The sequence below is a fragment of the Barbatula barbatula genome (assembly GCF_947034865.1).
Source record: "Barbatula barbatula genome assembly, chromosome: 10".
Taxonomy (NCBI): domain Eukaryota; kingdom Metazoa; phylum Chordata; class Actinopteri; order Cypriniformes; family Nemacheilidae; genus Barbatula; species Barbatula barbatula.
Window position 1 is genome coordinate 14,520,104 of NC_136773.1, and position 136,702 is coordinate 14,656,805.

General features: G+C 38.3%; 7 protein-coding genes across 10 annotated transcripts; 3 read left to right on the plus strand and 4 right to left on the minus strand.

The window, feature by feature from the left end:
- Nucleotides 1-24,101: 24,101 nt before the first annotated feature.
- nucb2b (nucleobindin 2b) lies at nucleotides 24,102-29,492 on the plus strand. The gene is made up of 13 exons (XM_079466596.1): nucleotides 24,102-24,783; nucleotides 25,255-25,380; nucleotides 25,597-25,704; nucleotides 25,810-25,942; nucleotides 26,221-26,324; nucleotides 26,441-26,626; nucleotides 27,381-27,471; nucleotides 27,569-27,627; nucleotides 27,752-27,844; nucleotides 27,939-28,028; nucleotides 28,118-28,288; nucleotides 28,865-28,925; nucleotides 29,018-29,492. The coding sequence occupies exons 2-13, from the start codon at nucleotides 25,255-25,257 to the stop codon at nucleotides 29,107-29,109; spliced, it is 1,314 nt and encodes a 437-aa protein (XP_079322722.1). The 5' UTR covers nucleotides 24,102-24,783; the 3' UTR covers nucleotides 29,110-29,492.
- LOC306899974 (uncharacterized protein) lies at nucleotides 28,337-32,277 on the minus strand. Its single transcript, XM_079466598.1, has 8 exons — nucleotides 31,708-32,277; nucleotides 31,473-31,632; nucleotides 31,264-31,388; nucleotides 31,109-31,175; nucleotides 30,896-31,034; nucleotides 30,097-30,242; nucleotides 29,844-29,954; nucleotides 28,337-29,680 (listed from the first exon to the last, which is right to left on the minus strand). The coding sequence occupies exons 1-8, from the start codon at nucleotides 31,713-31,715 to the stop codon at nucleotides 29,486-29,488; spliced, it is 951 nt and encodes a 316-aa protein (XP_079322724.1). The 5' UTR covers nucleotides 31,716-32,277; the 3' UTR covers nucleotides 28,337-29,485.
- Nucleotides 32,278-32,591: 314 nt separating this feature from the next.
- Nucleotides 32,592-44,404, minus strand: nat10 (N-acetyltransferase 10). Its single transcript, XM_079466130.1, has 29 exons — nucleotides 44,213-44,404; nucleotides 43,914-44,044; nucleotides 43,738-43,829; nucleotides 43,342-43,513; nucleotides 42,136-42,258; nucleotides 41,988-42,049; nucleotides 41,767-41,881; nucleotides 41,584-41,691; nucleotides 41,298-41,431; nucleotides 41,114-41,207; nucleotides 40,753-40,851; nucleotides 40,334-40,470; nucleotides 40,130-40,254; nucleotides 39,861-40,011; nucleotides 39,580-39,676; nucleotides 39,381-39,497; nucleotides 39,178-39,279; nucleotides 39,011-39,085; nucleotides 38,786-38,902; nucleotides 38,237-38,370; nucleotides 38,098-38,146; nucleotides 37,855-37,951; nucleotides 37,551-37,661; nucleotides 37,295-37,467; nucleotides 35,388-35,507; nucleotides 34,517-34,615; nucleotides 34,324-34,397; nucleotides 34,119-34,199; nucleotides 32,592-33,992 (listed from the first exon to the last, which is right to left on the minus strand). The coding sequence occupies exons 2-29, from the start codon at nucleotides 44,025-44,027 to the stop codon at nucleotides 33,875-33,877; spliced, it is 3,090 nt and encodes a 1,029-aa protein (XP_079322256.1). The 5' UTR covers nucleotides 44,028-44,044; nucleotides 44,213-44,404; the 3' UTR covers nucleotides 32,592-33,874.
- A 606-nt stretch (nucleotides 44,405-45,010) lies between these two features.
- Nucleotides 45,011-53,074, minus strand: caprin1b (cell cycle associated protein 1b). Of its 4 annotated transcripts, none has more exons than XM_079465863.1 (18): nucleotides 52,866-53,074; nucleotides 52,053-52,217; nucleotides 50,812-50,874; nucleotides 50,644-50,730; nucleotides 50,116-50,354; nucleotides 49,789-49,871; nucleotides 48,105-48,254; nucleotides 47,936-47,988; nucleotides 47,768-47,851; nucleotides 47,491-47,658; nucleotides 47,313-47,409; nucleotides 47,159-47,220; nucleotides 46,945-47,055; nucleotides 46,529-46,672; nucleotides 46,298-46,451; nucleotides 45,983-46,186; nucleotides 45,769-45,875; nucleotides 45,011-45,512 (listed from the first exon to the last, which is right to left on the minus strand). In XM_079465863.1, the coding sequence occupies exons 2-18, from the start codon at nucleotides 52,215-52,217 to the stop codon at nucleotides 45,426-45,428; spliced, it is 2,058 nt and encodes a 685-aa protein (XP_079321989.1). In that variant the 5' UTR covers nucleotides 52,866-53,074; the 3' UTR covers nucleotides 45,011-45,425. The 4 variants fall into 4 exon arrangements, with proteins under 4 accessions (XP_079321989.1, XP_079321992.1, XP_079321991.1 ...); XM_079465866.1 differs by lacking the exons at nucleotides 52,053-52,217; nucleotides 52,866-53,074 and adding exons at nucleotides 50,989-51,143; nucleotides 51,273-51,456; XM_079465865.1 differs by lacking the exons at nucleotides 52,053-52,217; nucleotides 52,866-53,074 and adding exons at nucleotides 50,989-51,143; nucleotides 51,256-51,425.
- A 2,924-nt stretch (nucleotides 53,075-55,998) lies between these two features.
- On the plus strand, nucleotides 55,999-58,940 carry lmo2 (LIM domain only 2 (rhombotin-like 1)). Its single transcript, XM_079465867.1, has 3 exons — nucleotides 55,999-56,653; nucleotides 57,343-57,558; nucleotides 57,764-58,940. The coding sequence occupies exons 1-3, from the start codon at nucleotides 56,613-56,615 to the stop codon at nucleotides 57,984-57,986; spliced, it is 480 nt and encodes a 159-aa protein (XP_079321993.1). The 5' UTR covers nucleotides 55,999-56,612; the 3' UTR covers nucleotides 57,987-58,940.
- A 6,138-nt stretch (nucleotides 58,941-65,078) lies between these two features.
- Nucleotides 65,079-76,713, plus strand: alx4b (ALX homeobox 4b). The gene is made up of 4 exons (XM_079466621.1): nucleotides 65,079-65,650; nucleotides 70,150-70,460; nucleotides 73,575-73,703; nucleotides 75,754-76,713. Exons 1-4 carry the CDS (start codon nucleotides 65,347-65,349, stop codon nucleotides 76,069-76,071), a joined length of 1,062 nt encoding a protein of 353 aa, XP_079322747.1. The 5' UTR covers nucleotides 65,079-65,346; the 3' UTR covers nucleotides 76,072-76,713.
- Nucleotides 76,714-81,142: 4,429 nt separating this feature from the next.
- tspan18b (tetraspanin 18b) lies at nucleotides 81,143-117,354 on the minus strand. The gene is made up of 9 exons (XM_079465314.1): nucleotides 116,933-117,354; nucleotides 96,870-96,949; nucleotides 87,094-87,189; nucleotides 84,178-84,372; nucleotides 84,022-84,096; nucleotides 83,833-83,931; nucleotides 83,568-83,744; nucleotides 83,137-83,220; nucleotides 81,143-82,120 (listed from the first exon to the last, which is right to left on the minus strand). Exons 2-9 carry the CDS (start codon nucleotides 96,870-96,872, stop codon nucleotides 82,073-82,075), a joined length of 777 nt encoding a protein of 258 aa, XP_079321440.1. The 5' UTR covers nucleotides 96,873-96,949; nucleotides 116,933-117,354; the 3' UTR covers nucleotides 81,143-82,072.
- Between the last annotated feature and the right edge of the window lie 19,348 nt (nucleotides 117,355-136,702).

Consider the following 136,702-nt stretch of genomic DNA (forward strand, 5'->3'; position numbering starts at 1 on the left):
CAGGTCTGCATTTTGAGATTTGAAGACAATGCACATGGTTTCTCCATGATAATGTAGCATGATGTAGCATGAGTCAGACGTTACAGTCAGTGCTCAGGGGAAGAAGAGCTCCCCCATTAGGTTAACAGAAAGAGAAACATCAAGATGAGAGATGATAAAATGCTGCACGATTTGTCAAACAATGAAGATCCATAATGATGCAACACAGATTTATCATCTCAAAGCACAAGCAGTGCTGTATTTGCATGCTGGGTGTTAAATGGTGCTGAAATACCCAAACACAGCGGCACAAACAGAAGGGCGAAATTATGCTTGTCTCTTTTGTGAAAGAGCCAACTAAATTTTTTCTTCCCAATTTTCAAGTGAAAACACTTTTCAGGAGTGTCAGGGCATGTTAAAATGCACTGCTGTCCTTCCCTGGAAAGCCACCTTCCATGTCACTTGAATTTTAGTTTGAAGCCAAGTGCCATATTTGAACTGTGACACTTCAAAAGCTCCCCTTTTTTACTGGAGTAAAACAGCAGATCTTTTGGGAGCGTCTTTGATGTTTCCATTGAAGCAAGGAGTTCAGACGATGAATTCTAAAGAAAGGGTCTTCACCTTAACCTGGAGACACTGACATGGGGTGAAACGTGTTCATAACAAAAGGGGACATCCATTACAAAATATTATGAATAATTAAAATAAAGGTTTTTTTTGAAAAGTTTCACGTACATACAACAGCGTTATCAAACCGATCTGCATTCACATGGATCCCGGAAAACACATTTTTAGTTGAAAACCGTCTTGTGTAAATGGCCTCTAAATAGTTGCCTCACTTGAAACAAGTGGAGGCTTGGAACTGTAATCTAAATACCTCATGCCTTGTTTCCACTGAGTGGTAAGGTTCACTACGGAACGCAATTTTTCCTGTTTCCACTGTGAATTGTACCAAAATAGCGAACTGTACTGTACCACTTTTTGGGACCCTTTTGTAAGGGTACCTAGCACAGTAGAACCAATGGTACCGGAACCTAATGGGTGGAGCTAGTCTCACTGCAGACCGCTTATGGTTTACAGAGAATCGTCACTTGCGTGTGCTACAAGGGGAACGGCAACACAGGAAGCGGCATTTTTTGAAACACAGCCGAGACAATGTCTGTATACAATGTCTACAAAACAATGTAGACAATACAATGTCTGTGCGCAGAAATGAACCATGGTCAATCCGGGAGGTACAGACCTTCCTGGGTATCACCGGTGAAGAAGGAGTGTAAAGTGAACTGGATGGCATGGTGAGAAATGAAAACGTTTTTTCAGCTTGTTTCTGAGAGAATGGCTGCCAAGGTTTGCATTTAACAGTGCCGTGTTAAATGCAAGAAGCTGCAGAGCGACTACCGTAAGGTGAAAGACCACAACAGCCAGAGTGGTGTAAGCCGAAAAAATTGGAAGTGGTTCGATACTTAAGTTAACTGCAACATCATTCCCACTTTAAAAGATCAAATGACACCTTCCATTTTTTTTAATAAACCTTAAAAACTTCATCAAGTAAAATTCAATAATATTTTTTTTAAATACACTATGGCTGATCATGGTTATGTACTGGTGTAATCTCTTATTTTTTTATTGAGTTCAGCAAGCTCTCCCAGAACAAGAAGGCCTTGTACAGTGTGTTACACGTTGCATATTTAGAGTTTAATGCCAGAAGTTTTTCATCACCTGCTGATTAAGCAGTCCAGATAAGAGGACACACAGCAGCCTACAATCAATTACCTCACACAGTCAATCAGGGGTTGGTGCATAATGAGGAAACAGCATCTACTGTGGCTCTTTGAATATTGAGCTTGACTCAACTTGTTTGAGGTATTGCTTGGGAAAGCAGATAGAGTGTACTTTAACGGAACACCAAACAGAAAAGCAAATGCATCGTGTGAAAACAGACCTGTTGGCGCACAGTCCATTAAAGACTGAGATACAATTTAGCAGGCAGATTGAAAGTGCTGTGCCTTTGGGAGAAAAGCATGCTTCGAATGGACATCTTTGGTCTTCAGTAAACAAGCATGCACTAAACATAAAACATCAATACATGTCTGACGCAAACCAACTGGTACATAACCAACAATAACACATCATTACGCAAACCCACATCTATGCATCACCAATTCACAATACTGCATATGAACAAAATATGTAAACAAAAATATAGAAATAATAAAGACCTTCAGACACTCCCCCACTGTCCGTAAGGAGAACTTGGGGGAAACAACATTCTTCGTATCAACACCACATGGAAATCAAGTCAGAATCCATAACGCTCTCCCAACACAGCAACACAAGTATAAAGACTAACGCACACATGCAGATGTAAAGATGCACAGCTTCCTCTCAGGGCCTATAAATCATACGAGAGCTGAAGCAGAATTCCTCCTCTATCCATCTACACTACATGGAGTTCGAGCTGTCTGCTTGTCCTCATGGCTCTCTCAACACCGCGGTACCCCTGTGACTCTCCAACCCGCATATTTATATTCATTCAAATCACAGTCTTATGCCTTATTTATAGGGCCACACAGACTGTGTGTAGGGTGTTTAGAGGTCAATTGTTACAGCTATGCAACATCACCAAGGCAACCTGGTTATGGAAATACAGGTTTATGCCTTTACCTTTAAGTATTGTGACCTTACAAAAATATGCCACAATTTTTGTACCCGTCAGTAGGTTATTAGGAAAGCAGGTAGCCATAGTTGCCATATGTTTTTCTATTCAGTTTAATGAAACACATTTAACATTACACTATCCATATTGTCCTCATTTAAAACATATTTCTGAATTATAGCAGCTGAAACTAAATATAGAATGAGAAAAATAGAGGGAGTGGCTTGTTTTTTCCACTGCAAATTGAGTGGAACTAGAAAAGTAGACATTCCATTCAGAAATCAAGTTCACAGTGGTATTTGGGAAGTTGACAAACTAATATTCAAATTTGTCCCACGGTGTGAGTGCAAACATTAAGAAAAAACAACAATGCCACACCATAGGACACCTGTATGATGTATTCGTCAAGTACCCATTTTCCAATCTGATTCAAGCCTATAAAGACAAAAAAAAGCTTGGATCGACTCTCATAGATGAATCACTCGCCACAAAACTAGTTACATAAACTAACAAAGTAAGTTAATGTGGACAATTTTAATTTCATCTGGACTTTTTTTTCATTTGATTTAAGCATGTAGCCATGCACTCAAGCTGGCATGGACAAGTCAAGTTGGACCTGACAATTCATGTTATCCCAGCATAATTTGAGAACGTCCCAAAAAGCATCTTGTGTACACTAACAAAGTTAGTTAACACGGACATGAAGCAAATAGAAGCGAATGTGACCTTCTGTTCAAAGAAACGTATTTGTTCGATGTCAAAAACATATTTGATTTAAAATCGGGAAGTTGTGGAGAACTGCTGCCTGAACTGGCTCCTGTGAGAACCTGCGGAGGACTACTCATTCCACCTCCAGCTCAGGCAATTTCTGAGGAGAACTGGCCCTCCTGGAACCATTGATTCATCATTGGAGTTTTGGTTCCTCGCTCTGTATTTGAATACGTGCATGTATCTGAATCCCATATTTTCAATCTGGCTTCAACAGTTTAGACCACACTGTAAATTCATGTAGTTAATTCATAAATTTCCAGGCAGAGAAAGAACCAGTTTGATTATGTTGTTCAAAAGTTGCCTTCATCGTTACATAGAATAAATCTAACATAATTCTCCAGATGGCTCTAATGACTTTATCCTTGCATTAGGTTCTTTAAACATCAGCTGTTTTGAACAGGTTACAAGAACAACATATGCTCAGAATTTGTAGAAAACAAGATAGAAACAAATGAGGACAGTGACTCAGACCCCGGAGATGTCCTTTGAAAACAGCACCCGATCCAAATTTGTACCCAATGCAGGTGGTAACCGAACTCCTTATATTACTGTCCAGAAGACAACACAACAACAGAGATTAAGTGCTGATATGCTGTATTGAAAATCAGTGAGAGGCCAAATCATTAAAAAACGTTCCCATCTACCTACCAGGGCATGTTCTTTAAAGCTGAACTCATCCAGTTTGCAGCCAAGATCCCAGATTCAGCAATATAAAGTACATTAAGTACAAAAATATTTCATTTAAGCAAAGTACTAGCTGCACAAACATTAAACGTACCCAGCACAAACCAAACATCTGAACAAAATTGCAAAAGCATGCCATATACTTGTTTATTCAAAACACACGCCATCTAGTCAAATAAGAGATTAGACAAAACAAATACGAACAAAAGCCAAACAATCAACAAGCATAAAACGAGTTTATATAAAATAATCCAGAATCAGTTAAAATCCTGTCATTTTTCCTCAACGTCGCATTTATTTAAACATTCATAACAAATAATTTCACAACTTTACCAAGACTTTATTTACAGCTAGAGCTATACACAATTACTGTAGTGTACACAAAAAAAATGAAATTCCTGAAAATAAGAAAACCATCTTGTATATGCCTTCATTATGTGCATCTCTCATTGTAAAATTAATATTTGACTTTAGCGTCTCGTTAGTACAGCGTAATTGTATTCGTAAGCTTAAAGTGCCATCTAGTGACACTATTCATACATTGCAAGCAAACATACATCCCGAAGCAAAGTTTATTGCTGACATTTATCAAAGCTTTAAGATGGGTAGTCGATAATGTAAGAGTATGATTTACTCTTCCCTTAATTATATTTACCAGCCAAATTCAACAGCAAACTACAATGCAGTAAGCATAAAAGTCACATGAAATCATACTTTTGATTTAGTCTGAAATTTAGAATTATAAGGTTTGCTTACCACAGAGCTGTAATGTAATATAAAGACTGTAAGCTTATGCACTATGCACACTAACTTGACATCTTTCCTAAAATGACCCAAAATAAACTATTGAAACGTCAAAAAAGTTTAGCTACCGAAACCCAGAAAGTCTGCATCTTCCGGAGGTCGCCTTTGTCGAAAGCTGTTAAACGTATTGCACCCTTATACATTGTATTACGGTATTGACTGTCTAAATTGTTTTATTTAGAGTTATACGGTTTTGTACGTGATGACGTCACGTTGTTTTTTACGTCACATGCTGCTAAGTTGAGAGAGCAGTGAACTGATGTTATGTTCATGCGAAGTGTGTTAAATAAAAATGCAGCTGAAAGGATAAACAGCACTGAACAACGTCTCGCTTGTTTTCCTACACGCGAATGAAGGTGAATTGCGCACTCAGATGCTCAACAAAAGCATACGTCATTTAGGTTCTCGTTTTATTATAAAATCGTCATAGTTTCATTCTTATCAAGAAGTGTAACGGTTGCTTTTCTGAAACAAAACCTCAATGCCGTATGCGGGCGATAAATGTAGCCTTTTCTATATGTTCAGATAGGTGATAAAAGAAAACTACCTGTTTTGGGAAAATGATTTTACCTCATAATCATAGTACAACATCTCAGATTGTCCATCATGCAATATCAGGACATTCTGATGTGGAGTTTTTAAATAAAAGTCCCCTGAATATCCTATATACACAGTTTTTTCTATATGTTCAGATAGGTGATTAAAGAAAACTACCTGTTTTGGGAAAATGATTTTACCTCATAATCATAGTACAACATCTCAGATTGTCCATCATGCAATATCAGGACATTCTGATGTGGAGTTTTTAAATAAAAGTCCCCTGAATATCCTATATACACAGTTTTTTCTATATGTTCAGATAGGTGATTAAAGAATACTACCTGTTTTGGGAAAATGATTTTACCTCATAATCATAGTACAACATCTCAGATTGTCCATCATGCAATATCAGGACATTCTGATGTGGAGTTTTTAAATAAAAGTCCCCTGAATATCCTATATACACAGTTTTTTCTATATGTTCAGATAGGTGTTTAAAGAAAACTACCTGTTTTGTGAAAATGATTTCACTTCAGAATCATAGTACAATATCTCAGATTGTCCATCATGCAATATCAGGACATTCTGATGTGGAGTTTTTAAATAAAAGTCCCCTGAATATCCTATATACACAGTTTTTTCTATATGTTCAGATAGGTGATTAAAGAAAACTTCCTGTTTTGGGGAAATGATTTCACCTCAGAATCATAGTACAATATCTCAGATTGTCCATCATGCAATATCAGGACATTCTGATGTGGAGTTTTTAAATAAAAGTCCCCTGAATATCCTATATACACAGTTTTTTCTATATGTTCAGATAGGTGTTAAAAGAAAACTACCTGTTTTGGGGAAATGATTTCACCTCAGAATCATAGTACAATATCTCAGATTGTCCATCATGCAATATCAGGACATTCTGATGTGGAGTTTTTAAATAAAAGTCCCCTGAATATCCTATATACACAGTTTTTTCTATATGTTCAGATAGGTGTTAAAAGAAAACTACCTGTTTTGGGGAAATTATTTCACCTCAGAATCATAGTACAATATCTCAGATTGTCCATCATGCAATATCAGGACATTCTGATGTGGAGTTTTTAAATAAAAGTCCCCTGAATATCCTATATACACAGTTTTTTCTATATGTTCAGATAGGTGATCAAAGAAAACTACCTGTTTTGGGGAAATGATTTCACTTCAGAATCATAGTACAATATCTCAGATTGTCCATCATGCAATATCAGGACATTCTGATGTGGAGTTTTAAAATAAAAGTCCCCTGAATATCCTATATACACAGTTTTTTCTATATGTTCAGATAGGTGTTAAAAGAAAACTACCTGTTTTGGGGAAATTATTTCACCTCAGAATCATAGTACATCTCAGATTGTCCATCATGCAATATCAGGACATTCTGATGTGGAGTTTTTAAATAAAAGTCCCCTGAATATCCTATATACACAGTTTTTTCTATATGTTCAGATAGGTGATTAAAGAAAACTACCTCCATCCATCCATTTTCTTCCGCTTATCCGGGACCGGGTCGCGGGGGCAGCAGTCTAAGCAGAGATGCCCAGACATCCCTCACCCTAGACACTTCCTCCAGCTCTTCCGGGGGGACACCGAGGCGTTCCCAGGCCAGCCGGGAGACATAGTCCCACCAGCATGTCCTAGGTCTTCCCCGGGGTCTCCTCCCGGTCGGACGGGCCCGGAACACCTTCCGAGGAAGGCGTCCAGTAGGCATCCGTAACAGATGCCCAAGCCACCTCAGCTGACCCCTCTCGATGTGGAGGAGCAGCGGCTCTACTCCGAGCTCCTCGCGGGTGACCGAGCTTCTCACCCTATCTCTAAGGGATCGCCCAGCCACCCTGCGGAGGAAGCTCATTTCAGCCGCCTGTATCCGGGATCTTGTCCTTTCGGTCATGACCCAAAGCTCATGACCATAGGTGAGAGTAGGAACGTAGATTGACCGGTAAATTGAGAGCTTCGCCTTGCGGCTCAGCTCTTTCTTCACCACGACGGACCGGTACATCGACCGCATTACTGCAGAAGCTGCACCGATCCGTCTGTCAATCTCCCGTTCCCTCCTCCCCTCACTCGTGAACAAGACCCCGAGATACTTAAACTACCTGTTTTGGGAAAATGATTTTACCTCATAATCATAGTACAATATCTCAGATTGTCCATCATGCAATATCAGGACATTCTGATGTGGAGTTTTTAAATAAAAGTCCCCTGAATATCCTATATACACAGTTTTTTCTATATGTTCAGATAGGTGTTTGAAGAAAACTACCTGTTTTGGGAAAATGATTTTACCTCATAATCATAGTACAACATCTCAGATTGTCCATCATGCAATATCAGGACATTCTGATGTGGAGTTTTTAAATAAAAGTCCCCTGAATATCCTATATACACAGTTTTTTCTATATGTTCAGATAGGTGTTAAAAGAAAACTACCTGTTTTGGGGAAATGATTTCACCCCAGAATCATAGTACAATATCTCAGATTGTCCATCACGCAATATCATGACATTCTGATGAGGAGTTTTTAAATAAAAGTCCCCTGAATATCCTATATACACAGTTTTTTCTATATGTTCAGATAGGTGTTTAAAGAAAACTACCTGTTTTGTGAAAATGATTTCACTTCAGAATCATAGTACAACATTTCAGATTGTCCATCATGCAATATCAGGACATTCTGATGTGGAGTTTTTAAATAAAAGTCCCCTGAATATCCTATATACACAGTTTTTTCTATATGTTCAGATAGGTGTTAAAAGAAAACTACCTGTTTTGGGAAAATGATTTCACCTCAGAATCATAGTACAATATCTCAGATTGTCCTTCATGCAATATCAGGACATTCTGATGTGGAGTTTTTAAATTAAAGTCCCCTGAATATCCTATTTGCAATGTTTTTTTCTATATGATTGTCACAGAGACATCCAGAGTTCTTCAAATAACACATGGAGGACGTAAAATGCCATATAAATATTTGTTCAAGTTCTCATAAGCCAGTAAAGTGCAAGGTGCTCACAGGTGCCAAAGCATCACAAAAATAAAAATGAAAGGAAACAAGTTCAATAAACAAACATCACTCAATCAATCGATACCAATCAAATTTGGTGTTTCATTTTCCTTGTAGAGTCACTGTGGTGAGGAAGGCGGGACGAGAGCCGTGACGCGGGGCCGGTGGCGTGAGTGATAAGTGCAATCAGCTGTGCGCGCACCGGTCCCGCATCTTATCACGGAGGAGATTGGGAGCTTAAATGGATGTTCGGCAGGACTGTTGACGAGAGAGGACCGGGCCCGGACATATGTTTAGTGTGTGTATGTTTTATGGCCGGCAGTCTACCGTGAGGTGGCTGTCGGTCAGTTACGTTATTGTTTATTTAATTAAAGTTTTATTATTGAATGTTCGCCGGTTCCCGCCTCCTTCCTTCCCTTCTTACGAACATTGCTACAGTCACATTTTAATTATGCATTTAAATATAAATAAATAACAAATACTTGCAGACCAAAAATAATTTAATGTCGTATTAGCTGCACCAAATTAAAATATTTTAAGCTTATGTCAGTTTACTTGTTTACATAATTTTTAGTGTTTGATGAGGCCAATAACTCCGCCATGTGTTCAATGGCAAAGCCAATTGGATCTGGGCCTCCCACTACACATTGGGTGAGTTTATTTACATTTTGGTCTCGTTTTTTAGTCGGTCCTGGTATATTAAAGGCTGGATATAAAGGACAAATTAATAAAATTAAATAGGTTAACTTGCAATCTGAAGATATTTATGATTTCATTGAAATTTTACCTTTTGAAGAACATTAAAACAATGTTCTGCGCGTTCAAAAATTGGAGAGAGGCCAGTTCATAAAACGTTGAAATTTATTGATCAGAACTCTCGAACAAACAGCTGTTTCGGTGGATCCTCAGACACACAAACGTCTTAACAAAGGATCGACCACGAAAAACAGTTTCACTGGTATTTATATGTATTTCTCGCCGAAACTCTTCTTCAGCCGGGGTCCAATCAGTTCTTCTCCCCTTTGTCTGGTCTCCAGCCAATCAGCTCACTGCCTTGTTTTTCAAACCACCATCCATCTGTAACAAATTATAGAGGCCCAACACGCTCTGTGCGTAACCTGATCTCAACACACACACATAGTAACATCCTATGGAAAAACCCCACAATATCAGCGATTATGGCTTGGTTACACACAACTCACACACTGGTTATATTTTCAACATATTATGCATAGTTAGTAATCAATGGTAAAATCATATTAAATGTAAAGGCACGTTTAAACCACAATAAGATCCTTGACTGTACACATTGCTTCCCCAAAAATAAGATGTGGTTATTGTTACACATTCACACAAGCAGATCCTGCAACCCCCCACTTACTGACCACATTCCATCTCTGGCAACATCTGGCAACTGAAGAACTCTCAACTTCAAGCTTTTGTTCACAATCATGTCATGTAGGAAAATACATCTGATTTAAACAACATCAATCATCCATTTTTATATCGATCCATATACGGATCTAAATTCCCACAATCCCTCTCTTGACCATTAAAAAAAATGGTCACAAATCATCACAAACATCATTATCATCTTCATCTAGGAAATGATCGCCAGACAATAGAGGCATGGTATATTTCGGAGGGGTTAGGTCTGTCTTTTCTATTGCCGATAATATCACTCTGTTACATAGTGATCTGATACAGGGAATACAACAGCATCCGCATGAGACCAAAATACCCGCAAATACAGCTATTGATAACACAATCGACATTAAAACTGATTTCCATTTGCCTAGTGCCTTATCTAGCCAATCTCCAATAGGATTATTCACTCCTGAATGTTCCTTCATTTCGATAGACAAAGTTCTCAAACCTTCCAATGCCCTAGTGACTGATCCGTCTGGTGCTGTATTATTAGGAATGTAAGTACAGCAAAGATCACCAAACATAACACATACTCCTCCCTTTTCTGCCAACAACATGTCCAGAGCCATACGGTTCTGTATAGCCATAAGTGAAGTTGGTGCTAACTGTTCTGCTAAACCATCTACTGCATCCCTTGTCATATTTGCTAACCTCATCACATTATAATGTACATAATTAATCCTATCTACATTCTTGTTTGGGGTGACTGGAAAAATAGCAGCTATTATGGGTATATTCTCAAAACCTGCTGCCACTTGGTTCGCTAGCTTATATTCATCTGGAACACCTCTGGGAATCCCTATCGCGTCAATGTATGTCGGACTATTTAATGATAAATCTACACTTGATCCTATTGCTCTCTTTGTCATGATGTGTCTCCTACGTCTTCTAGTCAATGTTGCTGAATTCACGGTTTCCGTTCTGACTGCTCTGTCTCCTATCAGGGTTATTGGGGCTCCCAGTCTCACCATGGCACACACTCCCTTTGCCTTCTCAGGTATCCTAGTAAACAATCTTCGATCTCCACAATAATAATACAAACCTGCTCTCGCCCACGTACCTATCTCAGTCCCATTATCTACTATGATCTGATCACACCACTCCTTATTTATCTCCCCCAGGTTGCTGGTTGGTGATAGACGTTTAATATCAAAACAGGTATAATTTGCTTTCTTCGGTGTAAATGGACCTGCCCGTGAAAGGTTGGTTATTGGTGGGAATATTGCTGCCAATGTGGTACAATTTTTTGGACTGGCCATCCGTGTCAATGCCAGCATACACTCATAGCCCCACGTATCGTTTTGGTACAACGGGGCTGGTTCAATATATAAATGAGGTCTTGCATTAGCACATCCAACACAATCGTCTAAGCTCTGTTCTCTGGCTGTGGTAATTATCCATTCCAGCCACAAATTATTTTCCCCATATCCTGTGGCTCTTTCTATCATATCTTCTGGTTTTAACATGGTGTAATCTATTTCTACCACTCCATACTTTTGTCCTACCGATAATGGCTCAGCTACTGTCCCATTTCTTTCCTCCTCAGGTGAACTGTCCACAACAAATTTTATTACTGCTTTTTTATCTGTTCCTGGGCTGTGCACCCCCATTATAAGGAAAAACTCCCCTGTATAATTGGCTGATCCCGTTCTAGTAGATATTGAAAGGGTGAGTGGATTTTGACTTGCACTATAATCTCTTTGCATTTTAAAATCAAATTTTGCCGAGGTACGGGTCCAAAGGCTAGGTTCTTTCGGAGTCCAAGCACCGGTGTATGCTATCACGTTGTTCCATGACGGACACCATTCACCCCTATGGGTTCGCCTAGACTGGTATGCCTTACAAACACTGTCCGTATTCCAGTCCATACATACATATACCTCGTACCCCCTCCATGAGCTATTTTTTCCCCCACAATTTATGACAGCGCATAGGTCGAAAGTAAATGAGGTGGTCTTACCCCAAACATAGTTAATTACGAGTTGTTCACATGGTAACCTCGTATCGGCTATGGCTCTTTTGTAACTCGGTTTCGATATGTTGTTGTTACTTTCCTGACCCTCAGTTATGCTAAAAATTATTCCTACTATAACCCCTGAAATTATTAATAGGATCCCTGACAGCTTACAGTTTTCCCACAGCTTCATCTCGTTACCCTCTCTTGGACTTTAAAGGAACAATAAACACACTCTTGGAAATTTAAATGGTTAAACACACAGTACACTTAATGGGAATATGAAATTCAGAAAAAATATATGGTTAAAATCCCACAAAATAGAAATGTAAGGAATAAATGGTTATACGTTAATGAATATGACAATATAAAATCACAATATAAAAATATGAAAAATATGGGAAATACTGAATATGAAATATGAAAACTGTGAATATAAAAATATGAAAAATAGCAAATATGGAAAATGTGAATATTAAAATTGAAGGATCACAATAACAACAATATATATTGCTTATAAAGAATTAGAAAGAAAGTTAATATATAAAGATTTGGTAAAGGTAAATACGAAAATGTTGATAACCCTTGATTATAATGAGTATATAGTCAACACACCAGTTTCTTATTTGTTTTAAGCTCTGGGTGTGATCATCATAAATTGGATAGTCCGTGCACCTTGCTTTTGTGACTAAATGGAAGATAGTTCTACTGTCTTCCTCATGAGTCACTGCACAATCACCTGTTCTTTTATTTTGTCGTCTCACGTTCTCCACTCCGTACCTGTTTTTAAATGTCACTGCTTGAAAAAATGTCACCTTTTTTGCACTGGATTTTTAATTTTTAATGCCCCTGTTGTTGATGCTTGTATGTCACTTTCTGCTCCACTTTCTGCTCCAGAGATACCCTCCCCCTCTTGGACCTGAGCCCTTAGGTCCACAGCAGTCTCTGACAGCGACCTGTTTGGTGGATCACAGTTAACACAAGAAGACAAGTGATACCAGGTGTCGCCCTTGCCAGATAGACGGACACAATGTGATGTCCTGGCCGTCACTTTCAGAGGCTCCGTCCAGCGTGGCTCATTCCACTTCCTTCGAAACTTCTTCAGGCGAACCCACTGCGAACCGGGCTCGACAGGATCTCCAGCAATGTCAGAGGGAGTCTGCTGAGAGAAATGTTGAATCATAGCAGTCAGTTTGTCAAAGTATACACAATGTGAAAGTGGTACACAGGTGTCCGGCTTCAGCGGCGTCGACGGTCCTGGAAAAGATCTACCTGTAAGCAATTCAAAAGGTGTAAAGCCAGTGATTCTGTTAACAGAGGAACGTACAGACATTAGAGCCAACGGAAGAGCTGATAGCCATGATAATTTGGTCTGTGCACAGATTTTAGCCAATTTAAGTTTCAGTGTTAGGTTCATCCGTTCGACCTTACCTTGCGATTCGGGATGATAGACGGCCCCAAACGCATGCGTTAGACCCAGCGATTTCTCTACGATTTTTAAATGCTCATTTTTGAAGTGTGAGCCATTATCTGACCGGATATGCCGGGGGAAACCGTAATGAGGAATGTACAAATTAATGAGACACTTAATGACTGCAGTGCTGTCTTCTTTCCCACAAGGAAAAGCCTCAGGCCAACCTGTGAATTGGTCAACTATCACCAACAAATACCGTTTCCCTTGCACCCTCTCTACCATGTCTGTAAAGTCAATCACGATTTCCTCTCCTGGGCCTCGTAATGGCAAAAATGTGCCCTTTAACTGTTTTAAAGTTGGTTTGATGTTATGTTTTTGACAAATGTCGCATGAAAGTACAAAGTTAGACACCATAGCCGTCAAAAAAGGATGCCACCAATATTGCAATGTTTTCATCATCTGTTTTGAACTCACGTGTGACATAGTGTGTGCTTGGGTCATGATAGAGCGTGACAGGCTCATGGGCAATGCTGGTCTGCCATCTGGGGCCTGCCACAGACCATCTGGTGCACACAGGGCCCCATACTCTGTCCACGTTGACAGTTCTTCTGGTGTGCATTTGCCATGTTCGGCCACAAGTGTTTCTCTGCTGAAAGATGGTAACAGTGTCACATATGAACAGTCAGTCTGTACCATCATGGTCACCTGATAGCCTGCAGCTGTTTTGGCAGCCAAGTCAGCAGCCTCATTTCCCCGTGCTACAGCACTGTCTGTTTTACAGTGGCCCTGACATTTTATGACAGCAACAGCTGCTGGAATTTTCAATGCGTCCAACAGTGCACGTACTTCTGCATCATGTGCTATAGGCTTACCAGACGTAGTGACGAACCCACTCCTTTGCCAAACTGCGAGTTCGACATGTACAGCACCCACGACATAAGCTGAGTCACTATAAATGTTGACTTTGCCAGACCCTGCAAGTTTAAGTGCTTGTGTGACCGCAATTAGTTCTGCTCTCTGTGCCGACTGTTTGCCTTCTATTTTCTCTGCTTCCCTAGTTGTGTAACCTAAGTCTGTTTGCTGCACAACAGAATAAGCTGAGACCAAAGAGCCATCATGAGCTCTAAAACAGCACCCGTCCGTGAAAAATGTAATCACGTCCGAGGCTTCAGGGATAGGGGTTGCAGTTAAGTCCTGGCGAACACGAGATGCCAGGTCAGTGATTGGTGCACAGTCATGTGGTTCCCCTTTGGTGAACAAATCTGCCATGTTAATGCCGTCGTGTTTATATGTTATGTTTGGCGCCGTTAGACATTTGGACAGTTTTCTCTGCCTCAACGGTGAAAACGTAAATGATGCAGAATTGACAAACGACATGACAGAGTGCGTGGTCAGGACCGTTAACTGATGACCCATCACAATGTGTGATGTCTTTTCAATGATCTTTGCTAATCCTGCAGTAAACCTGGCACAAACCGGCTGGCGTTGTTCAATGGCGTCCATTAGGACACTGACATACATGAGCACACGTCTAGCACTAGACTGCTTCTGAAAAAGTACTCCATGTGCGCTATTCCCTGTTTCAGAAACGTCTAGGAAAAATGCCTTGCTGTAATCAGGGCTATGCAGATATGCCGCATGTGACAACTCCCCTTTCAATTTAATGAACGCGGTTTCTGCTTCAGGGGTCCATGTTAACTTCGCCTGCACATTTCTCATGCCTTGTTCCTTGACCATGTCTCGTAATGGCTTGGTGACCGCTACATACATAGGGATATAATTTCTGCTGAAACCTGTCAATCCCAGAAAGGAAAGCATGTCCTTCACATTGTGTGGCTTCGGGTGTGACAAAATGCCATCACGTTGGCGATCAGACAATGTTGTGCCTTGGCCTGTGATTAAACGGCCCATGAAAGTAACAGATGGCCTGCTGACCTGCAGTTTTTCTTTACTAACCTTGAACCCAGACGCATACAGCTGTCTCAGAATGACGCCCGTTGCTTTTAAGCAATCTTCATTGGTTACGGCTGCTAGCAAAAGATCATCAACATACATTATTAGAACGCAATCCACAGGTAACACACAATTTATCAGCTGATTTTTTAGGACCTGATTGAATATCCCTGGCGATAAAATAAAGCCCTGTGGAAGTCTGTTATAAGAATATTGACATTTTCGGTAAGTGAAAGTCAGGCACGATTTACATTCTTCCGAGATTGGTATACAGAAAAAAGCGTTGGCCAAATCAATGCATGTGAACCATTGGTGAGCTGGGGTCAAATTTGAGATGGCAGTATATGGGTTTGGTACGGCCATTGTTGGTGTTGTCACCAGGCTGTTTACTCGACGTAGATCATGGACTAATCTATATTTGTTAGTGCCTGGTTTTTTTACAGGAAAAATCGGGGTGTTCCATGGCGATCGCCATGGAATAATGACACCTTTCTCCACTAAACCTTGAACAGTGGGCGCAATGCCTTCCTCTGCCTCCCTTTTGTTAGGATATTGTGGGACCCAAACTGGTTCTGTCGATTTTAACTGAAATTTGACTGGCTCAATGTTACAGAGGCCAACGTCCGTTGGACCTTGTGACCAGAGGTCGTCCGGCTGGCTGTTAATTAACTGCTCAGCTCCGGGACCGTCTGTCAGTTCGCGACCATGGCTTCTTGTAATTTCGAGGTGAGTCAATTGGCCCCTATCGGCCGTTTTTTGTGGTACCCAATATGAATCTGTCATACGCGAATGCAAAACCCCAACAATGCCAGAGGGCTCCCAATCGGTCACCAAGCGCAACCTTTTTGTCATAGCTCCTAACTCTCGAGCTTCATGGCCTGGATGCAGTGCCATAGAAATGTGAGGTGCAGCTGTGTCTGCCATTTCATACCATATCTGTTGTTCTGGTGTCAGTGTAACTGGAACTACTACACCCTCTTGTCCTACATATAGACCCTCCCCTGTGAGTGTCCACATTTGGCCCTCAATGTCATGGAACATTTCCTGGTATGTGACAGTGTCATTCCGGTCATAAAATAGTGTACAATGCAGGGGGTCGATGGGAGGTAAATAGACAGCTAAGTCTTTGATCCAGGGCCACTGACTCTTATACAGTGCTCTGGCTCCCGATTGTGAATCATCTAGTTCCACCCAATATATGTCTGCCATCTCTTGCAAGGGTCCTCCCAGCAAAACCTGCTGGTGGCCCTCTCTACTGTGTGCCTGTGAACAGTCGACTTTAGTGCCGTCCGGGAACGTGACTGTGACACCCTCTGGTGAGCATAAAATATTTGCACCCAATTTAATCAACAGATCTCTGCCCAATAGGGGAACAGGTGCTTTTGTGGAATATAGAAATGAGTGTGACAGGGACTGATTTGCCACTTTCGTGGTAAGAGGAACAGTAAGATGCCAGTGTTCGAACCTTCCAGAGAATCCCATAACTCCAACAGTCTTATCACTTAGATCTTTGTCAGTGATTGTGCCCCTCGTTACTGTGGAGTATGTTGCTCCGGTATCTACCAAAGCTGTTAGTGGTCTGTTGTTAACCACTAAAATCATGTAAGGCTCAGCCAGACCTCGCATGATTGTTCTCTGTTGGCCTCGTCAACAATCCGCGCCTTCCCCCTGGCCCCAAGATGGGTTCAAGGGCGCCTGAATCGAGTGGGGAGGTGGGCCTTGTTGCTCCGGGTATTTTGGAGTTTGTGGTCCTCTGCCACGACCACTGGGCCCACCTCTATGAGGATCCCATCCCCCCGCAGGTGGTCCCATATACTGGCTGTCCCCTGTCATGGGACAATGTCTCCTCCAATGATCAGTCCCCCCACACTGATGACATGCATCCCTGTAGCGCACCCCTCCCCCACTCGGCTTCCCCCTAGCCCATCCGCTATTGCCCCGTGGCCTATACCCTCCCCATGGTTTTATTAATTGGAAATTAGGGACATGTCCTCCCTGAGCATAGCCAAAAGTTTCAGGTGTGACTATGGGAAAAGGTGGGGTCTTCCCCCCGGGCTGCCCGTCAAAGCCGCTGCTCACAGGACGTTGTGACATTTGTTTGGATTTTTTGGTATCTGACTTAGCCATTTCTAATTGTAGTTTTAACAATTGTTGCTTTGTCTTTTCTAATTCCTCCTGTTCTTTATCCTGCTTATCGACTGATCTGTCAATATGGAACACTAGATGTCTTTCCCACATTTCGTTGCTGGCAACTGGAGTGTCAGGATTACATTCCATTGCCTGCTTGACACCATTGGGGGCCCCTGTCATTACGGCAGTTCTAAATATATTACGCGTAATTGGATTATTTAGACTATTTTCTTCTACCATCTGCTCCCATTCAGCTGCACATCTAAAATAGTAACTCGCTCCAGTCTCACCAGGCTTAATGCGGAACTTAATGTTTTGGTATACGGTTGGGGGTGTTGGAAATTTTGCTCTGAGGGCCCTGGCGATCGCTGTACTGACAGTGGTATACTGTGCATCATTGGGTTCGTCTTCAATGTTTGCATCCTTCTCAAACTCCGCCATCTGCGAAACAGTAAAAACTTGGCCTAAAAGGCATCTTATGTCTCCTACCGCCAAGGTGGTGCCGTGGCACAATGCCATCAACTTTATAAGCCATCTGCCTCCACCAGATGTAATGGGGGGCAATTTTGCCAGCACAGCTGTCATGTCACTATGGCTCCAGGGCTGGTACTTTGGTACCCCTCGGTTGCCCTGTAACAGAGGCATGTTAGTTGCCCCTCCTGACATCAGCTGGGCGTTTGGCACATCAACATTCCTTTCATCATACTCACTACCTGGGCGACACATACTGTCCCATTGTCTCTCTTGAGGGGGAGTGAATTGACAGGCTGGAGTGGATTGACAGGCTCTGGTACGACTCCTAGTACCCTGTGACACTGGGGTAGACATCATAGTTCCTTTAATAACTACGTCCCTACATACCTGCAGTGGCCCTCCATCCTCACTGTTATTACATGCTTCCTGTCCCTTCATGTCTCTGCCTTCCTCCTCATTGTGCACTACTTGTGCTCTTTGGTTTGTTAAGCTATCCTTTCTTTGTAAGGTTTCCTGTCTATTTACCATTAGTTCTAATTGTGCTGTCAACACGTTTATTTGATCCTTTAAAACATCTAGATCTGGCATGTCTACCTCCACCATCGAGTCTTTCACATTCACTTGCACTTGCTGTGAAGCTGGTATGTAGGGCGGGGGCAACAGCTTATTCAAATCAGGATATAAGGGGGCGGTCTCAGTATGACGCGAGATACTGGCTCCTGCACTTCCTGACTCTCTCACCATTTCTTTCTCTGGCTCCTCTGATTGCACATGTCCTGTGCCCCCCCTAGGGGAACTCAAAGCAATTGCAGTCAGAGCAATCCGTGTCCACAGGCGTAATTCTTCTCTCAATCTGTCTTCCTCCTTTTTATGCTTATTTTTATCTAACCACTTCACATCTTTTCCTCCTTCTACATGTTTGTTTAAACTTGCATGCGCTTTTTCCTCCATTTCCCTGATTTTTGGAGTGATCTTAATCAACACTTTCTCAGATTCCTTCCACACATTCTCCATGCAAATTTCACTCCATTTTTGTTTCCAGATTTTGCTGTCTTTCTTACGAGTTTTCGGCTCTGATTGGGCCATTAACATATCAACAATTTTTTCCCACTGCATAGCCACAGGGGAACAGCTATACTCCGCACATTTTCTCTCAAAATCAGACATTTTACACTGTATACAATACACAATATGCACAATTTAATCGGCTTTTAGTGTACCTTTATAAATACACTCGTGACGGGCCTTTCACCGCGTCTTTGTTAATGAAAATAAACCGTGACGGGCCTTTCACCGCGTCTTGTTAACGTAAATAAAACTCGTGACGGGCCTTTCACCGCGTCTTGTTAATGAAAATAAACCGTGACGGGCCTTTCACCGCGTCTTGTTAACGTAAATAAAACTCGTGACGGGCCTTTCACCGCGTCTTGTTAATGAAAATAAACCGTGACGGGCCTTTCACCGCGTCTTGTTAACGTAAATAAAACTCGTGACGGGCCTTTCACCGCGTCTTGTTAATGTAAATAAAACTCGTGACGGGCCTTTCACCGCGTCTTGTTAATGTAAATAAAACTCGTGACGGGCCTTTCACCGCGTCTTGTTAATGTAAATAAAACTCGTGACGGCCTTTCATTCTGATCAACAAATATCAATGATCTTTAATTTCTACTCAAATGGTACAGATATACTTCAAACTCAACACATAAATTTGGAATATCCAATATGCAGAAGTTTATTTAAAAAGGTTTCTGCTCACCTTATTTAATCCTGTCGACAGTGTGTTGAATTAAAAGTTGTCTCGTCCCGATTTTCGGTCACTCACCGAGTGTTACAATTCTCTTTTGGTGGCTCTTTCTCCAATCACGTCGGGGTCACCATCTGAAGAACATTAAAACAATGTTCTGCGCGTTCAAAAATTGGAGAGAGGCCAGTTCATAAAACGTTGAAATTTATTGATCAGAACTCTCGAACAAACAGCTGTTTCGGTGGATCCTCAGACACACAAACGTCTTAACAAAGGATCGACCACGAAAAACAGTTTCACTGGTATTTATATGTATTTCTCGCCGAAACTCTTCTTCAGCCGGGGTCCAATCAGTTCTTCTCCCCTTTGTCTGGTCTCCAGCCAATCAGCTCACTGCCTTGTTTTTCAAACCACCATCCATCTGTAACAAATTATAGAGGCCCAACACGCTCTGTGCGTAACCTGATCTCAACACACACACATAGTAACATCCTATGGAAAAACCCCACAATATCAGCGATTATGGCTTGGTTACACACAACTCACACACTGGTTATATTTTCAACATATTATGCATAGTTAGTAATCAATGGTAAAATCATATTAAATGTAAAGGCACGTTTAAACCACAATAAGATCCTTGACTGTACACATTGCTTCCCCAAAAATAAGATGTGGTTATTGTTACACATTCACACAAGCAGATCCTGCAACCCCCCACTTACTGACCACATTCCATCTCTGGCAACATCTGGCAACTGAAGAACTCTCAACTTCAAGCTTTTGTTCACAATCATGTCATGTAGGAAAATACATCTGATTTAAACAACATCAATCATCCATTTTTATATCGATCCATATACGGATCTAAATTCCCACACTTTCCACTCTAGATCCAATGTGACTGTTGTGACAGGTGGTTCCATGAACAGTGTCTGGGAGTGAAGAAAAAGGAATTGAAACGAGCAAGAGGACACAGCTGGAATTGCAAGCTATGCTCTTAAATGTATTTTACTAAGATGCATATATTTATCCGACTGAGGACCTCCAAATCCGAGGCCATGGTCCTCAGTCGGAAAAGGGTGGCTTGCCCACTTCAGGTTGGTGGAGAGTTCCTGCCTCAAGTGGAGGAGTTTAAGTATCTCAGGGTCTTGTTCACGAGTGAGGGAAGGATGGAACGGGAGATTGACAGACGGATCGGTGCAGCTTCTGCAGTAATGCGGTCGGTGTACCGGTCTGTCGTGGTGAAGAAAGAGCTAAGCCGCAAGGCGAAGCTCTCAATTTACCGGTCAATCTACGTTCCTACTCTCACCTAAGGCCATGAGCTTTGGGTCATGACCGAAAGGACAAGATCCCGGATACAGGCGGCTGAAATGAGCTTCCTCCGCAGGATGGCTGGGCGATCCCTTAGAGATATGGTGAGAAGCTCGGTCACCCGGGAGGAGCTCGGAGTAGAGCCGCTGCTCCTCCACATCGAGAGGGGTCAGTTGAGGTGGCTTGGGCATCTGTTCCGGATGCCTTCCCAGAAGGTATTCCAGGCCCGTCCGACCGGGAGGAGACCCCTGGGAAGACCTAGGACACGCTGGTGGGACTATGTCTCCCGGCTGGCCTGGGAACGCCTCGGTGTCCCACCGGAAGAGCTAGAGGAAGTGTCTAGGGTGAGGGAAGTCTGGGCATCTCTGCTTAGACTGCTGCCCCCGCGACCCGGCCCCGGATAAGCGGAAGAAAATGGATGGATGGCATATATTTATACTTTGTCTTAATTCATTTTAAATGACTGAAAAATCAAACCTTATCCGCCTTGTTTATTAAACATTATTTAAAATAACATGGTTTGTCAATGTCTATCTGTATTTGATTTTGCTAGTACACATTTAAGAGTATATTTTAAGAAATTGAACATTGGACTGTCCCGAGTCAGCCTTTTGTGCTGTGTACGTGAATTAGAATTACTCTGTGGAAACAGTTTGTTTTAAATATCATTGTCACAGAGCTATCCTCTGTTCTCTGTGACCCCTTGTTAGCCCTACCAACAACACACATGAACACATACTTGGTTTTTAAAGCTCTTTATTTACCTTGAGGTATCAGCGACAGGAGTGATGGATTAACCACACATATGTTTCCTACAGTTAAACTGTTGTGTCTCAGACTGGCCACCTGAGCACAAACTCAGAGGACATTAAGTTTTCCCAAACTGTTAACTATCACCTGACGTCAGCAGGCATGGCGGCGGCCATCTTGAGTGAAGTAAAAGATTGGAATGGACTTTTATTGGTATCGATTGATTGATTGATGTTTGTTTATTGAACTTGTTTCCTTTCATTTTTATTTTTGTGATGCTTTGGCACCTGTGAGCACCTTGCACTTTACTGGCTTATGAGAACTTGAACAAATATTTATATGGCATTTTACGTCCTCCATGTGTTATTTGAAGAACTCTGGATGTCTCTGTGACAATCATATAGAAAAAAACATTGCAAAAAGGATATTCAGGGGACTTTTATTTAAAAACTCCACATCAGAATGTCCTGATATTGCATGAAGGACAATCTGAGATATTGTACTATGATTCTGAAGTGAAATCATTTTCCCAAAACAGGTAGTTTTCTTTAAACACCTATCTGAACATATAGAAAAAACTGTATATAGGATATTCAGGGGACTTTTATATAAAAACTCCCATCAGAATGTCCTGATATTGCATGATGGACAATCTGAGATGTTGTACTATGATTCTGAGGTGAAATAATTTCCCCAAAACAGGAAGTTTTCTTTAATCACCTATCTGAACATATAGAAAAAACTGTGTATATAGGATATTCAGGGGACTTTTATTTAAAAACTCCACATCAGAATGTCCTGATATTGCATGAAGGACAATCTGAGATATTGTACTATGATTCTGAGGTGAAATCATTTCCCCAAAACAGGTAGTTTTCTTTAAACACCTATCTGAACATATAGAAAAAACTGTGTATATAGGATATTCAGGGGACTTTTATTTTAAAAACTCCACATCAGAATGTCCTGATATTGCATGATGGACAATCTGAGATATTGTACTATGATTCTGAGATAAAATCATTTCCCCAAAACAGGAAGTTTTCTTTAAACACCTATCTGAACATATAGAAAAAACTGTGTATATAGGATATTCAGGGGGCTTTTATTTAAAAACTCGCATCAGAATGTCCTGATATTGCATGATGGACAATCTGAGATATTGTACTATGATTCTGAGGTGAAATCATTTCCCCAAAACAGGTAGTTTTCTTTAATCACCTATCTGAACATATAGAAAAAACTGTGTATATAGGATATTCAGGGGACTTTTATTTTAAAAACTCCACATCAAAATGTCCTGATATTGCATGATGGACAATCTGAGATATTGTACTATGATTCTGAGATAAAATCATTTCCCCAAAACAGGAAGTTTTCTTTAAACACCTATCTGAACATATAGAAAAAACTGTGTATATAGGATATTCAGGGGACTTTTATTTTAAAAACTCCACATCAGAATGTCCTGATATTGCATGAAGGACAATCTGAGATATTGTACTATGATTCTGAGGTGAAATCATTTCCCCAAAACAGGTAGTTTTCTTTAAACACCTATCTGAACATATAGAAAAAACTGTGTATATAGGATATTCAGGGGACTTTTATTTTAAAAACTCCACATCAGAATGTCCTGATATTGCATGATGGACAATCTGAGATATTGTACTATGATTCTGAGGTGAAATCTTTTCCCCAAAACAGGTAGTTTTCTTTTAACACCTATCTGAACATATAGAAAAAACTGTGTATATAGGATATTCAGGGGACTTTTATTTTAAAAACTCCACATCAGAATGTCCTGATATTGCATGATGGACAATCTGAGATATTGTACTATGATTCTGAGGTAAAATAATTTTCCCAAAACAGGTAGTTTTCTTTTAACACCTATCTGAACATATAGAAAAACTGTGTATATAGGATATTCAGGGGACTTTTATTTAAAAACTCCACATCAGAATGTCCTGATATTGCATGATGGACAATCTGAGATATTGTACTATGATTCTGAGGTGAAATCTTTTTCCCAAAACAGGTAGTTTTCTTTAAACACCTATCTGAACATAAAGGATAAAATAAATAGAATAAAAAAACATAAGATAAAACAGTATATATAACAAAAAATAACAATACCAACCACCGGAATGCCTTAGGAACGGCCTAGCAACCACCCAGAACGCCACACAAACTGCATAGCAAAACTCTTGTAACCACCAAAATACCTTAACAACGGCCTAGAAATCACCCAGAACAATATTGAAACTGCATATCAACCCTTTAACATTTAACATTGCTCGTTGCCCTAGCAACACTATCAAATTATAGAGTGCAAAACAGCGTTTATTTTGAAATTTGTCCTACCGCGCTCTTACCGTAATGTCTTATGTATGCGCTCACAAAAACCACCGTGAGGGCTGGCTTGACCGTCATTATCAAAGTGGAGGCTGGCCTGACTGCAGTATGTATTCTGCGAAACTAAGACGCAGCTGGTATCCCCACGCTGACTTTCAAGTGCTTTATTTAAGCATTAGCATCCTTCATATAATAAATAACTGATAACTTACGCAACCAGTATTATAATAGATGGTGACAATAACCCAAACAAGCAGTGTTACGCTCTTGGTAAAGCAATGTAACTTCAACACAGATTCGTTCAGCATTCAGCCAGCACAAACGACACTTCAATAAAAACGTTATTTTGCGTTATAACAAAACCTCTTGCGTAACACAAATCTTCAGTAAGGCGAGCGTTTGGTTTGTAGTGAAATAAGCGTGATTGAGTCATTCTCTGTGTAGCTTGATGTCAGCTGTGACAAAAGACTCTAGAGCGCCACGTACCTCTTACAGCAAGAGTGCTTGACACGTTTCCATGGACACCCTTGACAAACACGTCCGTGTCCAATGACAGATCCACGTTCGAACATCAGAAGAGGAAGTGGGACGTTTATCCAATCAGCGGAGTGAGTGGGAGTGTCTCGTGCATCAGTGGGCGGGTCCGCAGGCTCGTTTACATTAGGGAACTGTGTAGCACACATATGGTAAAAACAAGTTGCGCATAAACTGTCAGCGCGTAAAACTCTGCGACGCTTGAGCAACGACAGCTACGAGTTTGTAAATACTACTCTCAGGGGATCTTTTCGGGGTAAGTGTTCACCTGTTGCTTTTACAGTATGCCTGAATTCCTTTCGCAAGGACTTGTCAACGATGCATATGGGAGTATATGTCGGTTTTGAAAGAAAAAATAGATTGAGAAATCCGCGTCATTCAGAATCCAGTTTATGTCTGATACTGTCAAACAAGTCTTGGTGCAGTTTGAATGATTATTTGAAATTATTTAAAAGTCTTAACTGTTAAAAGGATTCACCAGCCTGGAGGCTGGAGGAAGGTTTATCCTACACGTGCGTGTGACGTCACATTTGTAGGAACAAACCTACACCCATGATGATGAACGTGTCTAAGGGAATGACGTCACTGGAATGATTTGTTGTTTTTTCTTTCTTTTCGTTTAGAGATCAGCAGCTATTTACGTATCCTATATAAACATGGTTATTCCACCCAGTAATGGCATTTACATGAAATATTATATGATTTTGCTGACGTTCTTTATACACAGATGTGGGGACGTAATGTGTTGTGCTGCTTCCTGGTACTGTGTCTGTGGGCTTGCTTGAATGCAGTGCCAGTTGCTGTGGATAAGACCAAAGTGAGCCCAGAGGAACTGGAACCGCCTAAAAGCGCAGTACGTAATATTGTAACAAATGCAACTTCTTAAAGTAAATCAAGTTGGTTTTACCCGGTTAGACAGATTTGGTAAGCATAACCGTAATGGGGATGTTTTAGTCTAAATAGTACCAAATAAACAAAGGCTTGAATTGCTTAATCTGTTTAAAAAACACCCATTATGATGTTGGTGGTTTATTTACTGTATTCTCCACTTTATGTTGAATTAATGTAGGATACAGGACTGCACTATGACCGTTACCTCAGAGAAGTTGTCGATTTCCTGGAAAAGGACCCACATTTCCGAGACAAACTTCATAACACCGATATGGAAGACATCAAGGTTGTGTAGGACCTAATTTCCTTATTTTGCATTTCACAGGAGAAATCGCATTATATGTAAACACCCAGTTCTCTTTTCATTTCATTCCCTGTTTGGCAAAAACAGGTAGGGAAGCTGGCTAAAGAGTTGGACTTTGTCAGCCATCATGTGCGAACTCAACTCGATGAGCTAAAGAGGCAAGAAGTGAATAGACTGCGCACCCTAATAAAAGTCAAACAAGACCTAGATGGAGAAAATGGTATGACAAAATGACTTCTGGCTATCCTGCTTATAGACACACTTTGTCGGCAAATTAGTTGTTTTTTGGTCCATATTTGTACAGAGCATGTCATCCACCATCTTGTCTATTGTTTCATTTACGGGATGGCTCAGATCACAGATATTCAAAAATGCAGTTTGTTGTACCTGTATTGAGTCTCATTAATCAAACCCTTTGTATCACCGTTTGTTTTGTAACCTGGGACTACAGCACGATAAAGAAACATATTAGAAGGAGTTTTTTCAATATCCTTTAAGGTATGACAGTGGACCACCAAGGCCTTCTGAAGCAGTTTGAACATCTCAATCACATGAATCCACATACATTTGAAGTGGATGATTTGGATCGCCTCATTAAATCGGTAGGATTCAAATCTGTCTTCCTACAAAGCCGAATGTGTCATTAAAAAAATGTAACCGTGCTCCTCTTCTTACTATTTTCACTTCTTTCTTTACTTAATATGATGATTAATGGAAGGCCACTAATGACTTGGAGAACTTTGACAAGGACCAACATGAAGAATTCAAGAAATACGAAATGATGAAGGAACATGAGAGAAGAGAACGACTTAAGACGCTGGATGAAGAAGCACGTAAGAAAGAGGAGGAACACTATGAGGAGATGAAGAAGAAACACGCAGAGCATCCAAAAGTCAATCACCCTGTAAGCTAAAGACCAGCTTGATCAAACATTACAATATGCTTTAAATAGATAACTGCCAATCTTATAGTAACTTTAGAAACAAAAGATTTCCATTTGCTGTGTGACTTCTTTTGTACTTTAAATATTGTTTTAAACGCAGGTTCAGGAGCCTGATTATCCGGTCCTGCCAATCTCTTTCTAAGCATATATAAACAGCCACATACCTTTCCCTTATGACAATTCTTTCGTCCCCCACTCCACCATGACTCCATCCATGATCAAATTGACAAATTCTATATTCATTTTGTAGTCTAGGAGGCTAGTGCACAACTCGAGTAGAATCTCCGGACTAAACTTCTAAGACATCAAGCCAAATTACTTTACGTTTATTATTTATTTTCGATTGAATATCTTGTGTTTAGACTGTGAAACAAATTGGAAAACCTTAAATCTAAAATGTATAATCGGTTTTAAAGACCATGTAAAATCATTTTTCAAAATGTCCCTGTTCATTAAAATAAACAAATAACATTTCAGGGTTTTAAGAAAATCATAAGAAACCGAGAATACAATCTGAAATCATAGCTTATGTGATATGTATTAAGAAAATAATGAAACGATAAGTATTCTGAAATAGTGCTTTCTGACGCTGGACCCTAACTTATTGTTTGCTCTTTGAATGTTAAGTTTAAGTATAAACTATTTGAGATGTTTTATCTATCAAATCTAAAATAGCATATTTGGATATTCTAATTCTGTTTGTATTTGTAAACAGGGCAGTCAAGACCAGTTAAAAAAAGTCTGGGAGGAGACTGATGGTTTGGATCCCAGCGATTTTAATACGAAGACATTTTTCAATCTACACGGTGAGACCAGTGAACTTCTCTGATTTGAACATTGCTCCATTCTGCTTAACAGTTGATTACATCTATAAATGACTGTAACATCTGTTCGCTTTTTCAGACACAAATGGAGACGGCTACTTTGATGAGCAAGAGCTGGAGGCACTATTTACCAAAGAGGTTTTTATTTATCACCTTTTCACTTAGAGCCATCGCTATTGTGTACTTAATGGTTATGGTGGTAAATGTTTATCTCCATGTCTACTTAATGGTTATGGTGGTAAATGTTTGTCTCCATGTTTAGCTAGAGAAGATCTATGACCCCACACAGGAAGAAGACGACATGGTGGAAATGGAGGAGGAGCGACTTCGAATGAGAGAACATGTGATGAATGAGGTAGAAGCTTCAATTAACATGAATATTTTGATTTTATTGAAACTTCCAGATGCGATTTACTTGAAATCGTTTATTTTGTATTATCTGTATATAGGTTGACACCAACAAAGACAGGCTTGTTTCATTAGATGAATTTATAGCGGCCACAAATAAGAAAGATTTTGTACAGCAGGATGGATGGGAGGTATAGTTTTTATGTTTCACGTGGACTTCAAAGGAACATTTTATTTAAATGGCCTTGCCTAAAACTGTTTGATGTCTGCCTTTTTTAAGACTCTGGAGCAAAATCCAATCTACACCGAAGAAGAGTTGAGAGAGTTTGAAGAGCATCTGATTCGAGAAGAGCAAAACCTCAATCAGAAAACAAATGATCTGCTGAGACAGCGTGAGGAGCTGGAGACACAGCAGCAAGAGCTTAATGCTCAAAAAATACAGCTACAACAGGTAAGAGAGTGCAAAATAAAGAGAACAAAAAACACAAACAAGGAAGCTAAATGTGCTGTTGTTTATTGTTTCATGAGTTTATTGAGAGACAAACAACTAATCAGTTTGCAAAAAATGAAATATTCTGGTTCGTGACATTTGCGTAAAAGTTCCCTTCATTGTTCTTACATATAAAAAATGAATATAGTGTAAACAATTATGTATTTAATTATCATGCATTAGACAGTGGTTATTTAAAATTCTGCTTTCAATTATGACAAAAAGTTAATTGTTTTACAGGATCAGTAAAACATTGTGTTATAAAAATCTTCAAAATGAATGTTTGGATTCATTGTGTTAATACCATTTTGGGAAGAAAAAGTGCTTAGTTGTCATGTCACAGTGCAAGTAATTACTTTAGCTAAAAGAGGCTTCATAATCATTATGCAAAATAAACATCCTTAGGCTGAAGCTCTGCTCAGGATTTGATTCAGTTTCTACAATTGTTCCTAACAAATATGAACGCTTCAAACCAACACTAGCCCACCTCTATAGTTATGATAAAAGCTGGAGAGTTTAAAAAGTTTTTCCGTTTAGGCCGTAGAGCACATGGAGAGGTTAAAATCACAGAAAGCAGAGCCTCCGGTCCAGGCCAAAGGTCAGTTTTAGTTTTTTTTATGTAAAAAGCATATTACTTGTTGCTGTAAATGAATACTGAATTTCTGTCATTGTTTCTCTTATTGTTCTTAGTGAATGCAGTACCATCCGCTATGATGATATTACCTGGGGACAGTCAATCCTTAGCACAAGTTCATCAGCAAGACTTGCCTGCACATTCTTAGCCCTTTAAGCTATCTCAATGCTATGTGTGTGCGCATGCACGTGTGTGTATTTATTACAAAGCGTCAAATGTTTCCCACCTCATATTAAAAGCTTGATATTCTTTGAAATGTTGAAACAAAAATGTTTATGGGCCTTGAATTATGAATTCCTGTTGCTAAATGAATGCATTATGCAATTCAAAATGAATAGGATTCTCTGTGGGAAATCACACCAAAGGTTAGATACTTTGTGAGGACATGACTGGCCAACATTCACAATTTGGCAATTTACAAGTGTGAATATGAAATGGATAAATAATTTGATTAATAAAAAGAATTGGCAGTTTTGATTATACTTCTGTAATTTCTTGAAACAATCGCCATTAAAAACATGACTTTATGACAAATTGTCAGGTTTTTTTCCATACGAATCCTTAAACTTTGACAAAAGGAAATCAATTGCCTTAATAGGGCGATATCTGTCTGATCCATCACAGCATGAAATAATGGCCTCATTATCAGGGTGAACAAAGAATGCCAAAGACTGACGTGTCCTAGAGTCTCCTAACATGGGCAGCAAAACCCTATGTACCTAAGGGTCAAAGAAAAAAGGAATTTACATTTATTCATTTGGCAGACACTTTTAACCAAATCAACTTACAAGTAGGAGAGCATATAAACATTTTGTCAACACGATAAACATGTAAAGCATCACCAAACCATTACATTAAAGGCCACAAACCAGATACACTTACAGAAGACACATAGACATCGCTGGTCCACCTTTGCATCAGATCTGCTATGTTAATTACAACTGTACCAGAAATGGCTGGGATTGAAATGTACTCTCCAGTTCGGTTGAGAACCTAAATAACACATACACGTCTATGTAGTATAATAACTAAGACAACTCCGTTCAAGCACATGAAGAAAATATGTAAGCATACTAAATAATTAAATATAACATGGCATTGAATAGTTTTTCTCTTTTCCTACATGTCCACTCACCTGTAGTCCGCCCTCTGCACTTTGGAAAACAAGTGTGATACTGCCATAGTCCGAGTGTTCCCCACAGCGCACCTGACCGGGCTTCACAGGCTCACTTTTCAGCGGAGGATAGTACAAAGTCCGCAGAGTGGTGTCATTCAGATCACCTTAAAGCACACAGAAAAAAAACTGTTTAATATACAAACTGTATGAAAATTAATTATCTTTATTGTCAGAAAATAATTTTCATATAGTGTCATTTATTTAAAATGATATTATAAATTACATTATTTTTCCTGATGAACAAACACTTTTTAATGCCTTGTTGTCACACCAAATGACAACAAAACATAAAACTTTTATAATGGTACCCTTAGTAAAGTCCATTTACATAACTTAAATAATAACTGCAGTAGCATCAACACTACACGAACACACTATAGTGATACATTTGAAATCTGTGAACCTTATAAATTCCAATTGATTTTAGAATTTTCTATTGTTCGTCAGCTGGAAAAATCCCTCTGAAAGTGAACCCGAATATATTGTTTCTGTGTGTGTGTGTGTGTGTGTATATATATATATATATATATATATATATAGTTGGAGACTCTATTCTTTCATATTTAGAACGATTTTAAATACGTTGTGTAGTTTACTTTCAAGGCAGTTAATGCTCCTATGGTGTACTTCGCATGTGATATTGTTTAATTTATTTTCATTGTTTTTGCATGGAAAAGAACAACCACATTCTTTGGAATTTCGTACTTTATGTGCCCATGTGTAAGTCACTGTGGAGTGTGAACAACGTTTCACATACTTCCAATATGCTTGTGTGCTTCAAGGAAGACCTTTGGATCTAGACCTAAACCAATAGCCATCACTCGCAGCACCTTCAGAGAAAGATCTTTACAGCGATTAAAAAAAGACACCAGGCTATCTCCTCCAGAGGGCCAATTCTATGCAAAGTGAAAGAGTAAGATCACATTTTCGAAGTTCCTCAAAAATAATAATCACAAAAATATATATTTACAATATCCGTGCGCAAAGACGTTATATTAAAAGCCTCCTTCAAATCACCGGGTCGCTGAGGATTCAAACTAAGATATGTTAAGAAAAAAAAAGATTGAAAGATTTTATCATTTATGAGTCCAGCAGTAACGTGAAATATATTGCATATCGACTTGCCTTTCCGTTTCAAGTGAAACCCAGCCGTGGTTTACGTTACAAGAGAAATTGCCCCTGCGGAAAGGCTTCTTCATCTCGTCAGACAAACTGAAGAATTGCCTTGAAATGTCCATGACTTTGTCCACCTATTAAATAGAGATGACAGGTGCAAAATAATAGACAGCAAGAATATCTTGAGAAGAAACACAAGTCTATTAAACATGACAAACCTCCTCTTGATGTATGCCAGTGTTTTTCAGATAAACAAATCCCACCTCCATAAAAGCCGTCCTCAGTTCTTTACTCAACTGATCAAGCTTGTGATCTGATACATTTGTTTCTTCATGTTCGTAAACACTGAAATCGACGACTGGTATCGCCATATTGAGACTGAAAAACGATCGAATACTAAATACACGCCAAACAACAAATCGATTAAAGCACCGTCACAAATATACCACACACCTGGACATCTTAAGTTTTGCCCTTTCAATTCAGTCAACGGGTCAAATTCTGGACGGAAAGTGCGAAACAAAACAACAAATCGCAAAATAAAAACCCCAAAATGATAAATCTGAAAACACGCTATCAAATCACAATATTCAAACCGGAAAAGGTAGGTATTTTCTTGAAATGGAATAGCTACTGCTGATTGGACGAAACTCATGTCAAGCAAGATATCCAGGACGCTCAATGTTTCTATGAGAAAGGACATGCATATGTGATAAAGCGTATATTCATTGATTAAGGTTCAAAAGAAATACACATTTTGTTAATAAAGTTGAAACGGGCTCATTTTGCAGTAGGAGTAGATGCGTGTATGTTTCACACTGCACGCACGCGCGGCGTGAGCCCTGAGCAACACGTCAAGCATAGTGCAGGTGAAAGGCGACTGCCTAATGTACCGTCCGTGATCGTCTTTCTCTCAGAAAATACATACACTATAAGCATATAACATGATTTTTAATCTGTGCCCCTCTTGGTTATGCAGAGTGACTAACGCGCTCGTTTGTTTTCGCTTATAAATATAAACATTAGCCTGGATATCTTGATTGACAGGAGTTTAATCCAATCAGCAGTAGCTGTCCCATTCTAACAAAGTACCTACCTTTTCCGGTTTGACTGATTTGTCCTTTTGTTTTCCGAAATTGTTGTTGTGTTTTAAGCTTTGCGATTCTGTTTTTAGATTTTATTTCGCGTTTCAGATTTGTCATTTTGATTTTGCTTCTAGATTTGCAACTTGTTTTGCACTGAAAAATCAATAAAAATAAATGTTTAATTTAAGGTAAAACTATAAATCAATAAATACATTTTCCTTTACAAAAATTCTTCATACTGCCACTTTTTTACTAAAAAATGTTTATTATATATTTTATTGATTTTGTTACCCATCTTCAAAATATAATTTCAGGTTTATATGACAATATAGACCTTGAATCTGATAAGGGAGACCTATACATTAGCAACCTAATTAAAAATCTAATTTTGCTGATGATAATGATCAATATTAAATAACAGAAAACGTACAGTCAGCCTGTCATTGTGTAATGCTCCCATATCTACATTATTACAATCAGTTCTTGTATCACACTGAAATGGTTTATTCTGCGATAACAACCGACTGGATGCATTATTGTGCATCTAGTAATTAACACATGAGTAAATATTTGTACAATAAATATTGATTTCATATTTTTAAGCTCATCTGTAAAAAATCCAAACCATCTGTGAGAAATCTTCCTGTTTAACCCACAACCCCGATACTGCTTATGGTGGCATTGTAGTCAGCCTGGCATTATATTTTAAAACAAACCACAGAATATCCATAGTATATAGAGATGTTAATAAAATAAGTTAAGGAATGTTATCTATACAAGATAGTATAATTCACGGAATAGTTAGACCTGATAGTATGACAGATTTGAGAGGTTGTAGATGCCTATTTGTGGTTGCAATTCAAATCTGAATCTAGGAAAACGTGCAAATATGTGGACAAGTTTTGGGCACCCCTGATCTAAAATGATCACGCTGTGAGGAAGGGATACTTATTGGCCACACATCTTTGTGTGTGACAAATAAAATAAAATGTGCATTGCGGCATAAAACTTGCACAACCCCCTTTCTTGATACATAACCATTTGCATGACATATTCTAGTGTAAAACAATCCATTAAAATGTTTTGTATTGAAGACATAATGGTAGTTTCCTGTATAAATTATTGTACTCAATTTGTGATGATTACAATAAAACTGCTATTTCACAATATCAGTAAAAAGTTGTCTTTGGGTAATGAGTATAAACGAGGAGCATTTTAACACAATTTTTAAAAATGGGCGAACAAACCCTTTAGTGGCCCATTGTAAAAGATCCCAAACCATGTTACCATGCAACGTTGCAAACATTAAAAAGAGTATTTGAAGGTTAAATGAAGTGAAGTGAAAAGTGATTTTTTTTGCAAAGACCTGTTAAATAGTATCAGAATTATAGTTACAAAAACAAAACAATATACACCTTTATTTCTTTTTATAGGCTCTTGAGCTTAAAAAAATTAACAAAAACAAACGACCTGCACACCGGACCCATCAATATTACCGGCCAGTCTTACAGAATATCAAGCACATAAAAAGACATTTAGAGTCCACGTTTAGTTTTCTTTCCAAATTTGCTTCGTTTGTCCTTATGGTTTTTCATCTTCTTACCATGCGGTTGTTCCTTCTGTTGTGTAACTTCTAGTTTTCTTTTTTTGTCACTAAGGGCAGGATCAAAAGATGAGTTAATAGCAGATCATTATCCCAAACCAAAAGCAAACCTGACAAAAACATTGTGTAACAACATATGTCTTCCATATAACATCACCTATTTTTTCTTAGCCTACCTTTTAATACTAACAACAGCTGTATGTCCTGCTTTTTTCAACACTTGATCCCATTCCTCATCATCTCCTCGGATCATGTATCTTCATAAAAAATGTAAAATCACATGAAATCAACACTTTGAACTGTATATCAACATGTGGAATTTTTCTTTACTTTTGTTCATTACCAAAAAAAACAGAGGTTGAAATTAAAGTAAAGACTCACTGTGAAAGATCCATTTCTTTAATCTTCTCCATGTCTTTTTTGTGTTTCTCTTGGAATTCTTTGGCAGCCTCATTCTACAAGTAAAACAATTTTAGATTTAGATATAGATTCAAGCTGGTAGAACAAGAACTAATGGGGAATCATAAAGACAAATAAGGTCAATTAAAAAAATCAAATCCATAATGTCTCATACCAGATCTTCACCAAGTGTCTGCACAGTTGGTTCCATGCTTATATCCTTAGTGGCCACCATCTCTGCCTCAATTGCCTTCTCCTGAAGAGAGTTGTAGAACTGCAGAAAAGTAGAAATCAAACAATAAATACACGCTATAACAACAATACAGTGTTGAGGAATATATAGTGTTAGTGGCATTAGTATTACAGGAAGGCCAGGGCTCAACATTAACTCTTGTCCGGGACAAGGGAATGTTTTGTATGGGCAAGTGAGACAGAATATTACTTGCCTAACCGGACAAGTAACTTGGAAAAAAATATTTAAATAATGTTTTATATGCATGTCATATGACATATGTAGAAGAAAAAGAATATGTGCATAAGACAAAGCTGCCTGTTTGTGTGAAGTGCGTTTGTCGTGGTTGTGCTTGTTTGTGTATGACAATAATCAATGGCGCACCGCACTGAGTCCATGTCACTAGATGTGGATGCGAAATCCTGTTATTTATACGCTACAACTTAAGCATCTTCCCGAAGACCCATCAATATAACTGCTCGCCTTTGATTTAAAGCAGTCACGTAGAGTAGGCATATAACCAAATTCAGGCGCCCAAAGCAGACACTAGTTAAAATGCTTAGAAGCAAACTTGACCAATCTATATCCGAAACAATTATAATGATTTGATTTTATTATAATTCAAATTAATTTTTTTTATCTTTGGACAAGTAATTTTTGTACTCGGACAAGTGAATGACAAATTTACTTGTCCAAAGGAAAACCACATGACATTACTTAATGTCCAGCCCTGGAAGGCTGAAGATGAATCTTTCATCCCTACATTTTCAGTGGAGAGATGATGAGAATGAAGAAAGGGCTTGTTTTACTTCACCTGCACAACTTTACGAATGACACGGTTGAACAGGCCCATGAGCTGAGAACTGGGCAACTCAATCTCCTTTTCCAGGTCATCTACACGCTTGTGTTGCAGTCCAACTCCCAACAGCAAAGCCTGAACAAAAAATATTTTAAGGAGTCATGAATTAAGACATCAATTTTAGCCCGAGCTTTTGTTACATAAGAAGGAATCACAATCAAGTGTCAGAACCTTTGTTACTGAAATTACAACTGTTATTGACACCAGGACCAGCGAACACCCGGTCCTGGAATGCACCTATCTATAGGTTGAACACCGCGTCCACGGAAGAATATCAAGGACTACTTCTCTAGCCCCACCCCACCAGATAGAGCTAGCAAGCAATAAACATGCCGTTAAAAACAATCTGCTTAATATTGTGCAGTCAGTGCCTGGTTGTAGAAGAACACAGTTGCTGCATAACCTTCCTTTGCATTCCGACATTAGAAATGCATGGTTGAATTATATTTTTAAAGACGTTCCAGCTCACGTGTGTAAAACACTGAGCGTTTGATCACTTCATTTCACCATGGATTCCTTTGCAAATCCAGTGTTGACCTGTGACTTGTTCACAGAGACAAAAATTAAAAAGCAGTGCTGTGCCGTCAATATTGGATTCAATAGGAACATCGCAGCAATCTTATGATTAAAATTTTTTGTACCATGCATCACTATTGCTTTGTTAGAGATCAATTGATATGTCCTGATAGCCCTTTTCGCATGGGATTAGTATAACCTGGGGACCTAGTATAAAGTCATTTGTAATAATTGTAGAGGTTGTCTATGATCTTAATCCTGTGCGAATCGGCCATGTTGGTAATTTGTAAAGTTAAGATTTCCCCACAAATTACCTACCATATTTTGACGAACAAGAAATCCTGTGATAATATTAGTCTCGTGCGAATGGGCATATCATTTGTAATTTCATTATCACCATTTAAAAAGCAACTTTAATGACCAAGTTACATGTATTCCGTTACTCTCCAGCCCTGACGGTCATATATCATTAAACACCCCACAAATACAGGCTACACAAACTATACGCAAAGTCTTGCCATCACATAAAGGGAATAAGTCCGTAAATTTGAAAAGAAAAATCACAAGCTTCACTTATCCCCTGCGAATGCGCCACATGAAACACAGATGTGGGGAGTTAATTTATAAATTACACAAAGTCCCCAGATAATACTAATCCAGTGCGGATAGGGCTAATGTGTAACCTAGCGTTACCTGTCTAACCAAATTCACAGAAGGCTCTAACTAAGTTTACTACGTAAACTGCTATCCAATCATAGCACTGGGCGGTTAAGGCCGATTTCTACTGTGCGTCGGACCTATGCCGTAGGCTACATGCCGGTTTTTATTTATGCAACTGCGTCGTTGTCCGCGTCAAACTGGCAATGACCGCTAGGCGTTGAGTAAACATGACGCTGTCAGAGTTTTTGGACCCGAAGGAGGGATTCAAACAGACCCATCACAGGGCTCTGCGTCGTTACATTTTGGAGAGTTGCGCGGCTCTGGGAAAGCTACGGTGTAGGACCAATGCACGAGCATTAACTGCACTTTACTACCAAGTCTTCAATGCAGCACGCATATTAAAACCGAGCATTTGTCGAGCCGGCCTCAAAATCCGGGTAGAAAAATAGGCAATTACTTATTGATTTTTATGTTTTTGAATGTAAAAACCACATGAACGTCATAAGTAGACCTCTCACAACAGTAAAACGATAAACAGTTTTTCCAGTTCATGACATGACTCGTTCATCTATGGAAATTTCAAAACAAGGCATAGAATTCAAAAATAGGTATTTGGGTACAGATACATCCAATATACTCTCAGAGACATGGCCATATTTGGTGCATACATAAAGCAGTTAACTTACACACTGTGCAACTGAAAGCATGACGTCTCCCATTTGTTTGAGGAAAAACATGCGTGCAATAGCAGGCATCATATCCATCATGAGGTGATAGTCCACCATGTTTCTTGAATACATCTCCAAACGCTTCAAGTCATAAGGGGTAAACTGGGCAGTCAGCTCTGCACTGGTGAGCACTGGAAGAACACATACACAGGAGGTGTTTACTGACACACATTTTTTCATCTAATTTCATGAGTCGCAGGATGTGGATCTGTACCTGATGCGCTGTCGTCTTTGGCGTTCTTGTTCTGTAATATGTTGAGGGCCAATGTTGGGCTGAATTTGCTGAATTGGAAAGACAGCAGGGAGATAAACCTCCGTCGGAAATCTGTCCAACAATAATAGCGTTTTTTTAAGACATATTGTCTGTGTGTGCATTATACTTTGCAGGACTTTCATAATAATATTGTGTTGTGATTGGTCAGCTTTATACAAAAAATTTTGGTTTAATTCCTGCAAAAAATTATGTATTATTATATTTATTTCAGTAAAAACTTGTTTCTGAAAGTTTGAAAGCTCACCCTTCCAAAAAGCAGACAGCCACTGGCCACTACCTACTGAATCCTCAGCATTGAGCTCCTTCAGCATAATACACGAGTGCTCCCCCGTCAGGTCATTCTACAAATTATAATATAAGAAAACATTGTTCTTTAAGTCACAGGTTTACTTTACTTTCCACCTTCCGCTCATGCAAAGTAAGTATGCAAGCCTTCGGGCTTTATACCAAAATCTTCTGTGCTGAACATAGAAAGCCACATGCTTACCTCAGTCTGTCTTAAATAAACTGGAATGAATCCAGCCTTCTTCCAGAATCTGACAAACAGAAAAATTTAGGAATATTATTTAGCTTTTTCGGCTGTCCACAAGAGTGCCATCAGGGCCTGTGACTAGGTACCAACTCACTTGAGAAGCTGAGGTGTGAGTCCATACGACACCCCCAGGTAGTCTAGTCGCTCTGCTCTCCTCTCATTTAGCTTCAACAGCAGTGGTGGCAGGTCTTTCCTGGGTGTCACAACCTCCTCCAAAAGAGTTACAGCCTGTACAGAGAAAAGTGAAACATGTTTATACACAAGGTCCACTCACCTTTTCCAAAGTCAAATGTAAGCACTTATCAAGCATGTAAAAGAGGTATTTATTCATATTTCAATGCCCCCCATGTCATTACCGAGCTAGGAAGAACCAGAATAGTATATAAAGTCATACGCCTAGGTAAGACAATTGTGATTTTGGGGTGAACTACTCCCAAATATGATGATAACACGATGCGCATAATAACATACGCATAGAGTGCATGTGAATTTTGGATGCACTGTACATGAGCAGCCCAATTTCTTTAACCATGTATCCCTTGTACACACAGTCTGCACATGCACCTGGAATTGGTCTTTGAAAAAGAGCATCTAAAATAATCATCTTAATAAGAATATAACTTAAGCACATTAAGACTGTTACCTCACTGCTCACAGATGTTATCGTGCTGGCCGTCGTCTGTTCTGTCTCATCCAGAAGAGGAAACTGACCCTCATAGTATCGCTGCAACTGTTGCAACGCGCGGCTGCCGTAACCCATCTAAAGAGCAATACAAGAGTTAATAATGACACACCTGGTCAATGATGTAGTAATGTAACCACTTGGTAAGTATGTTTTTCACTGGAATCAACAAAAAATAATGTTTACCCCCTGATAGTCAGGGTTCACTGCGATACGGACAATCCTGGCCCCTGAAAGGCCTCCAAACTCAGAGTCTTGAAACTTAATACAAAACACAAGAACACCTCAAAATCCAATTCATACTTATACAAAATGTTACGCTGACGTGATTTAATTACAAATGAAAATGTCACCTGTTCTGACACCGTCCAGGGAATGAGGTCACCTGAAGCTTTCCGTCCTCTGGACAGGCTGTTGAGAATAGACTGCCGCGAGATCTCTCCTTCCAGACACACCTGTAAGCAAAAACGCCGACGTACGCCCCTTTCAACTTCACAATCCACAGGGATGTATTAACAACAACCTCTTTTGTAAACTGTGTAAACTGTAACTCTACCTGCACAACTGCTAGGACTTCTGGGAGAGCATTCTGTGTGGGTGGGACAGGAGGGAGCAGACAGAAGAGATGGTGAGCAGGAGCATCCGAGAGCATCTGTAGGTCATTGGGTGAGTTCTGAGGAGCAAGAGGAGATTTTAGAGTCAATACAGTTTGAGGACTATATACAATAGCTTCAATGCACCTGATACACATTTACCTTATAGTGTGAGGCTACGTAGAGTGCCATAAGACGCTGAAGGAAAGTCTCAGAGGCTTTATGATAACAGAACAAGGTGTCTCGATTCACATAGTAACTGGATTTAAAGATTAAAGAATCCTAACACAAACAGACATTTAATATGTTGATAGGGTTTCTAGTTAGAAAGGTTTTGGTGAATTTTGGTTTTAGTTGGTTTAGTAAAAAAAGGAAGACATGATAGCCCAATTTTATAATACACATAAAACTCCAGGTGGGTTGAATGAGCTGTCGGAGGATACAGTTCACATGTCTGGGGCAAAGGGCAGCCAGAAATGATGCGTGGGACACTCAGGCAATCCAAACACAGCAGTTCATTCAGCCATTTTTCCACATGGTCTCCAGGGCCATAGCGGATAGACTCATGGAGCGACACCTCATGAAGGGTTCGTGCTGAAGAGCAAAGATGATGATGAAATTTATATACATATCTACTATCATGTTCATTCTTGTTTCCCAGATTTCAGCATCATGGTGTTAATGTTGCAACAAAAGGGACGTTTTACTGTACCTGCTGCGAGTCTGGCTGTGCTTGTGTTTCGGTTCTCTGCTGAGAGGTTCTGCTGGCTGTCTGCACTCTGTTGTCTCAACTGCTGAATGAGTTTCAGAGATAGAGAGCGACCTGTGCCCTCATAACTGCATATGGAGACATGTACAAGAGAATTAGACCAAATGATCATTCAAAGTACATGAATATGCAGCTACAGATACAGACCCATTGATTGTAGATGCCATGAACACAAGGTAAGGCCCTAGTAAGTTCTTTACTAAAGGCAGAGGGATAGCAGCAGCCTCATCAATGACCAGTAGCTCGGCCTGACCCAACTTCATCGCATCAGCAGGGTGAATGTACTGTGGATACAAACATTACATTTACGCATTTGGCAGACGCTTTTATCCAAAGAGTTTTACAATGCATTGTACTATACATTTGTCTCTGATTATGTGCAATCCCCTGGGATCTAACCCATGACCTTGGCGTTGCTAACGCCATGCTCTAACCACTGACACACAGGAAATCAAGCAAGGATGCTGTTTGCACGCTCCATCATTTTAAATATAGGGTACAATTATAGGCCAGATAACCTGAGATTTAACAAATATTAGCAAATGGGGCGCAGGAATTCAGGGTACCTGAATGGTCTGTCGATGTTCCTTGAAGATGTTTACACGGACCACAGCTTTGTTAAACTCTGGATTCAAAGACTGAATTATTTCATAGTCCAGATGTTCCTAGAATGCAAATGAAGCTAGTTTAGACATATGCTTATGTTTTTATTATATATTATTCTCACAGATAATATTCATCTATTATATAATATCAGGTAACAAAATATTATTTTAACCAAATACTTAAAAAAAATCTTCTTGGCTTTATATCAACGTAAACTCTATCGACAGGTCTATCTACAAGTTTATTAAAATTACAGCCCTACGGCAACTGTTAATGCCATTAGGACAGAACATTAGCTCATGATATTAAAAGTACATCTACCTGATATTGGAGGGCGTCAAACCCTTTAAATATGAACTCAAACAGTGTGTGTAGATTGTCTGGACTGGGTGATGTTACAAAAATATTTGAATAGCTGCAAGAACAAAAAAACAGGACACAAAGACAATTAAGTTTACTATTTATTAGTAAAATGAGTATGCATGACTGGAACAGAAAATCATACCCAAATGCAGCAGCTCCAGCTATAGCCAATCCCAGCGCAGCAGATTTTCCTCGACCACGGGCAGCAGTGAGTGCTACAGTACTCCGCAAGGTTTTCTCGGAAATAGCCTCGATGAACTTTAGCACTGCTTTGGCCTTAAGACATGTACAAGGACAATATTTTAACCATTTAACTTCCTTTATAAAATTAACTAACATGTTTCTTAAAAAGAGTATAAATAGACTAGCTTGTGATTCTTTGGTTATAATGATGATGGTCCATTGACAAAAAACACAATATAGGTTACCTGGTCCATAGTTTTGCAGCTGTCCACTAGAACGCCAACGGGCTGTGTGTCTTGTAAAGATTCCTTTAGGTCCTTAAGTTCTTGATCCCGGGGAGAGAGTACATCGTCCTGTCGGCAATAATTTGAATTATGGAACATATCCCAGCCAGTGATCAAACTTGTCATTTTCTGGACAGAGCCTACCTGTGTTTTAGGAGGGACAGGTTTGATGTTGGTGATGTGACTGGAGATAGGCAGAATGTTTAGTTGGTCATCAATGACGACACATGTCTTACAAGAGGCGAGAGAAAGGATGAATCTGGAAAACAAGATGACATGATAAAGTTTAATACAGACCTGTGCAAATCTGGGTGTTTTGTCAAATAAACGCAGAACAGGTATTTTGTAATGTGATTTGACAAAACCTTTCATTGAATCTTCCAATAACATCCTGGTGAGCCTCTGTTCTGTATCGAGAATGAACATCCTAAAAGTAAACAATCAAACAAAATTATGCTTACATACAGATTGGCCGATTCGTGTTGATTTACAAACAATTCATAAGCCATTTACCATTGTCATTGTATACAACTGTTTCAATGAGTTTACACTCCTCAGAAGAATGACTACAATGCCTCCACCTTCCACAGTCTCAATGGTTCGAGCCAGAAGGTTGGGATTGAGAGCTTCAAAATCCTAAAGTTAGAAGAAAGTGATGTGAGCTTTAGTAACAAAGTAAATTAACATCTTGTCAGTAGGGTTGGGCGATATATATCGTCTGCGATAATATCGGGATTGTTGTGTTAACGATGTGCAAATTCTCATTATCGAGTATTTTAATTACTCCGAAAAAACATTCCAAAACACGCATTAAAACTCCACACATTCAGAGGCTGCAGCAGGGCGTCACGTGATTGCTGTTCTATGCATACACGTCGTCATCTCTCGCACAGGTTACACGCATGTACAACACCGGTTAACGAATGTGGTTATGCTAAACATTTGACAGAAAGAGACAACATGCAGACACCCAAAGCCTCGCAATCTACTTCAGATGACTTTGTTGCTAAACGTGGCTCAACCTCACTTGCATCGAAGTGGTTCGGTTTTGAGAAAACTGATGTTGCGCAAAAGACGGCTCTCTGCAAAGTGTGTAGGAAACATGTTGCTGTTGAAAGCAGCTCGACGACCAACCATAGTAAGGAATACCAAGAGTATGAAAAGTTCAGAGACTCCGCTGCTAATGTACCTGCTGCACAACATACGCAGCAAAAGTCATTTATGAGCCTTGCGATAAGAAAAGCATCAGTGGCAAGACATTACAAATGCTATCACCAAGTTTATAGCAAAATAAATGCTGCCGATTCAGTAGGGAAAGTGCCAAGTCGAAATTATTTCAGCTCAACTGCCCTCCCCAACTTCTACCATATATTATAATTTCATCTTGCTTTTATGCTGTACAATTTACATTACAGCAGACGTGTACAACTGAATGTTTTCTCAGAGTTCGATGTTCTTAAACTAATTCAATTACTATTTTGTATGTCTTTGAATTGTTTTTACTTGAATACTTACATGTTAAAGAAAATAAATAAGCACTGTTTTCATTCAACATGGTGCCCATTATTATCATCAGTGATTAAGTAACTCAGACTTTTAAAAACACATTTTTAATGGATATCGTCTAATTATCGTTATAATCGCCAAAAATATCTAGATATAATTTTTTGTCCATATCGCCCACCCCTACTTGTCAGAGATGTTTGTCTTTGCTGTTACCTGTAAAACACACATGCCATATGTGTTTCCCAGGATCTTGTGAGTTTCATTGTAGTAACAGTAACGGATGTTGGTAGCGGCAACAAAAAGCTCGAAGGGATCATCCTGTTTCAGGTTCAGCGTGCCAGTTTTGATCTTCTTCTGCAGCTGCCGCATCCTTTTCTTACGGTTACTAAGAAAAGTTTAATTCACAAATGCTTCAAGTAATAGTTTAATAATAAAACTAAGTTTTTATTAGTATGCCTATACATTGCGATAATCAATTTACGAAACAAAACTGTTTGCTTTATGGCTTTCAAGTGATTTTATGCTACACAGAGCAGTGAGAATGCCAAGATCTCTATTAAAAAGGACACTCTATTGGGATCTTAAGAATTCTCACGCATTGACTTATACCTGCTAAAGCTGAGCTCCTTCTTGTAACACCACAAGACTGACGGCCGAGCTCGAACAGTAGCTTTAGACAGCATGTGGTGCAGAATGACAACCTATATGCAAATGGAAATGGTGAGTTATAGATTCAACAGACGTCATACAGTATTACAGCAATATAAAACAAATGTATACATTACCTGATCTCTACCACGATCACCCACTATAACAAACATAGATCGATGCTGTTGTGCCACACCGTTTTCTATCTGGACACGAATGCGATTGTCCACCTTCTTCCGAACAGTCGCCATTATTTCAAAATTGCACCCTGTCAGCACAAAACAAGTTAGCAGTCAGTTTACATAAGAACATTTGTGACGTGAATAATGGCATCGTATCCAATCGAAAGAAACAAGTTATCTTTAAGTACGTATTTTACAAATAACAGACCATTCTACACATATTAAAGTATGCATTCTTATTAGATAAGTCATACCTTAACTTCTGTACCAGAAAAACAATGGTTTACTTCTTAAAACCCCTTTTCGCCTTATCTTTTGGTAGCTCATTTAGAGTACATCGCCACACTCAGACGTTCACGTGGGAAAACCTCGGCGCATGGTCCTCGGCTTAATGGACCCCAAACAGAGGTTTAGGTGTCCACGGCGTTGCCTGTTCAGAATAACGTGCAATGGAATGCTTTGGAAAACCTTAAAAAATAACCATACCTGTTCAAACTTCGCCAGATTACATTAAACGCCTTTTGAAATTTAAGTGTATTTTAATTTGATATTAAGTGTAGGGGTTGTCAAATAGTCTGTTGACCAAAAATTAATGTAAATCAAATAAAGCTTTGAGTTCCTTAAGTGACATTTAGATGTTTTTTATTATTTTGATCAGGTCGTAGTACCGATTGTTCAGCACTTGTTGGCAAGTTAGGTGGGTACAACAGTGCAGCTGTAGGTGGAAAAGCCATTTAAAAAAACTGTTATCTACCAAGCAGCAAAATTCCATCTTCCCTAGCGCTTACAGTGGTTAACAGAACAAAGTTCTGGGGTTCCTAGTGTTATAAAGTCTAATGGCAGATGGGAGGGAAGACAGGAATAAACTTGTGTAGATTGAGTGGATGCAGGGTGCTTTGATTGTTTTCAAGCAGCAGTTATATTTGTGTCATTTTTCTGCTAGATGATATTATCAGTACTAATTTTAAGGTATCAGCATACAATTTTCAATTATACTTTTAAGTTCCAATGTATTGCAATTTATTTAACCACAGACACTGCAGCAGCAAAAATGAATGCAACATCTTTATTGAAACTCGAGGCAACAATAACTTTACAAACTAAGGGGCAGAGAACGTCTTTAAAATATACCAAATTAAAACATGTTGGATCCCAAATGTGTTAGTGTGAACAAAACAGCGGAGCAGAAAGAGAACTCTCAGTATTGGACCAGCTGTGGTAGGTATGAGAGTTTTATTTGATACAAAAAATAAGTTAACCAAGTCTTTCAAGTTCACAGGAGTCTGTTAGAAACACAGGGTAGCATTAAAAATCTTCAGTATTCAGCTTGTGTTCTGAATGTTTGAAAGGTTGCAAATTCAACATTTCAGAATAGGCATTGTTTGATCAATCCAGGGGGCAGGACGTATGCACTTTTCCATTTTGAATGTTCAGTGTGGTCCAGGATACAAGGTCAGTTTACAAGGCTTAAGATCGCATGGCTTGAGCATTTCCTCGGGGCGCCCCTCGGGAACCTTGAACGGCACCACGTTTATAGTTCTGTTGGTAACCGTCCTGTGAAGAGAGAGAGAGGAACCAATTAGCAAAAGCCATTTTTAAAGTACAGATTTTCAGCATCCAAATTATGCAAATACATATTCAATTGTTTATTTAGTAGTAAAAGTCGTGAAAAACATGCCTTTATGAATTGTTACTGTGCCTTCAATAGCTGTTTGATTGAAATAGTTACCCTGTTCTCTAAGCCCCACAGACCCTAACATAACAAAAATGAAAGATTTATTCTCTATATAATACAGGGCACGTGTCTTACCCTCTGGTAGTTGCTGTTAGGGTAGTCCCGGGGTGTACTGAACTGGGGTTGTCCATATCCTGGATTTGCAGAGTTGGAGAAAGGTGGGCGATAACCGTCATATCCCCCTTGAATAAATTAAAACCTTATTAAATCCTTTCATCAATAATCATCCAAAACAATCAAACATTACCAACAATTACAGAAGCTGCAGTACTTCAGTGTTATTCTGTACCTCTGAAACCATTGGATGTTCCTCTGTAGCCGTTGATCACGCCGCGTGCGTTCCGAGGACCCCCGCGAGACATTCCTCTGCTGTTATAGAAGGACTGAGACTGCCGGCTGAACCCGTTGCCCTGGCCATTTGGTTGCTGGGACATTGGCTGGTGGCCAGTGGAGTTTGGAAGCGATTGGTCTGGAGAATGAAAGGCACCTACCACTGTGAAGACAATAGGCTTATTCAAACTACGACCCTAGGAGCATGTGTGGATAAGGGATCATTATTTAGTGAAATATATAGAGGATGAAAGTATTGCAATGATTTTCTCACCAGACTGGAGCTGCTCTGGTGGCATGTCCGCTTGTTCTATAGGGGGCTGCGTCTGGGTATTAAAACTCTGGTTGTAGCTATTCTGGTACGGCCTGGTCTGCTTAATTGAATCTGTATCATTAGCTGGTGGGACGGGTGCATTAAGGTTGAACACCTGTCAGAAAGAACAAATTGATAAGTAAAAAGTAATTATTGCATAACACCACTATGCAATGTAGTGCTATATATTACCGTCTGCATGGATTGGAATGGTGCAGCATTGACATTGATGCCACCGCTGTGCTGAGGTTTGGAGCCTGACTGGAACGCTTGTGTTTGGGAGGCTGGAGGAAGAGTCGTGGATGGAGGTGGCTGCTCTGTCAGGGGCATAGAGACCTACAAACAGAACAACAATTTATATAATTATACTACAGTGCTCAGTTTTAAGCTGCCGCTGCATTTGTGGGCAGAATTCAAAACCGACGAGAGCGCTAAGAAAGTTATGACTTCTTAAACATCCTCAAGACTAAAACAAAAGTGCTAAGTTTAATTCAATTTAAAAGTCAACATTAACATCCCAAATAGGCAAACACTACCAGCTTTGCTGGGTAGAACCATAAATTCTGTAGACTTTTTGAAATTCACGATAAGAATGGTTGACGGCTCACCGGAATTGGATCAATAAAGTCTGTTTGTTGTTGAGGATCAGCTATGTGAGAGGACTGGTACAGTGAGGGCGGTGCGGAGAATGCTTCTGGTGATGGAGAGACCATGGGGATCTAAAGAAGATACATATTTGAAAACAACTGACATCCAAATACTTTTATTGAAATGTCTGTGGTATTGTGATATTTGTATCCAGGAATACTTTGCTACACTTACTTGTGTGGGTTCGGGTTGAATGGCAACAGCTGGCAGCTGTGCGAGACGAGAGTCTAGGTTAGCTGTTAAAAACAGTCCAGTGCGTTAGCATACATTTTTACAAACACTTAACAAATAATAGCACTTTAAAATACATGTTGTATTATGAACTTGCCTGGTTGACACAACATTGGAGGCAAGTCCGGCTTCATAGGCTGTGCCAATACAATAGCTGGATCGAGGGCCTGCCCATCAAACTCCAGCATGGAATCCTGGGATTGAGAAAAATAGGGAATTTAAAAAACACACCCAGACATATGCTAAATAAAACAGGCTGGCAAAAACAACCTCACCTGCATAAAGTTGTAGGGTCCCTGCATCTGTGCCATGAGATCCTGAACCACCTGTTTCCTTACCACAGGGTCAGAAGGGGGTGTGGGGTTCACCGTAGTCAGCGGATGGGGCTCTGGGACAACAGGAGTGGGAGCAGCTTGCACTGGCTGCTGCATGGAGTTTACAACCTGTGACATGGCCAAAATACTGATCAATGCTTTTGAAACAACCAGTTACACACCAAAAATGTCCTAAAGCAGTCCCACAAGTGGCCAAGGAATTTCTAAAGCAGCTTACCTGCATTTCCGCACTCCATTCCTCTCCTTGCTCCTTATCTCCACTACTGTATGCGGTCTCTGAAATTAACTGCCTATTTACAAACTGAAGAGAACAAAAATATAAACCTAAGCAATCAAGAAAAGATCAAGAGAATTAACTGAGATTAGGAAAGTGAACATGTCTCACCTCTGTTGGCTCAATTGGAATGGGTTCTGTATACTCTTCTGGCATTACACCCTCTGCAAGACAACACACAAGGTCCCTTTCTCAGAAAAATCAGCTTGGATTGCAGTAGTTTCAAAATAATGCAGAGTCACCTGATTGTGTAACATGATGCAGAGAAAATGAATTGTACCTGTGTCTGTTGGGTGCTCCTCGACTTCCGGCACCTCCACTGCAGTAGTCTGCTCTTCCTCCTCTGCACAATCTCCGTTCTGATGAGACTGCACTATGTCGAAGTAACCGCTCTGCAAAACTCGCTCCAATGTCTCATTCAGTGCTTTATCTGAGATGGAACAAATCAATTAGACTTCATCATACTAATAATACCCTTCTTTCAATAACATCTTTATGAAGGTTATGGATTCAGAAAATGGGACCAAAAAGTCTAAACCATTAAATTGACTAGCATTCAGCATATCATCTGTCCTGCTGGTGCTTTGCCAGTGGATGATATTTAAATGCCATGAGCCACATGACCTTACATTGTGCAGGGAAACACTCGAAGCTGTAAGCCATCTAAGTGATGGCCAAGCAATATATTGCATATTAACCATTCATAAACACTGTTTGCATATAACTTGTAGGTGTCCTGCAGTTATTCAGTATTATAGGAGTGTATAATATTAATTTTATAGATAGGTTTTCAATTTCTTTACTTGCCCTGCACAAGTTTAGTTTTTTTTAAGTACACCATATGACATCTATGGAGCAGTAGCTAATCACATGACAATAATTTTGTTGAAAAGTGAAAATCCAAATGCTCGAAGTCGTAATTAAACATCTAAAATGAATTTTTTTTTCCTACGTTTTCTGAGAGGTGCACCTTCCTAAGTGTCCATCATTAGCAAACCACTTGCACGTCTGAATTTTGGGTTTATGTTTTAATTAAAACATTGAGAAAATAAAGTGCAGAGCTGATGTTAAAAGAGTTAAGAGCTTTCGTAAAAGTTCAAAAAGCAAATGAAGGTTTGATTGCGTGAATTTGCACCTACAAGGACCTAAAAAAAGACTATGCCGTTATCTTGATTCTGGTTGTCCAAACGAATCCCGGTGCTAGACCAAAGGCCCGATTCACAAGTCGCATCTTTATAAATGTAGACACATGCAAATAGGGGCAACGGAAGCGCATTGCGCACCTTTTTCTAGGTGCGTCAGCACCGCATCAAGATGGAAATAGTTCAACTTTTCAGAGTGGCACGCAATTTGGAGAGAGAAAGAGGCGCAGCTCACACTTTCCGCACGGTTTTATAGACAAAATGTGAATTGGCCTGAATGCTGGGTTCAAACCAAACACAAATCACGTTCCGCGCTCTTTATTACTCACAGAAAAAGTTAATTTTTTAGCGAGAGTGATGCGCAAACTGACAAATATTTTCAACTGTCGCAGAAGATGAGGATGGCTGTCCGATTTGCATCATTCGCGCCACCTGCCGCGAGTTCTCGTCTGTATGTAAACATGGGGTGCTTCGTTAGTGGAGCAGAGGTGGTGCTCGTGCATCAAAAATCTTCCACGGGCAAGGCTCTTTCCGGCAGGTGTAGCAAAGGATAAAAATATATAATTTTTTGTGAACGTAGCGACAGCCACCTTGGCCTATGCCATTTCAGATTCACCCCATGTCTACAATCAAACATTTTAAAATATCCCCTCCCAACTGCATATAGACATGTGCCTATTAATTTCCCATTCGACATCTCTTGCACAGTATCTACATTTAATTTAAACCGGTTCCATCTAAAGGCCTTTTTATGCATAACAGGTACATTTAAAGTAACTCTTGACCATGCAAAGTCTTCTGAAAAAACTAGGATAGACATACATGTTGTTCCTGCCACAGGCTTCTCCTTCCCCTCCAAAAGGTCCCATAAGTGCTGAGATGCTTCTTGATACTGGTCAGTCAATCTGTGAGAGATAAGAGAGCATATCATTATGAATACATAACCCAAATGAAACCTGAATAAGAGGTACAAACAACAGACATTTTGCACACTGGAATTTAATGATCAAAAACCAAAAAGCCAAATTCGTAATAAATGTCAAATATATTCTGGAAGCACAAAACTTTTAGCTACTCTTTCAATTGATCTTACTACTAAATCTCAGCAATCTGTAAAATGACACATCAAAACAATGGACATCACTTGACCTGATTTTTTGGTCACGTTCAGGTCCCACCAGCTTGTAAAACTCATCCAAAGCCGTGAGGTCACCCTCAGTTAGGACTGGGGGACCTCCAGCGCCGTGCAACAGCTCCTGCCGCACACTTTCATCCCCAAGTCGGTCGAGGAGAAACTGCAGCTCCAAAACCCTTTTAAGCCTTTTCTGCTCCAGCTCTTCTCGCAGCAGTTGCTCACGCCGTGCAGTTTTCTTTATAGTCTTCTGCATCTAACGAATATACAAATCCATAGTAATGTAAAAACTGAGACAACATGCACACACTTTAACATCAGGTTCCAAAGCAATTGCACTGACAGTTACACCCCCCTTACTTGCGTATATATTTGGGCGGTCTTAGTCAAATCATACGTTTAGTGTCTAATGCATGCATGGGCAATTTATACCACCAAAGTAGTATCCACCAAAGACACAGAAAAACACGTATTGGCACCATATGAGCCCTTTAACACAAAGTAAAACCTTTAGGCTACAGAAAAGCAAATCAAAATGTACTCACTTCTTGACCCAAAGCCAAAAAGCTCTTCTGCAGTTCCCGTGCAAACTCCAGATTATGAGTTACTTCCTGGTACTTAGTCAGTGCTTCCTAAATCGATTCAAAAATTTATTTTATATATTTTTTAATTAAATACACAACAGAGGAACAAGAAAAAGAGAGTTTACCCACCAGCTGGTCCTGGTTGAGACTTTCTCCATTGCTTTTCCTGGCATGGTAATCATCAAGCTTCCCCTGTAGAAAGAAAATAATAATCTGAATTTAACCTGATTGTAATATTATACCCATTATATGAAAGGACATCTATTGAGGATACATTTTAAATTATAAATGTAATTTTCCAAATACCATCAAAGGTCTAAAAGGCAGAAAACTTGAAACAGAAAGCTCCACTTTGCGGTTGAATTGAAGGGGTCATCTAATTTCTGCACTGTAACACTGCCAACTAATATATGTAGTGTCCACCAGAAAGCGTCCAAAGAAATAAACTTTTTACGTTTTCCCTATAAAACAAATGAGTTGATTTATAAAGCCGTCAACGTGCTCCACTAAAAGTCTATAATGTAAAGCCCAGAAACCCTAAAGGCGCTTATTAAGAATCACGAGGACACACACAGCTGTCTGTGACCCACTTATCTCCACAAAACCACGCCAAGACGGTCACGGGAAATCCTCGCTTCGGTTCCCGAACAAAAACATTCCGTCTGCATGCACATTCGCGTCGACAGTTTTCCCCATTTTCGCATGCAGAACCCGTTTCAGGTCGCCATATTAGCTTCATCTCCATGTGCGTGCTAGGCTCATCGTGATATGAACAACAGAACAAAAGCGTGACGACACATATTGGTATTCAATTTCATACAGTGTCTTTATTTGAGATATAAAAGAAATGTAAATGGCTATGACCGTACATAAAAGACACTGGAATCGGTATAAACTCAAAAGTTAAACTGGCTAGCGTGTGCTGAGACTGAATGCTAACCGGTTAGCGTCTGCGTGTGGGGATACAAAAGAAAAGACAGTAACCTTAATATTTTATCTTGTAAACGAGTAACATTCAAACAAACATTAAAAAGGTCGTTTAAACAAAACGTCTTGGTAAAAACAATCCCAGTAAGTTACCGTTGGACGTTTAACGGACCTTTCTAAAGTTAGAAGGATTTGCTATCTGATGAAGCATCGCATAGCAAGAAATACACTTATGGTGTGTATATTTCACATATACATTTTTGACAATTCCCGAGTGTTAAATATGAAACCCCGCTTTTAATAATTTGGTCACAAACTGAGGTATTCAGGGAAGTCCAGTCTGGTATTCTAAAACAAGGCATGTTTTAATTTTAATAAATTAAGGTTGTTTCGCACGTTTGGTTGTTAAACACAATAAGTGAAGAGAGTAATGACATCAGTACCTTTTTCTTCTCCATATTGCGCACTTTCTTTTCAAGAACCACCAGCACCTGCTTCATGGCCTCTGACTGGTTGATGGCTGTGTTTTGGTTCATTGATCCGGGAGCAGATCCCAAGTCTGGGCTGGCAGACTTCACAGTCCTGGTGCTGTTTGTTGCCGACGGCATCTGATAACGGGCGAGTAGGTTTTTGTATTTATTAAACGCATTTCGTAAACCCTGTACTTAAATGTCCATGCATAGACATGTCTTTGACTCCAATAGGGCTGCTTTGTTGTCACACAAAGACAATGGCCTACGTTAAAAATGTGACAAGATGTCTGGTTTTATGATTTGAATAATAGTGTTATGTGTGGGAAACACACCCAAGAATATCAATGGTCAAATGGATAGTGCTTTAAAGTACAGAACAACCCGTCTTTATCATAGTCAACTGTTAGATTATCTTCATTCTCAGTCATCACAACATGTGGGATGTAGGATAGCGTTACCAGTGTCGTCACCACCAATGCTGTGATCAACGATAATCCAAGTATAATATAGAGACAATTTGAGTTTACAATAGGCGAGAAACCAGATCAAAGTTCTCATCAACCAACTAGTTCAAATTTGACAAATTGCTGGTTGGCAAAATCAATTATAGATTATTTGTATGAATTAACGATGGCAGATTTCCATCCTTGTATTTCCAGTCCACGATATTTTTTTTCTCCACAAAATCCGGGACTACAAATACCATCACATTGTCATAGCAACCCAATATGGGCATTTCCCATCAGACACGTTTATTTCATGGAAGACCGACTAGGTTCTCACCTTTTTGCGCAATATATCCACAAGGGTGAACAACAATAGTCTGAAGTAAATAAGCCGAAGGGTTGCTGCGTTTGCCTTTTGATTTCTCTATCAATTTAACGTGGGATCCGCCCCGCCGGCCTCACCGACAACTGAGAACGACTGAACGTAGAGGAAAAGGTTTATAATGAGGAAGGGACCCGTTAATAGATGCCCAAGATTGTGCCTGTACCGACTGACGTTTATTTACATCTTTTATAAGGAATAGTAGCATGCCCGACCAATTTACCACAAAAAATAACTACAACTATGATAATAATGAAAGAGCTTTCATATTGGCGGAATCATTAAAACATTTTATTACGTTAATAAGCAGGCAAAACGTCATGCCATTTTGTTTGTAACTGAACGCGAATGAAAACTGGCTGACTTCATGCATATGTTACGCATATAACTATGACCAACATACAAAAGGAAAATAAACATGACTATTGTGTGAAGTGTGAGTGTGTGTGATCTTTACGTTATACTGTTGTCACATCATTGCTGTAATTAAATATTGGTTTAGTGGTGTAAGGTTTCGATTAAAATGCATCTGTATAGCACATAATCAGTCGGCAGATGGCAGCACTGAGATGAAGATTAAAACCTCGGCCAGTTTCACATTCCAGTCCATCCACTTGAGTTGCATTAGGACAACGCATTACACGGTGTGTATTGTGTATTTTTTCAAATTGTTTAACTGCCTTTGGAAGGTACTCATTTATGCAAATGAGATTTCATTTTCTGTTATGTTTTCAGGATTCATTTCCTACTAATATATATCTCAATTAAGATTAGGCTGCATATTTATGTAGCAAACCGTTCATGCATAATGTGAATGTAGAGGCGTGAGATTTTGTTTGGCAAATTCAGGAAGCAGTTAACATGGTTGCTCTGCTCTCTAATAGCACTGTTCTATTGAAAGGTTGTTTTTGTCAGGAATAATACTGATTAGAGAAAGATCCCATGGGAAATTGAAGCTCCCTTTCAACAGTGACTCAATTTCCGCTCTCTGTTCTCTTCAGTAAGTTAGTGTAGTGGCACTTGACTTAAGTCCTTCAACATCTTTATCAATGTCACATATGGAATGTAGAGTGGCCAATGATCACCCGACGTCACAAACCCAAAGTCACAACATTGAACGGCTATTGATGGCAATGCATATTTCACACTTGCAATAATGCACAATATATAATAATGTTACTTGATAGATCACCCAAAAATTTACTCGCCCTCTTGTCATTTCAAACCTATATAATTTTCTTTTTTCCGTAGAACACCAAAGAAGAATGCTGTTGACTGGCAACCATTCACTTGCATTGGTTTTGTGTCCATACAATGGAAGTGAATGTGTGCCGACGTTGTTTGGTTACCAACTTTTTGGGTGAAATATCCCTTCAGCTTGTGTATTTATTACAGTGATTTCTTACTGCACAGCTACAGAATGCTGGTATATGAGTTTGGTCTTTCTAGTTACAGCAGGTATATTCCCAAGACACTTTGCATTGTTTAATGGTGGCTCCCAAATTTCCAAAGCATGTTTCTGCAAACATATATGATGCACATATAACCCCTAAAAATCTATAATGCAGAGATGTAACAAGTTATGTTTGTAACACTTAATATATCCCTAACCCTTTCTGAAAGAAATCTACCCTGAGGTAAGGCTTTCCTGCCAATAGATGAGTTGACAGTCAGTGGTTTCCGAGACACTGTCTGAAAAGCCATGCTCCTATCAAGGGGGGGCCATCTGGAGTTATCCAACCAATCAGAGTCCAGCAGGGTGATCAAGTGAAACGAGTAGGAAGTCAGCATGGCTTATACCACCCCCTGGCAAGGTTCATCTGTGTTCATTTCCTGTACATCCTTTGGGTTTTCTGTGTCCAATCACAGGAAATGGTGGACGCCTTGCACACGCAGTTTTAACACTTATTGAGAAGCAAACTGTTGAAACACACAAACTAATGTTTATCTATGCTAACACATTGGATATGTAGCCCTAAAGTCTTGGTAAAGGAACAAGCACTTAAAGATGATAGTTACTCATATTTGGAAAGCACAAGTTTCAAACACTCTCTCCATTTGCCACAGATCCGGGGCACTCAAAATGATGTACAATCATATTTAAATTGCCCATTATACCTATTATACATTATTCCAATTGGGGATCAGAAATCCTGCCGAGGGCAATTATTGACCTCACATTGTTATTATGCCTAAGGGACAGGTTGGTGTAAATACAGCCAACATATGGCTCCGAAACTGCCTCTTCTTTGGACGGCTACCGTTGCCATTGGCCATCAGTGTCGCTGGAGCAGTTTTATGCTGGGTGTTTTATCTCCTGGCCCAGTACTGCAACCCGAGCCCCTCTGGTAGGAGATAAGAGCAGTTTCTCCCAACGGCATCAAACAGAAATGGGTGTGAGGGGATATATCTAAACGTTTTAAAGTAGCCATTTGGTGTCCTAGCTTCGTGACAACAGCAAATGTAATGTGTGTTTGTTTGTTTTTTCAAACGACTATGACTTTGCATAATTTAGTTTGCTGTGTCAACTGGGATGTGGTGTGGCGAACACGATGAATCATAGTTACAAGAAATCAACATTCACATTCAAGATGATATATGCTTTGAGAATTGAAGCATTAAGCACAGATCCAAATACAACAATTACATGAGACATATAAAAAAAACAAATAAAGAGTTAAATTAAGACCAAATTAAGACATGAGATAAAAACATTTATTTATTTACAGATGCTATATGTACATGTGCCTAAGAAGCGATGACATGTACTGGAATTGTGAATAAATAAGTAATTCTGCAAAAACAGCACATCATACACATTCATTCACATCAGATCTACTCTAAATCTTATAATTAAAACTCAATTGGTTATTTACCCTTGCTCAAAATATTGACCCTGTTTAATTATGTTATGCATTTGTGTGCTTTTAACTGAATAATGAAAATCAATAATTATCAGAATTGCAGAGTTGTTTCAAACTATGTTTATTGTTTGGACAGTTTGATCTTATTATTTGAGCCTCTGGTATGTAATAATCAAAGAGGTTGTCGTGAGCTTGTCGTGGCTGGTCGTGACCCCTCGAGTCACGAGTCCAGGGGTTTATAATTGACTGGCGAGCAGCGGCATCTAGGAGCGCTATTTCCTCTCATTGTCGAGCGGTCGTGAGCAGGAAGTCGGAAAAGAAAGCAGTAAGTGAGGGGGCAGGGCCATTTAAAAATACCTGCTGCCCTACAATAACGGGACCAGAGACAGCAGCCTCTTACGGGACAGCGCGCAGTAGCTACGCATCGCAGAGGATACGCGCACGCTTCGTGTCATTCTACATCCATGGTGTCATTAACCAACGTGCGTGTGGCACATCTGCCTGTCATCACTTCTTTATTTAGAAATAACAGAAAGCATGAGGACTGAATGCGTGGGGTCTGGGCTGACGGAGTCACATTAATTCTGGACATTCTTTCTGGATTCAATCGGATGATAGGAATGCTTTGGAATTTGGAGTAACTGATGTCTTGTGTGGGTTGTTCTCCTCTCTAGTGCATTCAAAGGCAGCAAGGCAGGTGCATTTTATCGGCACGCGTGAACCGTTTTTGTACAGTTTTTCATTTTGGGGACATTGGTGTGACTGACGTCGAGTGTGGGACATACCTGTTTTTCAAGTGCGCAAATGCGCAGGACAATCCCTGAGGCATTCATTTAACATGGCATCTACAATAGAGAGAAAGACCATGGAGGCTAACGAGTAAGTATAAACACTAAATCTGTTAGGCCGAAAATGTGTGTTTACTTTTATTGCTTTTGCGTAATTGTAATATTTAGTCAACCAAAGAAACGTGTACTGCGGTGTGCTTTGCTTATTTTAACGTATGCGCAATAATTTTCTAAAAGTGGCCTATTTTTACGCAGTCAAGCTTTAACAACACCAACACACAGCGTGTCCACAACTAAAAAAGCTTTAGATTTGTAATGAAATGAGTTTTAGCTGGTTCACAATGGCCTATAATTTAAAGTAGGTTTACTATTATTAACCGAGGGTGCAGTGGCCCGGAGCAGCGCTCATTTGCCTAGCGAACTTTAACGCTTCTTTTCTCCCCTGGGGTAAAAGCAGTTATTGCAGCTAGTGCAAACGGTTATAAGCTGTAGAGGAAGCGGTTAGGACCAATATACATCCAGAAAATGTGTACTTGTATGGATTATATCTGACAAGAGTTTCTCTTGCTTTTCAAACATGCGATTGTGCCATCTGGCGTTGAAAATGGTACATTCTTAAAGCGTCCCATGCTGGAACAATGTGTGGTTCCCTTAATCGTTTCTTAAAAAACATTTATTATGACTTTTTTATTGTCTTTATTTGTTCTTTATGACACCATACAGCCAACCTAGAACCTTTACATTCAGGTGTAGCTTTTTTAATGGCGTGTTCAATCACAGGGAACCCGTTGATGAGGTGCTCCAGATGCCACCATCACTCCTAACGTGCGGCGGGTGTCAGCAGAGCATCGGGGACCGTTTCTTCCTTAAGGCTATCGAACAGTATTGGCATGAGGATTGCCTAAGCTGTGACCTCTGCGGCTGTCGCTTGGGGGAGGTGGGCCGCAGGCTTTACTACAAACTTGGCAGGAAGCTGTGTAGAAGGGACTACCTCAGGTAAATTGGGATAAAGATATTTATTTGTCTCTTAAGGGTACAGATGAGAGACATGCATCCCTATGTGTTTTTGAATCTGACAATATTTGCATAATGCAACTTGTCTTTGTTATTAAACTTTATATTTTGAAATAGGTATACACAGAGATGTCATTATTGGATGATGTGTGTGTCAGAATTTACAGTTAATGTAATTTTTCTGCAGGCTATTTGGTCAGGATGGGCTCTGTGCTTCTTGTGAAAAGAGGATCCGGGCCTTTGAAATGACAATGCGTGTCCGTGACAAAGTATACCACCTTGAATGCTTCAAATGTGCCGCCTGTCAGAAACACTTCTGTGTTGGAGATCGGTACCTGCTAATCAATTCAGATATTGTGTGTGAGCAGGACATTTTTGAGTGGACCAAACTGAATGGCAACATGATGTAGTTTTCTCCCCGTCACAAACCCTGTATGTAGTCAATAATATTTTTACAAAACACAGGACGAACACATAATTCTCATTTTAGCTCTAGAAACCACAATCAGAAACATTTTCTAAATAATCATTTCTTTGTTTTATTTTTTGTTATTGAGATTTGACAAACTACGTGTAGCATACATTTTTTTATATCAAATATCTACACCAATACAGTTTGTAATGTATTGCAAAAAACTCTATTTCCCTTTGATACTTTCATAGAAAGTAAAACTATAAGAAATTTTAATTTCTCTAAAAACACTTCACACTAAAATGTGTGAAGATTCTTGCTTAGCGCATTACCTATGCTTCCCCCCCCAAAAAAACAGCAAAGATCCCTTTGTTCTTTCACACACTGTGTTTCATCTGTATATAATAATGGGTGTGTTGGTTATATAAATGAGAAAGAATTACTGACAGCAATAAATTACTTTAATAATTTACAAAACATACCAAAAGTAATAAATGACTAACCTTTAATAAACTATCATATCTATATTTAAAAGTGTGTAATTTCTATATTTAAGGCCTGATTCATGGTCTATTCTTCTACTATGCTTTATTTAAGAAATGATTATATCTTGACTTACATAAACTTGAGATAAAAGACTAAAACATTGAAAAAGATGCAGTCAGGGGTAATCCTCAAAACATCATTTTGAAGAAGACCTCCCCGTTATCACTGTTGTTTAAAGGAGCTCTTCTTTAGAACTTTATTTAGTAATAGTCAAAAATAAAACTGCTTTTTAGGTTTAATTCTACAGGGACATGCAAAGAAAAACAAGCTACTGCTGGTATATGTGCAGGTTTGGTGTATGAAGGTGGTGCAGACAATTATTCAATATGAAACTGAAAGTTTGTCATATTTACTGTAAACATCTCCATTATAGATAAATTATGTTTATAATTAAAAGCAGATATGAGAACAGTCGGTCATACTATCTGATCATAGCCAGATTAAGCCTTGATGCTAAAAAAGACATTCTTCTACTCACATACTCTTTCAAACGTCAAGTTTAGAGTAGAAGAGTAACATACATGCCATATTATCATCTACGTATATTGAGACCAGCATTTTTGGGAAAAAGTGACATATGGTAATTAAATAATTAACCTTTAACCTGAAAGCCACAGGTTCTAACACTGACAAGGTTTTAGATTTTTCATCTCAGCACTCAGCTTTAAAGTGTTCAGATGCTGTGCTTTACCAGAAGCGGTGTTGAGACAGATTTAACAGAAGTGCAATGAATGTGACCCGTTATCAGCATACATTCATCAGCATCTCTGCTATATGTCTTCACAGATTCATATGAACGTTTAGAAAACACTATGCATTAGACATATTAACTAAAGACACTTTCTCACTTCACTTTCCTTACTTTTCTTCACTGCTGTAATGTATTTTTTGTTATTTGAAGGAATGCAAAATTATAAAAATGATTTAAATAGGAAAACAGAAGGGGGCGTCAGAGATCCAAAAATGGACAGTGTAACTAAATACAGGTGACATTGAATGGCTTCATTTATTACATGTATAAAGAGACTAAAACAATTCTGTATGTATGTGTAGGATTTTAATTTCATTTATTTAAAACTCCTGAACAATTATACAAAAACAGTCTCACCAGTCTCAGTATAGAGTGGCTATATAAACCTGACCCATAATGTAAAACCAGTATTGTGTATACAAAATATAAAATTATTGTGTATAAGCATATATTAGGAGCTTTAAAGGCCATAAATCTTCTTTCAGTCCACCATGGGGTTTACATGTTCTAAAATTATTCTGAAATGCCTCCCATGTGTGCGACTTACCCACAACTTCATCTTCTTCAGTACGTTTTTGCCTGATGACAATGATTAAAACCATGAAACCTCACGTGATCATCTCAGCCACCGACTCCTTGAAAATGTTCTGGTATCACTGGACCTAAATCTGATCTCTGGTTCATCACCTACAAAAGCTGCTGTCAAAGAGTAAAGAAGACCCAGTCTGGAGTCCAGCTGTCTATATGCTTGAAGGCTCTATCCGAGCCGCTGAATGAAGACACTATCCATCTATGGGGTATCATGCTATTTAAGACTAAAGACTAAAATAGTTCCAATCTGATGATGAACTTTAAAGCAAGTCTGATCTCATACATGTGAGCTATATTTAAATATAGAACCAAATCCAAAACATCTCAAGTATATACGATAGTAGTTGAATTTTTAAACTCACAAATCTGGGCATGGATACAGAGAATCCACATGTGCATCTGCAGTTCATTATAAAACTGACTTTGCTTTGTTCAAAGGTGCTGTCACATGGTCTTTGATAGAACACACTGATGTGCCCACTGCGATCCATATTTGTTATTTGCAACAATAATCTTTGTCTGGTAACCCCTTGGGTATAATTTTGGAAACAAACTTGATTTTTACGTGACTTTCAAAGAGTTCTGCAAAGAATAACAAGCTCAATGTTCTGTGAGAAAAGGTCAATATAAAAAAAATAGGAATTTAGGAAAAATAAGTGAGTGATAAAACCTCACTAAACCAAACCCTGCTTAAGAAATCTTTTTCATCATACATTCTGCTGTCCATTATTTATTTATTTCCTTTAGCTTTCTGACCCCAGTTTATGTAAATTTCTGTGAGATACCAATATCTGCGTGGATTGTGGTGTTTTACGTATGTTGCATCCTTTTTTCACTCATCTTCGTTGATTTAAAGCTAACAGACCAGCCCCTAACATCAGTTTGAAAAAGGTTGATGAGCATGTGTCATTTTGTCCAACGGCATAAATCCACAATAGGGGAGGGGAGAGAATATTGACCTCTATAAAAACATATTTAACTCTTTCATTATTAGGAGGTCAGCTAGATACTGTATATACTGTATTAGGCCTGTCAATTTGGTGAAGTTGGTGGAAAACCAACAAATTTCACATTGGTGTCTAGACATTCACATGTGCTGAGATGCCTGCTATTTTCTCTTCAGGTAGGTGATGGAAAATGGCAATAGTTTTTTAGTTTTATCCAGGTTCTCTCAGTAATTGCCCTTCCCATAAAATGCATGTTTCCAATCAACTGAGAGGGTTGGCCTTCCTGTTAGAAGCATGTGACAGGATTTGTATTTGTGCAATCTCACTATAGAAACTTTGGCCAATTGACATTGTTTAAACAGAACAATAACAATTCTTTCATCAATTACTCACTCTTACGTCAATCCAAACCTATATAACTTTCTGTTTTCTGCAAAATACAAAAATATCTTTTGAGGGACAATGGTAAGCAAACAACATTGGCCCCCATTTACTTCCATTATTGAACACTTCAGCGAGTCATGCAGGTTATTAGGGTGAATAAATGATGACAGAAAATTATTATTATTGGGTGAACTGAAACATGTTTATTCAACACAGAAATCACATGAATGGTCAGCTTTTCACGTAAATATTAAAATAATATGAATTCACGGTCTTTATAATTATACTATATAATATATTATTAATATTTAGAATGTTAAAAGTACTTTAAAATGTATCTGAAAATACTTTTCTAACATAATACGTTCCATCTTTGAATCATAACAAAGAAAGGCAGAGAAATGAATTTAGACCTGTCAGTATTCATAATATAATTTCCCATGACAACACTCAGATATGTTCACATGGGTCTAAGAACTCAAAGTAAAAAAAAGCATTTCTCAAGACAATACAAACCGATACATTCATGCTGGCTGTTATATATTCAACCACATTTGCCAAATTAAAGGAGACTGTAAAAACCACCAAACTGCATCACAATGTGATAAAACACATAATCCTCGGTCCAGCAAAACAATTCCCCAAAAATTCTGTTGGGCCACAGTGAAACGATTTGGTCAAGATGACAAGAATCAACAAGTTGTTTTCTTATCATGCAGGCCAAACTGAAGGCCTCATTTGAGAGTCAGAGGAGTTGTTGAACAACTTTCTCAATGTGATGTAAATTGAGATACTAACTGTTATTCAATAACAGTCATGATTGTGCATGAGCCAAAAAAAGTAAAGTCAAAAATAGTTTGACACATAACAGTACCTAAAACCTGAATCGTGTTGCTTTAAAAACCATTGAACAAAATTCTTTCTACACATAGAAATGTGTCAGATCATTACAAAAGTAAAGATCAGTCCTGACTCAAAGTATAATAATAATCTGTCGTCATGTGCCTTCATCTTGTTCTTAACATGTTGTTTCTTGCGTGCCATTCAACTGAAATGTGACTGAGGTCTTTTCATTGTTGTTAAGTTCAAAATGAGGTCTGGAGGCTTTCATACATTCTGTGACTTTTTTTAAAGTAATTCAGACCTAGTTTACACTTCCTATAAAGCACTTCCTGAGGCCTCTGGAAATATATGTCAAGTTAACAGTCAAACATGGGTAGGACTCTAAGTGTCAAATCTACTGTCCTACCCTTAACATCCTGTCGAACTGATGAAGTGACCTTTCCTTAAGATGGGGAGTATGACTTTCATTAGAGTATGAAAGAGTCTCTGTCAGGACATTCCACATAATTATTGCTTGAGAAGGTCCTCTGTTCTTGTTTCAATATGACCTCAGACCCAGCAGACAGTGTCGCTGAACCACCTGAAGAAGTGCTGTGAGAAACACGAAGCATGAAATGTGCTCAGTCCACACCTACAAGAATAACCATGTCGGAAGTATGGTGAATTAAATCAAATGAAATCCTCTAAATTGAGGACCCCATTCTGTCCAAACATAGGAAAATTTGCTTTATATATTTCTTTGTTCTGTTGAACACAAAAGAAGATATTTAGAAGAATTTAGGAAAGCAAAACCGTTTGGTTACAAGCAATCTTCTAGATATCTTTCTCATTAGAACAAAGAAGTGATGTAAAGATAGACGATGTAAATCAAGTCAAGGGTGAATAATGATGAAATAATTTTAATTTTTAGGTGAACTGTTCCTTAAAGAGAAGTTTGTCTCCCATGCTGCTTGTGCTGTCATGCTTATACAGAACAGCTCATTTAATGAACCACAGTCTGTGGCTATATATATCATGATAGCATGATACTTCACAGGACTGTTTTGATCAAGGTGGACTTGGACTCACTTGCGATCTAGCAAGTGGAAAATTGAGGGTGACCTCTGTACTATGATATATCATAAGAAGAAATATCTTACGCAGACAAACAATATACTGTACAAAACAAAACGCTTTCTGTCACACTGCCATGTACTTAACTCAATGTAGATACTTTTGTGTTCAGAATAATCAATTTCCAGTATTGTCCTGTCTGAGACCATATGAACAGATTTCATTGAGGAATGAAGCAGATTGATCTGGAGGTGAAAGCTATCGGGGCCTGTCTAAAGAAAACATATCATGAACTGATTAAAGCCCTTTAGTTTGAAGATAAAGTTAAGAGCTTCTTGCTGACAGGCCCAGTCATCACAGTGTTCTACTCCATACTCCTTGTCTGTCTCATTCAGATCCGTATCATTCAGACATTCGGCAATGCTAATCCAAAATATGGTCCAAAATAACTAAAACAATCTGAAATGGAGATTTAGTCTAACCCTTTATAATCTTTTTTTCTACAAATACCATAAATTGTAGTACTTTTCACTCCTTTTCAAGTCCTTAATTCAATCAGTGCATCAGATGTCTCATGTGAACTCTATTTCAGACCTCCATACGCACGAAAGCAGTTATAAGCATTTTATGTATGGCAATTTGGTTATTTGTTCGAGCACCATCTTGACTTACTTGAATGAAATGTTGTAATCAAAAGGAATTTTAAAGAAAAAAGGACAATTCATGAGCCAGTAGAGACTTGTTTTGAACAAAGACAATATTAAACAGGAACAATAATATAAATTCTCAATATCTTAGGGTTTTTGTCAACAATCTACTGCTTTTCACAAATTCTCAGCAGTCCTGTAATGATCCGTTTAGGGTTATGGCTGACCAGCAGGAGAAACTCTATACAAGAGTGACAGGAAGATCTGGGATAGAATATGATGGACAGAATCTTTTTTGTAATGTGATATTTCAAAAATATTTTGCAGATGATTAGTTTGATGGTAGACTGATCTCCTGTTATTATAAAATGTTGTAAGATTCAAGACAAGGAAAAGTGAACTGCATGGGCCACATTAGGACAAACACAGGTACAGGTATTTGTTTGAAAAGACTTTGCAAAATAAATTATAAACATAACAAATTAAATGATTTAGACTCAAAATTAATTATTTTGAATCAAACAAGTAATATAAATTATTTATAGTTAATTTTAATAAACGTCAGACAGATGTCAAAAGCCAAGAATATGTTTATAAAAGCACAAACGTTTTATCATAGAGACTTAACTCCACTTATATAATTTAGTAGTAATTATGTTTACTTATAATTCCCCAACACGTCATTCGTTTATCAACAAAAAATCAATACAGTTTGAATGTAGTTGAGACATCAACGTAATGTAAAAAGGCTCAAGGTTTTAGAGTTTAAAAATGTCTGAATTGTTTTGTTACTGTTTTCAATTAATCAAACCTATTATTCGAAAAATGTATTCACCTATCTTCGATTGTGACAGTTAACTGAAATAAAGCAAACATATCATTTAAACTACATTATCTTTGATTCTGCTAAATAATAATTAATCTATAGGCCTACGCTATAAACGTTGAAACAAAATGCTATCATTCTGCCAGAAGTAGCTGTGTTTTTCCTTAACTTTAATATTTGTATGACACACAAAACATTAGCCTACAAATTTTAAGTTCTAAATATGATATCTGACTGTTTTGTGTTTTTTTTCTTCATTTTATTCGGATAAGTCTTTCATTTGACCGACGAAGAATAAGGTTAATTCATGTTTTAATGTACTGACATAAATGGAGCTCATTTTGCTCAACTAAATAATGATGGAGGAAACAGTATGAATTTCTTCCTCCATTTTTTTGTCAAAATATTCTGTCATTTTGTGTGTGTGTGTCCTTAATTGCATTAATGTCATACGTTGTGTCTTCCACGTGTGCGTAAAAGAAGCTCCTCTCCCATACTCGACGGCCTCCATGGGTTCTTCTCGTAACGGGACCATCGCTTCTTCCAGCAGTCACATCCTCCTTCCAGGCATAGCCCTCTTTCTTAACCATAAAGCGACTTTTTAGCTTTCGTTTTGCCAAGTCTCTGGAAAACATCTGAATCATTTTAACTAACTCCAGCTGTCGTCCTGGGGGTGTGTGAGAAAGTACATGCCCGTCTCTGAATGAGAGGAGAGGGTGACGTTTAGATTTGCAAAAAAGTAAGGTTATTCGACTCAGTTTTTTCTCGGCATGAACGCAGATACAGATGTGTGGTACTGCTGTATGACATCCATGGACTATACACCATCACCAGGTCAGGAAAGAGTTCGGCAGGCCAACCCTTACAGCGACCCGAAATACAGCCCCACTTTCCTGGCCGGGAAAGGTCAAGCTTACGGGGACAAGCCGCGGAGTCCTTTCCAGCAAGACTATCAGGATATCACAGCCGAAAGCGTCTACAACAAATATCATCTTTTTATGCAGAGACCCGCATGTAAAACACCCTCCGAGGACAGCAAACTACTCCGGGACGACGCGCTTATGTCCTGGTATGGTAAGTTGCTTATCGTGTTCATAAAAAGTTACTTATCGTGGTCATCGGAAAAATATGAGTCGTGTCTTAATTCATCTATATATTCAGATTTCGTTTATGATATGATGAGTAGGATGGGGAAGAATTCTTTCAAAGACGAATGTCTTATAATAATCTAAGAATAAAACACGTCTTCTTTCCACGGTTATCGCTTAATTTAGTTAATAGAAAACTAAAGACCGTCAAGTACAGACAATTCATTTTTAAATCGATATCTTTAAAGGGTTTATCATGCACGATGAATACGGTGAAGGTTAAAATACAGTAAATAAAGGGGAAACTAAATTAGGCCTGTCAATGTTGATTCAAACGCGTTGATCTTCAGGAATTTATCCGATTTCAACAGAGTGATTTATTGGAACACTAAATCCTATTTTAAGCATAGATTCTCAAGGTGTCTATTAACGAAATGTACAGTCTTTTGGCCAGTGTAGGCCTACAGGTGGAACGATGCGGAATCTAACATCTTTATTACATTTCCACCTAAAACCAATGGCATGGGTTATTTACAACGGACTGACCCCAGGCCAAGTTCTTCGATACAGTCTCATTTATTACAATAGCAGATTATTGGCCTTAGATATATCAACAACCCAATACACCTATTTAACCATGTTTTGAAGTATTTTTATCTACATTTACCCTCCTCTCCAACATTCTATAGACATTCTCAAGTCAGTTTAATTTGATTTAACGGGTGAACTGCAGTTTGACATAAATCATTTTGCATAGGTTTTACACATAGCCTATAAACATTTGACTTCATTTGACTTCATTAAAAATTTTGTTTAAGAAAATGACAATATCAAGAACTATGCACCATGTTTAATTAAACTAAAATGAGTGTTGACATCGAAAAGCGTTACGATGAAGACAGCAAGCTGTTACATTTTTAATGCTGTTTACTTTAAAAGGTAATGTATCCTCAACGAAGATCGCACCATTTTTTGTTTAAATATACAAACGTAGGGTAGCTATGTGTGTGTGAGTGTCGAAGTGAGAATGCAACATTTAACTTTTTAACTGGTCAATGCAACTTCTAACTTTTCTGTAAGGTAATTTATTGTATTATCAATGCTACGATAAAATAAAAAATATAAATGATAAAACATGACTACATTTTTTCTAATTAACTTAAAAAGCCTTTTAAGATTATTTAGAATGAAATGTTATGAACAACAGTAAAGGTCACATGTGCCTATAGTACAGGGCAAAGATCTCTTCTTCTTTAACAGTATTTTAAATTAAAGTTAATATATTTTCATTTCAATTCCAGTCTCTTGTCTAAGAAAAGTTGTCTTAGTAAGGTCTGACTAATAAATAAGGATTAATAAATATTTAAACATTAAATGTCCAACAAAAAGTCAATAGGCTTAATCAGCCCATATTAATGTTAGATAATGCACAGAGAGTGTCCATCTATTTAGTATGGCGTGTTTCTGTCTGTGGCCTGTGGAGAATGAGCACTGTACTGTTCACTATGGCTGCAGCAAATGTGTGATGTGCTAGACGTGGGTAAGATCAAGCAAGCCTCAAGCATGAAGTCCTTTTGTCTAGAAGGGGAACAGAGAGAAGGTACAAACTTGGCCACTGCATTTCATCCTCTGTCTAACCAGGGAGAAGGGAACTATTTGTTCTTTAAGAAACTACAGTCAGAAACAGTGGTTTTGTGAAAGGTTAATAGACTTTGCAGGGACATTCCTAATTGTTCATGAGAACGAATTTAAGAGCAATTTGACCTTTGGTTTAATTGTAGTGATGCCATTTCCGAAAGAAAGTGATTACCAAGGTTAATCTTCAGGTAAAGTTAGGATCTGACAGTGAATTTATAATCAGTTTTTGGAAACATTAATGGTCATTATAAGGTCCCACAGCAATGTCTCTGACAGAGTGATTCACGGAGTGGAGCACTATAAGAGCATCATTGTGTGCTATAAACTCCCAGTGTAATCATTCATGTTTTATTGCTCAGTATGATCAGTACCGCTGGGGGACGGATAACAAGAAGCAGGGAATGGTTTACATAACCTCTCCTTACAAAATGACCTGGATAAGTAAAACAACATTTAACAAATGAGGCTCTATTTATCCGAGGCATTGTTTTAAATATCTAGAAATCTCTAGAGCAGAAATAAAGTTCAGGCTTTTGTTGCATCCATAAGCTAAAGGATTCTAAGAGGGACTTAAATATCTTATTATGTAACTAAGGCATAGTCCTGGCTTAATGTATGGTCTGTAAAACTGGGCAATAATGTTTAAGATCAACACGTGAAAAAATGTAAATGATCTAAACCTAAATCTTTAAAGTCTTTAAACAGAAACATCCTTTAAAGCTCCTCAATGGATGAAATAAAATTATTTATAAAATGGGCGTCGACCATGAGGGATACTTCACCTAAAAACTAAAATTAATTTACTCACTTTCGAGTTGTTCCAAATCTGTATAAAAAACAGATCTTGTCCCCATTGACTCCCATAGTAGGAAAAATTACTTTATAATGTTTTCTGTTGCACACAAAAGAAGTCATTTTGAAGAATGTAGGACAGCAAACAGTTCTGGGACACTTTTTGACTGCCATTGTATTTCCTTCTATAGGAGTCAATGGGGTGCAAGTTCTCTTTGGTTATAAGCATTCTTCCAAATAGCTTTCTTTGTGTTCATCAGAACAAATAATATGTATAGGCTACATATTTGGAACAACTCGAAGGTGCGTAAATTCATTTTAGTTTTTGGGTGACGTATCCCTTTAAAGTTACAGTAGGCATCTAGGTGTGAAATTTGTGTGGCATAAAGCAGGCTCAGTTTAAGTTTCGCAGTATATGGAATTCATGGGTGAGTTTTTATATCAGATTTAACGGAAACCCCATCCTGATTTTCCCCAAATCCACATGGCTTTTTAGTATTTAAACTTATGGGCACATTTGGAAGTTTTTTCCACATACATTATATACTGTCAATGTTAATCCATCACTTCCACTCAAATGTAAACTGTTTTGAAAATTCTCTATTACTGAATATGTAAATCCCTTTTTGTTTGTATGATTTATAGTTTGTCTTATAGCTGACCCAGACTATCACATTCTATAAAATGTGATGGGTTCCTGCTGATTTACAGCTAGTTAAATTACACTTTGATGTTTTTTCTCCTTGGTTCTTGCAAGTGATTATATAGTGCGCCCTGGTAAACATCTGACCTCTGCTAATTCAAAGAGTCAGCCGACTCCTTTAGGATGGAGCCAGTCTTCTCATGTGAATGACTGACTGCTACGTAAATATGCTCCAATTAAAAAGTAAACCCTTGCGTTAACTTTTTTTAACCTAGCATTAATAATGACTGGAAAATATGGCATTATATGCTAAATAAGTGTAAAACTAAGTAATTCTTTACATGACATGTTAGTCTACGGGGAGGTTTTTTCCAGCAAGCAAGTTGATTTGTATTTTCAAAGATACACACAGCGTTTTTTAACCCGGTTAGTTTTAAATGCTTCTAGAGGCCTAGTAAGGGTAAAATGCTTGTAGGTTGCTTTAGCAATGTTCGCAATAATAAACGATAAACTTCTTTTAGTGAATATTATCTTGTGAAATGTGTATATTCACGCAAATGGTAAAATTTTGTGTTCCATATGGCACACAGAAATCCCACCATAGAGCATTACTGAAATCTCTAAACATTTGGACAGTTATCAAACCCAGACTCTTGCTGTCAATGCATAAATGTCAGCCAAACCAAAGAGCTTTGGCTCTCAAATGCGAAAAATGCAACAGCACTGTTTAAAAACATTGCTGGTATAGGCAGATTCAATATAAAAAGAGCTACAAAGACAGCAGGGTGGGACTGTTTATGTGACTTCTCTGCCAAACCCAGTAAGGTGAGACAGAGGAACCAATATGTGCATGTGTATCAGATATGGTTAAATTAAAATTAAGTGTGGATATCTTGACTGAATGATTATTTCAACTGTAACTGTGTTCAATAGAGTAAAACCTTGAGGTTTTTAAATGCAACAGTGGATGTTTACAACATGAAGTCATTTCCCAAAGTGCTACACCCCGGCTGCCCAAAATGAGCTCAGTCATGTTCACTGTCAAAATGTTTTCATTCTATCACCTCACAATTTCTGTGTTTAATGTTTTTAAGTTTCATAGTTTGTTAGTTTTAGAAACAGACATGCTTTGATTATTTACTCTCCATATTCGTAGTTTCAAAAAGATTCAGGCATCTAAAATAGGAAACATTTTTAAGGCTTGTTGTACAGTTGATGCAGTTGAACTTTAAAGAGACAAGAGAACCCTCTTTATGCTTAAATTAAGAATATTCATGTAAGTTCAAAGTAAGTTCGTGAGTGTGGAGGCATCAGTATTACCTCATGGCATAAAATGAACATGGCATAAGCTACTAAATATGTTAAAATGACATTTCACAACTAACATCCTGAAATCTGTATCTAAATTCCAGGTAAGGATGGCGCAGGACTAACAGCCACAGAGCTGCCTCATTCTGGTGACACAGGAATGGACGCTAGTTACCTTGATGTAAAAGACCCCGGGGTGAAAAGCCCACACGAACACCTTGTCTCCGAGCTTGGCAGTCATCTGGAAAAAAGTGAAGCGGAAAACAACAAAAGCAAAAAGAGGCGGAACCGAACCACCTTCACAAGCTATCAGCTGGAGGAGCTGGAGAAGGTGTTTCAGAAGACACATTACCCAGATGTCTACGCCCGGGAACAGCTCGCTCTGAGGACAGATCTTACAGAAGCAAGGGTGCAGGTCAGCTTAGCAAGAACCAAGTGCATACCTTTATTTAAATGACATCCAAATCTTTTTTAAGTTATAGTTCATGGGTTGGATCATGAACCTCGACCTTACTCAGTTTGGTTTAGAAATTATTAGGTTTCCAATATGGACATTTGTTTTCTGTTAATAACCACAGAAAATAATTGTCCCAGCTCACATACAGAGCACTTATTTGGAGATGACACAAATGCCATCCCCAAACCATTATAACTTTCTACACAATTCTAGCCCATTTACAGTATTTCACCCCTCCACATTCAGCCCTCTTCACAATGCTGTTGATGTTAAGAAATAGGAAAAAAACATCAAAGTTCTTTAGAAGGGGAATAAAAAACAGTTTAAGATGTCACAGTCAATTTCCACACACAGAATGAAGCATTGTCATGAACTTGGCCGTGTTTTGAAGGTACAGTGAAATAACTGCATTCATTCTGAGTCCAAACAGAACCGACTATCCCAGACACATGAGTCTCATTACGTCTGCAGGCTGACAACACAAAGCAGACTCTGTTGAGTAACTACAGGGTTTGACCCGTATTTCAAAAACATACACGCAGACATACGTAATTGAGATGAGCCCCTCATGCCTCCCTCCCCAGCGATGTTGTTTAGTGCTGCCTGTCACTCTTTCCTGCTCTCTCCATCTCTCTATTTGAACAGACAATTCAGCCACGGTATATGAGCACGTTTCATCTCTGTCCTCTGTACTGAAATTAACGTAATATATAATTTCATGCTCATATTATATGACAGATGCTACAGATTATATGAGGTGAATAATTCTTAGAACAGAAGTGTGGAATTTTGGCCAAATCTGTACCTACTACCTTCCCAACAAAATCCAGTGGCAGGAATTGCCCATTCCCGTCCATACATTAACATCTATCTACTTTTGAACTTTTTTTGTGAAACAAAAAGCTTTTTTTTAAAAACACTAACATGCAATGTTGCCCTCTGGCTGTCAAGATCAATTTTGGTTTATTTATTAAGTAAATGATAGGTCAGGATTTAAAACTGCCTATTGCATTTTATATGTGACCCTGGACCACAAAAGTCTTAAGCATCACGGGTGTATTTGTGGCAATAGATAACAAAACATTGTATGGGTCAACATTATCGACTTTGTTTTATGCTAAAAATCATAAGGATATTAAGTAAAGATCATGTTCCATGAAGATATTTTGTCAATTTCTTACCGTAAATAAATAAATCTTTTTTTTTGTGAGTGTGCAGAGGATCGCTCACAAAAATGTCCAGAAACACACCTACAAACTTCAGTCTCTACTGCCTGCTTGTTGGGGATTACCCACTCAAGTCTGGTAAAGCTGAGAACTTCAGCTTTTGGGTTCATCTACTCCTCACAATGTCATTACATCTGTACACCGATAGTTAGCATTAAAACCAAACTGTTTTTTCTTAGCAATGACCTGCTGCAGTTCCTCTAATTCGGCAAAATGTTGTCCTACCTTATAAACCACACCTCCATGGAAAGCTTATTTATTTAGTATGTATGTCTGATGTACAAACTATTACGTTCTTCAAGAGTGATTTGTTCTTTGGTGATGTCTCAAATCTTATCTCACATAGGGCACTAAAATATACAAAACATGCATATTAAGATGCATATACAGTATGTCACTATGACTGAGGCACAAAGCTTCCTCATGCATAGCAGCCTATGAGCATATGTGGATCTGAAAACAAGACCCGCTGCTCTTATCCGAGGGTCTCTGGGAGGTCAGAGGGGACGCCAGAGCACTGGAAAGCCAGAGCTAAAACGACAGGAAATTAAACATGAAACGTAAACAACGTCCAGCCTGAAAACTCTCCTATTTCTCTTTACAACATCCTTATTTCAGCTTAAATTTTAAGCTAAAGAAAAAAGAGCTGAAGTAAGAAGAGGAAAGTGGTATCAGGGAATGATGAACGGATGCAGAAAAGCTGTAAAATTGATGAATAAATGATTTCAGTCTTCTCTCTTAAGTCATTAAACAAAGTTGTTCATTGAAAAGCTATTCATCTTCTCCAATTCATACTCAACACATTCCTTGAGCAGAAGCAAAACTTCATAAAGATGCTTATACCATTGATCAAGATGATCTCTCTTTACTCCAAAGAAAAAATTACCTGGATCATATTCTGAAAACAAATTATATGATTATAATGTCATTTAGACATCATAAGAAATTACATGACCCTAAAACTGCTTCTCATAAAAATAACCCCACTTTTGAGCCTTAAACATCTTATTGTCTGTTAGATAAACTCATAGAAAATAGACATTTGTTCTTTCATCTGGGAAATGCAATGTCGCAGTGGTTTTGTGTCCAGACAATGGAAGTCAATGGGGTTGAATGTTGTTTGGTTGCATTCTCCAATATATCTTATGTGTTTTCTCATACAGGTTTGGAATGACATAAGGTTGAATAAATGATGGAATAACATTCATTAAACTATTTCTTTATACACACTTTGGGTATAGTCGGGGAAAAACCTTGGCAGGGCCACGTTGGAACAAACTTTTTCGGATTTTAATATTGTGACTGTAAGAACAAGCTGCATAAAAGAAAAGAGCTGTTTGAGGTTGTTGGTTTGTGTCATGGTGTGCTAACAGCAGTTCAGAGGCCAGGCTACGTTATGATTGATGAGGTGTACCTGCTCCAGGCATTAACAAATGAGTTTCTGTAGAGAGCTCAACAATGTAAAAATTGTTTACATATACTGTATATTTGGCACGTCTGCAATCATAAGTCAATATTATGGAAGATTTTAAAAATGAACCCAAATGCAGATAACTTTGGATTATACAATCCATATTCTCAGTGTATTTGACCAATTGTCTCATTTGTTTCTATTTTTATTTCTCCTTCGAAGTTCAAGGAGAAACATCTGAACATCTGACACTAAGTTGATAACGCAACTGAGAACTCGATCGAATCTCCGGAGCTATAAAGAGTGACCTCTGAGCAATCCAATTCTTTTCTCTGGGAACAGTATAGAGCTTTGTATTGTATAGCCTCCAAATCTTGGCCTTTGTGTTTGATTAATATTTCAGAAATTTGATGGCGTGACCATGTTTTCCTGCAGGTGTGGTTTCAGAATCGCCGTGCTAAATGGAGGAAAAGAGAACGATTTGGACAGATGCAGCAAGTTCGGTCGCACTTCTCAACGGCTTATGAACTGCCTCTTCTTACACAAGCAGAAACGTATGAACAAGTAAGAGATCAAGGTTTGAATTGTATTATTGTTGCTTTGCAGTATTTTTCACCACCAACCTCAGCAATGGCCAAATCCGATTTCATAATTACCCAGGACCTGGATCGCTGTCTCAGAAATATTGAATGCAATTACCAGCAGGCCGCTTTTGTCATACTTGGTGATACCAATAACTATAAGTCTGAAACCATCTGCAGAAGATTTGGTTTGAAACAGATTGGGGTTGGAGCAACAAGGAAAGACAGTCAATTAGACTCAATCTTTACTAACATCTCCTTTATGTATGAGTCATCAGAGCATTTGCATCCTGTTGGTTCCTGTGACCATGAGACTGTTCTGGTAAACGCTGGACATTGGCCTCTATATTAGCATATAAAGCACCTTTATTGCAGAAAACAATATTGAAACCTTGGCTAAGCACTTCACTTCTGTATGGGATAATGTGAGCCATACTGTAGTTCTCTGTCTGAGGAAGAAGTAATTTGTAAGCTGTCCAACTGTAGTGTTCCTCTTAGGACAAGTCAAGACCAAACTTCGTAAAGAGAATGCAGCAAAGGCACTCCTGATGATATTCCTCCTTGGGTACTTATGACCTTTCATGAGGAGCTAGCTCCAGTGATATCTATGTGATATATTTAATACGTGCATGGCCTCACAATACTTTCCCCAAAAAATGGAAGGAAGCTAAGACCGGGCAAAGCCCAGTTTTCCAGCAGATTATTGCCAGATTTCATTACTTAGCTGTGTTGGGAAATGGTATGAAGGAATTCTTAGAGGTGCCATTCTGGAAAATGTAGCTGATGAAATTGAACCATTGCAACATGGCTTCATGGTGAATAGATCAAATGACACTGCTCTGATTCATATTTTACAACATTGGCAAGATGCACTTAATAGCAACCCTAATTTGGATATTCATTTGTTGATTTTACTCAAGCTTTTGATACAATTGATCACTGTCAACTGCTTCATGCATTGGCGGACATGAATGTTAGACAACCACTTTGGCTTAGTGTATGAAGCTATCTGAGTAACAGAGAGCAAAAGATGAAATGGGCCTCCAATGTGTCCAATTCCTTTTTAATTCCTGCTGGTGTTCCGCAGGATGGACTCTGTCTTTTTGTCATCTGCATTAACACCTTGGATTCACGTTTGCCTTCTTCTGTACTCCCGGTAAAATTTGACAATGATTTAACAATCCCTGAGCTCTTAATGGGATCTTTACCTGGGCTAACTCAGAAGGTCTTGGAAATAAGTGGAGGAATGGGGATAGGAAATTACTTTAGAAATGAACGGGGCTAAGACAGTGGACATGATTATCAGAGCCAGGAAAGGTGATAACATCCCCTTCCCTTCCTCACCTTTCATTTCAGGACAGGCAATTTGAAGTCTCCACTTTTAAGCTACTTGACAGATAATAGGTGCCTACACGGTGAGGCTACAACACGCACTCTGAACAAACTACTTAGGTACAGATACTCACCACTGCATTGTTTCTTTACTCTGGCTACAACCCCTGCTTATCTATTACGCCGGAACAGATCATTTGCTCAGGAGTAAAAGAAAAAAGCATGAACTGTCCATTATTCCTCGTGCTCTTAAATTGTTTTACAAATAATTAATGGATGTTTAATGCATATTATTTTATGAATATTATCATTGTTATTTATCTCATTGCATTCATTTTAGCTTGTTTTACAAGGTTTACAAGGTTGTTTTGAGTATGTCATTGTTTGACTTATTTCAGGATGTTGTGCCAGCAGTGTCCTGCCTGTCAAACTTAATAAAAACGAATATAAACTTAACTAAACTAAAAGACCAGAATCTATAAATATTTGTTCTGGGGCTTTGTTGACTACCATTATAATTACGTAGTCAATGGTGGCCAAGAACTGTTTGGTTACAAACATTTTTCCAAATATATTTCTATGTGTTCATCAGAACAAAGACAATTATGCAGATTTGAAACAACTCAAAGGTGATTAAATAAATACAGAATTAGTTTTTTTGGGTGAAGTGTTCCTTTAACATCCCTGTGCATCTGTTATAGATTCAGAACCCTTCATGGTTAAATGGAAGCAGCGCGGTATCACCAGTGCCTGGATGTGTGGTACCCTGTGATACAGCAGCGTCCTGTATGACCCCTCACCCTCACTCTGCCAGCGGCATGTCTGATTTCCTGGGGATGCCCAGCCCAGATGGGAACATGGGACAAACGCACATGGGCTGTCTTTTCGGGAACCCGGGGGCGGGTGCAACCATTAATGACTTTGAGCTCAACGTTGATCCAGATCGTAAATCCTCCAGCATTGCTAGGCTGCGTATGAAAGCAAAGGAGCACAGCGCTGCCATCTCATGGGCCACATGATGCTCTCATCTGGGACACAGAAGACCAAACAACCCCAGCCATGAGCTGTCAGCACTAATGAGGTGAAACTTTGTGCCATCTTGAACCAACATGGACCTGAGAAATAGCAGCGAATAAACAGAGCTTTAATATTGAACATTTTGTAGAGGACGTAGACGATGCTGCAGGACAGAGAGAGGTTAAATGTGAGAGATCTGATGGAGCAGTTACAAAATGGTGACCGCTTTATGAAACAGAATTATTAACCACATTTAAACAAGTTATCAGTATGCACTACTGTTTGGCCCAAATTGACTTACGAACAAATGTAGCCTTTTCCATTCCTTGGGTAATGGTTAAATGAGTGTTGGAATCCCAGTAGTGGCAGTGTTTAGCCAACTGAACAGGTGCTAATTCTCTATACACGATTCCTGTAGTCACAGTCACAACTGCTGCTGCATCAGACCGCTTTACATTCAATCTATAAAACCTAAACGCATAAGCACATTTATGCAGCAATTTTATTGTTTTTTACTAAAACTATATATTATTTAAAAATCTTAACAAAATTGTTAAATGTCCCTTGGCAATGAACTCAAATAATTTTAAACAGAGGCACTAAAATTATTAACTGAAAATAAAAAAATGTATAACAGTTCACCCAAAAATAAAAATTCTGTCACCATCATCGAATTCGTCCAAATCTGTATCAATTTCTTCGTTCTGATAGAGAAATATATTCGGAAGAATGTTTGTAACCAAACATCTTAGCCCCTCTTGACAACCAATATAATTCCAATGTTAGTCTAAATTTCCCCAGAACAGTTTGTTTTCCTACATTCTTCAAAATATCAAATTTTACTTTAGCTCAAATCTTTATATATTATACAGGAACTTAAAAAAAGAAATACACAAATACATAATAAAATGCCGTAAGCACAAAAGCATAAACAAAATACAAATTAAATTACAAACAAAACTATAATAAGTTTAGCTTTGTAAAAAGGCTTTTTATTATACCGCTTGTTGCTAATTTATCCCATCAGAAGCAAATGTGTAAATCTTGTCCCTGTACTTCCCTTACTGATGGGGAGCAAAGATACAACAGATACAACTGTCAAACAACACACTCAACATACAGGACACAAAACCACTTCAAATGGAGTGACAGCAATTCTACAGTATATAAGGCAGGGTTCGATCCAGATCTTTGAAGAACGGACCTGTTTTATGTTCTCCATGCTCTACTTATTCCAGGACACAAAATTACACAAAAAAAGAATTTGAATTACAGCCACATTCTGAAAACTAGAGGTTACAGGACGATGTTTCCATATACAGTATGTTGTGTTTGTTTTCTATTAGTGGGACACGACCTGAGCCGGAAAACGATTATAACTTCATTGATGTTTTGGCTCGATATAGCATCAGCACTGTTGCACCAGGTCTAGTTTCTCTTGCAACATACATGGGGTGTGCAGGCTGGGTCACTCAACACCCAAAGGCCCTGCTTCTTGTCAACCAGGACTCCGTGCTGCCTTGGAGAGACCATTGAATGGATGCCATATAGTTTACTTGTAATGCTCTGAAAGAGGAAACTTAATTAAGTCTAGTTTTGTTTACCATTTATCTTACTAAAATCTGTTTAAATTTTTAGTCTTAGTCTCTATAGTTGGGATGAAATATACACAATATACATATATACACAAGACCGTAAATAGTTCATAAAAAAACCAAATCTATAATATTAGAAGCACATTGCACCTTGAGTTTTAATAAATGTAAAGTCTAAAAGTCAATTGGTTTTCCACATCTACAGGATGAAGAGAGAACTTTAGTGAGGATGTACAGGTATGGTAGTTGTATGATCTGCTCTAGATAATTTCGTAAAAGCATCGACGCCTTGCTCCTCTATAATTTCCTCAGTTTAAATACTACTGAGACACGGCCACAATGTATATTTTCATTGTTTTTTATGTTTGTTTTTATAGCAGCAACTTTGGATAATGGTGATTTGCATACTATGTGTGTTTAATGAATGTTGTGACTATTCTTAATAACTAATTTTCATTTGTAAACTTTTGATTAAATCATTACTGTTTGACTTTATATTGTCTGTGAAAGGGTCTATATTAAAATCACAAATTACTATTTTTGATGACGTATATAAAGGAGGAAGGAAAATTATACATTTCTGAGATGCTAAACATATGGACGGAAAACTGATCTATAAATACAGAAGTAATAGTACAATTCATTAAAATGCACATCGCTGCTGTCCTTCTGAAACCTTGTATCCATATTTCAGATCTGTATTATAACAAAGCATTAAAATGTCTTTAAAATGTCTTGTCAACTTTTATAAATTTAAAAATTACAGTGTTTTATCAATTTCCTGAAAAACTGTAAATTTGGACATCTGAGGTTTTGAGAGGACAGCAATGATATGCACAATTCATTCAAATTCAGTTCCCAATGATGGCGGACAATTCTAGAGAGTTTTCGGTCCCCATGCCGTTATTAAAACATTCTTAAAAGCTGTTAAGTGCTCTAAATAAACAGAATGCACCACATGTCTAAAACATAAACATGGACTAAATGGACACACTATGTAATATGAGCAAATCACATATGCGCCAAGATTCAACATATTTCACAGGGCTAAAGAACAAACTTTCTCCTCTTCTGAGTTGTGCAAGAGATTTGGTTTTCATCCATAGGTGCAAGGAGACAGCCAGCACAATGCTTGTCACCCAATAAACCCTCCATTGGGAACTGACAGCTTTCCAGATGAGGCTGGACCTCTCCCAGATGAATCCATCAGGGAAGATGTCTGGCACAGAAACAGCATGATTTTACTTTCTCACTCTGTGAACGGTCTGATCTCTTCCCTCTTTCTGTATTTCTGGCAGGTTTTGGGTCCCTCAGGCTTTACTAAACTCTCTTCATTGCAAACACGCACAAACAGAAAACTGAAGGCCCACCAGGAGACTAAGATAAAGGAGATTATGAATGAGGGGGAAAAAAAGAGTCTGGTACAAACATGCTTTCAAAGTTTGCCATTTCACTCTGGACTTCCCAAAACTTTCCATGAGGAATAGCCATTTTTTTCTTTTAAAGTGCATCTAAAATAATAAAACAAATAGGAGTTTTGCATCTATAAAATCCTCTTTTGATGCATTGGTTGTTTGATCAATTATATTTAAAAAACCGAATAGGCTAAAAATGAAGGTTCTAGGTGTTTAAGGAGTCTAGGTGTGCTGCTGTGTATGAGAGGTATACTTCAAGACTGGTTCAAATGAAACAGATTTTTGCAGAAGAAAACTTTCTGTCGAAAGGGTACATTTCTAATCATGCTTTATTTTCTTCTGGAATTTATTATATTCAAGATGTAATATTTAAGGTGAAACCAAAGTAGAACCTGCTTTACTCTATAATGTAAAAGCCAAAGCCCTTGTTCCTGTCACATACTCTTGAAAATAAAATATATTAAACGATCTAAATTGTCCTAATCTGTAAATGAGTGAAAAGGTAGGCCTAGTCATATCCAAATATTAATATTTACAACATTAAACAAATAATTATGTATAAAACCTGTATTTTGTAAACCTGTACATTTTTTATTTATGATTTACCTGGCTTTTTGATCATATAATAATGAGGTAGCTTCTATCACACTACAAGCCATCACGCTCTCTAAGATCTCAAAACTTCAGACTTTTGATAACACCTAGAATAACTAAATCCACCAAAGGGTTAGAGCTTCTTGTAGCACCTAAACTCTGGAATAGCCTTCTCGACACTATTCGAGGGTCAGACACACTCCCAATTTAAATATAGATTAAAGAAATCTAATGCAAAATAAACCACCCAGAGACTGCATTTATTAGTTATAATTAACTAGAATAATATAGTATGTTCTAAACACCATGCACTGTGCTGTGTTTGACCTTTTTTTGTGTTTTTCAGATTTCCTCCTGTAAAGTTGCTTTGCGTGCACTCATGTGGTGCAACAGATTTGAGAAGGTTTCTGTAATACAGCTTGAATTAAGTCACCTTTAATATTCATATCTCTTACAAATATTTTATAAGAAAACTTCAACCCAAACACGGTAAACATTAAACTCTGAGAGGACGATGCACCGGTGTCTTGTCGAAAATACATTTGAGCAACAAACGTGTCGAAGAATACAAGCGCCCTCTTGAGGATCTTCCTAGACCTCCGAAATTCTAAACTCGACCATTATAGCCTACATGAGGGTTCAATGTTTTCTTTTCTTGGTTATTTATCAGTGTTTTCTTTCATTTGTCTTTATTCCGAATGGATTATGTCACTAATCCAAAGAGATTTTGTTCTATTTCACAGACATTTAAAAAAACATTTTATCGTGATCTTTTGCATGGGAAAAAACACAGTACATAATTCCTTGTTGCCCGACTGCATACATTTCCAAAATTATAAATAAAAAAAGATTTCTTATAATTTTACTCTTAGAAACAATTTTTTTGGGCAGTTCTGCATTAAAAAATTTAGATGTGGCATTATTATTACCATTTATGCAGTACTTGTACTAGAATTTTTACTGTTCAATAATTAAATAGTTAACTGTTCAACAGTGTAATGATTTGTACTACACAGCACAGTGTCTCTATTAATGAAACACAATTCAAATATATATAGTTAAACTGTCAATTCATGTTTTAGGGGATACTGAGGTGATCTATTTAGATTTAAGTACATCACTCATTTTAGCGCAGGGTGCCATCAGTCAAATCCATTCCACTTGAAAAGTGCATTGTACAACAAAAATAATGTAAATGATCAAATGAATTAAAATGATCTACTATCTGGGCAAAAGACCTTACTACCCCTAACCTTACCATACCCTTTATTATTAAACACCTGTATAATAATTTTTCAATGCCATTTTTCTAATATTTTCTTCACGTTTATAAAAATGAATGCCTGTACGGTCTGATATGTGATGTGAAAATATAGAAGAGTGCGTTTGGCAAAAGATGGATTCGAACCTGTGTCACATAGTGCCAAAACTACTAGTCACACGGTTACTTATACTACAACACTGAAGCTGCTGGTAAATGCGTGTTGTTTATTCAAGGTTTTTCGGGGGGAGGACCCACCCACAATTCTAGTGCATACATTTCCCTTGACAGCCCTAAAGTAAAATAGTAGACTACACTTGTTTTAGCTTGAGGCACATACACAGACATTTGTTGCAAAACTGTAGCCACGGTAAGATGTTTCCTCTGCTTTTTGTAAAAAACTAAGAAAATGAAAAGTTGAAAAGAAACATTGAAATACAAAGGTCAAGTTTATTTACAGACACTGAGAATCTGAGCAAAAGATTGCTTTAATGTTAGTCTCAATAGAAATGCATACACATCAATTTAAGCTAAAATCACATAATTACTATGGCAATAAACATCACAATACAAAAAAATATGCTGGTCTTCAAGCAGGGATGAGGTTCATCCATTCTCCACAGACACACACATAGATCTCAAATGCTGCACTCACACATACAAATTTAAATTCACATGACTATACAACACCAATATAGGCTGATGTGCTTGTGAAAGCTTGCATTCAAAGGAGTGTGGTAATGCGTTGCTGAGAGAAAAGTGGTTTCTTAAACTAAAAGCACAAATGATACAAACAAGCCAGCATTACTCAGTATAAATATTCTTCATCCAAAATCAGTGCAGCACCTTCATTCGTTTTTTTTCAGGTTTATCTGGTCTATTTAACACCTGGTCAAAATTACACAAGGACTTTGTGACAAAAATGTTTGCAGTATTCAAAGAATGATCTATTTTTGTCACTGTTTTATATTTGTTAACTTGTACCTCAAAGGTCCAGCTGTGAAGTACAGGTCAATGGTTCATTTTTTTATCAATAATCTTAAAGATATAAAATGAAGTAAAACATTCTTTTGAAAAGTGGTTAGCTGTCTTATTTTTGTGGTGTCGTCCTTTTTTTTCCAAAAAGTATTTCGGTGATCTACTGGATTCCCCTGAACAAACACATGGCAAAAACCATTGCAAAAAGCTGTTAAGGAAACAAACACAAACTTGTTAGATACATTTCTGTGAAATAAACTACAGATTTGTGAACACTTACTCACTCACTTATTAATTCATTCAAGTTTATCAAAACTGTTGAATAACAAAGGGAACTGATGATTGTGTTTTGAATAAATGTTTCTAAACAAAAAATAAACCTTTTTATCATCAAGCATCTTCAATGTAGTCAACTTTTGCATAAAATTAGCATAAATGTTCTCTTGCCATTTTTTCAAGCAGCTCAAGATTATTTTAAAAAAATATTAAAGGATTTCCATCTATTCTGTGCTCTAACTGGCTGCAATTTTCCCATTATATAGTCAAAGGCATCCATTTCAAAGTATTGTCAATCAATAATATTGTATTAGTTTATAATGAAAAAAGCATATTTGCATAATCTTTTTTTAGCATACACACACTAAATCATAAAACAATTATTTATTATTTAAATAGTTGTGGTTGTTTTAAATTCTATTAAAAGAACAAGTTAAATGTTAAGGGAATATGACACAATATATGAATAATGCAAAGCTACAGTTACTTAAACTTCAAATGTATTGTTAGTAAAAGTAATATTTTCTCCCTGTTCACGTCTCAGCCTTGAAGTCAATCTGTGGTGTTTAGACCTTTTTTCTAAATGTATTTGCTGTTCAAATCTAGTGAACTTTATTTTACAGTGAAATATTCTACACATAGTGTGGTCCTCTCACATATTCTCAAGAGAAATATAAACTCAATTAAGTAAACACCTAAAACACTTACAGTCCCACTACTGCTACTATGAAGTAGCTAGTCGCGCAATCTGTACTTCCAGTTCAGAACCACACGAGGGCAGCATAGATTCAATTTAAAGGTCAGTTTATAGTGTATTTCTCTAACGTGCCTCGTCTCTATATGTTTGTTGGGATTTTCTAAAGATCAGTTCCATTTGAACAGTTTGAATAAATTGGTAAAAAAAAACGCTTTAAGATCAAATAAACTGAGAATTTAGTCGTACTGTACCTCAATGGTGAGTACAACAATAGCCAGGGCACCAGCCACATAAATGTACATCTCAAAGTAGTCCACAACCGATGAATAGCAGCCCTGCCAAACCAAACACAAACATAAGAAATCCTTTTGTACAATTAAAGGAACAGTTCACCGTAAAGTGACAATTCAGACTGGTCGCAGGAATGTTTAGTTTGCAATCATTTGGACAAACCCTTAAGTTTGACTGTCCTTCATTCTCTCACAAAGTACGTCTTTAAGGAGACTCACATACGTGCACATTCCTCAGACGCTGAGAACATGGAAATGCTCTGGTCAGCGTTGAGAGAGCTGAAGCTGAGTGGTAACACTACGTCCCCTCTTTCTGTTTTACAGCTAAAGTTTAAACAGAAATGAGCTTTAACCCACACAGAGCAAATCTGACATACAGTATCACAGCCCACCTTGTTGTTGCGGTACAGCATGTTGCCTGAGAGGCATTCCTCCCTGTTACTGAACACCACATCTCCAGGGTGACTGTTCTTACGGCAGCAGGCCTCGGGCACCACTTCACTGGGGTTTATGAGTCTGAAGAGGCTTTCCTCAAAGTCTTCTGGACTGTTCACGCCACAGCAGTCAAACTAGAGGGACATTAAATAAAAATGTGAACACATTTGCAACATAATTGTTCTGTTCTGAAATTTTGTGAGCCGTCGACAGGATACGTACTGTGTTCATAATGGCGTTCCATGTCGACGTGAAGACATCTGTGTTGTTGTAACCCTGGTAGTGACTCTTTAGCTCCTTGGTAAAGTATTCTCTGGTAAGCTTTGGACACAAAATATAAAAATAGATATGAATGCTGCTCACAACCCCAACACATACATCTCTCTCAACTTTTCGGAGATGTTTACTCACATGTTCCCTGAATATGAAGGCCAGAATTGCAGCCGCCAGCTCTGCCAGGAATATAATGAGGATCAGCAGAAAGAACTGCAATGAGAGAGTGTGAGAATTGAGGACAATGACACCAACTTTACTTCTAAGAACCAGGAACTTGTCAATGGGACTCACAAAAAGCAGCAGACACTTGTTTTCACGTATGGCCCCGCAGCAGCCCAGGAACCCCAGAAGGAAAAGCATGCCCCCCATAGCCAGAATGATGTAGACTCCTGTGAAGAGAAGGGGGTTTGCTGCCACTATCTCCCTGAAACCTGTGGGGTCCACCACTACCCACACCCCCACACCCAGCAGGAAGGAGCCGCCCAACTGTAGAGCAGACCAGAGATGGAGAGAGAGAAAAATAAAACAGACGCAACATTATACACGCATTTTGATTTTGCTCCACATTGCAACAAATTATACTGACATATTAAGGAGTCGTCCAACAGCAATGTGAAAGACTGACAGCATGATAAGATCACAGAAGAAAACTGTGATAAAACCCAGGTTATCCTAAATACAAAATATTCCTAAATATTACTGTTGTATTGGTTGAAAGTGAATATGAACTTGTTTTCTTTGCAGAATTTGGGGTCTAAAAAATAAAAAGCATTTTTTCTGAATAATGTATAGTATAGTATATTCGCAAGATGTAAAAAAACACTGGTCCAGAAGCACTTCTGGTTGGAGTTTTTATCTATTGTTTCCTAGATATTACATATCTATTTAAATCTTAAAGATTTTGTTATATTTTAAATGAGTTATAAATATTTTGCTGGTTGTATTTTATTCAACCAGTGTTGCTTTCGTCATCAAAGTGGTCTATATTATCATCAATACATTTGATATATATATCATTTTAAATATACATTTTATATATTTGTATTAATATTTTATTTACTATACATTTATATATTAACTTACTCCAGTTGCATTTTCAAAAAATAATTTTATATCTAATATATTGTGATATTTATTAATTATGTTTTCTGAACTCTTTAAAAACAAGTCTTAATATCTCATTCATCATCATATCAAATCTTGGTAACACTTCACAATCATGTATTTGTTAACGTTGGGCATGCATTAACTAAAACAATTGTTCATGTTAGTCATTGTGTGTTTTAGTAAATGCTGAAATAAACATGAACTCAAATAAACTGAATAAATGCTGCAGAATAATTGTTTACTGTTAATTCATGTAAACTAATGCATGAACTAACTGTTACCAAAATCATAAATGTATCTTGTTATGATTTAGATCATTTTACACACAGAAATTGATTGTAAGAATACTCTATCAGTCATGACAAATAAGTGAAATGATTTTGAGCCACACATTGTCCAGTTGTTCACACTTAGCACTTGCTAACGTGAACCTGAAGCTTAAGGTGCCAGCAGGCAGTGAGAATGCAAATGAGCTGTACTCGGGAAATAAATCACTTCTGAGTAACCGGCTACTGAAAGTAAAATCATAAGCTTTAAGAGAAAAGAGAGAAATGGGGAAGGTTAAGCAGAAAGAGGAGGTTCAGCAGTTGAGTGGGGGCTGGGAAGCCCTGCTATTGCAGCTTCCTACAATCCTCTTTACCTGTCAAAGTGATACCCGTCCACCATCCCCCCCTCCCGACACCTCGCTCACAAACACACACAGATGAAGGTTTGAGCAGACACCAGGCTGGTGATTAAGCAGCTGGAGAGCTGTGTGTGTGTGTGTGTGTGTGTTTGGGTGTGGGTTTGCATGGTGGGTTTTGAGATAACAGCCTCACACAAAAACATGTTCCTCAGTCTCTCTCTCTCTCTCTCTCTCTCTCTCTCTCTCTCTCTCTCTCTCTCTCTCTCTCTCTTTCTTTCCTGTGAGCCAAACCTGGAAATATTTTCATGGATGGAATTAGCAGTCTGCATGTCAGGCTGAGCTTTCTCCATCACATGCAGGTATATTCGTCATAAACGGTTTTTATCAACCCAGACTGCTGTTTTATTAGTCCCAGGTGTTTCACTTTATAAAATGTATTTGAGAGAATTTTATTAGCGTTTATTCATAGGAAAACAAGTTCTGTAATTGTGAGCGTTGTGCTTGCGCACGAATGAAACATTACCAACGTCGAAGGGGGAAATGAATTTAGTCAAGAAAGATGAGTCTGGTTGCGATACAAATATTACACTGTCTGCAGCAATCCCACAGTGAGAATTTACATCGTCAACCTGGATAAATGATCAAAAGAGCACTTTCAGCTCTTATAGACGGTGCTAAGAGGTTATCCTGTTACACAATCGTGAATTGCCACAGGCTGAATTTTGGGAGATAAATTAATGAAGTAAGTTCAAATGCATCTTTCATATACAAGTATGTTGATAGATCCCTTGACAAAAGCCCCGGGTATCTATTTTACAAACTTGAATTCAAGGATGTCACAAAATATTTCAGGGTGACGGTTACATTTTCTCAAATCACATTTCTTTCCCCCCACCTTATTTTAATGTTCTCCATTTAAACAAAATACGGCATACAATTGCAAAAATAACATGCATACAGGAACGGAACAAATTCAGACACCCAAAATCACTTTTTCTTATTTTAAAGTTTTCCCCCATTGACTTTCCATAGTTGGAAAAAAATACTATGGAAAGTCAACTACTCATTTAAAATTGACTACTTAAGGGTATGAGTTTGGGTAAATTGAGCATTGTTTCATTATGTGAACTACTAACAATATTTCCACCAAATTCAAATAAGAATATTGTTTCTATTTGCAGAACATGAAAACTGGTGAAACGGGTCGAAATAACCGAAAATATTCTCTTTGTTTTAGTATAAAGATATAGTATAATTTAAATCACATTTATAAATACATCATTTTTACATTAAAAGTGACATTATCAAAAATACGACTTCAAACAAAAGGCAAGACTTCCATTTATAAACACGCCATTCTGAGTGTTACGTTTTTCCAGTCATTATTTTGGCGTGGTCCTTTCACCTCCCCCTTACACCGTCTCTGGTAGATTGAATGTGAAATGCATGCGTTGGGAGGACATAAAAATACTTACAAAGATAAGGAAGTTGAAGACAAACATGAGGTACTTGATGCAGCTGAGGCAGTCTCCCTCCATGCTCGTCCCCCTCGCCGAAGCCTCCCCGAGCCCCTGGAAGCAAAACAAACATGACTTCATCCCTCCGAACTTAATCAGAAACACACGCCAACTTTCATCTAGCCTTACAGCCACATCATGGCACTCATCTTACAAACATCCCTATTAAAACCCAATATAAGTGTCATAAATGTATTTTCTTGAGCTCTGTGAAACATAAAAGCTTGACACGACAAAGCAATTTCTTCGAACAGCTACTCCAACCCGATAACAAAAACCTGTATTCCAAATAATGTGAATTCAGGCTTCCCATGTGCATACTAACATGACCATGCTCTTAAAGGCACAGGCTCCCTTTTTATATAATTAATGATGAGAAGCTCTTGTGTTTCAGCAGACCATCCCTCTACCTGAAAAAGCACTCTGTGAGATGAAGGCCTATTACGGCACCACTTTCCTTAAATGAAACCGTCCTCTTTTCATTAGTTCTAGGAGAACGCTAATATCCAGCAGTAGCTGAGCGACCCCTCCATTACTCAGAGAGGGCATTACATGTGTCATCCTTACATATGTTTGATTGCAACCTTATCTCTGCTAATACCATAAGTCTACGTTGTACATACATAAAACACAACCAACGATACAAGATGGATTGGAAATATTAAAAGTAAATATACATCAGCGAGAACTCCGTGCAAGGGGGTGTTGACTTAAAGCCAGAAATAGAACTTGGCTTGTGGACAAATGCACTAACCATGACCTCTCAGCGTTTTTCCCCTTCGACTTTGTTTTTTTTGCCCGTCTTTTCAAAAGCAATCCCATTATGTTCTGGCAGAACTTTATCAAATACTTTCTTCTAGCTCAGCAAGGTTTCATGGGTTCACAGATAGAGGTCTGTAAATCAAGAGAAGATGGCTTTACATCTTCCAAAAGATTCTAAACTTAAATAACAAGATTATTTCTGTCCACCACCTACCCGAAGGAACAGACGGAGCTGCAGTCTGTTTAATGGATTCTTTCAATCAAACTTCGGGATCAAACGTGTCTGTAAAGTGCTTATAGCACCCGGAGGGCAATTAGTATTATAATTACCCTCATTCTTAACCGTGGTTTCAATTAGGGCTTGCATACATTAAAGCTTTCATTTTCAGCATCCATGTCCCCTTTGCATAAATTGGTACGATCTTTACCAAAGCTGTTAGCAGCTGGACGTGAGAACACCAGAGAGAAAAAGTGTAAAAGCTTTACGAATACAGGCTTTTGAAATCTGGACCCACATCCGAGCAAGCGTTCTCTGGTTTTCTGCTCAAACTTGAGCACAATTCTTGGCTTGCCTAGTGCAAAGCGCTATTATATACGTTCCCAGTTGAAGGGCAATGGTGAAAAGCATCTTGGTGCCGGTATAAATCAAAATCTGGAGAAAGTGCAGAATAAACAGGGTACTTTTCCCATGACTCCCACAGCACTGCGGCTCTAATCAATCATACGTATAGCTGCATGTAATGGAACGATCTGCAGGGAAATACAGACCGAATGCAGTGCGCTTAGTGTATGCGGCAAAGTAAAGTCCAAAGAGCTTCGGCGGCTCCACATGCGAAAGTCACCGAAAACATAATCAAGAGTTCAGCTGTTTTCTCCACAGTCTGGAGGCTCATTACAAGACCAAACGCTCCAGCATGCCAGATCTGTACATCCAATCAGCTTCTCTGTAGTCTCTAATGTTCACACAACACAAAGAAAACATTCATCAAATGTGAAAAAAATTATAAATGAAGAGAATCAGCTCATCAACATGTTTGTATACAAAAAGAAACATACTTGATGCTGTTATTTTATAGACTCACAGGAGAACCACAGAATGCAAGAAGCTCATGTTGATAAGGCTGCACAATATATTTAAATTGTCAAAACAGATGCGTATATTGCAATAGAAATCTCACAATGGTTTGCAATAAATGGTCAAACATCACTGTTCTCATTTAGAAATGGTAATGCAAACAAACAATAACTCATTTAAGTTAAAATTGAACTTGAATAATTTACTTATCTAAATGTTGTAGTTTTTAAATATATAGTTGTTAAATGTATATTCATTTTAATAAGAGATGCACCGATATATCTGTGAATAATCGGTATCGGTGGATTTTCAGAACCGATATGTCCTGTCAATCAAAAGAGGATAGGAAAATGCATTGAATTTGTACTCTGTATTTGGAAAATGATAATAAATATCACAAATTTGATCTTTAATATTAATATGAATATAATCTTCAGAATCTGTATTGGTGTCAGCAGATATCACCTTGAATACCTGGCTATTGGTATCAGTGGAGACATTTTGTAATGGTGCATCTCTAAAAGCCGCATTTCTTGAAGCACTATTTTATTGTTTTATTTAACATATCGCTGCTGTCCTTCCGATTCCTAAGTCGCGTTTTTTCAGGAAAAAACAATGTGCTTTTTAAATGATTAAAAATGTGATGTCAAAGTTGTCAAGCACTTTTTTTATATATTTGCTAAACCCAGTGACAAACAGCAAAGGGGATAAAGGGTAACTAATAATGATTTAGACAGCAGCGATATATTTCTTCAATGAAGCTCTACATGTTAGTATACAGTAAACCACAAACAACCCATCAAACTATCCTTATTCGATACACTCACTGCTATACAACAGATAACACATTTTAAAATTATACGTTTAAAAAACTATAAAATGAACACAGACTGACAATCTATTGTGCTATTAAACAAGATGTCATGCAAAAGTTATTCTAGAATATTTCCCCTTTGCATCATGAAATGTTAGACATGCAGCTAAAGATTACAATGAACATGGGAAAAATAACTTTACATTTTCATAGGAAAAAACGTTAACGCATGCATTCCAGACTCACAACCAGAAAACTGTTCCTTTCACCAAACGGGTTTATGATGAAAATGTTGCAGTTACTATAATAATTCACAAGTAGAGGCCAATTGTAAGGCAACTCATTAGTGCAATTGTTTTTCATATGTGTAAATTTAGCACTTCTGCAACACAGAGATTGAATACTTATGCAAATCAGTTTTTTTTCTGTGTGAAGTGAAACTATTTACCAACATAAAACACAGTCACACAATAGTAGTGAAATATGTATTTAAAATCTGTAGTGAGTCAGAAGAGAATGTCACGAACCTCTGCTTAGAGATGCGAACATGCCTGTGGAATCCCACTTATTTTCAAGGAGTAGTTCACCTTCAGAATGAAAATTCTGTCATCATTTAAACGGGTTGAGAAGTGTGTAATTACTTTACTAAGTGACCTGACACATGATTTTCCCTGGAAGTTTATAAAAACACAGCTGGGCTAACAGGACTAAAATCACAGGTCTTATCAAGGAATCGAATTATCACGGAGACTTTCATGTGGGTTATGTAAAACCACCCTGAAGATTTTAGTAGCTACATACTGTAGCAATGCCCTGACAGCCACCCCCAACACCCTGAGATTATGTCTGAAAGTTTGACGTGAACAAACCCACACATATTTTCTTCAGAAAACAAAGTCTGGTTTGCAGACTGAAAGCCATTCATCCTCTGGAAAATACATTTACATTTATGCTTTTGGCGGACACTTTTATCCGAAGGGCATTTGAGCAATATATTTATGAGTAATGTGCGTGAATTCCCTAGAAATCAAACCCATGACCTTGGTGTTGCTAGCTCCGTGCTCAACCAGTTAAGCTACATAAATAGCACCTCCCCCAGCACAAAGGTTGAGCTGAGTTGACTTTTTAACATGATTAATTCAGTGTCTGCTATAGTCACATTTACCCGGCTGATTGGGACAAAGACACTGTGTGCTGGTCAGCCATCCCCCTTCAGACATGAGCTCGCACATCAAGAGCAATACAGCATTGAGGAACAAGATTTTAGAGATTCAAGAGCTTAGAATTGAACCTCTTTACATCAATTGAATCAGATGACGACCTGAAATCTGCGGAAATCTCGCGAATGACTCTTATTAGTCCTCTTGAATGCACAGCTTGAATAGCTTACTGTAAATGTGTGAAATGCATGTAAATGGTGTATGCTATGATCGACTGTGCGAGATGGGATTGGCTGAACGTGAGTGAAAGAAAAACACAGTGAAAATGTTTAATATTTATCAAAAATGTGAGTTTTGAGTCTACATATTTCATGCCATCTTGTTTTTGTGTGTAGAACATTTTTACGATAGATAGCAACAGTTAACATCCTACCTGAATTTGAAAAAAGCACAAAGTTTAAGGGGACAGTTCATCCAAAAATGAAAATTCTGTCATCATTTACTCACTTGTATGTAATGTCACACCTGTATACATTACTTTGTTTGGATGAACACAGAGAAAGATACTGTACATGTATTTGGAAGAATGTTAGTAATTTTCAGTTCCAGGACATCATTGACTACCATAGTAGGAAGAATTAAATGGAAGGTGCCCAAGAACTCCTAAATTTTCCTAAATTCTTCCAAATATCTCATGTGTTCAACAGAACAAAAATACAACATTTTTTCCTACCATGGTAGTGGATGATGTCCCAAAACTAAAAATTGCTAACATTCTTCCAAATATCTTTCTCTGTGTTCATTGGAACAACGAAACTCTGAAACAACCTGAGGGTGAGTAAAGGATGGCAGATATTTCATTTTTGATGAACTATGCCTTTAAAGTTAGCATGTTCTACCCATCAGGCATATACTGTCCCTAATGCAGCTCCAATTAGAACCAAATATCTCACATGCTGTCTTGCTTTGATTTCTTTCAAAGCTACTGTAAGTAGCTGCAGCATGTTCATGGACAGGCCAGGTACCTCATGTATCAGAAAACTCTCTAAAAAATGCCATATGTGCTATAATTCATTCAAACTGTGCTCTGTAATGAGCCTAAAGCTTTTAGTGCTTCATCAATGATCCTCTAAATGAAACAGACTGATGAAAGTGAAAGAAACCATTGAATTTCTTGTCCTTTGAAGGAGAATTTAAATGTTGGATGGGACACAATAGACCCGCAGTGCCAAAGCTCATTCAGGGGGCCAGCAGACACACAAAAACAATGAGCTGATTTACAATCACTAGTCTCTAGTGAAATCTAACATGACTTTACTGTCTAGTCGCTGGATGCTTAGACGGTTGTATTAGTATTCAAGGGCATTGCGCTTATAGTGGTGATAAGATACGGAATATATCAATATAAATGACTTTTTTCAAATGATCTGGGATAAGAAATCAAGTTCATTAAAGATATCACTGTTCAGATGCAGGTGCCGGATTCAAGTGAATGAATCTACTTTATCTTTGCCAGTAGGTTGATGAATGCACAGCATTCACTGATGAGAGAAACACGATGGATTCGGGAAACGGTCAGTGTTGGCAAAGCGAAGATTAATAAAAAGGACATTTTCCAACCACTAACTTATTTTATGAGTCATGACTGGCAAGCTAGCAAATTTAATCCATTTACATGACGGCTAAATGATATTGAAAAGAAACATGTGCAACTTTACAGGAATACTACGTGAGAAGAATTCTTAGTTAAAACAGCCTTCTGCGGCTCTTTCTGCTTGGCGCAGTTATTAATCCCAGGTAAAGGAAATCATTAGCTAACCCAGATCAATAAGACATTCATGGGTTGAATAATCTTCTTCTTTTGTCTTGGAAGGATCTTTGCGCCTCTTAACACAATGTCGCTTTCTTATCCCACACTCCATGTGATCACATCAACACTTGTTCATTAGTACAACAGGAATTTCCCAAGACACTGCACTTTCCCTTTTTATCCGATTAAACCTTAATTCACTTGTACTACTGGTTATATAGCTAACACTATCTATCCATTGAAAATGACGGTGAGATTAACAGACCAAGACCAAGAGATCAAGTATTTTAAAAAGATTTCTGTGGTTTTCCAACAGATGCTAGCATTTAACAACCGTCACATTTACAGCTGCACAATCGATTGTTTGATAAATGAAAAACATCCCAGAATGCATACGTATCTGATATGCTGGTCAATTTATGTACAACGATGATAGTATTCTAATTAAGGGAACGTTCCAGGAAGTTTGATCGACTGTGGAAAATTGTGTGTTTCATTTTGTCTTGGGTTTTGCGGTTCAGTTGCATTGCGATGGATCTCTGTGCTGAGCTGCACACTAAAGCATGTTTACCAAGCATTAAGAAACTGATTTGCTTTGGATACAACATTTAAGTACGCTTAAGTACAATGAGTTGGCGACCTTCAGTGATTTAATCGCTGCTAGTTCACATTATAACTTTAACTATAACTTTATTTGCGTCCACACCTGTGTACAATAACAATAACGTTCTATTTCTTTTAAGCTTGCATGCTGCAGTGTTTCCAGGCACTAAAATGAATGTAGATGACCTGCTGATGGTGCTTTCGTATTCATTCCCGAACGTCTTTTCTCCAAAATATGACAGCAAAGGCTGGCCCCTGTAGGCTGAAGGTACGCTTCGGTCAGGGATGTAAAGCATATGTTTTGTCAGCTTACTCAGATTTACACTAAAAAATTTAAAGTTGAATTAACTTGAAAAACAAATACGTCAGTTGTTAACACCTAAAAAATGTAGTTTGCCCGACTTAAAACATTCTGTCATCTAAAGTAAATTTAAGTCAGACAAACATATTTTTTTAGGTGTTACTAATTAAAATAAAAAAATTCTTATTTTTTTAAGCATTACATCAGTATTTATTGCACATTTGAATGCTTGATTCTGATTGGCCAGTCGCGACATTCCAAGGTCCAAGGGTTGTTCTTTTCAAATAACAATCGCTCAAAACTAAAAATAATGGCTGTTATGGCGAAATAAGCCCCTTAATATATCCCGCCGAAAACGCACAGCTTTCAGACCATGACAGTCTTTTATTAAAACATTAAACCCGTGTCTTGATCATCAATAGCCAAACATTAGAGATACACTAAAGACTTTTTAAAAATATGTTTCATCGTTCATCAGCTAGAAAAAAAACGTTTGAAAGTGATCCCAACGATATCGATCTCTGTATCTTTACGTAATAGTTGTGAGCGCAACCCCGCTATTATTAAGAGCGATTTTTATAACTTTACTTTCAAAGTTATAGTTATTGTTATCCTCCATAGTGTAGACGCCTCTTTAGTGTAAATAGCTTTGGGAATTTAGTGTTGGTCAATACAAATACTGACAGGACCAAGAGAGGATGGCATTAGTGCTTAACTGTGGTGTGAAGACAAAACACATGTAGAAGGTTTGTTCACAAACACTGAGTTCAAAATGTCAATACGAAGTAATCAAGAGTGTCTACATTCGGTTTGTTTTCCTATAGAGCCCATATCTTCTCCCCTCCTTCTCGACACCAAACATCACAGACAACAGAACATAAAGTTCAAACAGTCCAGTCCCCCACACTTTAACTGAGCTCTGGAGTTATTCCTTACATCTTGAAACTGGTTGATCTTGGATGCAGGAAGATTTGCCAAGAAGCAAAACAGAAAGAGTGGAAGAAAAATGTTATATTGCAAAAAACCCTTTACGACTATTTCAGGAAGTAGAGGTAACATGTTTGGGATTTTGGGAGATATTCAGAGATTATTTCCAGTGCGGGGGATGACAAGTATTTTCAAGTCTAAGATAGAAAGGAAGGGGAGGGGTCCAAATTAGCTGTTTTGGCCACTGTTTTGGTGACTTACGAAAATGTACAGCCAATATTCTTTTCTTTTTGGCCATGCATTTTACATTACATATTAAAATGTATATTGTTGTTTATATAGATTTGCCTAGCATATTAGTAACAAGCATCATCCAAAAGGCATCTCTTTGTCACTCTGTGATAATACACCCGTCACAAAAATACACATCATGTTCGTGAATTTCATAAATTTGGTTTCTCGTTTTCGTTGCCTTATGCGAATATTTCACATATGTTTCACCACATGGCGTTCTGGAGAAAAACCTGCCATCCACTTCGGATCGTACATTTTCCACTAAGGTCTATGATGCATAATTCATTTAGGACCCTGGGTGGAGGTCAGGACAGAAGGACATACAGGTGGACAGCCCTTTGTTTTTAAATGAAGTCTGACATATTCACTTAACACTAGTTCCTGTCAGAGCAAACACACAGCGGTCTACTGCAGATGGAGCACAGCTTGGACTAGCATTTGTCTAATGAGCATTCACTCACAGGCCTGTCAACATGCCATCTGGAGGAAAACTTCTGGTGTTTGGGGTTAAAAGCGCTTTTTTGGACATTCATGTATCTGCAATTTATAAAATAATACATGTTGGACAGTAAATGACAGTGATGTAGTTATGAGTAAATATAGGGGATTTCCATGTTAGTTTAGAATTGGTTTGGGGAATTGTGATGTACAACTATTCAATTGAGCGGATTCATTCCTCCAAGCAAGATTACATTTCTGAAGCGTTTGTGCCATAATAAACATATTAACTGAAATCATGTGCTTTTCCAGTGACAAAGAACTCACAGAAAAGACTAATATATGGAGCTCATTTTTCTAACAAGACTGCGTTGAAAATGAAAGATGGACTAAATATGAAAAAGCTTCTCAGTATACTATTAATATAACTTAATCGAAGGAATGCAAGTCTTGCTTTTTTCACTCAGCATGGTGATTTCCACAGTGTATTTATATTGGTTAAAAGGCTTTCTCCTACCCCGGCTAAAAATGCTCAGACATTAACACTGAGGCCAGTACACAACATCAGATTGCATATTTAAACTGAGAGCTATAAATCTCAGCAAGCTTTGTTATAATGTACAGAGTAAAAATGAGAATTGCAGAAAGTAACCTAAAGTTATAATGTATCATCAGTTTAACTTCAGAACAACAACTACAAATGCTTCCGTTCCTTGAAGATGCCAAATAAATGTGAAAGGCATACACGGCAAAAAGAAAAGGCAACCCACATATCTTTATTAATATAGGATTTTGCTTATTTGGCATTTGGGGGTTGAGATTGAAGGTGATGCATCTCTGTCAGAGAGACCTTTAACTCCTGGAGCACATGCGTGTACTGTTGGTGTGTGTGTGTTGAATTTCAATGCACAGAGTTTCAATGCAAATCAGTTCCACACAAAGACCGGCAGCTCACAGCCATGACAGAGAGAAATAATAGATGCTGCCTCAGTATAAGACAAATACCTCCCACTGTTGACAGTGTCACAATGGCTCTGTGCACCAAACAAGGCTGTCAACAACACAATTCAAGTTAATTTCCATTCACTTCATTTAGAATTGCTTTTCTTTTTTTAATTAAAATTTTATAAAATGGTGCACGAAACTGTATCAAAAACCTCATAGAGTGAATTAATGTGGAATTGATAAATCTATAAAGCTATTAAGTATAGCATAATCCACGTCCCCTGACCTTACCAAATCCTATTTATACAGGAAAAATGCAAAATGTATTGATTTGTGGCCATTATAGAACTGAGATGTGAGATGAAAAGATTTCATACATTTGGAGGCAAGGTTACAAGAATAGTTGATAGTCAACAAAGTCTTATGATTTACTCACAGCCAATATAAATTATATGAATATCTTGTTTTTGTTCCACAAAACAGCATACCTATTTGGATTGACATGGTGATGAGTAAATAATAGCAACATTGTTATTCACTAGTGAACAATACTTTACACGACCCAAAGACATGCTCTGTATATGTAAATAAGCAGAAATACCAACCATGAGTTCTTGTAAGCGGTTCAGGATTCAGGTCAAAGGACGTCGTTTCTCTGCTCTCTCTCCTCCTGTTCCTCTTCGCTCTGAATAGAAACACAACCATAGGTTACAACACGTATTTAAAGGCACCTGAGCACAGTCATACGCACACAAACGATGTTAGGCAAAAAGCAGCACTTCTCCACTCGGGGGGAGAGCTTGGCACAGGGCAGGTAGTAAATACGACTCTTGGAGTGCGATGAGATTGAAGATTCATTATTAATGACGCTCCCTGCAGTGCACTGCTCTGAAACAGCATGTGCTTGAATTTTTCACTTCGCCACCCGGGTACATAAATGAAATGGGACAGAACGAGCTTCCCACAAGCTTTAATCAAACTAAACCAACTAAAGCAGGTGAAATATTAATGGCTGTTGTTAGTAACCAGTTTTATCTCTGCGTTTAGTTAATGGCTCTTTATTGTTAGATACTGAGCGGATCGCATTTTGCCTGTTACGGACTAATCTTGATAACTGTCAGAGGTCATGAATAATTTATCACCTACAGCATTCCTGGATAATTACCTGTGACCGATTCTCACCGACAGAGCCGATCACCAACTGTGTGCAGATAACAAGCTTTAACTTTCTCTTTCCGCAGCTCATAATGATTCGCCACAAGTGTCTCCCGCATAGCCAGAAGCGAGTTGCCAGTTAAAATTGTAATGTCCTGGTAGCCACGAGCGTAATCTCTGGAGCATTGTTTCAACGACAACAGAATGAATCTTTGTCTAAATGGAGCACCAACTACAATATGAAACACCGAAGTGTATGTTTCATCTCAAGCAAAGACAAATGAACACATATCTTTTGAGAAGGCAGCGTTTAGTAGAGAAACTCTGTGCGCTTTAAAACAACTCTTTGTGCTTTATCCACTGTGGACTGTTTAAGTGTGACCCGGTAGACCACTGTTCTCTTACCATTACCAGAAACCAACATTTAGAGCACCATTAGTTCATTAAACAACTGTCACGGTGAGGACTGTCTCTACTGTTCGGTTTCCATAGCAACACAGCGAAAAAGAATGTGAAGCACTAATAGTGCAACAGTCCAGTTCTAGAACAAATACTCAATTTATTCCTTCTATAAAGAAAATGATTTTAGAAATAAAAAATAAACCTTTTTAGACAGACCTAGACAGGGATGGGAGATCTTTTATATTTTCATAGCCACAAGTCTGATTTCAACTTTTAAAAAATGTGCCAAAGTCCTGTTGCGTAGACATATCTGCAGCATCTCATCTCAAATCTCTACGGTTTGGTTCAAAGCTTAAAGGAATCGTTAACCCTAAAAATAAAAAATTCTGTCATCATTTATTTACCCTCATGCCATTCAAATCTGTGGAACACACATGAAGATCTTTTGAGAAATTACCCAGTTATTTTGTGTCCATACAATGTGGACCAATGTTGTTATGGTTACCAGCATTCTTCAAAATATCTTCTTTTGTGTTCTACAAAAGAAAGTGATACAGGTTTTAAACGACATGAGAATAAGTAAATGCTAGCCACATTTACATATTTGGGGTAAAAACACGTTTTTTATGAATCAGTGACAATGAACTGAAAAATACTTCTGGAATTATATCCACTGCAAAGGTGGGTGGCTTTATCTGTGTTAACGCAGATGCGAAACTGTGGGCACAAGAAAAGGCTCATGAGCATATAAATAAGAAGTAGGACCCCACAATGAAGAGGAAAGAAAAGCAGGTTTTCGTGGGTCAAGCGGAGGAACACAATACAGCTCATTTGCATCCACTCTCGAAGCCGGTTTTACACAAACCGCTCACATTCTCAAATCAATGGCATTTAAGATCGACCTCGGTGTACCCAGACTGGTCATCGCCTGCTAAATTGATTTGTTTCTTCTGACCCTACAGTCCGAGGGGAACGGGAGCTTTTTGATTGCGTTCTCAACAACTGCAAACACTGTTTCCATCTTCAAAGATCACAAGGGGTTTGAACAAAACCTCTCAAAGGGCAACTGCATTATGCTTATCTGCCTCTGAGCTAAAGGTTTCGCTTCAATCTACTGTAGATTGGAACAATGCAGAATTAAAGTTCACAGTTAATAGAGTGTGTTGGTCATTGGATGGGTGGGAAATAAAGGGTGTGCTTGTTGTTATTTGTCATCGTACAGTTCCAGTCAGCTTCAGAGCCCTACCCTACCTCCTGTTATAATCCTGCTAAAGCTATACTATTTACAAACACGCTGAGTGACACATCCTACAGGACGTCTGTCTCTCTGGAGGAATGTGTCTATAGTCAGGACTGCCGACAGCTTAGTCATCGTTTTTCCTTTCTTTTGAACTAAATCACATTTTTACATTGAAGAGCATAAGGCGTGTCATATTGTATTAGTTAGTGAAATGTGGGTTTTTATGGGACATATCAAAAACTATTTATGCATATTATATTGACAGAACACATGCCATTTACAAACATTGCCAAATGGGCCAAAGCATGAATTACATCAAGCCAAAACAGTGTTTGGAAATTTGTATACACTCTAGAAACTGTTGAAAACAACACATCTGTATGTCTAGTTAAAGTAATAGTTCACCCAAAAATTACAATTCTGTACTTTCTTCTGAAGAACACAAAAGAAGATATTTTGAAGAAAGTTGTTAACCGCACTGGCCCCCATTCACTTTTATTGACATTATAATAAACCTTCTTGGGAAGTTGGATGTTCTGCAGTGCATTGCTTTAGTACTTTTAATTAAAAGCTCATTTAGATGTGAATGGGTCATATTAAAACACTTGTATGCCTGCAAACATTCAATTAAATGATCAAACTTAGTGAAAATTCAATGTAATCCACTCGGCTCAATAGCGTTATTAACTCAACACAGATTTAAGCATCGGCTTTGCTTCAGAAACTTGATCAATGCGTTTGATTGTAACATGCCTCTCTCTAGCAGGATCTGCCTGAAAAGCCTTGGCACTATCCAGGTTTAATATAACCTTGCAGCAGGTGTCTAACAGGGGCTTTAAGCACAATCTGTGAGGAAAGGAGACTGTCAAAGTGTTGAGAGAGACCTGTAGTACTATGCTACAGCTCCTGTCAAACGCTTAATGCTGTGATAATGACGAGCCCTGCAGACACATTTTCTTTCGCTAAAACCTCTCAGCTCCTCTCCCTGTCCAGGCCTCAAGGCCAAAGCACTTAGTCTCTGGGGGAAGAAGAGCTTCAGCGTATCAAAACAAAGCTTTGAAGAGGAACGATTAAAAGAGGACCTGTTGGACTGGGCCAAAGGGGTTTTAGGGTGTGGGGGGTCGGGGGTCAGGTTCTCTAATTGGAGAAAAGAAAACAAAGAGGTACACAAATATTTGTATTATCTGAGGTTATGGAAACTACATGGCGACAGTGTGATTGGTTTATATATTATTGACTAGAGGTAGAATAATTATGATGCCGGAATATGCATACGTGTTTCTTAAAAATAATTATTTAAACATTTAAAAACGTAAAAAGTCCAATTTTGAACAAGTAAAATTGTTTTGAGCTACACAACCTATTGTATTTGTTGCATCAGAATGGCCCACATAATGCAACACTGCATACATAACTGTACTGCAAAGATAAAAATGACAGTTTGATCCAAAAAACTTGATTTAAACAATCAAAATGTTTCAAAAAGCAATCACTGATCATTTATTTACTTTTTTCACTGCTACGTATATTCTGGGTCATTGTTTCAAGTGTGCAACTGGGCCTGGTTTTAATAAAAGTCTTTATTGAATAACGTCTCAACTAGATAAACAGAGCGGACGACTGGGTGTAAAAGGATCCTGAAGAAATAGTGATCTTCTGTTTAAGGAAACAGCGATGAGATTTAGGCTTCACAAACAACAGACAGAAAAGCAACCTCACAAACCACAGGAGGATAAAGACAGAAATAAGCCTGGGAGATAAAATCCATTTTATTATCCTGATATATTAATGTTTATGAAACAATTTGAATATAAAAAAGATTAGTAATACCAAAGATCTTTTTTTCACTTCTTAATATAAATGAACTTCTTCGGTTCTGAAGCCACCAAAATTTTTTATGACTATCCTCCACATTTTTTCAGCTCTGTGTCAGTCTAGCTTCTTAAGTAAGTGTAAAGCCCACATCTGTTGTCAATTCCAGAACCTCATTAAAATCCAAAACAAACACCATATACCAGTCATGATGTTGAATCTTACAGTGGCAACAAGTTACTTTTCCACAACTTGTCAAAATATTGTATGCTAACACCGGCAGTGACTAAAATTGTGATCACAAATTGTAGTCTAACACTAACACATCTCTCGTTTGTACCTTGTAGGACGTCTGTTTATTTAGTTGCGCTGACAAAACCTGTCGTGAAAATTTAAAGCGCACTCCGTCGGACAGGAAGCACTCCTGGCTCACGAGTTTTCCGTAATTAAAACCAGAAACTACGTAACGTTTAGTCACTTTTACAAACACAGGTTTTACGTCCAGCTGGTTCATATTCCCAAGGCTGTTCGTCTGAAAAATGAGCAGATTTTGCTGTTTGGTCTCGGCACTAGCGAGGGATTTAGAGGACTATCCGAGCTGCATGCTGTGTCAACACCAAACATTCTCTGCTGTGCGTGTAATCTTCTTCACCATGTGAAACCAGCAAAGCCGATCACCACACAAGATGGAGAGGAATGAATCGAGCTAGCTGAATCGAGAGTCGACTGTTTAGGCTCGCTGCCTGCGTAAGGTGTCTTCAGTAAAGTTACATGCAAACCTTAAAATTAGTGAGCAAGCAAATGCTCCTTTGATCAACAGAAAATGTCAACATCTGTCTTAAAATTCTGTTTACCACCAATGAACAGAAATAGTTAAACAGGCAAATATTGCTGAATCTTGTCAATAAGGTGCATTCTTCAATAAGCTTATAAAATAATGCATGCGATTGCAAACTCTTTGAGGTTTTCCTCCAGAAAGCAGAACATGTCTTACTAGGAGCACATCTCCAATTAGGTCATTGTATTTAAAGTTTAAGCACACAAATTCACCCTATCATATTCTACAAATGACAGACGAAAATACCAGACTGAAATCCTCTCTCCACCCACGTTCCACTCTCAAGACGCATAATCAGTGGTTTTCACGTGTAAGCGTGTAAGATTCTGATACATGCAAATATAATGGTGGCATCTGTCAGACAGAGATTCGGAAGAGGAGCTGGAGGTTATAATTGATCTAGACTAAGATTTTACATAGCTGGAGGCTTATGGTAATGCAGCACTGCTGAGATTTCACGGGCACAACCGGAGAAGCACGGAGAGCAGAAGTCATGCTTGGTAATAAACACGAAGCCTCAGAAGTGGATAATTTCCTCATCAGGGAAAAGCTCAATGGTGGGACATGCTCGTAAATAACTGCTTAACAATCTCTACACATCTAAGTGGTGTCCAGAACAAGAAGCAATTGGTTCTCAAACGCGGAAAATGGAAAGGAATGGAGGCAACAGATAGCTTATGTTTGTGTAACACAAATAAAATGTCTTCATCTACGTGAAGTTGCTTTTCGAAGGCAACTAGATAGGAAGTAATAATCCCCCCCGAAATGTTAGTAAACAAACAGCAGAGTCACCCATTCACTTCTATTGTATGGACACTAGGGTTGGGTGATGTCTTACAAGTTGGCATCGGGCGATGTCTACTGTGAAACATCATGATGGACAATAACATCGCCCTGCAGATTCGGGTGTGTGTCATCTGTACCGGCGTGAGCTTCACAGTTATAAAGTGAGGCTTAATTGTATTATTATTTGATGTTATATTCAATAAAAAGAGTTGTAAAGTGAGGCGCGTCTTCTTTACACAATGCTAGCTGCACAGACATGCGTATTCTTTATACACGTCGGCTGCGCAGACACAAGTCTTTAAACAAAGCGGTCTGTATAGACACGTGTCTTCTAGTTATAAAGTCAGGTGGGTCTGTGAAAACTCTGCGTCCTCTTAATACAGCGCAAGCTGTACAGTTATAAAGTCAGGCCGGTCTGATCTGTACAGTGCGTGCAAAGCTTAAATGCCTCCTAGCCTTGTTCATATTTGTTTACAACTTGATTTGCAGCCTGCAGCAAAGAGCAGCAAGAGTCATGTGATGAAAGTGAAACATTCGCTGGAATCACGATGATCACCATCGTCAATTGGCCCAACCCTAATGGACAAAAAACCAAGTCAATAGGTACCCTGCTGTTTGGTTAAAATAACTCTTAAAAATATCTTCTTTTGTGTTCTGCAAAAGAAAGAAAGTCATACAGGTTTGAAATGACAAGAGGGTGAGTAAATATTGACAGAATTTTATTTTTGGGGTGAACTGTCTATCACTTTAACTGCCCCTGAGCTTATAAATGTTGTGTCAAACAATTTCATGTTCTAAAAAAATATAATTACAAAATAACCATTTCTCTACTGTGTATTTACAAATATTTGCCATAAAAAAATTTGTCACTATCTTATATAAAGCCTTTGATTCCAAGCACCTTTCAATTCCAACAAAGCTTGTATTCCTACTTTAACGTGTTCATAAAATGTTCCTGCCTCACAATTTGCTGCAAACCCATTACCCCCAGGAAGACGAGAACAAGACATCCTAGGGTAGATATCCTGGTTTTTACAGGATCTCAGGAGGAGGCTGATCAGGGAGGGGTAGGTGGCAAAAGGGCCAGACATTTTTCCACAGTGAGATCTCGTAAAAAACTCTCTGCGCTTTCAGAAGCATTCCTCCCTCTGGCCATGAGAGAAGAGACGTCAGGAGAGATCACACACAACGAACACAACATCAAACACTAACATCAGACAAAATCTTCGGGCACAAATATAGGTACCAGATGCACTGTTAACACTTGGAGGAGGCTTTTAAGATCGGTCTCTTTTGTCTTGCTTAACACTGCAAAAGGACCCTAATGTGTGTTCCTTGGGAATCAATCCGTGTTTACGCTACAATACCAATAACACAAACACATTACCATTCAGACACGCTGGGCATGCACAAATAAATGTAAACTGTTGTATGGGCATACATAAGTTGGTTGTTGTTCACAGTTGGTTATATTTACATTTAGCAGACGCCTTTATCCAAAGCGACTTACAAAGAGTTCGGGGAGCAATAAGCGATATGTCATAAAAGAGCAATAGTACATTAGGTGCTAATACAAAGTTGTTAGTTTCAACAAAAGCTAGACCACTACCTGTTGAGAGAAGAGGGTTAGTGTACTTTTTTTTCTTCTTTTTGTCTGTCAAGTATTCACAGAAGAGGTGTGTTATAAGTCGTTTTTTGAAGGTTGTGAGAGATGTGGTTGACCGGACCGCATTAGGAAGAATGTTCCACCAGGAAGGAGTTGTTTAGAAGAATGAGCGGGAAAGCGATTTAATGCTCTTATGAGAAGGCAGTACAAGGCGCCGCTCATTTGCTGAACGCAGGGATCTTGATGGGCTGTAAGAGTGTAGTAGGGTGTGAAAGTATGCCGGTGCAGATCCAGTGATAGCCCTGTAGGCAAACATTAGTGACTTGATCCTGATACAGGCTTCAACCGGTAGCCAGTGGAGAGAGATGAAAAGGGGTGTCACATGAGCCCGTTGTTAGTTAAAAAAAGCCCGTTGTTTACACGGTCCTTGTGAGGCCGGTCATTGTCGCCTTCAGTTAGCCTAATGGCTCACATGATAGAGGCTTAACGAATCAGGGAAGCCCCAACCAGTAAGCGAATGTGGGCAACCAGCATATTCTAAAGTCTAAGTTTCATCCGTTTACATAAAAACAGAACCCCGGAGTTTTCAAACTAAACCGGGGTCTGAAGCATTTCCAAAAGTCTCTGGAGTAGTGTAAATGCCAGGCGGTACCGTAGCAAGAGTTATGCATTTTTGAAGGAAAACGCAGTAGTATAAACGCCGTTTCAGGCTGCTGTCACAACGCTCTACCAACTGAGCAACAGGAACGCTAATAATAACATACTGCAGGTCCCTATTTCCATCCCTAGTCAGACTTGGAAAGATTTCAGTATAAACTGAAAAGAACTTTCAGTTCAGGCTTGTGTGAATCAGGGGAATAAAGAAGTCGATCAGATATGAAAGCCTGAGGTTAACTGGTAACTCAGCAACGCACCAGCTGTGGTAACGGCCATGATTACATCACAATGATTTATGGCACATAAGAAGGAGTCAGAGAAACGATGGAGCATGAGATCATTTGGAGGGCACCCAAGAAGAGGTCTCAGAAGAAAAACAAGTCAATTGGTTTCCAAAGCAAAAGGATGATGGATAGACAGCCAGACAACAAATGATTGTGCAAAAAATTTTGAGAGAACAGATCCCAGACTCGCATGTATCACAACATATGCAAGTCTGTGTTTGGCTTCCACAAATGCAGAAGAGATTGGTATAAGTAGGTAAAAAAGCAGGATTTGTGGATGCTTTCTTCAATTATCATTCATAGTTCAATCTTGAACCAATGGGATGGGTTCATAGTCAATTGATCAATTTATGTCCTTGTTTAATATGCAAACAAATGGTTTGTGTTGAAGGTGGTGTGCGACAGAAATGTAGTTCATTGTTGTCTTAAAAGTATACAGGGGAAGGTTAAAACAAGCACAGTGTAAAACTGATCTTCAATCCTGATGCTTGTTTCATATGTCCAATTGCCTTTCAAATCCTCTAGCCAAATCTCAAAATGTAGTTTCTGCCCTCCAAAACAAAAGTAAACTGGGCAACACAGATTTTGTGACTCATACTGACTCAGGCCTGAATGTCTTTTTGGACTACATTCTGCTCACTGAAACTAAACTACCTAACTAAGAATTATACAATTTGTTTGACAATTTGCTACCATGATGTTGTACAGAATAGTGGTGACTTGGAGGATGATCACATCTGCAAATTCAGTCCAAGATTAACAGTTAGCAGTGGAATTATTGTCTGAAGACAAAACCTTAAAGGAACAGTACACCAGAAAAAATAAATGTCTTCATATACTCACACTCATGTCAGCCCAAAGCCCTTTGACTTTCTGCTGTGGATGTCCATTTTCCATGTAACAAAATGAATGGGGGTGGACGCTGACAAGCTCCAAAATACATTTTTGTGACCAATAGGTTGTAATTTTTACAGATATGGCATTGCACAGATATGGCATTGGTCAATTTTAATGGACCATCACAGAGGCTTGAAGGACATGTGGGACAGACTATTTTGAACTGCACATGCTATACATATACATGCAATAGAACATCTAGATTCGGATCATTAAAGTAGTCATGTCCAATACAATGACAAAAATAAGTAAGAAATAGTGTTTGTTGCGGAAAATGCTAGATTATTTGTAGGGTTGACCCCGCAAATAGTCGAAGATTCGATAGGAGGGGCCTGATTCGACTACCAATCTTACAGTCGAATCTTCGCAAAGGTGTTATGCAATGGGGATCATGCCATTTTGTTTAGCCTTTATGGGCAGTGGCGTAGCAGAAGGACATGCACTGCGGTGCCAAAAATATTATTTATGGTTTTAAGAAATGGGACATTTTTAAACCCCCGGCGCATATGAGCACAAGGTCTGGCTCTGACCCAGTGCAGGACCGTGCAGTCGGTGCAGTGAGACAGGTATAGAGAACCAGCACGTTCCGCACGCACCAACATCAGTCACTTACTGAATGTTTGGGCATATAAATATGAATTAACAGTTTGTCTGGAAATGCACGTAACTTACACTGAATTTTGCGCGAATGTTACAAAAAAATTAGCCAAAATCACCAAATATGCAAGCAAGGCACAGACTTTTGGAACTTGTCGTTGTCTGCACTGAAAGCAAGCGCGTGTCAGGAGGACGTAGAAAGAGTGCGCAGGAAGGCAGATCCTTGTCAGATCAAAACTACAGTTATCATTCAATCAGCTTCAAGCTATAACATGTGACAAAAAAAATATGTGAATAATAAGATATGAGTGATCCATATTGTGGACGTACTCGGTAATCAAACCAGAACAACAGTTCTATTGTGTTTGATCATACAAGAGACAAAATGGTTATCCTGAGGCACCGGTAGGCTTGCTCAGAAAAGGCTATAGTATATGCAAGTGTGTTGTGGGGTAAAGCAGGGTGGACCTGAAGCATCTGGTCTGAGTTTCATGCGTTCAGAGATAAAAAAAAAATCATATATTTTATCAATTAAAAAATATTCACTATTTAACAAGCAGACAGTGCTTTTCGATTGATAATGTGGATAATAGGGCACATGAAGCATTTAACACGCAAAAAGAAAATCATTTAATTGTCTCAATGTTAATTACAAGGAGACTATACTTTCTCCCATTGAGGACATCCAGAAGAAACGCTGTCTTCGTCGAGCTCGCAGCATTCTCAAGGACTCCTCTCACCCCGCTCATAGACTGTTTACTCTCCTGCCTTCCGGTAGGCACTTCCGGTGCCTTCGGACAAGAACCAGCAGACTAAGAAACAGCTTTTTTCCCAGAGCTGTCTCATTATTGAACCCTGCCCCCCCACTGATTCCACTACCTCTCTTACCTTTAACTCCAATGCTGCTATAACATCGTTTACATTGCATTACAGGGCTGCATGCATGACTGAACTGTACACACCAGTACTTCATGTTATCTGTTCTACTGGACTGTTTACACACACACAGCATCATTTGCACTCTATACTGCTCACTTGCACATCTGAAATATGCTCATTTGCACTAATGGATCACTAACTTATCTACTGCACTGTAACTCTATTAACTGCATCTACTCATCTATTGCACTGTAAACTCAATAACTGCATTAACTAATCTACTGCACTGTAACCTAATTAACTGCATTAACTCATCTTCTGCACTGCAACCTATTATTAACTCTTATACTGCACCGTAACTTTAATAACCGCATTAACTCATCCACTGCATTGTTACTTCAACAACTGCATTAACTCACCTATTGCATTGCAACTTTAACAGCTAATGTCAATAATCTATGCACACTTAAATCACTTGCACTATTGTTTAGTCTAAATGATTATCTGCTCATATCCACCTGTACATTAATGTTCATAGTGTTAATGTTCATAGTATATAGTCATCTGTATATATTGTTCATAGTACATACCTACTGTCATATTTTCATAGTACATACCTACTGTCATATTTTCATAGAACATACCTACTGTAACATATTTTCATAACTGTATAATATTTTCTCAATATTGTATTCTGTATTTATTCTAACTGTATATCCTGCACTTGCTAATTGCACTTCTGGTTAGAACTAAACTACATTTCGTTACACTGTACTTGTATATGTGTAATGACAATAAAGTTGAATCTAATCTAATCATCTACAAATCTGCTCATTTCAGATATTAGATAAACAATACAGCTATTGAGATGCCGTCCTATTGTTTATGTTAATGAAGTTTCATTTGACTCCACACTGGAGGCTAAAACATAGCTGAAGGCACATATTCTATTCTGTCATAAGTGAGGTGTTGGCAGGGAAAATCGATAGAAGCTGCAACAGCCCAGCGCTGAAATATCCTTTTTCGGTTGATTTACACCAACTCAGATGCCAGGGTCTCACAAGACCCAAGAAAAACATTATAACTTGCCAATCATAAGATTATCCAGAAAGAGCAAACAGCTGGAGGCAAGTCCCGCCTGCTGGGTTGAATGTTTTGAGTCTTAGCATCTCAAGCAGGTGGTTGTAATTAAGTCTGCATTATGTGGCCACTGGCTGGCAGAAGAACACGCGACCAAATATTGGGACTTGAGCCCAGTTTTATTGCATCCTGATGCTTTTGTCTTTGACCTGCGTGAGGGACTTAAGGTGCCAATCACAGTGCTGTGAAAATTGTTTTCCTCGTCACAAACTAAACTTTATACTTTTTACTCCAACGTCAAAAACAAAGCAAGCTATTTAATTTATGTTAAAATAATCAGTAACTGACAAATGACACTCACAAAGTGTTTGAAGGTTTTTCTCTGGCTGTTTCAAAATACGAGCAAAGATTAGGAAAGGAAGAGATTAGGCATCATGGTCTACTTCATCCATTCTTCAACCTAATCAGTAGGGAATGATATCACTGCCCTAAATACTTCCTCAGCATCCAGAATGAAGAAACTTGTAGTTTTCTCATTAATGACCACGACAATAGACCACCTTCCTTTGATCAATTCATTTTATGATTAAAGAGGACTGTACTTTATGGCCCTTCATTGAACTCAGAACACAGATTGTAGGTCGCTGCCTTGCTATTTGATTGGGTCTGTCTGTCCAACACAACAGCCGTGAGATGACTTCAACTTGACTGACCTTCCAAATCTGCTGAAAGCCACATATGGTTAAAACATTTATAGAGGTACATTAAAAAACCATGAGAAGTAAAAAATAAAAGAAGCGACAGAACATGTCAACCTAATCTCCTGTTAAACTCCACGCCTGTCGATGTGGCTGACATAACTAGGAGGAAGTTGTCACTTGTATTGTATACTGGGACTGGGAAATGTTCTGTATTGTTTCTCCTCAAAGAAGCAAATCGGTGACTTGTTTTATTGCAGTTTTGTCAGAGCATTTTGTGGCTTCCTGTCTTGCTTCTAAAGGATTTAAATATTTTAAATCAGTTTTGTTGGCACCTGCATTTGAATATATTTACTAAAATTCAACTATTAACAACGTTAAGGAAGCTAAAATGTAAGATAATATTTTTTTTGTGGTTTCTGCGTAAATGCCATAATTCAATACATTGTGTGTGTGTGTGTGTGTGTGTGTGTGTGTGTGTGTGTGTGTGTGTGTCAGACATCATGACATTGTGGAGAGTAGATGCAGCCCGAAAGCTGAAATTCCAAGCTTTACAAGAGCGGGCAGCAGCGAGTGAAGTTAGTAGGCGAGTTTCCGGACATTTTTGTTAGTAATTTTGCTGCATCCACTCACAAAAAATACGCTGTGATGTATTTACGGTAGGAAATTGACTAAATATTTTTATGGAACATGATCTTTACTTATTATCCTAATAATATTTGGCATAATAGCAGGCATAGATACAGCTGCTGATGCAGCATGTAGTCATATATGTCTATGAGAACAACTAAATAGTCATCCTAAACATCAGCTTTTATATTGATTTAATTATTCAAGTTTATCTTTACAAGTAGAGAATTAATAGTCTTGGTTCAGTGTTTGTGTGTATGTGCAAATGCTTTCTAATGTCCTCATGTGTGGGTGGTATTTTAAAGAGACGGCAAAACAGTAAGAGCACTTAACAAGTGAAACAGTGAACATCTGACACCAATGGACAAAGGAAAAAATACAAATCTACCGCATGCTTTCCACAGAGGAATGTGTGGAGTGGAGCAATGGCTTCTGAGTTTACAGTCTGCACCGCAAAAACCGAAGAGAAAGAAAGGAGGAAAACAGAGATGGGGAAAGAATCTGGGGAATAAACTTCTACTGGAATTATAAAGAAAAAAAAGAAAGAGTAGAAGCAAATCTAATATGGAGTCAAGTTTAAGTCAGCAAAAAAACTCAAATCCATTTAATTGTTTTTAGTCTAGACAGCAACAATCTGACTTCCACAAACCTGATCCAAGCCACATAAAATGTGGTTTAAAATCAGATTTTGTTCAATTATTTGGAATAGGGGTCTGAGTCTGAATGGTCAGATAGGAATTAAAGTTTTTCCATGTTCAAAACAAGGTGTTGTTCAGCCTAGATTAAAGATGAGGTAACACACGCAGTTTCTGCCACTCTCATATTATTCTTGAGTACCTATACATTAGTATTGCATACTTCGTATCTTCGAAGTGTATTTAGTTTGATGGTAGCATGCTATTTCATGCATTATGACTTCTTTACACTGTTAAACGTGCTGGCTTCCCGTCCTGTATAGGTCCTCAAGATTAATATTAGATTTGAGAAACCAGCACTATTAAACTGAGTAAAGAAGTCACAATAGCATGTTACTTCCGCTTTAATGAACATAGTCTACTACACACACACACATAAATGTATGAATTCAGCGAAACCTCTTTTTCTGCTCTCTTCTGCATCAGATGTTACAAAACACAAATTTCATTTTTTTCACTTATCTTTCCAAATTGTTTTGGATGTAATTCTCTCCGTGTGGAGTTAAGGCTCAATCCATTACTATGGCAACAGATGTAGATGTCTACACACTGTCTGAACAAACACATCAGATTTCATCACTTACAAAATGACAGTGTGGGCAGTCGGTCTAAAATGATCAGATCTGAGAAACAGAGTTGCGTGTGCAGTGGGAACAAAGACCGAGTGTGCCAAAAGAAGAAAGAGAAAACAAATCATTACTGTAAACTAATGTGAGCCCATACAGAGAGATGTGTTTGGGCCATACAATGAAGAATATTCAAATCAATGGTGATTTTTTTAGCTCAATGCCTCAAGATCAGAGAGCACAATTATGTGTCTCTGTATTATGAAAATGTTGTGATGTTACTTTATTACAATCACGATTTACAGTGACCATGTATTTCAAAAAGACTGAAAAGCTATTGCATTATCATGTGAACATCAGTGGCTTTAGTCAAATCTTGTTGTCCACTTTGGCTTTCTGTACACACTGAACATGTAGAACAGGGAGAGAATTGACATAGTTCACCCAAAAGCAATGTGTAAGACTGAAAGCATGACAATGCGTATGAAAACTGTGATTGAACATAAGGGTTATTCCATAAATATTCATTTTTTAACTTAAATACATGTACAAACCCAACTATTGTGTTGTTTAAAAATGAATATAAGCTTATATGTAATGCTGTATTTGATGTGTCTCAACGTTTATAATTTTTTTTACATGTTTGTCTAATTTTCATTGGTATGATAATTTTACCTAAAATGTATTCATGATTTGTTTTTTCACAATATTGGCTAAGCATGTTATTTCTCATTGAGCCAATGTTAACAGACTATTGACACAATTGATAAAATTCAATTTAAAGAAATTAAATTGGAAGAATTTAACATTTTCAATGTTACAAGTAACTACAGAATTCTGTAGTTCTGGAGGTCTGACATTTTTTAGATTGTATAGAGACTCTTCTGATGTAAGTATAAAGCCCCCTTTACATTTAATGAGCAGCTACTGCAGCAAATATACAAAGATAGAGATGTTTCTAGACCTTAAACTTCTATTCGGAAACAGCAAATATTTTCTAATAATTTAACAACGCACGGCATCAAATCGGACACATTATCTATACTGTCTCTTACAAACATAAAACCTGCCAGTTGCAGCATGAACAAATCAAGATGGATTTAAACATCTAAAATCTTCATTTCTTAGTATTAGAACTAGCATTGTAGATGACTGTGAGACTCTCAGTTATCTGAATGATCCAGCTTGTTATACGCATACTTTCACCTCATTACATTCAAGGCGCACTAGGAAATTGCCTGAATAATAGAGAAGCATAAGGAGTCATTGGGCCGAACACAAACAAGCAATCTGTTTCCTATTGATAAAGAGGTCCTGTAATTTACACGGGCAACTGGACATTTATGTCTTGAATAACCTTCGGAGCCCTCTTCCTCTTAAGTTTACCAAAGCCGTCTAAAACATGTGCCCTTTAGCTTTTAGTTAGTTTGACCTAACTTAAAAAAAGGATATATGTGTTAAAATTAGAGGTTTTAACCGATAGGAAAAGTTAAAAATCAATCAAAAATGAAAATGCACATACATTTACATTCATGGTGCTATTGTGTCTTTTCTAAAGGTGCTGAAGCGCTCAAGTCCTCATTCATTTATTGCAGGGAAAAACAACCAGTACATTCTTCAAAATGTTTCTCTTTGTGTTCCCAGGGATAAAATTAATATAGGTGTGGAATAACATGAGAGTGAAAAAATTAGGAGCCGTCCATTTATTTTTCCCTTTTCATTTTTGAACAACCCATGAACAAAATCTTTAAAGTAATTAATCTACACGACTTCTTGGCAAATTTCATATATCTCGGAGGCAACAAGGCCCCTAACTCATTACTGGGTGAAGCGCCGCATGTCACACACATTAGATGAGAGTCCTCCAGCAAACGGGAGAAAAAAAGCAATTTTCTTTTCATGGCAATAGATACTCTATCTCACTGCACATCCTCTGCACACCGCCAGCTCATGTAGCTCTGATGCCTGAAACTTGGAAGAAAGTGATGACTTGACCTCCTTTTCTCCCAGGGCTTTCGCTCTACTGTCAAAAAAGAGCATCTCACTGGGGGCTCACGGCTGAGAGCTCATGGTGGAATGAATCACCTGCACAAATTAGATATGTGGGAAGTGCGGTGAAGATCAAACCAGCCCTGACCACCACCTCATTTGCCAGCGTGCCAACTGATATTAATATTACAGCCTGGAGACAGGCATCTTGCTCTCAACAAGGACTTCCCACCACAATGCGGCATAGATTAATTTCCAGTAGCTAGATGCTTTAGTGACAAGCAAATTCTGCATCGCTCAAGCAGAACCAAACAGACTTCCCCAACATAGTCTCCTAGAATAATGCAAAGTGGACCAGTTTCAAAGTATGTTCCGTATAAAGGATCATTTTCAGGTCTGAATAGTAAAGTTGGTGGCCAAACGTTACAAAGATTTCCATTAATATAACAACCAATGATTAAAGCCATCAGTCATAATAGATTTCAAAGCAACACTGATACAAGAGTTTATCAATACCCAAAATATTATGGTATATTGAGACAAATTCACAATGCTTTGCTGTAATTCTTTCCTAAATATGCTTCGAATCCCAAATTAATCTCTAGACCTCCGATATCCACATGATCCAAAATAAAATGGCTTTTGTCAGTTCCTGCAATAGCTCTGAGGAATATAAAGGTTAAAGCTCTAGTTTTTGTGTTGTGTGAGTGAAGTAGTTCTGACATCAGCATTTAGCTAAACTATAAAGCCACTAGAGACTAGCATTAATGGATCCCTCGGAGCCAATATCTTCACGCACAAGAGCCTGACTAATTGAAAACTGGTCCGGCTTTGTGGAACAAGTGCAGCAAACCTTTATGTCAGACTACAAAAATAGAGTCCAGGAGAGAGTCCATTTCATCAAAACCACGGTGACATGGCTATATATACACGGTTTATAAACGCTGTATATTTCACATATTGTGCATGATTGTATCTCCCCTTGCCCCGCCTCTCTGAAACGTGCAGATTTCATCGCTCTGAAAAGCGAGGTGCTATGATTGGCCAATTAACTAGTCGGGCTGTGTATTGGCAAGGGCCTCACGATACGATACATATCACGATAGATGGGTCCCGATACAATATTTCACAATACATTCGATACGATACAAACGTTCGATATATTGCAATAATTTGTTTTAAATAAATACAAATTAAGAGTGAGCTAAAAATACATGTTGGTGTGTTCAATCTATGGTATTCTGGTATGTTCATCACATTATAGTGATAACTCTGCAGACAAAAAAGATTCCATTCAATTTTATTAACAAAGCTATTTACAAGAGGTATTTGTCATCTTGCTTACACAGTGTTACTGAACAGCGAACATATAATGTTTAAAGTGCATATTTAGTCGTTAAACATTTAAATGCAAATGCCACAAAAAAATATTTTTTTCAGTATGTTGTTAATAAAAAACAAAGTACATTAAAATCTATTCATAAAACTGAAATTGTCAGTATGACTCTCTTTTATATCCCACTCCACCAGTGCAGTTTTCAGTAACTCCGCAATGTTTATGCCAGTATGGCTTGTCTCATGCATTGCGCGTGTCTGTGGTTGTGATGTAATCCTAACATACGATGCATTGCAAGTCAGGGTCACTCGCTCTACCGAGCTAAGGGATTTTTTACCTCTTCGTAAATCCCGGGTACTTCTACGTCTGTTATGTGCCTGCGAATCGGAATCACATAACACAGCTAGTGTTCACCATATGCCCGAAGCCGGGGTTTTCAACCACACTGTCGCAAATCCTTACAAATAAAATACACCACCGACTCTGTTATTTTCTTTGCACGAGCTAAGATATACGGAAGCTTGTTGGTGATATTATATGAATGAATCTACTTTACGCCATTTGCTTTCTCGCACCCGCTTACTTTTGAGACATTGTCCGTATGACAGCGAATCACAGCGACATCAACAGGAACGGAAAAAATGGCTATGCGATGAAACGTCATTTTGAATCCATTCAAAACATGACTTATTTAAGGTATCGATACTATAGGTTGGACTATCGATACACTATCGGGGAAAAAATTATCGCAATAGTTAGCTGTATCGATAATTTTGCACAGCCCTATTAACTAGTGAGTAGATATTGGTCGAATACAGCAAGCGTGTGACAGAAATGTACTGACATGTACGCCCACCTTACTTGTGTATACGTTTGGGGGTCACAAACTGACGTAGATTTGTGGGGGTGTGGTTACACGAGGCGTTTCAGGCAGGTCTGGGTGAGCATTCACTTTTAGATGGAATGCATGTCATAATGTCATTTTTGCAATTTTACATGTCTTATACATGCATGGGCAACTTATAACGCCATATGACCCCATTAAGACCTGTGTTTTAACATTTAAATATTGTTTGAAATAATGTTTTGGAATTTAAATCCGAGCTATGAATAGCTATGAATAGCTCAGTTTAAAGAGTGACTATACAGAGGGGCTTCAAAAACATGACACATAGATAAAATTTCAATACACTGCAAATCCGTTGCAGTATGTCACCATTGAAAGGGATAGTTCACTCAAAAAGGAAAATTCTGTCATTAATTACTCACAAATTTCCATCTAGTAAAATGATTGTTTAACAATAATATTGATAGACAGACAGACAGACACTGTTAATAAATATGGAGATGTTGTAGACAGATCAACAAAAACAGACAGACACTTTAGATAGATAGATAGATAGATAGATAGATAGATAGATAGATAGATAGATAGATAGATAGATAGATAGATAGATAGATAGATAGATAGATAGATAGATAGATAGATAGATAGATAGATAGATAGATAGATAGATAGATAGATAGATAGATAGATAGATAGATATATATATATATAGAGAGAGAGAGAGAGAGAGAGAGAGAGAGAGAGAGAGAGAGAGAGAGAGAGAGAGAGAGAGAGAGAGAGAGACATGCGATGCGTGATTGATTGATTGATTTAGACTGGACTGAACTCAAACCCCACGGCAGGGGAGATTTCCATCTGCTGACCCCGCGTGTCTGGGGAGATAAAACTACAGTTATGACGGGACCTCCTGGTCGACACACGCTGATTGTTGTCAGAACCCGTGGGAACAGCGCCAGCTTGAATCCTCCTGATCCCTCCCAGACTTTCCCCGAGCGTTACTTAACTCATTACATTGAAAGACAGCCGCCGTCACCAGTTCATATATAACCTCCGTGATAGAGAAAGGGAATAACGCAGAAAGGATCCGTGGGAAATCTTTGTTTTGTGCTGCTGTGTGTGAGGAGCACATGATAAGGAACTTAGCAAACGTGTTAGTACCAAGACTTCGTTGTGAATAATTTCTGTTGATATAATTTCTCTCTCTGCCTCGAAACAGTTACAACCTAATAGAAAACACGCAGCGCGTAACGTTAACTGAAGTTTACTTCAACACGTTCTTGTCATTTGCATTACTACAGTTTTACTACACATTTCACGGTAAACTGCGGTTGCTCTATGTGGGATAATCGTACATTTGTGGGTTGACTACACATACCATGGTTAAACTAACTAGCCAAACCAATGGATTCCTTTTATCGCCGGACTGAGAAGAAAGTCTTTGATTAACCAAAGTCATAAATCAGTGCCGTCAAAATAATAAACACACCGAAGTGTTAATCTGTTTCAATTGCTCTGTTGGTGAATGCTAACCGGAACCGTTACAGTAAGAAACTCACCGCATTGTTTGTCTAGTTGACGTGAACTAAACAAATGTATAAAGACAGCGCACTGCCGATCCGTCACAGCTTCGCATTCGTGTAAACATTAACAGGTTAGCAAACCGACAAATCTCACCTCGAAATCCAAAACAACGGGCGTCTTCTTCGTCGTCCCGAGCTTTACGAAACGACGTGGTTGTAAAACTGCCGTGAATGAACGAGGATTGAAAAACAGGACCTGTAGATGTGCTCCGAATCCACAAAAAACACCGAGCTCCAAGCATCAGCTAATAAACTCCAGAGACCCCCAAACTAACTGTTACTGCCCTAACCTCGTCGTCCCTGCTCTAAAGCGCTGCTTCCAGTGCAACCAGAGAGGCTTTCTACACTTCAGTTTCGAGGGAGGGACACAACTTAACCATCAAATGTACTTCTTCCACTCTCGTCGCGCTGTTAATCGATGGATTCACTATTGGCAATAATAGTACATCGGTGTTGGTACATTGAGACATTCCTCTATAACTCCTCCCAGAACACGAATTTAGCGCTTTGCTTTTCAACTCGTGGGCGGAGATTTGATGGTCAAATTGTTTTCACGTCCCCGGCCCCCCTCGACAAAACCACAGATGGTGGGTCGGATAAGAAAAGTATCACGATCCTTTTGTCTACGTGCCCTCAAAGGTCGTGACACTGACATTCCCTCTGGCACACATGATATCCTACCGCAATTCTCATCCAGAGCCCAACGTTATTGAATTAACTAACTCAACCTTCTGCTGCACACAGCCTATACTGAGATAATCCTTCACGTTTTGCCCTGAGAGACAGACTCTGTCAATCATTTCAACAGTGACATACTGCTTCACAATTGCTTCGGAGTTGCAGTTTTTGTTCTTTAATTATTGGTCGTGTGGCACGTGACGGGACATTTCTTAGACATCCGCGTGTATTTGCCTGGCTGTGTGAGTGCATGTGTTGTCTGCATGTTATTTGGTATGGCAGCTCTCTTCGTGGTGTCCTGATTTGAGCTGAAGTAGGGTGGGGGTCTTGAATGGGTGTTGGGGGTAGTCGGTGCGGTTACAATGGGGTCGTTTTTGCTTTCTTTAGTAAAGAACATGAAACACACTCAAACTACATCCCACTACAGAATTAGAAAAAAATGAGAAAACAACAATCGGAAGCCTTTCGCATTATGGCCTTTTGAACTTACCCACTTCAAGCCATACGCAATTGCGTTTTTGAAAACGACTACTCAAAGATGAAAGATGCCACCTGTCACCAACCCCTATAGCACAGCACACTAGCGGAAAGCAATGCATGGCATGCACACATGTACAAAGACTGACAGGAAACTAGCCCCCCTCCCCATCTCACCCCTATATGCCATAGCCTCTCAATCCAGGCACCCTCATTCTGTCAGGGGCCATCAGAGAGCACATGGATATGCATCATGCTGTGCTGTCCCAAACTGCCTGCAGCTTATGAATGAAAAACATTTTCGGAGCGACATAACAACAACGTCATACACTGACTTAAAGATCAAAAATAAAAAAACTGTTATCCCATCTTAATTCCAACCTGTCGTATGACTCTACTGTGAAACACAAAATACGATTATTTTAGAAAAGAATCACAGTGGTGTTGTGTCCGAACGATGTGGGCCAACAGTTGGGGGGCAATGTTGGGTACCAAACTGTCTTCAAAAGATTGTTTGTGTTCTGCAGAAGAGAGACAGACAGCATTGTAAAATTATACATTTTGTCATAGACCCAGACAATATTATATATCTTGTGAGCTATCGCGTGAAGATAAACATTATGACACGACCTAAAGTGCACCCTTTGCAGTACACCCACCAATGCACTTAAATATGTGTATCCTACGCGCTCTTTAACAGGAGAGCTGTCTTTGTCTGATTGAGATGGATGTGCACGCTGTTGATGATTGCTGCTTGGAGAGCACTACAAACTACTCTTCTATTGAAACTGAGTACTTATGTTTACCTGTTACTTAGCAACCCACATGTTCAGAACAGACCGGATCAAACCAATTTAATGCTCCTGTGTAACAAAATAAAGTTACTGTTTCGTGTAATTTGTATAGTATAAGATACATTTGGTAATGTGAAAAATGACGTCTTCACTCTTTTTTATAATATATTATTAAACATTTTGAATACATATTGGTTAGTTTGGAGTGTAAACTGCTTAAAGGTACGGTCATTTTTTACTTTAGTATTGTAAATCTATATGCATTTCTTTGTTCTGATGAACACAGAGAAAGATATCTGGAAAAATGCCTGTTCTTGTCTACATTGACAATTATGAAAGGCAAAATTAAAATGGTAAACTAGTCAAAAATAACCCAGAATTTTTTTCTCACCTACATTCTGCAAAATATATTTTTCGTGCCATACATTTAATGTTTTGATAACCTTATTACACCTGAGAGACATCTTAGCAAACAATATGATAAATGCCGTCCGGACATCACGTTTGTCTACTACTCTCTGTTTTTATATATGTATATATAAGCTTCTAACATGTCAACAATTCTGATTTCCTTGGCTGTCACTATCTAGCCCAGTATTTAGGTGAGTAATGGCAGTTTTAGACAAACTGAGACTGAATGATCCAGGTCTCATATCAGTTGGATGCAGACTGGAGCCTGCAGACACATCATCATTGACTGTACTGGGATCTGAGAGGCCCATAGGGAATAGACCGCAGGATAACCATCCACATGACAATAGACTGTAGCATACCTTATGATAACTACTGTCTACAGCCTGGTAATAGTCTGTAACATGATGAATAGATTTTCAACATAGAGATTACAGCATCCTCTGATAAACAAGAAGAATAGTCTCTGCACAAGTTTTACATTTGATATGATCTTTTTGTAGTCAGTAGAAGAAGCAGATGAATTGTTGCAGATTAATAATGGAAGAGTAATAATGTGGGAGAGCGCTTGTTCTCAGAATGTTACATCAGAAGCTCAGAATGCTGAAAAAAGTACATTTCTCACGAAGAGCCAATTGTAATTCAAAGCACTGAAAACTCTCTCAAGAGATTTTTAAAAGCTCCATCGCTTTTTGTGCTGTTATATTGACTTCAACACACTTCATTGTTACCTCTATGTGAACCAACATCTCAGGTGTATTGAGAGCTTGGCTGCAGTTCACTAAGCTCAGATATTGCAGACACTCCCAGAGGTACATTTTATTTCACAAAGTTTAATCATTCATAACTCAGATTAAATAGAGGTCACAGTTGGGTCTCAGATGTTCCTCCTAAAAAATAATAAAAGACATAGATGAGTCAACTGTTGACAAAAAGTTAACAATAAGATTAATATGAAAAGCAAATTAATAAGAGTTTGGTATACCTGATTGATCAGTTTCACACATTAAAAGAGAGAATTATTTTATTTGATCTTATTTGATTTATTTGCGTACATTTTGTAATAGGCCAGTAAGACTTTTTTAACCTTTTTCTTGAAGACTTAAAATGATTAGCCACGCCTTTTGGGGAATCTTTCTGACATATCTATTAAGAAACCTGTAAAGCTCATAAAAAAACTCTACATTTTTGCTTGCTCCCTGGCACATAAGCTTAATGATTATAACTGTATTTATTCGTTTTGCAATAAATATCCTAAAAGTAATCAAAACAGCATAAAGTCAACACCTACAGCTGCCTGATGTGGTTTCAAATCGCTCTCGCAATTCTTTGATGTCCTACGCCATGACGTTGATGGTATGCGTGGTTGCGTTGCCCAATAGGAGAACGTAAGCTTTTTCGTACACAGCATTCAAACATTGCGAAACGATAGAGGGTGGGACAGAGTAGTTGAGGAAAAGTTCGTGGAGTTATGGCAGCAATACTCCTGCCTTTATGATATTTCATCGAGGGACTGTCATGACAAAGGAACTAAAGACGAATCCTGGCGAACGATAGCGGAGGCGGTTCAGCAACCCAGTGAGTAGGCTACTGGCAGGCTTGAAGTTTGCATTATGGGGACATTATGCTTTTACGTGCTATCGGAAATGTGACAATTCCAACTTCAAGTCATGATTACGACCTTGTTGTGTTCATGTCCTATGTTGTTGGAAATGATAGAAGACGCAATCTTCATACTTGCATGTATCTTGGGAAATGTTATATCTGCTTTTGCAGAAAAAACTTAAAAGCATACCACATGCAACAGAAATCCTAGCCCACTTTCTTCAATAAAAATAAAGAAATCTTTCTCTCATCCGCAGTATTTAAAGTTTATGACTCGCCATCTCGGGAATGTCCCGACTTCCCAGGTGTAAACATGGCATCAGGTGGCGTTCATGTGCTATTTTTACCTAGGAAACTCATAATTCCGAGAGAACGTGAAGGCAGCATTAAGTTGGCAAGAGACTAATGCTGCCATCACGTGCTCTCGGAAATTGTATAATTCCTGCTTTTGATGTCATGCTTCCGAGATGGATGTGTTCAGGTGCTTTGAGGTCGGAAAGAATGGAGGACGTCAGATTCATGCTAGCGTGTGTCTTGGGGAAATGTTATGGCAATAGTTTTCAACCATACTGTATCGTTTTACTAGTCAGCTTGCTAACTATTCTGAAATATTAGTGAAGTACATGCTAGAGTAGGCTTCAAAGGGCTATTCATAATTTAATGACAAGGCAATTAAGCTGTGGTAGAAAAATGTATAAATCATATCTGTCACAGCAGAAATCCTTCTCCCTTCTCCCATCTGCCATGTTGATTGTGTAATACCCGCCCATCTCGGGAAGTCGGGTATCAAAATATTTCCCAACTACCATGACATCAGAGGTCGTTCATGTGTTCATGTTTTTAGCTCAGAAACTCAGTAAGTCCGAGTGCACCTGAAGACAGCATATGTAAATTAACAGCAAACATCTTGGTGAGTAGCAATAGATCAATGGATAGACAGATGTTTTATAATGTGTAAAATATCGGAAAACATACCAATTCATGCTTTTACCATTCAATGTTCTCGAGTACTGGAATCAGTTTTAAAATATTGAGTTATTTTCCTTTTCTAAACGCTATAGAGAATATCTGTAAGGACACAGCGATTTATAACAATTTTAATGTGCTATATTAGACATATTATTTCTTACCTGCAGTCGTCAAGGTCCAAACAAAAGCTTCTTCCTCTGAACATAGTATGGGAAAGTACTCCGTCTAAAACAGAATGGTTGCAGCATTACATGAGGATGAAGAAGACCAGGAGATGGAGGAAGAAGTTTCCGAGTCATCCACGTCCCACCACACATCTAGACCATCCACTCCAATACCCACACCTGAAGCCTCCTCATCAAACTATCATCAGGTCACTTTAGATTATCCTGAAAGACCAAATAACAGGAAGGCTAAAAAGAACCCAAGAGAAAAATCAGTCGAAATGGAGAAAGTAAAGATTTTTAAAAGTATGTCTGAAACACTGGTAGATGCCAGTCAGGATGTTGATCAAACATTCGCCAAACAGGTAGTTTCAGAGATGCAAATCCAGACCCCACAATAAACTCTGTAAAATGTGAACCTGAATAAGAAAAGCAAAGCTGAACATTCTCATTTTACAATGTTACCACCCGTGGATGTGACAGACCAAGTGTGGCAGAGAGCCTCTCTGTACCTCTAGTGTTAAGTCTAAAAGGGCTGCCTGGATGGCGATAGGAGAAAAGTAGGGCACGGCAAGTCCGCTGATTCACTGCAACTATCAATTAATTCTGTCACAGAGTGATTTCTTTTTCTTGCTTCGCCTTGTGCTTGCATTCCATTTCTATTTTTAATCCATTCGTCATAGATATTAAGTCGTTAAATGAACTTTCCAGACTTTTATGAGCGGTTGTTGTGTCATGTTGCCAGATGTAATGGCAATGTGTGTATCTACCTTGCTACACACTGTAGTCTGCATTTACAGCTAACCATGATAGAAACTATAATTTCCTTGCACTGAGTTTTGGATAACTCATGTTTTTAGTTAAGAAGATTGTTTTAGATATATAACTGTATACTACAGCTAGTACAAATTGTAAGTAAATATTTTACTATGTCTAGTGTGGATCATCTTCACTGACCTGTGCAAAACCCAGAGCTGAATGCCATTAAACATCCAACTGGGACCAATTGGAGCCATTGAATGGCACCAAGTCTTTCCATCTTTTTTCCAACATTCAGCGGTGGCCTTCCCAGAAGCTGTTCAGGGGATGTCCAGCTCCCTATTAATCCCAATGGTTCTGAAATGTTTAACAGCTCATAGGGTTGTGGTGTATGTGGTTGAAGATGCAACGCATATCGAAGATATACTAAAAACATGTATTACCGTTTCATGCCTGGATACCAATAATTCCCTGGCAACCACATGCATCTGGAAAAGGTCTGCACAGTTGGGTACAGCTGTCAGAAGGGAGCAGTGTTTTACTCTTCATTACTGTTACCTCTGCCAACCAATTCAGCTTTGCATTCCAGAGCTCATCTGGGATACACTTCTCATCTTCCCATCAGTCGATAGAGTGCAAAGAAAATACAGTCTGTCATACATCACTGCTTCACCCCTTGGCAGTGTTTGAGAACAGCCATTGAGAAATCTGATATATGGTACTGCATGTAAAAACATACTGTATGGTACAGTCACATACTTGTACATAAATGTAAGATATATATATTAAAATGACTACTAAAATATATTTCTGTACACAGCCCAATTTCTATCACAGATACTTTGAGATAAAAAAACAATACTGGACATTTTTCTGTGAATGCAGCTTGGGAAACACAGACCAAAGGACAGTACATTTTAGCAAAATAATGATATGAATTAAATTGGTTGTTTAGTGGTAGACATTTTTTTCTTGAATAATTCACCCTCAAGTTGTTCCAACAAAACCCTTTGTTGTTTGGTTGAACGCAAAGAAAGATATTTGGAAGAATGTTAGCAACAGATTTCTGGGGCACCATTGACTACCATGATATAAATAATTGTAAATTTTTTTAATTCTGTTGAACACAAAATAAAATATTTTGAAGAATTGAGGAAATCAAACATTTCTCAGTTCTCAATCTCAGTTGCTAACATTCTTCCAAATATCTTTCTGTGTGTTCTACCAGAACAAAGAAATGTATACAGATTTGGAACAACTAGAGGGTAGTAATTTCCCTCTAGTAATTTACTAGAGTAATTCATGATAGAATTTTCTTTTTTGGGTGAACTATACCTTTAAATTAATCTCCTGTATAAGCACGCTAATAAAAAAAAGATAATTCCTGACTGAACCGAGCCAGACAAGCATGTAGACACGTCTTTTCTCCTCTTCAGACACAGCTCCAGCACTGTTGGACTGGATTTCAGCACAGCCCCTCCTTGGCAGTCTGTAACTGATACGAATCATTATTATAATAACAGCCTCTGAGGGGAATGCTCAAGCAACATTTGTCATACACTGCAGCAAAATAAAATTGCAAGATTTCTATAATATGATTAATTATGGCAGGTCCTGAGTGTGGGTGTATGTGCGAGAGACATTACAGGTTGCTTTAGCTTATCTGCATGAACGGGTCAGGTATACTGTAAATTTCACAGAGAACAATCAATAGCTTGCAACTCTGTGCCAACAAATAATTTTCAAGACGAGTTACACCTCAGATCCTTGAAGATGTTGCTGACAAAAAATGTTTAACAGGGTAATGAAGACGGCAGCTGTAATTCAGGGCGTGCAGCTCATCTGACGCTCCCATTGAGGCTTTCTATATCTTATGAAGTTGTTTACCCTGAAGAGAGCATATTGTTAATTACTAAAACCACTGCTTAATAATTGAGATTGATTTCCGCTCTCCTGGTGATTGTGACAAAACACGCAAAGCTTGAAAAAGGAGCAAATATGATGCGCTGGACAGAGGGTCTTAGCGCTGATGTGTGACACAGGGTAGTGGGCATCAGGAGACGGCCAGAGGAACTGATCAGGACCAACAAAGTAGGCTTGAGTGACGTGTGTGTTTATATTATGTTTAGTAGTGCTTAAAGTGCTTTCATAGGAAGTCATCTTCTTAACCCTAACCCTGTGAAGTGTTCATCGTATTATAGGGAAAGCACATATTATAGGGAAAGCACATCAATAAAAAACCTTAAATAAAAATGTCCCTTTGAACCTAGGAATGACAGATTATACAGATCCACATTCTCTGACTGTCTGCTGTGAACGTTTACGCTTGTGAACAGACGACAATGTGACTAATGACAATTTAATTCACGGTGTTTAATGATGATCAAGTCCACTTAAAACAGCAATTACTTAAAATGGAAAGCCAAGATCCTTAACATCCACTCTCAGGAAATATTTCTCTATTAAAATATAATTTCTTATTACTGTCATAAAATCGAAGAAAGGGGGACACTTTCTGTAGAGATTATTTTCTTTACTCTTAGATGGGATTATTACTGGATGGAAAAAAATAAAAAGTGAAATGAGAAATGGTCGAAAAAGTTTTGAAACAAACCAAAAAATTTGGTACGACAAGGTGTCATGAAAACCGTAACAGAATGTGTTTATCTTCAAAAGGATAGTTGACAAATGAACTGCACGTGTGTCGTATGGTGGGACAGCAAATATTAATTAATTAATTCATATAAATATTTAAAATAGCATCAAATAGAATTTCTTTCTATTGTTCGTTTTTCTGACATTTTTGCTGTCGCACCATGGGATACATAATATTTACCCAATTAAATGGATGCTGCAGTAATGTTAATATTAAGTGTGTACAGTATATAAGAAGTAGACCAAGCATCCAAGATTGAAAATATCTTTTAAAATAATGCATTCAGACCAAGATATACTGTATGCCTACATATGGCCGGAAATACTTAATATTTGTTCAGAACTTCAAAATATGTCAGCTTGTGTTTATTCATCTGCAGTGTTCAGAAAAACGTAGAAACAAACAAGACATTAAGAAACAGGTGAACTTGAAAAGGGCTGAAATGGAAAAGCAATATAGAGAAAAATATTTTCAAAAATCTAAAGAGCTTTCTGTGTGATGCTTTGTGAACCAGTGACTCTGTATCAAAGCATTCAAAGAGAGATTGGCGTATACACTAGAGGGGGTGTTTCTGGAAGACTGGCTAAAAGTGGGTTAACCAATCTCTTAAAAATATGCATGCGTATAATTATTCATTGACAATTGCAGATCAAAGTCAAAAGTTTTCCAGCATAAAATTCATTTCAATATTTATAGCTTACGTTTAAGAGTAATACACGATGTGATGTCTTTGTCGCCATGGCAACAGAGAGTTCACAGTGAGTCCTGATGCAGAGCTCTTAACAAAGGAAGTGCACATTCCTTGAGCACATATCAGCAACACGTCCCTCCAACCAAACACATTTAAAGCATGCAAATGTTTTCAAGAACATCCCATTGTTTCACTCAGAACAGAATATAGCCGTTATCAATTATATCTTAAAATTGAACCGTTTACTAAAGTACCTTAACAATGAATGACATTACCAAACAACATCAGATAGGCCTACATGTGATGTCATTTGATTTAAATATTAGCTATTAGCACACCAAAAGCTGAAAATAAGGTAGGGGATGATGGATGCTTTAAAGCTAAAGTATGTGGCATATTTACTTTTGCAAGACATGAAGAGATGAAAAGACATTGACAAGCAGGCATGTAAACATACACACGCACACACAATCTGATTGCATGCCGAGATGAAGCTGCAAAGACTGACATTTTTGAGAAGAAACACGATTTCTCTTTGCTTTTGACATTTCCCAGAGGAAGAGTGTAAAGCGAAAAAGGAAAGGAAAAAGAGCAACAGAAAGCGAGGAAGGGGTAGACGAGATGCTCCAGGACAAGCATTGAGAGTTATTAATGACTGGTAGCACAGCAAGCAGCATAGCTCCGCTCTGGAGAATGCTATGAGTTATGCTTGATACTCTAGACACTGACAATTACTAAACCGGCTTTCAAAGTTACTCAGATAGAAATCTACTTCACCAAACGGCACAGCAGGGACGCAGCAAATCTCCTTCACGGAAAAAAGAACAAGACCAATTAAATCGACGCCTATTTAAATTCTGTGCTCAATTAGAAGTTAAAGGCCAGATTTCGCTTTCCTGCATCTGAATTTGTTCTGTAATTAAAAAGCAGTATTTCCGTTTCATACTTTCTAACAAGTGACAGCGATGAGGAAATTGCCATCAAGTAGTGAGAGCGCAATTATGAGGAGATTTAAAAAGAGAAGTCTGGCTGTTTTTCACACATTCACACTCCACAAGAGCCTAATGTATTATTAAACAGGAAGAGTGCGAGGAAGCCAGACACTTTGACAAAAGTATCGCTTGGTTATACCTGCATCTCAGCTGGATTTATACGATACAAATCAAATAGACAGGCCCGGCACAGCTTGATGTGTGAGAAACACTGGAACTCTACAGTAAGAATAAAGTAAAGCTTTAGATTGATTCATTTTTAAACGTGACACTTCCAGCACAGAGAGTTATGGAAAAGCTGTTAAAATCCATTTCTCACGCAGAACCCACTTCCACAGAACAGCAGGAGTCGCACGTCTGGATAGACTGTTCGTGATGCACGCACACACGCATCCTGAGAGATGTTTAGTGTTTGGAGTTCAGTGAGAATCAGGGCAAGGATATAAATTCACACACATACAAAAGACATCCCTCGACATATCCAGTTATGCTCGTCTAGGTCACCAATAAAGCATGACCCACAAAAGCTGTTGGCCTGGCAACAGTGCTACAGTATGTAAGTCTGCCTCGCCAACACTGGCTTAAATATATCACTCAACTGTGACACATATTACAATCTGGATGGTATAAACAAGTCTTAAAGGTCCAGTGTAGGACATTTAGCGGCATCTTGCGGTAAGGTTGTGAAATGCAACCAATGTCTCACTCCACGCAAACTTTCTAAGCACTACGGGGGCTGACACAGGACTAAGATGTTGTTACGTTTTGGCTTCTTTGCTGAAGGAGATAATGTATTTGTGGAACTCGCTCTGAGCGTTTTGTCCGTTTAGGGCTACCGTAGAAACAACATGATGAATTCCATGTAAGGGGACTCTCAGTGTATGTTGAAATAAACAACTCATTCTAAGGTAATATAAACATAACGCTTCATTATGTAAGGTCTTTATACACATATTATATTGTTTTTCTACTGATAAGTAGATCCTCAAATTTTTTTAACATTGGACCTTTAAACAAACATATAGCAAATGGGTGTGTTGAATGACCTTTACAAACCAAAATGTATTTATGGTTCCTAATGGTTGGAATCAATTGCATAAAAATGAACTGTTATGTCTCTCTTTCAGAATACACTGTTTCAAAAAGCTGCTTTAAAGAAAATATTTAATGTTTCCAGTAAGGATGCCAAACGCGATTGTGGTAGGGAAAGAAAAATGTGTAATTTATTCCTAATTGCACTTTTCCATTCTTTAAGGAACCAACTTGCCAGTCCACTGCTATAAAATAACAATGAGGATCAATTTTTTCATCAGGAACAGGATAATGGGAAAGTAAACCCATCGTTTATTCACCCTTATCCTTTCATTTCACGAAACTTACTACAGAACACAAAAGAAGATTTTTAAAGCACGTTGGTGACCAAACAACATTGGCCTCATTTGACTTCCATATTGTATGGAGTCGGACACAAAACCACTGAGATAGTTCTCAAAATATCTTGTGTTTCACAGATCGCAGTCAATAAATGATTCAATTTTTGGTTGAACTCTCCCTTTAATATACCAAGTAAGAGCAGAAACCATATATTCTGTAACTCCAATGATAACGCCTTTGCTGTCTGTGAAAAGAGCAGCTCTCTCTCTCTTTTTCTCTGTTTTCTCATTCCATCTAATCTCTGAGACATCCATCTTGAAATGATTTGTGGGGAGTGTGCAGATTTGGATGAGCAGGGAGAAATTTCCACTTTCCCCCGGTGCCATGATGGCATGTGTGCCAAGTTACTGCGCCAAGAGGAGCCAACGCCTGGCAGACATTTCTCAGACAAGAGCACCATCTTTTACTATTCACTTTTATCCTTATTAAATGTCTGCATAATCAGAAGCATTAGATTGCTTTGTTTGTTTCTTATGCATTCATTGTTTATCATTAAAATACAGTTTTTGCATGTCCATCAGAATGCGTCTCTCTCACTATCTTCTTCTGTTCGCACCCTTTCTCTTTTCGTTTTCGGCTTATCGCTCCTCTTTTTACTTTCCTCCATTCGTTTTCCTCCATTCTCTCTCTCTCTCTCTCTCTCTCTCTCTCTCTCTCTCTCTCTCTCTCTCTCTCTCTCTCTCTCTCTCTCTCTCTCTCTCTCTCTCTCTCTCTCTCTCTCTCTCTCTCTCTCTCTCTCTCTCTCTCTCTCTCTCTCTCTCTCTCTCTCTCTCTCTCTCTCTCTCTCTCTCTCTCTCTTTCTGATAGCAGCGGTCAGATAGCCCTGCTTTAATAGAATCCAGATGTTCTAGAAAAACACAGTGAGGAGAGGGGCCCATTAAGTGCCGCCCCGTCATCATTCCTCACAAGCTTCTACAGACCAGCGGTCGCGGTTTACACAGCATGTGTGTTTGCGTGTCTGCGCATGCTTCTAAAATCAGACAGTCAGTAAAATCCTGTTATGATTGATTTACAGTCATTCTGTAAATCATGCAAATGAGACGTGTTTGATTTACTGTCAACTCCCTCTGGAACCATCATGGGGCCTGAAAGCTGACATTTAGCTGATCTGAAATGAAGAAGTCAGATAAACATTCAGATATCAGTTATCACTATTTGTTCTAATTCATTATATAAACATATTTTACCAAACCGTATGGAAAACAACTAAAATACAGGAGAATACTTATACGATTTCATAATATTCATAACTATTTCTTCATAGACCTTATATAATGAAGTGTTATGTTTTTAATACCTTAGAATGACCCATTTCTATCTACATATGCACTATGGGTCCCCTTGCATGTAATTCGCCATGTTGTTTCTACAGTAGCCCCAAACGTACAAACTTCTCTACAGAGTGCATTTCGTTAACACATTATCTTTAAATCGTGATGACATCTTAGTGCTGTGTCAGTCACCGTAGTGCTTCTAAAGGGAGGGGGTTGGTTGCAATTTGCAACCTTAGAGCTAGTTGGCGCTACATTTCATACACTACTAGACCTTTAAATGACCAAGAAGGCATTTTACGCTCTTGTGCCTTTAAGACTCTCTTCAATGGTGAAATGGGAAACAGTTTGCTAATAAAGTTTAACTGCTCCATCCTTCACTAACAGCCACTTTGCAAAGAACTACACTGTGACAGGTTCACAAAACAAAATCTGTGCAAATGATCTATTCCTCATACACTACAAATGAATGTACTAGAATAAAATACGACCCTCTTTATTAAGACTAAGTTAGTTTAATTGCTCTGGCAGATTTATTACATTCTACTTTAATTTGTCCCACCGTATTCCCTCGGAGCTTTATAGACGTGAGATGAAGTAAACGGCTTTGGCTTTCATCTCTAAATGACTGACAGAGAAATACCCAGTTGCAGTCTGAATAGTGTAGCTTGTCCAGTATTGCATTTCTATTTCTCGCAAAATCCACAAACAAGGCCCGGCTTGACAGATGCTGTCAGAGAGTCGTGAACGGCGCGGGCCACCTCATTTTCTCTGCTGCCTCACTAGTGGCCGCATGTCAAAGTGCCACAATCGGTTTGGTTTATTTTGGACACCATTATTCACTGAGCTGAGACAAAGGGACACACGGACATGTTTGGCATTTCATGTAGCCTGTCGCATGTCTTTTGATTAATTTCTGGATAACATACTCTATAAACGCAATACAGAAGCAGGGAGAGAGAAACCGAGCAGCTGAGAGAGTTTTAGAGGGTGTGGGGATTTTAATGTGTTTTAGAAGTGCTATTACATTTAATATGCTTCATATGCATTATTACTTTTATTCATTCATATGCTTCATATGCAGTATTATTCTATATGCATTATTACTTTTAGAAGTGTTTTATTATTCTATTACTTGCGTACGATAACCCTTAACCTCATTTAATGTGTTGGAAGTTAACCATGAAAAGTTAAGGTTTGATATTGAGCGCACTTGAAAGAGGAAGTGTGGGTGTCACATGCAAAAGAAAGAGGAAGTGACAGTTCAGGTCTCAAAATATATGCATGGAACTGAAAAACATAAAGATGCACACACACATTACATTGTCTGACCTTTTAAACTATGTTGTTGCTAGGTAGAATTGGGGTGTGTGGGTTGTCATTTAATGTTTTGCAGACATTCTGAGAACGATGGGGTGAGAGCTGATTGGACTAATACCAGGCAACATGTCACCGGTCCACAGAGAAGATAGACGGCGTGAAATAACTATAAATATGATGCGGAACTGTTTTCCGGGGTTGTTTTCTGTAAAGACACTTTGTCTAAGGCAACCCAACGGCTGTTGTATTTTTTGAATCTTCTGATCAATAAAACTTCAAGATTTACTTTGACTGGCCTCCCTCCAATTTTGAACACGCAAGAACACATTTAGAATGTTCTATAAGGGCTTATCCTGAAAACACTCTCCTGTGGACAACTGCTGCAGACTGTTAAAAGAAAAAACAACAGCAATAAAAAACTGGCATTTCATTTAATGACCGACTGTTTCTGTTGAGAATTAAAAGAGTCTGGTTACAATCTGTCTTCTGCCAGTCCCACCTGTGTCATGAGGCTTTTAGCGAAGCACTGAATGTTAGACTTAATCACATCCATAGGGAGAGACTCATCGGCTGGTGCCTCTTACATACATCATGTTGTCAGATGCAGTCAGACTGTATGCTCTCTCGCTTTCTCTCTCCTGGACACTGACGGTCCGCTGTGAACACACACTGCAGATGATTTAGTAACAGACTGAAAATAAAATATTCTCAATCGATCCTTCCTAGTTAAATTATAAACTTCATTTTATTTATTTAAAGATGAAAACAAATGCATAATCCTTCTTTACTGGGACAACTATATTTATAAAATAATCATACATCTGTAGTGATGTGGATATAGAAATATATTGATATGATGCTATATTTTTATTAAAAGCAGTACAGGCTGGCCAGATCCTTTCATAGATGGACACCAGGTGCAAAAAAATTTAATCTTTTAAAATAAACTGCTTTTTATAAGGGTTGTAAAGGAACAGCGGGTCCCAATACAGGCACCGTGTGATTGAACATCACATTGACTTATCATTGGGATGCTACGGTCATCTGGTTGATGCTTGTGTGGACTTGGTTTAAAATTGTCCAACAAATTACGGATTTTCGGTCAGATTCTTAAACATTATTAAACTGCTTATCTAAGGCAGTGTGCATGCATTATTGAAAAAATGACAATATGCATAACAAGTAAGTCTGATTTAAAATTGCAGTCAGAGTAAAAAGCTGACAAATGGATGAGAGATCAGATTATAAATGTGACAGGTATCTCGACTGACTTTTTGGTGGTTTCAGTTTTTAGTAGATTCCTCAAGGCACATTGGATCGAGTCATTTGTGCTTTGACTCAAGACACCATTGCCATTGAGCAGTGACTGCGATCAGTTTCACCACTAAACCCCATTAAACACAATCTCAAAATGTTTTGCTTCTCATTTCTAAAACTATAAGTAGATCCAGAAAGAACCAGATATGTGAAACTTTAGTAAATATTCAGTAAGAGCCCATCACTATACTGTATTTGAAATTTTCAGGTTTGCACTGCAATTCTAGCCCAAAAAAGACACACGAGAAGTGACACTGTGATTGAGGAGACATCTGTGTTTAGGAAGAAGATTTAAAGAGCCACGCGACTCTGCTGTTGTTAACATTATGTCAATGGAAAGTAAATCTGAGCTCCACATTCTTGTGATTTGTAGGACTAATGAAGGACATCCAAATATAGGAGTGAATGTAACATGATTTCTTTCATGAAACTCCCTTCATGTCTGTTCATTTAATTTGATGGTGACCCACTTTGATTTATTTCTTACTGTGCTAAAAATGTCGAATTCATCTCTTTTGTTGTTTTATTATTTTATTTAGTAGGGCATTTGTGTGCAAAAAATTAAAATTAAGTAAAGAAGAAAATAGCTGTTTTACTCATCTACATTAGACAGTTTTATATGTATCTTTGTCCTTAGAGGCATCTGTCAAGACTTGCTTTCTAAGCATTTTATTGCATTTGACATAAATGGACCCACTCCTCCATTTACATTGTATGTAAACTATCCCTTGAGTCTTTCTCTTTTTTCCATTCTTTTTGCCACAGTTTTCCTTGACTATGGCTCTTGAATGAAACGTGTAATGAGTTTATTCAAGGAAACCATTAACACACTTCTTTCTCTCCACACAGAAACCTGATCCTGTCCCACAATTATCCACATATCAACATCAACTCCAATTCATTAACATACACTAACTTATTACCTCAGTGTTCACATTATTACCAATCATGATTTAATCATTTACAGGTAAAACGCTTAAAGATGCATTTCACATTGAATCAAATATTGTTATCCAAGGCTAAAAATGTGATTTAATTCCAGTGAAAAGTATGTTATATTTGATATTTCACAAGGTGGAGAGTGAAAAGATGAGCTCTGTCGAGCTGTATGGTAAAGAAAATAGATTGAAAAATACAAATATATATTATCTATCAGTTTTGTGGGTGCATTTATGAATTTAGCAATTATTTCAATGGTACGTTAAAGGATGTATCGAGCATTAATCTGGCCAGTGGGGTCACCGGAGATGAGGTAACCAGCTAGTTAATCACTGAGGTGATCATAAAATACGGTTTAGGTCTTTAGTAAGATCACAGATGAGTTCAAAGGTTAAGGCCTGTCAATGAGGTCACAGATCATTTTATCAAAGAGCATTCTGGTGAGTTCCTCTTCTATGTAAGGTCAACACTGACCTCAACTTTTACTTCATTGATGATGTCATTCAAGTGCTCTGACATGGTGCTTTTATGCTACTTAAAAATGGACCAAACAGATTTGCAGTTTTTCATCACTGTTATTCGAGTTTTGTTTTAGTTTTAGTGTTAAGATTTTTGCTTTATATTTTCCGTTGTTAATGGTTTTTAGGAATTCTGTTATGCTATGCTTTTGTCATTTAATTGTTTATTTTTATATTGCTATATAAGTTGCATTTGTTTATTTCAGTTTTAGGTTTTTTATTAAAGTTTTTTTTATTTTGTTCGAAATTTTGTCCACACTGAATGTGGCGCGAAGCAAGAAATGCATTGTTTGCTGTGCCACTTGCATCTGGTGTAGACAGGATGTCAGAGAGAGCCGATAAAGTTGACATTTCTCAAATAATATTGTTTTATTTTATTTTAATTAACAAAAATGTTTTAAAGAATAACTATTACAATGTCCTTAAAATTACATTTGATGCGGTGTTCAAGGTTGCTGTGTGTGAATGTTAGCAAGTTGAAAGTAAACGAATAACAAAGTTATGGGCTTGGGAAAAAAAGGAGTCGACTCTGAATCATGCGAACGAGTCATCTGTCATTCTAATTTCAGTTCCAGGTCAGATTTGCGTCACTACATGTAATGCCCGACTACGTTACATTTGCGACACTGCGCGCGGTAGACCAATCACAGCAGACTAGACCATCTGACCAATCAGATCAGAGTGGGTTGATAGAAATGAGGGGATTAGACAGATGAATGGCTGAACGAATCATTTGAGACTCAGTCAAGAAGTAAGGTAACAATTACTGCTTATTATTAGAAAACCAAAGTGTTTTACACCGTGTGTATTTGTTGCACTTGTTGTTGGACACTCCATAAACCAAAGTAAAAATCCCAAAATATTTACTCTTTGATAGTTTTACTATATTATAATTACCTTGAACCAAAATAATGAAATGTCCCAAATTCATTGCAAGGCTTACACCTTCACCCCCGGCGAATTCAGGTAAATTAGGCCATCTCAATGTCAATGACAAAAAAGTGGCCCTCTTTTCTATTACACTATATATAGCTATTGAAAAGACAAAGACCATTTTGAAAATGTCAAAATAATATATTACTCTTACTGCAATATACATTATGTATACTCAGCATTGTATGCAAATCTTCTACAGTATATGCATACAATACGCAAAACAATACGACATCATTCAAAAACAATATTCTATGTTAATTTCTTTCTTGACTCATTCTTCTTAGCTTCACCAAGTGAGTTTTTCTGATCTACTGGCTAGACCGGCGCTAACCATAATGGAAATTCATACTGATCCGTTTTTTTCAGCAGGGACATTTTGTAGCCTTCCTTAACTGTCATCTGACTATGCTGATATCAATAACAGATTTGTTTGCAGTAATGAGCATCTTCTAGAAGCTGACACATCTGTAAGCACTTATAACCACCGTGAGATCTCAAGAGAAGTGACACGTTCATCACCAACCCAACTGACATAGCACAGCTGCTATTTGCTGAAATCCCAGGGTGCTTTGCCTGTCGGTTCCCTGCAACAACAATCAAGCAGTAAGAAGACGTGTATGATTTCCTGTCTCTGTTGAACATACAACAAAAAAGTGATCAGAAGAAGATGGAAAACCCCACGTGGACGAGCCAGCTATGAACAAAGCATCTTCAGAAGAGAGCCAGAATGACTGGAGAGGAGTCAGATGTGGGACAAGAGACGTGGAAATGCAACCGGGGAGACTGTGTTCCTCGTTTCAGATACGTGCCAATGAATATCATTAGCTGACAGTGCTGCTCTAATCAGTCTCCAAGTACATTCTCCAGCCCCGCGCCAAGCATGCTCTAAGCAGCACGCGCCCACCGGCCCCCCATCTTTCCTCATTTTCATTTAGACTGTGCCAGCGCTAATGCATAAAATTTCAATTCCTTTTATTAAGAGGCTTGATTAAATCTCGCAGGGAAAGTGGGTGTTTTGCATGCAGGATGTTGCACTTGATCCTAATGGTCTTAACCTTTGTCTGGGTTTCTTTTTGGGATTTAAGTACTGTAGACACACTTGAACTACAGCCTAGACACATTATTGCATGTTCGTTCCAAGACTTACAATTAGGCTAATTGTTGGCAATACATTAGTGTAAGTGTGGCAGGGGTAGGACACATTCAGACAGGATGTAAAATCCCATTTTACTTTAGCACATTTTTTCCCGATTAACAAAACGGGCACGTGATCTTTGTGCTAGCTCAATGGGCACAGAGGGGTGTAGATAATCACTTTATAAAGAGTCATGGAATTAGCATCCTCAGTCATTATCATTAGTCATCTGGACTAATGACACTATATTGCAACAAAATATAGAACATAAATGAATTGAGAGATAATTCGATTGCAAACCAACTGGTCCAGTTTTGGGGCTAGGAATGGAAGCAATTTCTTTTAGGCGTACCATATTATGAATGTTGTCCTACCATTGTCACAAAAAGTCCACAATTGACATTGAGCATTGGCATTGCAATTGTTGGCCATTCATGCAAAAATGATAACCAACTCTATGGTCGATGAGAAAGCCAAGTGACGAAAATCCTGTCTGAGGAAATAATAAGAGAGAGACTTCAATTTAAATATTCATTAAAAATGAAATCTGTTCAAGAATGATAATGTTTGTGGGGAAGATAATACTCATAAAGTAACTTTATTATCCCTCAATTTGATATCTTTTCCTTTTATTCATTATCATTTCTGACCAGTTTTTACAGATTCACATTGTATCTTTCACCAAACCAATGCGTTCACATATAATTTTTCCGAAGACTTCGGATGGTGAAATGTTTACAGCATGGGTAGTGTGTATTGTGAACTAATGATAGCAAAACTGCCAAAAGGGAGCATACA

What these genes read in the sequence shown, in the direction of transcription:
- nucb2b (XM_079466596.1), top strand. Translation starts at nt 25,255, where the DNA reads ATGTGGGGACGTAATGTGTTGTGCTGCTTCCTGGTACTGTGTCTGTGG. An exon ending in TGGATCGCCTCATTAAATCG is followed by an intron (nt 26,325 to 26,440) that starts GTAGGATTCAAA and finishes GATTAATGGAAG; the next exon opens with GCCACTAATGACTTGGAGAA. An exon ending in ATCCAAAAGTCAATCACCCT is followed by an intron (nt 26,627 to 27,380) that starts GTAAGCTAAAGA and finishes ATTTGTAAACAG; the next exon opens with GGCAGTCAAGACCAGTTAAA.
- LOC306899974 (XM_079466598.1), bottom strand. An exon ending in GTTTCACTTGAAACGGAAAG is followed by an intron (nt 31,176 to 31,263) that starts GCAAGTCGATAT and finishes AACATATCTTAG; the next exon opens with TTTGAATCCTCAGCGACCCG. An exon ending in CGTCTTTGCGCACGGATATT is followed by an intron (nt 31,035 to 31,108) that starts GTAAATATATAT and finishes CACTTTGCATAG; the next exon opens with AATTGGCCCTCTGGAGGAGA.
- nat10 (XM_079466130.1), bottom strand. Translation starts at nt 44,027, where the DNA reads ATGGCGACTGTTCGGAAGAAGGTGGACAATCGCATTCGTGTCCAGATA. An exon ending in ATGGCATGTGTGTTTTACAG is followed by an intron (nt 42,259 to 43,341) that starts GTAACAGCAAAG and finishes TTCTAACTTTAG; the next exon opens with GATTTTGAAGCTCTCAATCC. An exon ending in ACGTAGCCTCACACTATAAG is followed by an intron (nt 39,498 to 39,579) that starts GTAAATGTGTAT and finishes CTTGCTCCTCAG; the next exon opens with AACTCACCCAATGACCTACA.
- caprin1b (XM_079465863.1), bottom strand. Translation starts at nt 52,217, where the DNA reads ATGCCGTCGGCAACAAACAGCACCAGGACTGTGAAGTCTGCCAGCCCA. An exon ending in GCCTGTGGCAGGAACAACAT is followed by an intron (nt 48,255 to 49,788) that starts GTATGTCTATCC and finishes GTTCCATCTCAG; the next exon opens with ATAAAGCACTGAATGAGACA. An exon ending in TTCAACCCGAACCCACACAA is followed by an intron (nt 47,056 to 47,158) that starts GTAAGTGTAGCA and finishes TATCTTCTTTAG; the next exon opens with ATCCCCATGGTCTCTCCATC.
- lmo2 (XM_079465867.1), top strand. Translation starts at nt 56,613, where the DNA reads ATGGCATCTACAATAGAGAGAAAGACCATGGAGGCTAACGA. An exon ending in AAGACCATGGAGGCTAACGA is followed by an intron (nt 56,654 to 57,342) that starts GTAAGTATAAAC and finishes GTTCAATCACAG; the next exon opens with GGAACCCGTTGATGAGGTGC. An exon ending in TGTAGAAGGGACTACCTCAG is followed by an intron (nt 57,559 to 57,763) that starts GTAAATTGGGAT and finishes ATTTTTCTGCAG; the next exon opens with GCTATTTGGTCAGGATGGGC.
- alx4b (XM_079466621.1), top strand. Translation starts at nt 65,347, where the DNA reads ATGAACGCAGATACAGATGTGTGGTACTGCTGTATGACATCCATGGAC. An exon ending in CGCGCTTATGTCCTGGTATG is followed by an intron (nt 65,651 to 70,149) that starts GTAAGTTGCTTA and finishes TCTAAATTCCAG; the next exon opens with GTAAGGATGGCGCAGGACTA. An exon ending in TTACAGAAGCAAGGGTGCAG is followed by an intron (nt 70,461 to 73,574) that starts GTCAGCTTAGCA and finishes GTTTTCCTGCAG; the next exon opens with GTGTGGTTTCAGAATCGCCG.
- tspan18b (XM_079465314.1), bottom strand. An exon ending in GGAACGCCATTATGAACACA is followed by an intron (nt 83,745 to 83,832) that starts GTACGTATCCTG and finishes ATGTCCCTCTAG; the next exon opens with TTTGACTGCTGTGGCGTGAA. An exon ending in TGCTGTACCGCAACAACAAG is followed by an intron (nt 83,221 to 83,567) that starts GTGGGCTGTGAT and finishes TTGGTTTGGCAG; the next exon opens with GGCTGCTATTCATCGGTTGT.